At 38.7% G+C, this 142,982-nt stretch overlaps 4 protein-coding genes across 4 annotated transcripts; 1 reads left to right on the plus strand and 3 right to left on the minus strand.

The window, feature by feature from the left end:
* Positions 1 to 10,529: 10,529 nt before the first annotated feature.
* Positions 10,530 to 19,298, minus strand: LOC139723583 (DC-STAMP domain-containing protein 2-like). Its single transcript, XM_071634819.1, has 6 exons — positions 19,266 to 19,298; positions 18,017 to 18,359; positions 15,514 to 15,677; positions 14,081 to 14,251; positions 12,512 to 12,662; positions 10,530 to 11,893 (listed from the first exon to the last, which is right to left on the minus strand). The coding sequence occupies exons 1-6, from the start codon at positions 19,296 to 19,298 to the stop codon at positions 10,530 to 10,532; spliced, it is 2,226 nt and encodes a 741-aa protein (XP_071490920.1).
* A 10,532-nt stretch (positions 19,299 to 29,830) lies between these two features.
* On the minus strand, positions 29,831 to 44,371 carry LOC139723579 (peroxisomal 2,4-dienoyl-CoA reductase [(3E)-enoyl-CoA-producing]-like). The gene is made up of 9 exons (XM_071634814.1): positions 44,292 to 44,371; positions 40,636 to 40,704; positions 39,709 to 39,760; positions 39,000 to 39,065; positions 38,298 to 38,367; positions 35,759 to 35,883; positions 34,909 to 35,002; positions 31,565 to 31,669; positions 29,831 to 30,174 (listed from the first exon to the last, which is right to left on the minus strand). The coding sequence occupies exons 1-9, from the start codon at positions 44,357 to 44,359 to the stop codon at positions 29,969 to 29,971; spliced, it is 855 nt and encodes a 284-aa protein (XP_071490915.1). The 5' UTR covers positions 44,360 to 44,371; the 3' UTR covers positions 29,831 to 29,968.
* An 8,694-nt stretch (positions 44,372 to 53,065) lies between these two features.
* Positions 53,066 to 89,122, plus strand: LOC139723580 (intraflagellar transport protein 140 homolog). The gene is made up of 31 exons (XM_071634816.1): positions 53,066 to 53,248; positions 54,497 to 54,718; positions 56,125 to 56,255; positions 57,234 to 57,340; positions 59,331 to 59,506; positions 60,256 to 60,350; positions 60,628 to 60,734; positions 61,400 to 61,641; positions 62,426 to 62,536; positions 63,470 to 63,539; positions 64,108 to 64,199; positions 64,702 to 64,829; positions 65,507 to 65,624; positions 67,767 to 67,906; positions 68,669 to 68,837; positions 69,784 to 69,915; positions 75,650 to 75,837; positions 76,605 to 76,782; positions 77,237 to 77,320; positions 78,541 to 78,647; positions 79,147 to 79,242; positions 80,957 to 81,089; positions 82,020 to 82,091; positions 82,647 to 82,718; positions 83,845 to 83,973; positions 84,925 to 85,107; positions 85,695 to 85,895; positions 86,425 to 86,637; positions 87,201 to 87,367; positions 87,943 to 88,084; positions 88,762 to 89,122. The coding sequence occupies exons 1-31, from the start codon at positions 53,108 to 53,110 to the stop codon at positions 89,005 to 89,007; spliced, it is 4,392 nt and encodes a 1,463-aa protein (XP_071490917.1). The 5' UTR covers positions 53,066 to 53,107; the 3' UTR covers positions 89,008 to 89,122.
* Positions 89,123 to 133,471: 44,349 nt separating this feature from the next.
* Positions 133,472 to 138,375, minus strand: LOC139723584 (histamine N-methyltransferase-like). Its single transcript, XM_071634820.1, has 3 exons — positions 138,180 to 138,375; positions 135,739 to 135,894; positions 133,472 to 133,833 (listed from the first exon to the last, which is right to left on the minus strand). Exons 1-3 carry the CDS (start codon positions 138,373 to 138,375, stop codon positions 133,472 to 133,474), a joined length of 714 nt encoding a protein of 237 aa, XP_071490921.1.
* Positions 138,376 to 142,982: the final 4,607 nt, after the last annotated feature.

Raw genomic sequence — 142,982 nt, forward strand, 5'->3', positions numbered from 1 at the left:
TTTGTTTCATATGCTTTATCATTAAGAGAACATTCACTGTATTTGACAAATAAACAAGCAAAATATAGACGATATATTGTTAGATTTTAAAATGAATCTTCAGATTGCTCAAAAAGACGGCGGCATGGAACCCTGATCATCAAAGGCACAAATGCACCTGTGGAATTCTTTTGTGCATCAATACAAAAAATGGCAGCTGCTTGAATAATTAAAGCCAGTTGTAACTCCATCTCTTAAACCTCCTTGGTGCAACACAGCAGGCGCGCCGGAAGCAGTTTTGGATTGGGGGGGGGGGGGGGGCAAACATTGGAGGGGGCTCAAGATTAGACCATGCATATGTTACACAATATACACATACAAACACACACACACGCACGCACACACACACACACACGCACACACATCTATCATATATATATATATATATATATATATATATATATATATATATATTATGTAAAGTGGCGTACGGTGGGTCGAAACATGGGGGGAACCATAAAGTAATTTTGACGGTCTGCATGCTTGTGCGTGTGTGCGTAAGCAATAATGGGACTACAATACATTACGGAATGTGATACATTCAACAACGCAGTCATTGAGGAACATTGTAAGTTTTCCTTACATGGATTATGGAATGACGGTGTGAAACGATCGAGAAATTATATACTGTCAGCAACATAAGGTGAATGGCATAACAATAAAATGCGAGCGAGCGAAGCGAGCGAGCTTGAAAATTTTGATATTCTACAGTTCCAAAACTGGAGTTTTAATTGTAGCTATTATTTCGCTTTGGAAATAAATGGGGGCGCATCGGGCGCAACTGCTGGCAATTATTGGCAGCAACATTAGGAGAATGGCATAACGATTCAATGCGATCGAGCGAAGCGAGCAAGCTTGAAAATTTTGACATTCTACAGTCCCCAAATTGGGGTTTGTAACTATATCTTTCACTTTGGAAATTAATGGGACGGCGCATCGGGCGCAACTGCTGGCAATTACTGGCAGCAACATTAGGAGAATGGCATAACGATGCAATGCGAGCGAGCAAAGCGAGCGAGCTTGAGAATTTTGACATTTTACAGTCCAAAAACTCCCGTTTGTTATAGCTATATCTTTCGCTTTGGAAATTAAGGGGGGGGGCATCGGGCGCAACTGCTGGCAATTATTGGCAGCAACGTTGGAGAGTGGCATAACGATTCAATGCGAGCGAGCGAAGCGAGCGAGCTTGAAAATTTTGACATGTTACAATCCAAAAACTCCCGTTTGTAGCTATATCTTTCGCTTTGGAAATTAAGGGGGGCATCGGGCGCAACTGCTGGCTATTACTGGCAGCAACGTTAGGAGAGTGGCATAACGACTCAATGCGAGCGAGCGAAGCGAGCGAGCTTGAAAATTTTGACATGGAGATTGTTACAGTCCCCAAACTCCCGTATACCTTTCGATTTGGAAATTAAGGGGGGGGGGGGGCATCGGGCGCAACTGCTGGCAATTACTGGTAGCAACATTAGGAAAGTGGCATAACGATTCAATGCGAGCGAGCGAAGCGAGCGAGCTTGAAAATTTTGACATTTTACAGTCCCAAAACTCCCGTTTGTAGCTATACTTATCTTTCGCTTTGGAAGTTAAGGGGTGGGGGCATCGGGCGCAACTACTGGCAATTACTTTCAGCAACATTAGGAGAATGGCATAACGATTCAATGCGAGCGAGCGAAGCGAGCGAGCTTGAAAATTTTGACATTCTAGAGTCCAACAACTGCCGTCGTAGCAATATTTTTCGCTTTAGAAATTAATGGGTAGGCGCACCGGGCTCAACTGCTGGATGCGAACGAGCGAAGCGAGCGAGCTTGAAAATTTTGACATTTTACAGTCCAAAAGCTGCCGTTTGTAGCCATATTTTTCCCTTTTATTCATATATATACATATTTATTTTATTTTCTCTGCTTATTCATTTATTTTAATCATTATTATTATCATTTATTTATTTATTTATTATTATTTATTTTTTTTTTTTGGGGGGGGGGGGGCTTTTTGGGGGGGCAAAAATGCGTTTTGCCCCCCCACTTTTTGGATTGGGGGGGGGGCGGCCGCCCCCCCTGCCCCCCCACTTCCGGCGCCTATGCAACACAGTGCAGTCTGTGTGGCACGTACATGGTGCAGTTGATTTGTAACGCATGTCTACGCGTGTGAATGAAGAGGGTGGGTATGATGCCACAGGCATCCCGTGTACTTAGGATATGTAGTTGCCAAAAGTATACTTCATCTCTCCTGAAAATGCAATGCTTCTGGTGAAATTCAGGAAAAATGAGGGGATAGATAACAAAGAGAAGCCGTGAAGGGGAGGGGGACCAGAAAAGGAGGCACTTAATAGCTGATAGTGTGCGCAGTTCCCTCTTTTTAACACGTTATCTCGCTTCTCTCTCTCCCCCTCCCCCTCTCTCTCTCTGCACACACACTTTGTTTTCATTCCCTATTCAATCAATTAACAAAACAAAGACGATATGACTACATGCACAGTTTGCATAACACATAGAAATACACGATGGTGCCTTCTAATACCACTCGGGTCCTCTCCCAACCCCGACACTAAAAAAAAAAAAAAAAAAAAAAAAAAACACACACACACACACAAAAAACCGGAAGTGGCACAAGAAAAATATGAAACTGGGCCTCCTCATTAAAAAAAAAGGAAAAAAGTTGCGCCTATACCCTACAATTACATAAATTTCATTATCAAAATAATTTGTTAAAAAACTGAAAAACCCCTATTTTTTGCACTGCTGTCACACAGAAAACCCCAGTTATGAAAAATAAAATAAGGAATATGGGAATCTGTGTTTATTAGATAAAATATTTAAATTCAAATCTAAACTTTATGACCACTTTTTCAACAGAATATACAAAGAAATACATGACGTTTGGCATACATTTTGTCGAATAATACGCAGACAGACGGAAATGATAACATATGTTCATTTTTTGTTTTAAAGAATATTTTATTCTTCATCAATGGAAACATAATATACAAATAAATTGATACAGAAATCTCCGGACCAAGTTTATAGTCCTTTTCATCAATGGATGCAAAACTGATATCAAAACTTAACATTGATTTAGCATGTTTTGATACACTCTGGTACATTTTTTTCACAATCAATATACACAATCCATATATAAACATCTCTTCTTTTCTAATTTTACATTATTAATTCCTCAATCTCTTAACAATTTTTTTCTTTCATTACATAATAAATTCTATTAACTGAATCACTTACCCCAAAAATAATTTCTTTTCAGCTTTCATACAATCCAACCTAAAATATCAATATCCATTGATTGAAGTTTTTTGTTTAAAAAAAACACAAAAAAAAACAAAACAAAACAACCCCCCTCGCCACCCCCCCCACTACTCAATACCCCCGTCCATTCTCCCTCTTACTACCCCACCCCATCCCCCCCCCTTCCAAAACCCCCATCACAACAAAACCTCAAAAGCAACTGAAACCTGTGTGTCCTGACTTACATTATAACACTTAATACGAGTGCGTGGAAAAGGCATTTCCTGGTGGATGTACGGCAGACCATACTCTGTTAAATAAACGCAAAGCAAATTCTCAATTCTTTTTCCAGTTTTCCCACTTTTGTAAATGTATTGACAACGTATTACGTATAACTGCTAATTTTTCTTCTTCTAACCTATCCTGCTCTATAGACCTTTTAATAAAAAATTCCGTTGGGGGTGTCTTATTTTTCCTTCCTAAAAAAAGCAATTTCTTCACCAAAATTATAACATGGTTAACTAACTGAGCTTTCCCTTTATCTGGTAGCTCTATACCAAAAAAGATCTCTTCCCAGCTCAACTGTTGCAAATCAACATATTCAAAGAAAGTACTACATTTTCCCCAAACTTTCCTAGCAAAATCACATGTATAAAATATATGTTTATACGTCTCTTCCTCTTTATGACAAAAAGAACATAAATTATCATTTACGAACTTAAACTGAAATAATTGATAATTTGTGTACACTATTCCATGCAATAATCTATATTGAAAATCCCTCAAAACAGAACTCAAAGTGCTACTTCTTATCCTACTAAATATACATTTTATATCTCTATTAGAAAAATCACAAAAATATAAATTTCTCATTTTTTCTATCACCGAAGAATCATCACTTACTTTCTTCACTAATTCAACATAAATGTCTTTAGAGGTAATCTTTTCCAGAGGAATTTCCTTCCCATTTCTTATAAAAGTCATTTCATCTACATTTGTATTCTTCTCTACCTCTGTGTTCTCTATATTCCTTTTCCAACCAACTGGAAGCGCTTCATATATCTTTTGAATACTCAAAATATTCAAATAATTAAATCCTTTATTATAAAAATATTCAACCGAAAATAATTTACCATTCCTATCCATTATATGTTCCAATCTAAAACATTTTTTCAAAAACAATTTTTCATCAAAACTGCATTTTCCCTCAATGCGAATCATTTTATTATTAAACAAAACTTCCTTCCTTATTTGATTATAATTACCCCTGAAATCCCTTGTTTTCACCCATGTTTTCAACAGATCCCTGTAAAATTCCGGTATAGACAAATTCAAAAGATAAATAAAATAGTTACAACAAAATATAAATTTACCTCCAATATGTTTAGTAACAAACTGAAAATATTGTTTCCATTTCATTTCTTGTTTACCATAAAATAACCTTTTAACCCACATTACTCTTTGAGCGTCTATCAATGATGAAAAATGCATAAATTTTACTCCCCCGTGTTCATAATCTAATACCAACACAGTTTTTTTAATTTTTGGTTTCCCTTGCCAAATAAATTCCCAAACAACCAAATCCAATTCTTTATATACCCATTCTGGCAAAGGAGTTAGAGACCCCACATATATCAATTTAGAATAAATAAAAGTCTTCAATAACTGAATTTTACCAACTAATGTCAAATCTCATTGCTTCCACCATATTAATAATTTCTTTATTTTACTAAGTATTTCTTTATAATTCAATTTTTCTTTCACCTCTGGATCCAAAGTAAAGTATACCTCTAAAATCTTTAACTCCGTCACTTTTTGTCCAAAAGAAAAATCATAAGTACTATCTTTACTACTTCCCAATTCTAACACTTTTATCTTATCTTTATTAAGTTTAAGTCCAGAGACCCGTTGAAAACAATCAAAAATAAATTCAATCCTCTTGATTAACTCAAAATCTTGTACCAAAAATGTATATCATCCGCATAAAGCACTTGTCTAACTTCATTCCCTCCAAAACATAACCCTGAAATCTCCTTGTCTTTTCTTATCGAATGCGCTAACACTTCGATACATAAAATAAACAGATATGGTGACAGTGGATCCCCTTGTCGAACCCCCTTTTCTATCTTAAAATACCCTGTCGATTTACCCCCGTTAAAAACACAGCTAAGAGCATTATTATAAAGAGTAGAAATCCATTTTCGGAATACAGGTCCAAAACCAAAATATAACAGGGCCTGTTGTAAAAAAACTGTGAGCAACGGAATCAAAGGCTTTTTCGAAATCAATTGCAACCAAATAACCTGGTAACTTAAAGTGGGAAGTATGGAAAATCATGTCATCAACAATACGTATTGCTTCACCTATATATCTACCTTTCAAAAACCCCAATTGATCTTCCATTATAATTTCCTCTAAAACCTCTGTAATTCTCATTGTTAAAACTTTAGAAAGAATTTTATAATCCACATTTAATAAAGAAATAGGTCTATAATTCTTAATCTGCAAAACATCTTTACCTTCTTTTGCAATCAAAATAATCATTGCTTGTCTTTGGGAAGCCGATAGTTCCCCATTATGATACGCTTCATTTAAAGCTTCTACTACTAATTGTCCGATAACCGGCCAAAATGTTCTATAAAATTCAACCGTTAACCCATTATTCCCTGGTGATTTATTCAGTTTCATTTTTTCCAGCACCTGTATACACTCCCTTTCTACTATTAACCCTTCACAATAATCTTTGGACTCCTCAGATAACCTGGGCAAATCCTCAGAAAAAAACACATTATCTGAATTCAAAACTACATCTGATTTAGCATACAATCTACTATAAAAATCCTTAATTTCATTAATTATACCAGTTTCATCATAAATAATATCACCCTTTTCATTAATCAATTTTTGTATATTAGGTTTTCTTCTATTTGACTCCATTAATTGCGTAAAATATCTCACATCTCTTTCTCCTCCTTCATACCAAGAGGCGCGGGAGCGAATCTTAACTCCTTCCTTATCATAATCATAACTAACCTGTAATTCCCTTTTTTTTTTCTTCAAGTCTCTTACATACTTCTTGATTTGGCTGAGATATCAAACTATCCTCCAACTCTGCTACCTCTCTTTTCAATTTTTCTCTACTTTCCTTTCTATTTTTAGACATTTTCTTAGAGTATGTTTGTGAAAACTGACGAATTTTCCATTTCAAAAAATCCCAAAGTACTCTTTTATCCTGAATCTCTTCCTGTAAATCTCTCTTTAATTTCAAAATTATGTCTCTCTTTAATTTCTCTTTAATTTCAAAATCTTCAAATTTCTTTAATTTCAAAATCTCTCTTTAATTTCAAAATCATGTCTATACGATCGATACAAAAAGAAGCGTACTACGATCGTATTTATAGGCACTGCGATAAAAATGGAGGTACATTATGTACCTACTCTGAAAAGATTACTCGAGTATGCCTGCAAATTGCAATACGTGGGTTCGGGGAAGGGGGGGGGGGGGTAGGTGGGTGGGTGGTGAGGAGCGTACAACTCAAAGAGTGCAAGTTAGCTGTAGGGCGATGACATCAGCAACTCTGACTCATTTGCATTTTCAATTGGCTGCTCAAGCAGTGTTTTGTAAAAAAAATAGCGAACTCTATCCGGATTTGATCAAATTTTCAATGTTGTGTTCATAAACCTCTTTACTTTTAGACAAACTTTTAACTACTCTTAGTAGGAGCTTTTCCATGTAGATTTCTGTTATAAGGCTAACTTTGTGCTATCATCATCAACAACAACAGAGAACGAGGGTCACTTACTTTCTGACTATATGCATTATATTTCTTTTAGAAGTTTCTTGTTTGCTATTTTTTAGTATTGCATTTGTATTTATCCTCTTCGAAGTACTTGCGCTAGTTGAAAAAAATTGCGTCATTAAAGAAAGTCTTGTGTGATGGAACAATGACAAGATTACGGTAGTTAAAGACAACATGACTATGGATGACACGAATGGCTAACATCAATTCCTGAAGTATTCAATGTGAATGAACAGGAATGCAAAAGGGTGAAGAATTAGAAGTCAATGTTCTAAAAAAAACAACAACAACAGCATCCTTCAATGCAGCCTCTATATACTAAAACAACCCCCTATGTGCCATGATCAATGTCTGTAAGTAGTGTGTGTATGTGTGTGTGTGTGTGGGGGGGGGGGGGAGGGGGGAGTTGACTCATCGCAACAGACAGAGCTAAAGGAAGCTCAACATGATCAAGGGTCTAAGAAATTCACACAGAGAGTCATGGTATTTTTCCCCTTGATATTTATTGATCTAATTGAAATAATTCATGAATTAAACCATTCTTGTGTAACATACAAACAAAAACGATGCAAATACAATTAAAAACACAAACAAATCAATTTTTCAATTCATACTGCAAAAATTTCTTTTCAACATAAACAATTCTGTCTCTTCTCTAAGTCTACCTTTATCATTTCCGTTGTCCAAGTCTCGTTTATATTCGCATGGTGTATGTCTGCTAGTTACTCTGTCTTCTTAGTGGGCTTCCAGACTTTTTTCAAGACTTTTTTCCATTCCTTTTTTTTTTTTCCTTGGTGCAATACAACAACTTATTTTTCTATTTGACATTCTGTACCTGAGGGGCTCACATTCTACAAGCTTTGTCTTTTTAGTCGGCCCCTCAGTCCTGTTTTTCTCGAAGTTTGCGTATTGTTATTTCGTCTTTATCACTTCAGTTCTCATGACAACGTATTATTACTACAAGGTTTCACAAGAATATTCTTCTCAGTTTGATTTGTTTTGCTAATACAATGTACAACCTTATTCTCTGTAACCAAGGAAAGTGATATGTCTGTGTTCTTTTCGAAACATGAAAGAAAATTTGAATTGAATTGAATATTTCGATTGTGAATTAATCCAACTGATAATCTTCACGAGAAAAATGTTGACATATGCCAGACATATATCCCTTGAATATATTGAATCATAATTTATATCTCATTCTCACTTACAAGAGCTTACATTAAAAATACATTATGCAAATCTAGAGTGAAATCATTCATAAAACTGCCCAACCAGCCCTTCCCCCTCCCAACCAAATGAAATCTTCATCTGTTCCTATAAATATTTAATTCTATCAATATCTTTCGAACATTAAATACCTATCCTTCTTTAAACCCCAATCCCATCAACCCGCCATTCACTAAAACCAAAACCAAAAACACACTCACACCCACAACCACCAACCCCCCCCCCCAACAAATACCACCTGAATTCCTTCCTGACTACCAAATACACTGTATGTACTACATAAAACATAACGGACCGTATGCATAAAAGCAGCAATAATATTCGTCCGGACGCAAGCACCCGGTTCGAATCCATACAAATCTCTTCCTAGGGTTCTTCACACCTGTGCGCAAAAAAAAAAAAAAAAAGAAAAGAAAAAAAAAAGCACATGGCAAACAAGGCAAAATAAGTCTGGGCCCTGTTTCATAAAGCTGTTCGTAAAGTTACGAACGACTTACGAGTGACTGGTGATCAGTTCTTGTGCTGAATTATTGAAATTCTGATAAGCATAGCACATCAGAACTGATCACCAGTCGCACATAAGTCGTTCGTAACTTTACGAACAGCTTTATGAAACACCCCCTGGTCTGATGTAGGCCCTATATAGGCCATGTGTGTAATACATCGCACGAAATAATATCACACACACACACACACACACACACACACACACACACACACAAATGTATTGACGCTGGCAGGTTAAATGTCGATATCTGATAAGTGATGATATTTGGCTCAATTTCTTGAGGAAGATGGGAGATCATTAAAATAGTGTTATTGATACTAACGTTGGTATTGATTTGGATTTAGTCGTGCACTTAAAGATAGAATGTCGTCATTTCTTCTGATCTTTCTTGTAGTACATGTACTTGAATTACTAGAAAAAATTTACGTGAATAGAGGCGTATCTGTCTACACTGGTGAACAAAATTCGTTCTTATGATAATATTATATGTATCATTGCTTTAACTATGGAATATTTTGTTACGAAATCAGTCATTTCGTGGATGAAAATAAATGATTATTTTGTAACGAAATGACAACATTTTGTAACTAAATGAACATTTCGTCCACGAAATGATAATTTGATTAACAAACCGGTAATTTTGTTGACGAAATGACCAATTTCGTAACGAACTATTTCGTGGGACACTTGGCGCTCCATGGTTTTTGTCCATAAATTAAACCATGGTTTCATTTGTACCACCTTCGTGAATTCGGACCCATACAGCCATATGGCCCATATTTAGCTCTAACTTCGAATCGATGAACGCTTATCTTGATTACTTAAAGGACAAGTTCACCTTCATAAACATAAGGATTGAGAGATAGCAATATTAGTAGAACACATCATTGAAAGTTTGAGGAAAATCAGACAATCCGTTCAAAAGTTATGAATTTTCGAAGTTTTTGTGCAGTAACCGCTGGATGAGAAGACTACTGCAGTGTATGAATAACTTGGATGTCACATGTGTACAACAATACAAGGAAAATATAAAGAGAATTTCACAAAATTCCATCTTTTGAAAAAAAGTACACATTCCCTTGACTCGTAACCGACAAATGTTATGGGTAATATCATTCCCCCTGCCTTTAGAAAGAGTCAAGTCAAGTGCTCTTTTATTATGCGAAAAAAGTGAAAATATATTGAATTTTCTTTTACATTTTCTTTATACTGTTGTACGCATATGACTCACAGGCTGTAGTAGTCTCCTCATCCAGCGGTTCCAACACAAAAATTTTAAAAATTCATAACTTTTGCATCGATTGTCCAATTTTCCTCAAACTTTCACCGATATGTTCTACTAGTATTGTTGCATTCTCTCAATCCTTATGTTTATGAAGGTGAACTTGTCCTTTAATCTACTAACATCCATAAAAAACTAACATCCATCAAGGGTGGATCCAGGAATTCCGTTTAAGGGGGGCACACTATACAAAATTAAAGTGGGATAACGCCTGTCCTCCACTTTTTTTCTTTTTGTTACTTTTGTTTAAAAAATATAATAAAGGGAGCGCGCCCGGTGCCCCTTCTACCTGGATCCGCCACTGTCCGTAGACAAAACTTAAGTCATATAGAGAATAACTTACGCAGTGGCAGTATATTGATAAACACAAATAGGCCTAATTTAACTGTCTGGACACGAAAAACTATAGGGTCATTCAGGGTCCGAGTTGGTCTCTAAAGCATCACAATTTTAAATGGAATATCTGTAGGACTGAAGCTTTCAGTTCTTATTTTCCTCATATCTTTGCCATAAGTGCACATTTGTGCTTTATCATTATGTTCATCTTCGAGTGGCACTTTTCCCAACTCAATGCCGCCGTCGCATATCGAGCAAGTGCCGTTGAGGGCGCGCGCGCACTCTTCGCAGTACATTCCCTGGCAGTCTTGGTCGGAGCAGAAGACAAGCAACCCGTCGTCAGGGCTGAGGCACCCCAGACATTGTCTCTGTTTGGCTCCACACATGATGAATAACCCCTTGCAACATGGAAACGTCCTCATCAAGTAGGCCGAGATGCGACTGATGGCGTCCTGTTCCTTCTGGTTGATCCGAACTTTGTCACGGAGCATCCTCACAAGGGTTTGACGCTTCTGCAAGATGTGACCGTACAGGTAGGCGATTCGCTCTACCTCTCTCTCCGGGTAGGCGGCGATGTATCGGAGCAGCCGCTGGGCGTAGGCCTGAGAGAGAACCATGAGGATTGTAAAGATGTACATGACGCTAATAGTTATGGCGAGTCGATAGTTTGGCTCAATGGGTTGAGGAAGGCAAATGGTCGTATCGAGTGATGTGTTGAAGGCGATCGATGCCTGGAAGCCATCGCTGAAGAGCACACGGACGAGATCAGCAAGAATACCATTTCCTTCGATTTCGACATCAGAGCTGAGTTCGCTTGATGTCTCGATCTGGACGTCCCCGTGCTCCTGGATCTTCAGCAACAGCCAGTACAGACCATAGTCAACGAGGATTAATAGGCCGGCGATGACGGAGTGGAAAATGACAGTGGATAGACCAAACTTAAGATAGCCCTTCTCAGACTGGCATAGGCGCAGTGACGTCACATCAATTAACCCAGTGCGTTCGTTCTTTTTGAGAGGGAGAATGCTTGGCACTCCGCGCTCCTTCCGACTGGCATCGAGCTTCTTAAACTGTGCAGTGATATAATGATTATCGAACGAATCCTTGGTACGATAGCTGGAACGGTACATGTAGGACTTGATGCACAGCCAGACGAAAGACAGTGCCAGGATCTTGTCGGAATAGAGCAGGACCAGTTGAACATAACTGTAGGCCTGGTTCAATTCTTCCTTGATGGCTTCCTGAATGAGTTCAGCTGTAGTGCTGCTGTTGAGACGTCTTTCGTAATAGCGGGAAAAGTCAACGTCAGCATTGAAGGTGTCGATAAAACTCTGCATTACAGTGCGCGTAGCTCTGAAGGCGACGTTGACGGCGTTGTCGAAATGGGCCGAATCCTGACAGATATCTTCGACTCTCCGGAGAGTACAGGCGCCGCGTGCATTTAAAGCGTCACAAACAATGCCTGGTTAAGGAGAATGGTAAGCAAAAGGTGAAAGCGAAGGAAAAAAATAAACAAACTTCTAGACATCAAAGAACCCATGCAGTTTCCTAGATCTTGCAATCTTATAATAGTTACCAGATGGTATTATATAAAGCATTTGCCGTAAAAAGGCCAACATATTACCCAAGAACTTTATACTTAAAGGCGACTGTCACTATCAGTTTGAGTCATTTTCCCCGATGGTTTTCTCCAATGTTGATAGGCCTATACATATATGCTACGTGGGACTCGCCTAACGACTGACCTAATCCAGGGAGGTCTCACCTCCCTGCCTAATCACGCTTATCTACACACACACGCACACACACACACACACGCACACACACACACACACACACACACACACAAACACAAACTTTTAGCAGCATGCCCCGTGGACAAATCACTCTCTCAGAATATGATTGTAAAAAACTAAAATTTGACTAGGTTGACGTATTTTACCTATCTTCATACTATCTCATACTACTCAGTAGCCTATAATCGTCGGCACATCGAAAAGGCAAAAACATTTACGAAATGTATTATCTGTCAAGGAGGAGTACAACTCTGTTTCCCTCACACAGTGATGGTTGCTCTTACTAAGTAGGAGGGGGTTCCGAACCCCAGAGTCCATCATGAAATTCCGGCAGACTTCGTAGCTGCTATCCAGGAACGTCCTGCAATACTGGCCGGCAAAATCAATGAGATCATTGCAGGAGGCTGCTGCACGTCCCAGTTCACGTCCGGCATTCTGCGTATAGTATAAACAGTAGAATAAAAGTAACGATGACAATGATAACGATACTACTACTACTGCTATTACTACTACTACTACTACTACTACATGTATGATAACAATGATGATGAATATAATGTCATGGCTACAAAGATCTAGTTGACAGTGTCTAGCAAAAACAATCTTTTTTTTTTCTTTAATTGTTTGGAATAGCGAGAATGAGATGCTGAATAGCTGCGTTAACTACGATCGCAAGGTCCTCGTTATCCTTTCGATTTAGAAGGAAATCAAAAGAAACCCTACTGAGGATGACGCTAGAAGACCGTCTTGCATTTTCACCTAACAAGAGATCCTTTGTGAAAGACGAAGAATATAACTATATGTTGGTTATAACACCTATAACGAAGCCTTACAACAGCCACGCTTCTCAACCTTTTTCCAACCCGAGGCCGACGTTGGCTCTTTACAAAGTTGTTTATTTTTATTTTTTGGTTTTGTTTCTGTTTTTGAAGCTAAGTTACATGTGTAGATTGAATACAAGTCTTTTTCATCTTCATTTTGGAAAGGCATCGCGGCCCATCTGGCATGTCTGGGAGAGCTTAGCCTTTTGTCAAAGCCCTCTCGCTGTAATGGGCGAGCCCGACAGCAACCCCACACGACTGAGCTCTCTTCACCATACAGCGAGAGGGCCTTGGCAAAAGGCTATAGGGAGAGCTTCGCGGCCCACTGGTTGACAAAAACTGATCTACAGTGATACTCCTCGTTACTAGTATGTTTTCTTCATGACTCTTAGGATGGGTTTCTCGGCGTATTCGCCTCCTTTGACAAATCGCTTACCGATGTCGACCGCATTGTAGGCTAAATGGCCGTCGCCACGTTTTCAAAAGTGGTGTGTGTGTGTGGGAGGGGGAAGGGGGGGGGGGGGGCACTTCAGACTTCTGGTGCCACTTCCGGGTTTCACCAGCTAACAAGCAAAAAAAAAAACTGTCTTCATCGCAACTTCTGTAGCTTGTCACCTACGGGTTTCTTCAGCTGGCAAGCTAAAAAAAAAAAGTCAGGTCTTTAGCGCAAAAACAAAGGCTTACCGCGCTCACACTTCAAGGTTTCCATTTCTTTCTAGTACCACTTACGCACTTCCGGGGCAAAAAAAAAAAAAAAAGTGGGGGCCCAAACTCGTGACACCATATGAATTCCTTTGTATAACGCAAAAAAAAGGGGTGGGGGATCGAGCCCCCCACCCCCCCCCCCCCCCCCCCCCGTTCCGCCGGCTCTGTTGTATCGAATCCATTGAGAATATCACAAACCATGAAGTGGCGGCATAACATTTGCACTAGTGACCAGTATTTGAAATACGGTGTGATCTATGCGTAATGCCGTGTTGTCAGGACACGGAGAAGAAATCAGAATAGAGTATGATGTACCACAATACTTACAGCCAAGCCATCATTGAGCGCACCGAGTTCCTCTTCGACTGGCTCGAACTTTTCGCCGACTTTTTTCACTTCACCCTGGATGTTGTCGATGCTCCCCAGTATGCCCTGCGCGTAATTGTCGAGGACGCGCTGCGCAGCCTCCTGGATCTCACGCGACTGGTTGCAAGCAAGCTGGGGGCAGCGAAAAAAGAAACAGATTGCTTGATTATATCGCACACTGAATCATACACACTAGTGAGATATTACGCAATGAAATTCATGCGGTGTTTGTCACACATTCCCATTCAAATCTAATGTTCTTGTGGAAAATTTATCCAAAAATTGTTTTGATACATCACTTAGCACGACTTACAAGATCGTGAGCAGCAATAGGTCTACATTCGGGAAAGAAATGAGTTTTCGTTTCAAAAGCAAGGCAGATATACTAGTACGTGGCAGAAGGTAGGATTTCCTTGAAGATTGCAAATTAAATAGTCCTATACACTGAAGTATTAAGCATTAGCATAAGCTGTGGAAACTTATATACTATTTTCGAACTCCACCATAAGAGATTTACTGTCAAGAAGAAGCAGATAAATTAATTAGAACTGAGGATCATGGTTTCACGTGTCTGGAATTAACAATATTGATGTAGCAATCGGCCCAATACCTACAGTATACATAAAACCATACAAAAATCAAGCTGGAAACAGCATTCGGGTGATGTTCCTTATTCCGAGAGATTCGATACTTCTAAATTGAACTACGGTTTGTTATAAATAAGCACAACTACACCCGATACCTAGCTGTATCGCCATTACTCCGAAATTAAAATAGGGTTTGTTAATAGATATGGCAGTTTGTGGTGTTATTCCAAAGGTTCGTTATTCCGAAAGTTCGTTAATATGAAAATATATTATGGTTCGTTGTTTGTTTTTTTCCCCCAAAGGTTCGTGAATCCGACAACGGTAAGAAGGTGCGTACTTTCAAATTAACATTCGTAATGACGAATCCCATATTTCATTTTTGGATTACCAAAATTTCTGAAGAACAAAACATTCGGAATATCAAAACCGTATTTCAGTTCCGGATTGACGTACGGTCGGCGTAACCGCGGCAGTCATTAGGAAACTTTAGATTTTGACGCGGGACGTTTGAATCGACGCTTGCGCTGCGCGCTCTCCTCTTCCCTGCGTCGTGTTGAAAAATAGCTTTAGATAACGCACAGACGCAACCTATAAAAAACAAAACAATGGGCCTCTCATAATTATGATCAGTGCATCTGCGTCATAAATTGAGCGGACGTAGAATAGCCCAGAACGCGTAGTGAAAACGCGATCAGAGGACTTGATGCGCATTTCTGCGCATACTCATAACATTTTTCCCCCTCTGAACGTCCCCGTCGCAAAAATCTAAATCTCCCTATTTTTGCAAACACAGCACCATAGCCTCACCTCTGCACTACAGGTCATAGAGTCAGACACTTCATTGGCATTGATGTAGATGTTGTGAACAGGGCCTCGGAGCAGAAGGGCCACAATGAAGGCGAGAAATGCAGCCCGCCCCCTAGAGGTACAGATCGTAGGTACCATGAGAGCAGCCACGCATCTCGCCCGCACTGCAATGATGATCAAAGTTTGCATTCTAGTGAAAATATATACCCAGGTATGTTGAGATTTCACATATTGGCTCCACGAAGTTTATTTCTTCATTTAGATATTTATCATTAGATATCTTACTAGCAGTTATCATGACAAGGAGTAGCCTTTAAAGGACAAGTTCACCATGATAGACATGTGCATTGAGTGAATGCAGCAATATTGATAGAACACATCAGCAAGAGTTTGAGGAAATATTTTGAAGTTTTTGCTTAGTCACTGCTGAATGAGAAGACTACTACAGCTTGTGATGTCACATGTGTACAACGGTACAAAGAAAGTATAAGGAAACTTCAAGATATTTTATATTTCCTCGCGTAATAAAAAGAACACTTAATTTACCTCTTTAAGAAGGCAAGTGACGAGTTGAGGAAATGTGCACTTTTTTTTCAGAAAGTAACATTTTGTGAGATTGTCTTTATATTTTCCTTATATCGTTGTACGCATGTGACATCATACACTCTAGTAGTCTTCTCATCAAGCAGTGAGTGCGCAGATACTTAAAAAGATTCATAACTTTTGAACGGATTGTCCTATTTTCCACAAACTTTCACTGATGTATTTTACAAATATTGCTGCATTCACTCAATCCACATGTACATGTATATGAAAGTGGACTTGTCCTTCAAAAGTATGAGACATTGGCTACTACCCGTGAAAAAGCAAGCAACAAGTTTTGAGAATTAGATAAGTAAGAATAAGAAGACAGTTCTATTTCTGAAAGCTTTTCAGCACATTTTGGGGGAATTAGGGGGAAAATTATCCAAAAATGAATATCGGCATTCAACCAACAAGCCTTCGACATTTATAACAAGAGACCCACGGGTCTAGCGCTCACCTGAGTATCGCAAGTTCACCTTTCACGCAGTCACTAATCTAAATTATTCACAGCTCTACCAAAATTTGACCAGGCATTCTCAAGTAGAAGATGAAACTGTACAATAAGGGCCCAAATTTTTTAAGATTCCTTAATTTTTTGGGGGGGGGGGGATTGGGGCCCCCTGGGGCCCTCTGGGTGGGGCATGGTGCCCATTTTTATAAATTGAGATCCTGACCCCCTAGGGATGCTACCTGCCAAGTTTGATGAAAATACATCATGAGGTTTTCAGGAAGAAGATGAAAATGTACAATTCAGGTCCCCATTTGGACCTTCCCAACCAACCCCCCCCCCTGCCCCCAAGAGGGGCACCCCTTGATCTCCTATGAACAAACTTGAAAATACAGTCATTAATGTACTCACTCATAGTATTATCTTACCTCTATAACTTCTGATTCTAGAGAAGATTTTTAAAGATTCCTTCATTTTGGGGGTTTGGGCCCCCCTGGGGGCCCCCTGGGTGGGGAATGGTGCCCATTTTAAGAAATTGAAATCCTAACTCCCTAGGGATGCTACCTGCCAAGTTTGGTGAAAATGGGTCATGGGGTTCTCAAGAAGAAGATAAAAATGTACAATTTAGGCCCCATTAGGACCCCTCCTCACCCCCCTCCCCTGGGTCCCAAGGGGGGCACCCCTGATTCTGCCATGAACAAACTTGAAACTACAGTTATCAATGTACAAACTCATAGTATTAACTTAGCTCTATCACTTCTGGTTCTGGAGAAGAAGATTTTTACAGATTCCTTAAGTTTGGGGCGTTTGGGCCCCCTGGGGGCCCCCTGGGTGGGGCATGGTGCCCATTTTAACAAATTGAGTTCCTAACCCCCTAGGGATGCTACCTGCCAAGTTTGGTGAAAATGGGTAATGGGGTTCTCAAGAAGAAGATGAAAATGTATAATTTAGGCCCCATTAGAACCCCTCCCCACCCCCCTCCCCTGGGTCCCAAGGGGGGCACCCCTAATTTTGCCATGAACAAACTTGAAACTACAGTCATCAATGTACTAACTCATAGTATTAACTTAGCTCTATCACTTCTGGTTCTAGAGAAGAAGATTTTTACAGATTCCTTAATTTTGGGGGGGTTTGGGCCCCCCTGGGGGCCCCCTGGGTGGGGCATGGTGCCCATTTTAACAAATTGAGTTCCTAACCCCCTAGGGATGCTACCTGCCAAGTTTGATGAAAATCGGTCTTGGGGTTTTCAAGAAGAAGATGAAAATGTAAAAAGTTTACGCACGACGCACGACGGACGACGGACGACGGACGACGCACGACGCACGACGCACGACGCACGACGCACGACGGACGCCGGACGAAGGGCGATCGCAATAGCTCACTTGAGCCTTTGGCTCAGGTGAGCTAAAAATGGGTGCAAGGTTATTTTTAATGAGACACTGTAAAAAAGGGGGTAATCAGATATTTCACCTGTGAAAGCAAGACACAAGCTCATGAAGATGGTGCTGAAAGCTGTAATGATAAGGGCGACGTACAGGCCGTAAGCCAGACCGTAATAAAGACCAAGGAACAGAAGAACTCCCAGGATAATGCCCACCAGAAACCCGACCACGCCCTTCAGTTTTTTGTGCGTGCCGCGATCACTCAGTAGGATGTCATTGAGGAGTTCACTGCTTGCGACGAGGTTTTTGGGCATGGAGACGAGACTACTAAGAGAGCTCCTATTTCGACGTTGCGGATGACGTCGACTGGGTGAGTTACCCTCAGAGGGAGACGGTGATGGTGACAAACCCCTATCTGAAAAGACTGATTTCTGGGGAGGTGGGAAAAGGAGTACAGGACACATTGGAAGAAATCATCGCATTTTGAAAATAGCAGAAAAAGAAATACGAGACGTTGACATGATTCAAGTTATTTCAATTCAGAGAAAGATGGTCGCCTGGCGTCTCTCTGTCTGAATGTGCGTCTTATTCAGAAGAAAAGAACATCAGGCACTCTAGCACCTGGTACTTACAGTCGATAGTCTTTGCCTTACATTAATGTCACGGCCGCAAAACTTCGAGGGACACTGGAACTTTAGTGCCCTCCTCTTGCCATGTTAAAAATGAGGCAGTCCTCACGAATTTGAAAAAAAAGAACTACTTTTACCAAAAACAAACTTTTAGATAACCAAACAAGTGCGTATATATATATATATATATATATATATTGTAAGGTCAATGACTGAAATTCCAAGTACAGTGATTTTTATCACATTCATATTATATCACCTGGAGGCATGACATAGGGGGGTACATGTTCCAAAGTTACAGACAGAAGTTTGTAAGGTGCTTCCTAATTGTATGGTTTTCCTTTTGAGGAGATGCTTTCTCCGTATGGAGCCGCCTTCGTGTAAAGATCGAGGCCAGCCAAACCATCAACTAAAATATCTTCATTTATATACTACGGAGACGATCATATTCATTCTTATATATCGGAGAAGACAAAAAAAAAATGACGAGAAGGTCAAGGAAAAGAATAGATACAATCAGATACGAAACAACAAGAGAGAGAAAAAAAAGAAGAAAAACAATAGGATGGTCGAGACTCGAGCACGTCGAGGAAATAATTATAAAGGGAATTCCACCCAAAAAAAAAAAAAAAATTCTCATGAAAATTACACATTTCATCAACTTGATACTGACATATCTATGTCAGGGGTAGCACTTATTGTCCATACTTTCTGAGAGCGTTCAGTCAAGTACTCCTTCATTTTGCTAGAAAAGTGATTTTTTTTTTTTTGGCGGAATTCCTTTTTTATTTTCTTCATACTGTTGTCCACTCATACGTCATAACCTCTAGTAGTCTCCTCATCTAGTGGTTCCAACAACAAAACTTTAAAAATGTATAACTTTTGCATCGATAGTCCGATTTTCCTCAGACTCTCACTGATGTGTTATACCAATGTTGCCGCTTTTACTCAATCCCCATCGCTCTTTGGGTTTGGGTTCCCTTTAATAGAACACGTAGTCACGTTGCTGCTTGTCTGCGGCTCGAATGTATTGGTGCATCTTGCATTATTTTTATATTCTGTTCACGTCGTCGCGTAATACAGTACTTTCGTTGTGGCAAGAGAAATAAGATTGAATCAAGTCCTGATGAAAGGCAAACGTAGAGCGTTGTATCAAAAAATAATTATAAACATTATGGTAAATTGGTATCAGATTACAGCAACTATTCATAGTTGTAGATTGTGACGCTGTCTATGGTGATGCGTAAATGATTGTTCAGGTGTCGCATAACGATATTCCCTGAATAAGTGCTTGTATTTGACTCTAATTTCGTCATAAACTAGACATCTGTCAGTCAATGGCATACACTCTAAAAATACATTTATTTGTTTTATATACATCCACCAATTAATCCTTTGCCGTTAATGGAATTAGCAGCTTTGCTTTGATAGGGCAGAAATATAAAGCTCCTATAGTGTTTATCCCCTTTTCCAACTTTGGTAACCATGGCAATGGAAATTAAGTTGTGCCTAATTCTTCACCTTTCTCCTCGGCTAATTGGGCTCTCCATCTGCGTTCTCGGGTGTGACTCGTATACTCGGTGTCTTGGGGCTAAAAACACTGCTTCCCGGAGTACTAGGCGTGCAGCTGCCGCTACGCAGTTGAGAAATCGGTGGTCTAATGGCGCGCTTGATTCCAGCGCTCGCGCTTCCAGTTCCGCTTTCGAAACTTTCTCCTGCCGAAACGTTCCGACCCTGGGAATCGCAGCCATATCCGAAGGTCCCCAGACGTTTCGGTATCTTCAGCTTCAGATTGCCTGATCTACTACTGTCGGGTAAATCGGTTGGAGCCTGTGGTTTCTCAGCGAGACGGGGTTTATTGGGTGTCTGGGGCTTCAGGGCCTTTTTCCTGGCAGGTTGCGGGGTGTAGTAGCGATGTCCGGGATGCGGTGCCAACCTGTTTGGGGTCTGGTGGTGGTTTTGAAGTTCTCCATTCTCGTTTTCCTTGTGAAGTTGGGAAAGAATGCTCGATCTGGCAAACCTCTCTTTCATAGAAAGACGGAATTAAAAGAAAGATCGAGAAGCGTTGCTCATCTACACGGCATTACATTGCATTTCTAAACATTAAACAAAAAATCAAGTCTGTGAGTTGATATCCTATAAAGAATGATGACCACACACCTTTACACACATACACACATTCACGCTAAGTTGTATTTACCCATACCCGACAAACTTTTCATATAGTGAATGGGACAGGGTGCCTTCTAGATTTTTGACTTGACTGAACCGCGGGAAGTCTTAAAAGAAAAAAAGAAATCACCCAAAGATCAATTTCATATATGAAAGAAAACAAATCCCTATACAGAACAGTGCAAAATGATTAAAATCGGATAAGAAATTTGTAAGGAAAATGTGACATTCAAAACTCATGAATTTTTAAGAAAACACTATCCAGTCATTATGCATATTGAAATCAGAAAAGTTGATGATGTCTTGCTCTCACGATCTGTTTTGCTGTTATCATGGAGGTTCATAATTATAGTAAACCAAAATTTATAGGTAATCGGTACCTCTTTGGGCCTGCAAGTTGCGGATACAACCTGTTTGATTGTATATTAAACAACGCATTTCTATAGAGACAATCTGTTTGATTGTATTAAACAGCGCATTTCCTTTAGACACCAAATGAAAGGAAACGGAGATGACGATAGCTTATTTTGACTTGTAGAGTGATCCAGGCCTTTATAGCCGCAATAACAACGGAAAGGCGCACTGAAATTCAGAGAAATTCAAAGTGGCCCGTGCTTTTCGTATTATACCAAATAAGAATGACAAGCATTTATTGAATGATAACATGGCGTCATAACCAATTTGCTCATGGTCATACCTCGAAATTTCGTTATGCCTTGAATCAATTTTTTTTTTTATAGAAAGAGAGAGAAAGAGATAAACCCCTTGATCTCTGAATGTCATAAAATTTAAGAGGCAAAGTTCAGTATTAAAAGTCTTACAGTACAAAATTCATGTTAAAACTGAAAAGTTATTATTTGACGCAAGCCTTCACAACACACCATCTCATGTTAGCAGCTAAATTGGATGTCATGCGACAGCTTTGACTTCGTATATTTTTCAAGTACTGTTGGAAACGACTATCGTCTTTTATTTCTAGCCTTTCTATCTTCAAGATTATACGGCATAAATGCGTGTCTTCTTATTCGTGTTTTTGTGATCCAGGATTTACAATGATACTTTGTATTTAAAACGGGCAGTCGATTCCACTTAATTCGCTGTTCAAACTATGTTTGTAAAACTATTGTTTGTAGGCATTCGAGAAAACAAAAAGAAATAAAAGAAATTGAATAAATTAATACATCTATATATAATGATTATGTCTACTGAATTTAGTTTATCCTGCAACTGAGTGGAACTGATAATCTCTGCTGAATTGTAGTTTGACTCTCAAAAATCAGGAGGAAGAGTGTACCGACTCTGACAAAACGTACGGCACCGCTACCTGCCCCGACCGAGGCTACAGCTGTAGCCGCAATTCTTGCATGCCCATCACATGCAGATGCGCGTTATAAAGAGACATTCCAGGATTTTTATAATTTCACATCATGTAGTACATAAATCAACACCTCCATGTATAGATTTGTGGAATTTACTGTGGTTCTTGAGCAGAGAAACAATATTTTGAAAAACCTTTAACGATTTACACTGAACAAGGATGATGACATAGGAGGTTCATATAATTATTCCAGAAATGCAGCAGTGTAATTCCATTACAATACCGCTTACTTGCAAGTTCACCTGTGTATAATCTATGCATGCCTTCTTCTTTTGTTCTGCTTCAAAGAGCCCCAATTCATGCATTCTAATGAACCTGCCCATGTCATCATCCTTGTTCATTGCAATTTGTTATACATTTCGAAAATATTCTTTTCACCCCATTTATCATTAATACTGAAACTCTGTCCTCAGTATAAATAATTTATAGTGGTTCATATGTAAAAATCTGAAAATCATCCGGTCTCCTTTAATAATGGGGTGATGGTGCACTTTTGGCAAATCGTCATAAACAATGATTTGTATGGAAATCATACTTCCCAGATTGTTTTGGAAAATAAATTAAATAAAAACTAACGAGTTCGGTGACTTCCGAAGACGGAATAATGATGACAGCATAACAGTATAAACGCAGCTTCCGGCGCGATCACGTCTTACATGCGTACCTGCCATGACATCAATAGTCAAATTAATCACCACCGGTCTCCACAAGAGTGCATTTAGATATGGCATCAAGTTTTTGCATTTCGGATTATCAACCGTACACGTTTAACTACTATATCTTGAATTTATTCCTATTTCCACCGATCCTGTTCAAGTTGTATAAAATAATGCACCATGTAACATGTGTTCATTGCTCTGATTTACTAATAAAGTTGTTTGTACTCATTGGTTGACCAGTTTATACGGATAGCAATGAAAGTTTTGCAGACTATAACTCCAAAATGTTATTTCACGATAGGTTGAACTTTTACCAGAAGTTAGCCCATACAGCGTCATCTGAGGTTGCCTGGCATAACACTTAAAGTCGGAGAGCGTACAACGAAGATCTGCGTGCTAGACACCTTAACCCTTTTGTGTCTAAAGAATATTTTGATTTCTTGTATAGATTTGATACATGGCAGAGTCGTGTCCCGAAAAGCAGTTAGCTGATGCACGGTTTACTCTCTTTTGGTAAAATCGACTATTCGGTGTTCTTACAGATAAAGAAAAAGCCCTGTGTTGTTATTATGATTATAGAATATAATGTCGTCAAAAGCAAGAACAAAAAAAGAACAAAACATTTAAGTTTCCGAAAGAGTACAGCCAGTGGTAAGTCAGATTATGAACGACTTATTAAACAATGCTGTCCATTAAGATCGAGAGTATGGTACAAGCAATGAGAAAGATTCTTTTTCTAATATCAACGTGAATAACGCAAATTACTAAAGTATTAGCGAATGAATAAATGAGAAAAAAAAAAAAAAACGTGTGAAAGACATGATAACTTACTGCCTGCGTCCATACTTCTCGCCGCTTCAAGAGAATCGCAAACAAGATAATTCTGATTCCTTTCTCTAAATTGATTCCTTTTATTCAGAGCAAATAAGAATTGACAGTTCGGTAACTCGAGTTTTGGTCTAACTTTCCGTAATCATAATAGGCTTACAAGGAATTGAGTCGCAGGGGAAGCGAGGATTCTACCATTCCAGTGAAGGGGAAACCAGTCACATCCTATTCGAACCGCAGAGTTATTACTTGGTACTGTTCTGAGTCTAATTAAAGCGATATTTTGTTAATGCAATTATATTCGCCAGTTGTTGTGGTCATGATTCCAAGTAACAAAATTTCTTTTCCTATTAAGAACTTCACTTCTAATCTGATTATAATGTGTTGAAAATGAACAAAGAAAAATGGACTGTGTGAGTTGGCATTTGTGGGAATGACCAAGATATCTGACAGGTGGCCGATGTTATTGACCATAAACTGTTGGAAGATGCTTATACACAAACCCTAAACACAAAACTGCATTCATACAGGCAAACCGATTTATTTGGCCACTTTCACTGACAGATCTCGTCCATTCAGTGAGACATTCATTGTTAACACTCAAACTCGGAGCAAGTGCAAGTTCCCACTGGGCAATTTGTTACCGATTACCAATATTACCGGTAATAACGCCCCGAAATTTGACTAAGACCAAATATTACCGTTATTATCATGCTATTACCCAAATGATACTACCTGTTACTGTTATCACACCGATGAAACCGACATTTTACCGAGTTACGACAGGGTGATGAGGGGTGATATGGGTAATGTTGAATGGTTTCGATTGGTTATAACTTTGCAAACTTGAGTAATAAAGGTAATCTTACAGCAATCCAAGCGAATTTTTCAAGTCCAAAAAATTACTGTTATCACCGTGTTGAAACCAACATTTTACCAAGTTACAACAGGGTGATGAGGGGTTATAGGTAATCTTGAATGGCTTTAATTGGTTATAACATTGCAAACTTGAGTAATAACAGTAATCTCGTAGCAATCCCAGCAAAATTTTCAAGTTCCACAAATTACTGTTATCACCGTGTTGAAACCAACATTTTACCGGGTTACAACTGGGTTATAAGGGGTAATGTGGGTAATGTTGAATGGCTTTAATTGGTTATAATGTTGCAACCTTGAGTAATAACTGCAGTAACATTCATGCATATTCATGAATACTCAAATGAGAAAATGTGTGATCTAATTTCAGTAACCATGTCTTCACGCATTACAACATTTTGCAGGTAAATGTGATAGACTATACGTCAGTTAGGAATATATAGGATGTAGTATAGGTATAGATGGTAGGACATTGTAAAGGTACAGGGGTTAGGTTAGAATAGGATTAGGATTTTATAGGAGAAGGGCATATTAATCCCCAAATTGTGCCTAGCACGATCTCATAACTAATTAATGTGCTCAATTCAACCCTTAATCTTTATTTCTAATAATATCGTGTGGTAATAACCTGGAAATGTGTGTAATATCGGTTACATCATACTGAGTATTGGGGAAATGCAGTAATAATGGGTGGTAATAACGTGGAAATGCTGGAAATATCGGTTACATCATACCAGGTAATATTGGGTACATGGAGTAATATCGGTGGTAATAACGTGGAAATGCCGGAAATATCAGTTTCATCATAACAGGTAATATTGGGTAAATGCAGTAATATCAGGTGGTAATAACATGGAAATGCTGGAAATATCGGTTACATCCTACCGGGTAATATTTGGTAAATGGAGTAGGCCTAATATCGGGTTCGGGTAATTACGGGGAAAGATTGGTCTACTATATTTCCCCGTTATTACCCAAAGGAGTTACCGTACCTGTTATTACCCGGGTATATCGGGCAAAATACCCAGTGGGTTGTCATTGTCGCATGTGCTCAGGCACGCAGTGACATTTGTCAACATAATTAGGTACCAATGGAAAGAGGAAGATTTTCTCTTTCCTTACAACCAACATTCATGTGCTCTCCATAGCTGACAATTAATTGTAGCCCTCCAAATTTGGATTACTTTTATACGGACTGCACAGGTTTGCGCGATACAGAGTAATAGCGTTCTAACCATTCTGTTATCATGCACAAGAGTTTATGTATCTGAATTCTTACCATTAGCATGTTCAGGGTATTATATATAGCCAGCATGGTGTTTTTCGCTAAAACGATATTCTGCATTTTATACTTCAAAGTTATATATACCAAGGACAATACAGCTTTAATCTCAGAAAATTTAGCCACTCTACAGACTATTGTATATCATTCTGTCCAATGACACAGCAGGATAGTAGTGTTTTTAATTGTTTATCCCATGGTTTTGATTGTCAATCATGAGGATATTTCCGACTCGATCCTTTCCACCTAACCTTCTGCACGCCATGCACATTAATCTCTCGTCCATAGCTTTGTGTGTGGAATTCGTGTCGCTTGACTTATTTGATTGACACAGAAAGGGTTAATCAGTGGTTGCCATTTATTCTGATTCCCTGTGTCTTTTGTGTGTGTGTGTGTGTGTGTGTGTGTGTGTGTGTGTATGTGTGTGCATGTATGTGTGTGTATGTGTGTGTGTGTGAGTGTGTAAGTATGTACGTGTGTGTGTGTGTATGTGTGTGTGTGTGTGTGTGTGTGTGTGTGTGTACTTTACACGTCAGAGTTATATAAATGTGAATAAAACCTGAAACCCGAGGGCTGAAAGGCATAGGGTTAGGTGGGTGGGGGTGCTTGTTTGAGTTTCTCTCGCATACATTTGCCATGAGCTGTGTATCCAAATCGTGTTGTATTAACTACTAGTGTCAGGAGAGTTAAGTAGCCTTGGGGGAGAGTGCACACTAAAATGTTTTGCATTGCAAACAAGTAGGTTTTAGTACATGACGTCTAGCAGTTTTATTTCGCCTGAATGATATGCAGAATGACTGTAGATCTACTATGTACATGTAGTTCTAATTTCAAAAGACAGCAATAAAGGAATATAGCATTGGATGATTTGTTACAGTTTAGTGACGCTATCGCCAAATTTGAATCTCTATAATACTCCACGAAATACTAACATATTTGTCATGATAAAGTTTGTGTATACATACATAGTACAATTTGTATTAGTGTGTAACATACAAAACGGAGTCTGAGAGGATGTTTTGGTGAAATGTAATTATTCAGTAATCTGAGGTAAGTCTTTATTTTTCTTGAACACAAGATATGTGGAGCGTGGTTACCAATGTATAAAATTCTGTATGTAAAAATCAACAAAACAACAACATTGTTTTTACAAATACAATGTACATTGTACATTTATATGAAATGATTTACAGTAATGATTGTGACCAACAACATCAATTGACAGTGCTACTTTAAATGCTATAATAATTGGAAATATAACATACAGCTGTAGCCTACATATAAATGTGGAAGACATTCTTACTAACGTAATCATGTAACAAGTCATGTGACTTTATGCTGCGTGAGGAATTGATCATGCCCTTTGAGCACTCAGGCAGAGTAGAAAAGGGCATTGCAAATACCCTGTCTTATTATCATTATCATCATTATTATTGCTATTAACATAATTACTATGACTTTGAATATGTTAAAGGCATAATTTACTATTTGCAGACGGAGCAAAAACCAAACATTAATTTACTGCTTCAAAAGAGTTCTAAAATGTGAGAATAGGGATAGAAACAACCAATGTAAAAATTTGAATCAGCATAATCGATATTATCAGTATTGTTAAATATATAAAATGTAAGCAATAGTTGAAATAAAAACGTTTCCAGACTAAACCGTCTACAGTTACGATTTAATGAGGAAAATAGCAATATCTCCTTATACTTTAGGCTTTATTGCAAAAATTTTATATGGTATGATGGTTTTGTGATACAACTACACATATATGCATCAAAAGTGATATCTTGAACAATTTTAAAATCACTGCTCCTAAAGGTAAACAGGACCTTTAAGGACACTAGACACTATTTCTGTTTGTTTCAGCTCATAGGGTTGGTAAAACACCCTCAAAACCCTACCTGAACAAAACAAAAATATTAAGTGACAAATTTCACCAAAGACAGCAATTCTCCCACAACCATGCATGTCATTTGAAGATTTCATTTACAATGTTAAAATCCACTGTCTACATAATGCTACATATTGACTTTTAATCTCCATCACACAATTTAACTGTTGGTAGCATAGTACTGGAATTAAAATCACAACATACCCTCAGGCATACACAATTAATTTCCCAGAATCCATTCCAAGAGTGTAGGGAGATCTTTATGGCCTCTTTTTGGTCTCTTATTTGGCATATGAATATCACAAAAATGTGAAAACTCGATGTGGCAAACTCTGACCTTCATAAACACTGTATGTGTAACAAAGTTTTTTTATTATTTTTATTTGAATACATACGATGCACAGTGGTTACAACAATCTCTATAAATTTCAGTTGGATGATTGCACATAACATTATAATTCACATTTTTTTACTCCAGAACTTTCAGGGTTATGCAGTCACATCCGGGAGTCACACATCTGCAATATTTTTTTGTGTGATCTGTACGTGAAAGATGATACACACATAATTAATCTCTGAATCTACAGACTGAGTATTTGTGCATGGCAGTACCAAGTCTTTCCAAGCTCCTTGTTTGCCATCTTCATGATTTGATTTGACTACAAGTTGAGCCATTTTCCGACATGAAAGTATGAAATACGAATACCTATAATCACTGAAGATTGACCGTTGTTCCAGTCTTTCACTATTCGCATTCAAATCTCAATGACAATATCCACACTGTATTATTCACATTCTTTAAACAGTGTCAGTGAGAGCAATATGAACTACATTACGACAAGCTGGTGACATTAACGCCACTATTCACCATCTGGAGATGAAAAAAAAACAAAAACAGGTTTAGTGCTTCAAAAAGTTCTAAAATGTGAGTTAGGGATAGAAACAACAAATGTAAAAATGTTTATCAGTTTAATCAATGTTAGTATTGTTAAATATACAAAATGTGAATGACAGTGTTTTTAAAACCATTTCTGGCATAAATCGTCTACAGTAATGATTTATTTATGAAATATTAGTGATGCATCTCCTTGTATTTGTAGCTCTATTGCAAAATTTCTATATGGTAGGATGTTTTGTGATACAACTGATACATATCCATCAAATGTGATACTTCTGATACATATCCATCAAATGTGATACTTGTAGCTCAAACTTTGTTTAATTACTGCTCCCAATGGTAAACAGTGGCTTTAGGTCTCACTGTTGTAATTCTCTCTTTTTCTTCTTCACACAGAAAGTAAAAGAAATGAAGGTAGACTAATCCCTGCTCTCGTATCTTTTCCTTCCTCTCTTTGTATTCCTTTTCCACATAACATGGAATGATCGAAGCAGACTGACAATCATTCACAGATGCAAAGCTCTTTAAATTTGGTATAATGGTTCACTGGAAAGCAAGTGCTCTTTAATAGATCTTTCAAATGAAAATAAAATTCACCAGCTGGAATTCTTGGAATACAGGCCATAAAGTATCCCAATTTCGCTGCTTGATCAATAAACCTTGTTAGATCTATGCCTATTCATTGCCACTGGATGTCTTTATATGCCCTGCAGGATATCTCTGTTTTGGGCCAAACTCCTATGTGATGATAGTCTTTTGCAAAGGCATTTTGCTATAATTTGAGGGCACGCACAGAGAGAGCAGTGGACTCGCACACACAGCACTCAAGCAGCGAGCCCAAAATGCAAGTTCATTGCAAGCTGCCTTTGCAAAAGGCTAACATGATGGGTACACATTAATCAGATACATTGTCAGCTTTCCCATCTCTTTGGCACTGATATTTGGGAAGCTACGATGAATCAATCCTAAACTACAGGTGCAAATCATTCAGGTCAGGCTGGAAAGTTCATAATGACAGAAATCATGCTCTCACTGTAGTCACGAACTGATGATCATACAGGCAAATCATGTTCACGCAATGACCTTATAATGATGTCAATGTACTCTATATGCAGTTATTTTCGTGAAGGTTTAATTTTCGCAAACTTTGCAAATCACAGTTGTATCACCAATCTATCAACATGCAAAAATGTTGGCACGCGCTAGGGTGACTCTGCATTTGCGTCAGCGTTGGTGTCAATTTGTGAAAACAACACCTCGCAAATTATGATTGTGACCTCGTCATTTGTTATGATATCTGTGCGCGAAAATGACAGCTTATACAGTAATGATGATGTTCAATTCACAACTGCAATATTTTCATCTGATTCATTCATCTCGACAAAATTATGGTTAAATCAAGGCTGCATGAAATACCAGCTTCAGAGTTGACTCTTTAGTCCTGCGAGTCTTTGGTTGATGTTGTTGGGCGACGTCATCCAGCTACCGCCGTCCACGACGACGATGTCCCCAGTGATGTAAGAGGCCGCCGGGGAGGAGAGAAACACGGCACAGTCCGCGACGTCTTGCTTGGTCCCGAGGCGTCGCAAGGGGATGTGCTGAGGAATTGACTCAGTCAGCGGTCCAGCTAGGTACAATAAATGTTTAATGAAGTTGTCAACATTGCAGTACATTTAGTTTAAAATAGAGAGGGAGATTAATGCAGAAAAATTTCTTCCGATTCTTTTCTTGTGCATTTTACAAGAACTATATATATGCTCTGTCAAACAAAGTAGATTCTAACATTAAAGCCACCTCTTTGGGAAGAGAAAATCTATTCAGTACAGTTGTATAAAATTTTGTTATCAAGGTTTGTTGAAATAGAGAAAATACAAGAAACTTTGATCCCGCAGGCCAAGAAAAGAGTTCGTTATATGAGTGAGCTCATGTATACACTGTGTTAGGCACTAAATCAGCATCAATTATTATTATAACTAGTACTATTATTACATGTATTATTGTTATTATTGTCATTACTGTTATCATCATCATCGTCATTATTATTATTATCATCATTATCATTACCATGAGAGTTTACTGTATGTGATTGGTATAGCTTTGCATTTACCCCATCAGGCATTGGGTTTTATGCTTGCCTCTTACGGCCTTCTCTGCTGATATATCTCACATGTACAAATGTAGATAAGAAGATGGGACTATCATTGACCTATCACTCTTTTAACCATCATTCCTCACTTTTTCCACTACGTACAGCATGTGAAGATTCCTACATTCAGTTATCATTATTGCCTCCATCACTCTCTGTTCTCTTCACACTTTGTAAACAGTGATGTGGAACATCATTGATTCTATCTTCAAAAATATCTGTATTCTTTTCGTTATATCACCTAGAGATCATTAAGTATCACCACCATACTCACTAAATACATGAATTAAAAGGGAAAACATAGTTCTCATATGCTTACAGAAATGTGGACTGTTCTAAAATTTACAAAAATGCAAAAGAAATCTGTGAAATAATGCAATAATAGCATGTATTCTATTCTGTAATGACAAAAATGACAAAAATGTGAAATGCTAACCAGAAAGGTTCGCCAAAAGTATTACATTCTCAGAACATACCCAATCATGACTGCTACATATATATTTTTTTGTAATCGATTATGGATGATTGAAAAATTGGGTCACAGCAGTATCCAAAACTCTTTGGAACTAGATTGAAATGCATGCAACTTTTTGACTAGGGCAGTATCAATCATTGCTTAACATTGTGAATTTGGGAGGGAGCTTCAGGAATAAAAGTGGTATGCATAGGATCGGAGTTATTTTACCCTTTTGATCTTGTAATACTCTGAAACAACTCAATATTCCGGCAAATTACGTCAGCCAGACAAGTTTATTGGTAAACCCTTTTGATGTACTGCAAGCAAATTCCAAAATGGTGAAAGATGAATTTTCTGAGAACTATATCTTTGGCCTTAAGACATGCTAGCACTTTGCAGACATCCAATGCTTACCTAATTTGCGCATTCCCTCTGTATCACCAATGGGCCCTGGGGCAATCCCCACAACTCGAATTCCCAGTGGACCCCACTCCACCGCCAAACTCCTGGTCATAGAGTCTAACAGACAAACAAGACATTTCACTCAGCATTCTCATCTTTAAAATAGTTTAAGTCACTGAAGAACATCAAGTCTATGTCAAGGCATATCAAATCATCTTCAATTATAAACTATGAAGGTAAAGCAGTCTGTCATTCACTGTGGTGACAGCTGACATCATTATGGCACTACAGCTATATCTGATAGGTTGTAAAACTAGTGAGATATATTTCAGTAAAGGAACACTATTAAAATTCAATGTGAATTTACATGTGTGTGCTATTTAGTATCTTAGCATTGGTTAAATTGTTGTTTTCATTACTGTAAAACATGATATATTCGCGGCATGAATTTTTCGCGAATTGGAGCTGATGGCCTTTTTTGCGGCATGAAATTTTCGCGAACTGCCACTGGCATTCAATGCATATAGTGTAGACAAGAACTTTCGCGTGCATTTTAATTTCGCGAATCTTGGCACTCGCGAAATTCGCGAAATTAAAATGCACGAGAAAATTCCTTATTTTACAGTACTCAAATCAGTCAAACATCTAGATACTTATTCTTACAATTTAATAGCTCAGATTTCCATGGAAACTGATAAATCTAGTAATACTCATGCCGTCAAACCCCTGTTTGAAGCGAGACCCCAACACCAAACGAAGCTGATGGGGTGCTATACCCCCCTAACGATGCCTCGTTTGAGAATGGGAGTAGATGTATTTGTTCACTGCAAAATAACTTTCTACTCAGGCGTGGCAAACCTGGAAGCCAAGCCAGGGTTTAATGACTGCAACAGCTGTCATATTACATAAGAGCATGATAAGGATATCTGCCTGTGGCAGACCATTCAAAGTGCACTCAATTTTCTCTATTCTTTCTAAAGTTTTAGATTTTATATTCTATTGAGAAATTCTATAGTCATCTGTTTTGAATTTCGAACGAAAAAATTTGACCCATAAATAACGAAAATACAGGAATAAGGAGAGCATTGTAGAAGTTTGTCGACACACACACGCACCATGGAGCTACATAGCCCATGCCCAAACCAAAACAATCTCCTCCTCTTGCGGGTGCACCCACCCAGGGTCAAGGTCAAGAAACAGGTGTTTTATCTTTGGTTTTTAAGTCCTTGATTGCCAAGATATACACTGGCATTGTCTACAGGGGTGTAGCTTCTTCAAACGAGGATGTTACTTAAGAAAAGCCTGTCAACAAAAACAAATAGGAACTAGAAATGTCGCTACGGCGACTGGTATGCCACCGCCATAATGCATTGCTCTCCTATTAGGTCTCTAGTACAATGTCTTGACAATGTGTGATGACAGTTTCACACAATTGGCAAAATATTAAAAAAGACAGGTTTGCCACACTGTGTTGAATGTTCACTTTCCTAGAACTAGGTTCAATTGGATGAATGATTAAAACATCAGAGTGCAGGTATTTGGGGAACTGATGATTTTTACTTGACTTTTGACCCTTTTATAAGTTTATGCATTGAGTAATTTTCAAGGTATTGAGAAAAAGTATAATTTCAGTATCAAATGGTAAAATAGTATTATCTAAACTTGGCCTTTGACCTTTGACCTAACAGTTCCAAATAGAATCACTGTTAGGTAGAACATGCATAAATATGTAAGCTTCATGATGATACCTTGAGTTACTTTTGAGATATGGAGGAAAAGTGCAACTTAGCACTGTCACTTGACCTTTGACCTTTTGGCAAGAAACTTCCCACAGAATATATATTGGGTAATACATGCATACATCAAGTTTAAAAAAAATCCTTCGGGCATTTCATAAATACATGTTACTTTTTGTGTCTTACTGATCATATCCTTGTGAAAGTTTTAATGCAACAATAATTCATAGTATATACACCAAAGTAGGCTGTATAATAATGATGGCTCGGTCACAGTAAGTTCATATTAATGTATAGTTTGTTTGTTTTTCTTCTACTTCTTTTTCTTCTTCTTTTTTATTACATAAAATTTGGCAACCTTACATCATCATTCTGGTCTTCTATCCGTTCTCCGTTTCTTTTTCACAAACACTGATTACTCGGGGCTTACAGCCAAACAAGCTAGCTTTCATGTAGGTCCTGTCATACTTCTCTTTGATCAACCCCATTTCGATTTCGATTTTGACCAGTTATCATTACATGTAATTACTGTGTTATCACCATGTATATTGTTTGTTTTCTGCACATTGTTCACAAGGTAAAAGAACTTGTCTGGTTTCTGTTGTAATGTTCATAAATGAGAAGTATGAAAATAAAATGAATTGAATTGAATTGAATTGAATAAGGAAAGTAGTGATATTTTGAGGAGTTGACCTTGACATTTGACCCTGACCTTTGACCCATGACCCCCAACTTCCCTAGATAATCACTGCCCATCGGTACATGCATATATACTAAGTTCCATGAAGATACCTTGAACCATTTGTGAGATATGGAGAAAAACATGAAATTTCAACCTTTTTTTGACAAAATAACCTGTGACCTTTGACCTTTGACCCCGTGACCCTTAAATCCAAACAAAGTATTATCCCCCCAGGATATACCCTCATACCAAGTTCGACGTAAAACCACCACACGGTTCTTGAGATATCGACAAAAACAAAACGGGACGGACGGACGACCCGAAAACATAATGCCTCCGGCCACTTCGTTGGCGGAGGCATAAAAAAAATCACTCCATTATAATACTTAAACAAGATTTAGAAGGCATTATACAACACCTAAAAAGAATGTAGCTATCCGATTGGTTGATTGCCCATCACATGACATTCAGTTAAAAGTACATTGCATATTGTCTCTGTCTGCCATGCATTTTTTTTCTTTTTGAGCAAAAATGGATATCACATAGCTGACATCCCCAATTTCCATTGACTTCCCTGTTAAACTCATGATTGACTTGAAGTTTTTGTGCCATTGCATGGCTCTGATGTCACAATAAACAATCTAAACAATTACAAGAGGGCATACAAGCACATTCTTTGACACCGTTTTGTAAACAATCTATCGGTTTTGCGCGCATGTAGTACACAGCTGACTGTAACTGTGCCACTCAGTTGTCTTTCAAGGAAAATGGCTGCCATATCTGGTCTAAAATTCAAGGATATGTGTGGACCACATCTGTTGATGTCCAAGGTGTTGTATGATAAAACAAATAGTGTATGGCTTTTACTCGTGCAACGGAAAAAGATTTCGCACTAGTGACTGTTCACTATTTGTATACTGGCCAACTCCTGCACTCACCAATAGCTGCCTTTGCTGCTGAGGCATGGGTCTGAAGTACTGTTGCTTTGTATGCCAGGGTGGCTGAGATATTAATGATCACTCCTCCATTGTCCTGGAAAAGGACAAAAAAAGACAAACAAACAAACAAACAACAAATAAACAGATGCACTTTCAATAGTGAAGGTCTAATATAAAACCACAAAGGTCTAGCATAATGCAATGCTAATCCAAATTTCCATCACATTACAAATGTAAGTACCACTGTACATGATGTAACTCAAGGTGGACAACTCCTTCGTCGATGCAAAGAAAGAGGGTCATTTCCTATTATTCACTAGGAATTTTAAAAAAAAGGTCAGTCTGGTTAAATGTATGTCAGCCAACAGTAAATCAGATAATACAAACAATTAGTGAATCAAATACGCATGTGAGTGCCATGCCCTCTAATTCATTAACAAATACCAAACATTCAGTTTGATGTACAGTTAAACCTGTCTAGCATGGCCACCCAAGGGAGACAAAAAAGTGGCCGCTATAGACAGGAGGCTGCTATAGACAGGTTTTTTGGCATGCTTTTTCTCTATGAAGGATATGTTTTTAGTGGCCATTTATGGCAGGTGGCCGCTAAGGACAGGTGGTTGCTAAAGACAGGTTTGACTGTACAGTAGACTCCTGTTATAATGAAGTCCTTGGGACCGGCAGTTTTCTTTCCTTATATCAAAATTTGGTTAGAACTGAACAAATAAACAATAAAAATACACATAGTGGGTAATGTTGCGGCCTGAATTTTTACTTCGTTATAACCGGAAGTTCGTTATAACCATGTTTATTATAACGGGAGTGCACTGTATCAGCATACAATGCAAACCTTCATATACTCCTCGAAGACAGCCTTGGTGGCATTGAATGTGCCAATGGTGTCGATATCAAGGACAGTCTTGAAGGCGTTGAAGGACATGGCACTAGCTGGGCACAGGAAGTTACCAGCAGCACCTGAAAAAATCAATTGGTATCAAACAACGGCTAGGTTATTCACCATGCTGTATATCCTTAAAGGGATAATATAGTCTTGGTAAAGATGGAAATTCAAGTTTTAACTTTTTGCGAGATAATTAGAACCGACATATATGAAATATTAAAGAGCATACAATTCTAAAAGGAACTAAAAGTTTATTTGATGAAAATGATTTTGAAATGGCTGAGACATCCAAAACAAAGTTACAAAGTGGTCCTATTAAAAGGTGGGACCCATCTTTTATCTTACGACACCATTTTCATGAAAATTGGATAAACCGTTAAGACGCTGCATGACCTTTTATACATGCTTGTCAGACTGAAAATGGCTCAAAAACATGATTTTGTGTACAAAGTCTATGCAAATAGATTTTTCTCACCTTATTAAAAAAGATATGATTATTTTCACTTTCAATAGCTCAAATCAATTAAATTTAGCATGATTATGTTTAAAATAGGTTCTGTAATAAATTTTGTGGAAAAAAAAAACAAAAAAACCCCAAAAGGTCGAAAAACAAGGAAATACATATAAATTTATAAAACAATGGAATACATAAGAAATTAACTTTGATACCAGATTTTTTCTTCAAGTACATTGTTAGGAATTCTACAAGGAATAATGTCACCAAATATTAGGATGCCATTAGCTTTATTTTCTGAATTAGAGCAAAATTTATGATTTCATGCATATTAATGAATATAATTATAAAACATAAAAAATGAAAAATTCAATTGTTCTTTTATATGTTTGAAGATTATGCGACAAGTAATGTATGTGCCAATTTGGGGGGGGGGGGGGGGGGGGGGGGGTTGAATTAACCCTCCCCCGGCCACAGAACAGGCCAAAAAGCACGGCCTGGTTAGGGTTAATATTTCATATAAGTGGTTTCTAATTATCACGCAAAAAGTTGAAACCTGAATCTCCATCTGAACTAAAACTATACCATCCTTTTAAGAAATAATTGTTCTCCTTCATCAGCTTATAATTCAGTACAATGTATCACGTCATTCTATGTTGATGTGGTGCATTTGCCTGCATGTAAACCACTACCTGTTAAATCAGTAATAGGGTGTGTAACTTTGTTTCAAGTGCAGCCTGGTAGTGGATCTTTTGTCACATTTACATTACAATTACCTCTACTGTAGACTATGAAATCACTCCCACCTTGTACTTGTGCTAAAAATCAATTCTATTCATCTCGTTGATGATGACTGATAATCAAAAACTTTTTCACTTTGTCTCCCTCTACAATTTAAATTGTTTAAGATCGCAACTGCTGATCTGTATAAAATTATCAAACATGTCAGAAAAAAACGAACCAGTGGGACTCGAACCTGTCATTTACTGCTTTCTGGGCAGCGACACTACCACCAGGCTGTCCCTGGTTGCCGGCAGTGACACGACGAACATGGAACAAATATCCAAGCTCCGAAATTCCGACATTGTTATGTTAAGTAGTCCAAGGCGGACAAGGCATATTACATTTCTTTCATTTAATATGCCTTGTTTGTTGATTTACAGATCAACAGTTGTGATCTTAACAAATTTAATTTGTAGAGGGAGACAAAGTGAAGAAACTCGCACCTGAACCTTCACCCCTCTGATTAATATCTTTCTTTCAATCAAAAACTTACTATAAAAAAAAATTCCTCTGTGCAATATCAAGTGACCCATAAGCACCATAAACCAAACAGTACTTGATACAAAATTTACAATTTTACACTCATGCGGACAGTTCAGCTCTCCTATCTGAGTTTTTTTTTTTTTTAAATTGCTCCACATTTACACTAAAATATTTCATGGTGTGTTTATTCCTCATTCACATGGAAAGAAATGTGAACTATCCAGCACATGTAAAAAAACAACTGCAACCAATCAAAATAAATTTTGGGATGAAAAATATAATTAAGCTTGCCATACCAAGATTTTTCTTCAAAATTGCAAGTTTTTCAAGGTGCAAAAACTGTAATTAGTTTCTTGTGACATATTGTATTTAGATCTTCAAGAGGACAGTTTATGTGACATACATCTGCAGTCCCTCAGTAGCAGGCAATGCCTTGCAATGCAACATGCTTTATGGCAAAACACTGCTTCACAGTTATATTGCAGCAAGGAGCAAAAACGTTGGCCTTTAACTCGCTGAGAATACTAGGGCAGGTGTCTATGGGACATGCATGTTGTAGCAAAATCAATCCGTCCTCTATGGGTTAATAGCCACCTGCATATCTTTGGGCAGTTCTTAACTGTCTGGTGGGAGGAATTCATAATTCTATTCTATTGATACGATTACAACAGACAGAAAACGAAATGTGATGTTTTGTATTTCAAAAGTATCAAATTATGTTCAATTGATATCTCTTTAGAAGGTAGAGAAATGAGCCAGAGAACATACCATTCACTAGGATGTCGATCTTGCCAAATTCCTGCATAGCCCTCTGTACACCTGCTACAACTTCCTTGGGCTAAAGAAACAAAATGAAGAGAAAAGGGGTGATATTGCAGTGCCGGTGGACGTAAACTTTGACAAAATGTAATGGCAGAGAAAGCATTGGCTTAAGCTTTTTAAGTGACACAAGCCTTTCACAAGTGTGAACACTTGTAAATGGCTGTCCTACATGTAATACAGAATTAATTTTTCTTTTCTTAACTTTTCAAAGTTAAACAGGCCTCCTGCCGAATGGAATATCTGTTTAACGTTGATCAAATATTGTTTTATCTTTAGCATTCTTTGACAAATACTCTTGCATAAACACCATTGGATTCATTCAGGTTAACAAAAAATTGAATTAAACACTATATCAGGAATCTACATAATAGCAGTAAGGTGATGATGGGCCACCAAATTTCAAGAAGGTTCTCTTTAGTGCCCCAATTGGGCAACTAAGAATCAAAATGGATTGTGGTGTTTCCTTTTATATCTGGCCAACACAATTGTATACTTTGTTTTCAGGCCACTAAAATTTCAAATTTTAAGAGTTACAAGCTGTAATTACCCTGATTTTCAAATTTAAAGAGTTCAAAGTAGCCTGAACAGGCAACCAGAGAGGCATGTTAGTGGCAAGCCCTGAATAGATGAAGCAGTATCTCACCATACCTTTCTCACATCCATCTGAATTGGAAGACATTTCTGTCCTGTCCCTCGGCTCAATTCTTCAGCAGCCTTCAAAAACAAAATATAAAAGTGAAATCATCTAATCTACAATCTAGAATGATACACTGCACCTCTACCTCATCCTGTACAATTTCAGCTTTCTAATGGCAATACAGTGAGAAGTGCCCTGTAATGAGTTTCATTTGCTTCATGAATGTACATACCTATACGATTAGAAAAGAAATCAGTGAAGAGAAAACAGAATTATACAGACTACTACTACCAGGTAATACTTTATTCAGGAGATTTACAACTGTTGGTATCAAATTCATGCATATATATCTGCAAAAGTTGTATGGAGCATGCACATCATGACACTTTGGGCACACTTTGGGCTTTCCCCATGAATGACCAATTTAATCTTTTTGATCCTTGCAAGAAATTTGTTAAGTACACAATGACTGCTGCAGCAAACTGATAAACTTAAGATTTTGAAAGAAACACTTTCAAATTTTCAGTACAGGCAACCCCCATTATGATGAAGTCCTAGCTAGGGACTGACAATTTTTTTTTTCTAATACTGAAACCTCATTATCGCCGAACAATGAAGGATAATAAAGATATATGATCATTTTGGAACTTGAATTTTTGCAAAGTTCAAAAAGATTTATGTTATGACCATGTTCGATATAATGAGAGTGCACTGTATTACCTGCTGCACACGCTCCAATTTACGGCTTGCAATCACTGTAGAACACTGATGTCTGAATGAAGGAAGCAAATAAAATAATTTCACAAGATCAGTCAGTAACACAGTGGTTAATCGCATAATACAGTAAAATCTAACCACAATCAATGTACAATAAAAACTGAGCACAACAGCCTTAATCACAGGAGGTTGTTTGGTTTTCTATATTTCAGCTCTACTTCTCAAATAGAACCCCTAGATGACTTACAATATGTATTAGCATTTCAGGTAGAAAAGTGAAGTGACTACAATACACACAGAGAGGAAGAGAGTACAAAACAGAACAAACAGAAGATACACTGTAATACAATTACATGTAGAAACTTTACGACTTCATCGCGAGGGATGTGACTATTTGAAGGCCATGCAGCATGCATCTATGAAAATTGGTTTTATAGCCTTCAATTCTAATGTTCTTTTTTATGTTTCCTCGATGAATGCTATTTTGGGACTACTCTGTGAGAGAAACAAGCAAAGATGTTTATATGTGCCAACTTTGGGATTTTCTTCTTCCTTTTTTTTTTCTCTATCCTCCCCTTCTCTATTTCTCTTTCATGCCTATACTTCCATAAAATGATAATGATAATTTATACATATATGATAATATATATAACTTACACTGTAGATGTACATCTGACAAATTCACTCTATAGAGTGCTCAAGGTGCAGAGAGAGCAAAATTAAGACAAAAAACAGAAGTTTTTCAATGTTTCTTGAAGGAGTCACATGCAGTAAATGTATCTATAAAACTTGCAAATTATTTATCCATATAAAAAACTACAAGCCTTAGGCCTACAAATTGTAAGCCCTTCCTTTTGAAACATTTGAAATACTGAACAGGGTAAACTTTCTTCACATGATACATCCTTGGGATACATTAAATGTTCTTACCTCATCAAGACTTCAGCAATGGTGAAACAGATACCTGATCCTCCACCGGTAATGAAGGCAACTTGGCCTCTGAAATCAGATCAGAGCAAGAATTTAATATCAATATGCAAATCTTAATAAATTTGTGCCATTTGTCAGTCCACTGACTTTTACCCCAAAGAAAACTCACACAATAATTCCTCATTACCAGCCTCATTATCAGTGGTATGTGCAACTCATGGACAGATTAAATAAAAGCAGAGACCGCAATTGTAAGCTCGAAAGAACAGTTTTATGGTTCAGGGATACCTTGCAACATTGCATACAATTTGCAGGAGTCAACTGAATTGAGTTTCACACGAGAAAACAGGAAAATGTTCCAGGTTGGAAGACTATCGATAATAAGGTTAGGAGGGAGCATGGTCTATACCATTTTTTTTTTTCTGATTTGAGCACCTGGTATATTGCATTAGCATCTTGATGAAGGTACATAGCCTACTAGTAAATTATTACATCCAGGAAACACTCAAATTCATATAAGACAATGGCTTTTATCTACTCTCAAGCGACTCTGGGTACATGTAGGTCCACAGTCTGCTACCCTTTGTACGGCACAGATGAGGAGAATAGAATGTTAAACATAAACTTTCTACAGAAATGATGAATCCTATCAAACAATTATTCTTTATCTTCAGATCTTTGCATATGTTCCTGGAGTGACAAGACCTAAGAGTACCAATATCTTATTTGGCATGTATTCAAAAGGCCATTCAAATACCTCCTTAACATTAGATTCCGTAAAACGGGGTGAATAGGGACAAATTTAAAGTTCTTATGATTGCATTTTTTTTTTCACGCAGCCCAGAGACTCAATCTTATGTGGGGATTTTATGTTCACCTAAAATACCTTTAATTTGGTGTTGTGAAAAGAAATAAATATTTGGGGGAAAAGAATGTTTTTTGATAAAATGACGCTGTCCCTGTTGACCCCAAATTTGGGGTCAACAGGGACAACACTATTTTTGATCCAAAAGAGCTGTTTGGAGGCATTTTTTTTTTAATCCATCCAATGAATTGGATTAAGGGAACAACTACAGAGTTTAAAAATGATATACAAATATTTAAGAGCAATCTATTCCATTGATAAATCAATCTTTAACAAAAATTGCAACAGCCCAACAAAATGAGCTGATATGTAAAAATGTGACCCATCAGGTCAAAGGTTAAGATTGAAAAGTAAGTCAAAACTTTACTAATCCATTGAATTGCACTCAAATATTAACCCACTTCTTCTTCTAGTGGCAAATCATGATGTACAATCTTATTCATACACTCTAAAATCAGTGTAACTTGACTCTTATGATGTCGGGGATATTTTGGGAGTTCTTTACAGCAATAATAAGCTGGCACCTATAGTATGGGTCTGACCCAAACAGATGTGTTATTGGCATTAAAACATGCAGAAGACAGAGAAAAGGGTCATGAAATACAAGTGGAAAAGTCCTAGCCTGTCTTAGGCAGTGAAAAAAAAATTCGCAAAGAGGGTGGGTGGGGCCGGGGTTCCCAGACCCTTCCTCCAAAAGTTAGGGTTAAGACAGCAAAGTTCACTCTCATGATCTATGTATACAAAAGTGAAGCCACATATCCAAAGATCTTATTGCTCTCTTGTCAAGAGATTTAGAATAAAGATTCACACTTTTGAAAATAGCTGGACATAACAAACATTTCAGAGCAATTTATGACATTATAAATCATACAGAAAATTTACAGGGCCAATCAAATGACACCATGGTGTCCCTATTCACCCCAGTCTAACTGATTTTTTTTTGCCCAAGAGAAGAAAAAATGTGCTGTCACAAATTCCTGTTGGAATATTCATATTTAAAGGGTGTGTTGTAGGACCTAATAGGCTAGATTCATGAACATTTCAGCGAATTTCATTAATCAATGGCCACGGGAGCAGAAAAGTTTTGACCGCCCTGATTTTTTTTGTGATTTTTTGAAAACTTTTTATTTGGACCTCCTGTACCCTTAAAAAAAAAAAAATTCACTTCAGGAGGACCACTTTCTGGACACTGTTGGATGGTCCTTCCATCCTGTGATAAAAATAAGAAAAAAAGTTCAGCAAATATGAAACGTGCACATTCAAAAAACTTTTATCGGTTTTGTCCCTATTCACCTCGCCGTCCCTATTCACCCCGTTTTACTGGTTCTACTTAAGTTTGTGTAGAATGTGAAACCGGTAATAAAAAAAAATAACTAACCAGTTGGTGATATTGTATTACGATGCTTTTATTACCGGTACCTAAAATGCTTGAAGACATTTCACATGAATGGCAATCATTTATGCATGGCTCGACACTAACTTTTTTGTTTGGTGGCCCCATCGGGCCACCAAAATCGTCAATTTCAAATTTTTGGTGGCCCGAGAGAAAAAATTTGGTGTCCCCAAAAAACAATAAAAAACATTAAAAGTCCTTTTTTTAAAATGAGTCAAATATTTAAGTTTATGAAAGTAAGAATTAGAAGTTGGACATATCTATACTCATAAATAAACTTCAACAAACTTGCAACACTCACTCTTAGGCACTCATTTAGTCCTTTTCATCCGTCCTTTAAACAAATTTAACTGCTAATTTCCGGCGCAAAAAGTTACGAATTTATTGACTTACTTTTCAAAAAATTTTGGTGGCCCGAGGCGGGCCACCAAATTTGCCCTTTTTTTAAAATTTGGTGGGCCAACTTTCATTTTTGGTGGCCCTGGGCCACCGGGCCACCGTTAGTGTCGAGCCCTGATTTATGTCTATGTAATTAAAAACAATGTTTCTACATTGACATTTGCTTTCAACATTAATGTTATGCTATTTTGCAAAATTTAAAAAACAAGCAAAATTGTTGTTTGTTTGCTGTTCTTTTAATTTCCATGAAAAATCCATGATTTTGCAAATTTAAGTTATCTAGGGTCTACAAACTTTTTTTTTTTTTTTTTTGGTCGCATTGTGGTGTGTGGTGGGTGTTTATAGTTACGTATAGAATCTACACTGCCTAAGTGAAGAGTGTTTACTGTTAAACAGAAAATCTGCCTGATCGGAGGAGTTTTATAACACTTTTTGTTTTTGTTTTAAAACAAACGTCCAGACAACGACTCTCCTTCGAGAGCGTCTGTGTCTTTGTGTCTCCGCGGAACATATCCTGTGATCAGAGCTACCAAGTCTGATCGCACCATGATTAAGAGCTAAAAATGGAAAAGCTCCCTACTGTGGGAGGCCGGGGGGGGGGGGGGGGAGGGGGGGAACCCCTCCACACCCTCGCTTGCGCGCTCATTCGCTCGCCGAGATGCCGAGTCATGAAAATCTCACTCATAAAATTGTTTTGAACTTGGCATCCCTGTGTGATCTTTCTTTCAGTCTAGGGTAGGTGCCTAACCTGTTGTTAGTCTGCACTACGCGCAGCATACTTACTTGGGTTTACGCCCACCCACCCATTACCAACTCGCACTCGCATTGCATTGTATTACACACACTGTGTATAATATAGTTACACAATACACAAGCCTGACTGTTCAATAGCAATCAAAATATTTGAAAGTAGGGCCTACACAGACGGTGTCTGTAAAAGCCGAAGTAGGAAAACTTAGCAAACAATATTTGCAATAACTTTTGAGGAAAAATACATACTTTAACAGGCTTGGATTGAAAACATAGTTGTATGTTTTCATACACTTGTCGACCATGGAGGCTGCCATCTTGATATTTAATTGGGCTTAGTCATTACAAGTATAATTTTTTTATTTCAAAAAGTATATATGTAGAATAATATACCAATATATGACTATTTAAAATATCATTAGTATATTTTTACTATTTTGTGATTTATCAAAGTAACATTTTGATTTTTAATTTACACAATTGAATTTAAATGATTGCCTTAAACAAACCAAATTCTTGTCTCCCGAAAATACCAGCGGGCGACAGGCGTCGGGCAGCGCCGGACTCCAGCGCTGGTACGAAACCCCCGGACGGGTACGGCTGAGCGATGAGTTCGGCGGCGGCCGGATACGAGGTTATAGCGTTGTTGGCAACCGAGATGGTTGCATCGTGTACAGGGCGAAAGGTATTTACTCACTCTTACTTTTTTCAGACCTGGATTTATTTGTGATTTAGATTCTAGTCAAAGTTATATGGTGTGTCGTAGTTTGTATATCTGCTTGGATTTCTGTTCTTATCATGTTTTATTCGTGTGTTGGCAAGAACGTTCAAAAATCGAACGTCTCACAATACACCCCGTCGCGTCATGCATTCCGTGCCTGTCATGCAAGCAGAGCTATAATCGCCTATTACTATATGATGCGTGCCGTTTTGTATTGCACACTTTCTGCAGTGCTGGCCTGGGCTGTGCACTGGCATTCTTGAGGTGAACTTCCTCTTCTTCTTTTTCTTCTTCTTTTTTTTTCTTCTTTCTTCTTCTTCTTTCTTCTTCTTCTTCTTCTTCTTCTTGCTTTTTCCTCTTTCTTCCTCCTCCTCCTTCTTCTTCTTCTAGTCTTCTTGAAGTTCTTCTTCTTCTTGAAGTTCTTCTTCTCTTGAAGTTCTTCTTCTTGAAGTTCTTCTTCTTCTTCTTCTTCTTCTTCTTCTTCTTCTTCTTCTTCTTCTTCTTCTTCTTCTTCTTCCTCTTCCTCTTCCTCTTCCTCTTCCTCTTCCTCTTCTTCCTCCTCTTCCTCTTCCTCTTCCTTTCCAGTACCTGTCCTTTAGATCGTGATTCATGGTTTGCGCCATATTAAATTAATTGATTCAAATATGTAATAATTGTTGACAGAGGGAGCAGCATATTAATACGTTATGCTATATTGGTATTGCCTAGCCTTAGGCTTAGACAGTACGGTCAGTAGACCCTGTAGGACTAACATACATTAGAGATCTGGGCGTCACTCTAACGTTTGACACTAACGTTCAGTCCAGTCCATTTTCATACAACGATTGTATGAAGCGATGCATGTCTGTGATTATCACAAATGTGAGAGATTTTTAGATTAATGTTATCACATGATCATGGGATCATGGACAACACATGCATATCCATCAATATTTTCTCTATCTTCCTTCAGAAACTTTGTCCTTGTATCTGGTATTGACAGTGTACCAAGTGTAAACTTTACTACTAAAAAAAACCTGACTTACACGGCCATTTTGATTAGACTCTCTGCTCTAGTAACAAACACAATTTGATTTTTAAGACATTGCAATTCTTAATGTATTCCAAAACAATTCCCCCACACCAGTACTACAGCGTATGCCAACTCATTCTTCCCACGCACCATCCAGGACTGGAACAACCTGCCTGTTGATCATGCCGCATACCCATCCCTCATCGCCTTCAAAACTGAGTTGAGGGAACTCTGTAGACTGTAGGATGTAACTCTTCATCCAGAGATTTTTACTCGCACCTGTAGATATTTTGCACCTGATTTCAAATTTCTGTTGCCCTGGTGCGGCGTATGCGTATGTTCTCGCAGTGCGTTCATCCTCGACCATTTGAGGGCAGCACTTTATCGGAAGAAGAAGAAGAAGAAGAAGAAGAAGAATGTTTCTAGTCGACATTATTTGGCATCTGCCATTGAATCTAGAACAATTAGAATTTGAAAATGTTGTAGAAATGATTTTTCCCCCTCTCCTGAAATGTTCGATTATCTAGAGTCTATATGATTTTTGAGATAGGAGCAAGGTCTTGTCACCCCAGCTGAGGAATGATACTATTTAAACTGTTATACTGTGCCCTTGTTTGTATGAAACACCACAGAATTTGTCCAAATCTTGTATCATTTGTGATACCTTGTCCACTGATGTGCTTAATAATTAGTGATGATAGTGACAAGGTAAAAAAGAAACCATGTGGGCCGAGGCCTACAATACTGAATGTAATCCACTGGGATTGGACTATAATTGGACGTTTGCATTCTTCAGGCATTATAGAGATTGTGCAATCATGAACAATGTTTTTGTCATTATCTGACCTTCAAGACCATTATTTTCCAGATTTTATTGCTTAGGTGCTGCAGTGATTTCCAAAGTGAAGGAGAAGACAACCCTGAAGCCAAGTGTTGAAGTGAGAAGATCAGTTTCATTTGTGTCTACGCCCAGCTGGACCAGACATGGCGATCTTCTTTGACCACAAGGTCCGTGCCCAGGCATTAAGTCTGGTCGACATAGCCTGGCACAAGGAGCAGCCTCTTCTGGCTGTAGCCATGCGGGGAGAAGGGGTGTGGGTCTCGTCCATGTCTTCAATGAGGAGGTGAGAATGTGTTTGCGTGTTTGTTTACTCGTTTACAGGGCTCTGTATTTGCTTGTTTTGTGTGTGATGTAGATTCTACACTGTTGATCACAAGCATATCTGCAACTGTGCCATTTTGCAGATATTCAGAATTTGAGACTCTTTGGCCTGAATGCACCAAATAATCATTTCGTCGACGAGATGACTGATTTCGAACGAAATATTCTATGCAACACTTAGCACCCCATGGTCTTTGTCCATGGTTTAACCATTGACAAGATTGTACCACCTTCGTGAATTCGGGCCTGTGTGTGTGTTTGTGTTTGTTTTTTTTGGTTTTTTTTTGGTTTTTTTTTTACAAGTAGTCTGAAATGCTGCCAATGCTACATGTAGATGAGGTGCATGACCAAATGAGTGGCTACTTTGTCTACAGGTAATACTCTAATAGGCATGTTTTATATTCATGTGCACTGTTATGTGATATTGTGATACAGAGCCCCCATGATAAAAAGTGTGCAACCACTGATGGGGGTAAACCCTGTTTTGCAAGCCAAATGAATGAAGTATATCAATTATCAATGTCCACTTAACTTTGCTGCTGTTGCATTGCAATACTGATGTGAACAAGACTTAATTGTAGATGTCTAATCATTCCCTGTCACAGTAACTGTCAGCATTGACAGTGAGCAGATCTCCCTCTAATATTGCCTCCATCGCATTTACACAAAATATAACCAGCAACCAAACTTATCAGACCTCTTTTCAGTATTCTAACCATTGTTTTTGTTTGTGTATATAGTGTGTGTCTAATGTGTAACCAAACCTTTTTCCACTGACTTTCTTTTGGGAGGTATAAAGGCCACCATTATCTTCCTGTTTACCTTTGAGAGCAGTGATTTAAAAATGTTTGAGATATTACTTTTGATGCATATGTGTAGGTCAATTGTATCAGAAAACATCCTACCATATGAAATTTTTGCAATAAAGCCTAAAATATAAGGAGATATCACTATTTTTCTCATTAAACCATAACTGTAGACGGTTTAGTCTGGCAATATTTTTATTATTTTATAACTATTGTTCATGTTTTGTATAGTTTACAGTACTTAACATCGATCATACTGGTTCAAATTTTTACATAGGTTGTTTCTATCCCTAACTATTTTGAAGCACTAATGCTGGGTTTTTGTTTCTTCTGCAATGCCTTTAACAGGGAGTATGCTTCAGTTGATGTACAGTATGTGTCTTTTTCGTTCTTTCTGTTTGTCAGGGAGAGCCGCTGCCCAATGCCAGCATTCAGCGTGCCTGCTATTCCACCTCCCTGTCGTGGCACCCGACCCAGCCCGCCGTGGCTGTTGGCTTCGAGAACGGCGAGATTCTGATCTGGAATGAGGCGGAGCAGCAGATGTTTGAGGCCAACAAGCTGCACAAAAAAATCAGTGTAACTTGACTCTTATGATGTCGGGGATATTTTGGGAGTTCTTACAGCAATAATAAGCTGGCACCTATAGTATGGGTCTGACCCAAACAGATGTGTTATTGGCATTAAAACATGCAGAAGACAGAGAAAAGGGTCATGAAATACAAGTGGAAAAGTCCTAGCCTGTCTTAGGCAGTGAAAAAAATTCGCAAGAGGGTGGGTGGGGCCGGGGTTCCCAGACCCTTCCTCCAAAAGTTAGGGTTAAGACAGCAAAGTTCACTCTCATGATCTATGTATACAAAAGTGAAGCCACATATCCAAAGATCTTATTGCTCTCTTGTCAAGAGATTTAGAATAAAGATTCACACTTTTGAAAATAGCTGGACATAACAAACATTTCAGAGCAATTTATGACATTATAAATCATACAGAAAATTTACAGGGCCAATCAAATGACACCATGGTGTCCCTATTCACCCCAGTCTAACTGATTTTTTTTGCCCAAGAGAAGAAAAAATGTGCTGTCACAAATTCCTGTTGGAATATTCATATTTAAAGGTGTGTTGTAGGACCTAATAGGCTAGATTCATGAACATTTCAGCGAATTTCATTAATCAATGGCCACGGGAGCAGAAAAGTTTTGACCGCCCTGATTTTTTTTGTGATTTTTTGAAAACTTTTTATTTGGACCTCCTGTACCCTTAAAAAAAAAAAATTCACTTCAGGAGGACCACTTTCTGGACACTGTTGGATGGTCCTTCCATCCTGTGATAAAAATAAGAAAAAAAGTTCAGCAAATATGAAACGTGCACATTCAAAAAACTTTTATCGGTTTTGTCCCTATTCACCTCGCCGTCCCTATTCACCCCGTTTTACGGTTCTACTTAAGTTTGTGTAGAATGTGAAACCGGTAATAAAAAAAAATACTAACCAGTTGGTGATATTGTATTACGATGCTTTTATTACCGGTACCTAAAATGCTTGAAGACATTTCACATGAATGGCAATCATTTATGCATGGCTCGACACTAACTTTTTTGTTTGGTGGCCCCATCGGGCCACCAAAATCGTCAATTTCAAATTTTTGGTGGCCCGAGAGAAAAATTTGGTGTCCCCAAAAAACAATAAAAAACATTAAAAGTCCTTTTTTTAAAATGAGTCAAATATTTAAGTTTATGAAAGTAAGAATTAGAAGTTGGACATATCTATACTCATAAATAAACTTCAACAAACTTGCAACACTCACTCTTAGGCACTCATTTAGTCCTTTTCATCCGTCCTTTAAACAAATTTAACTGCTAATTTCCGGCGCAAAAAGTTACGAATTTATTGACTTACTTTTCAAAAAAATTTTGGTGGCCCGAGGCGGGCCACCAAATTTGCCCTTTTTTAAAATTTGGTGGGCCAACTTTCATTTTTGGTGGCCCTGGGCCACCGGGCCACCGTTAGTGTCGAGCCCTGATTTATGTCTATGTAATTAAAAACAATGTTTCTACATTGACATTTGCTTTCAACATTAATGTTATGCTATTTTGCAAAATTTAAAAAACAAGCAAAATTGTTGTTTGTTTGCTGTTCTTTTAATTTCCATGAAAATCCATGATTTTGCAAATTTAAGTTATCTAGGGTCTACAAACTTTTTTTTTTTTTTTTTTGGTCGCATTGTGGTGTGGTGGGTGTTTATAGTTACGTATAGAATCTACACTGCCTAAGTGAAGAGTGTTTACTGTTAAACAGAAAAATCTGCCTGATCGGAGGAGTTTTATAACACTTTTTGTTTTTGTTTTAAAACAAACGTCCAGACAACGACTCTCCTTCGAGAGCGTCTGTGTCTTTGTGTCTCCGCGGAACATATCCTGTGATCAGAGCTACCAAGTCTGATCGCACCATGATTAAGAGCTAAAAATTGGAAAAGCTCCCTACTGTGGGAGGCCGGGGGGGGGGGGGGGGGGAGGGGGGGAACCCCTCCCACACCCTCGCTTGCGCGCTCATTCGCTCGCCGAGATGCCGAGTCATGAAAATCTCACTCATAAAATTGTTTTGAACTTGGCATCCCTGTGTGATCTTTCTTTCAGTCTAGGGTAGGTGCCTAACCTGTTGTTAGTCTGCACTACGCGCAGCATACTTACTTGGGTTTACGCCCACCCACCCATTACCAACTCGCACTCGCATTGCATTGTATTACACACACTGTGTATAATATAGTTACACAATACACAAGCCTGACTGTTCAATAGCAATCAAAATATTTGAAAGTAGGGCCTACACAGACGGTGTCTGTAAAAGCCGAAGTAGGAAAACTTAGCAAACAATATTTGCAATAACTTTTGAGGAAAAATACATACTTTAACAGGCTTGGATTGAAAACATAGTTGTATGTTTTCATACACTTGTCGACCATGGAGGCTGCCATCTTGATATTTAATTGGGCTTAGTCATTACAAGTATAATTTTTTTATTTCAAAAAGTATATATGTAGAATAATATACCAATATATGACTATTTAAAATATCATTAGTATATTTTTACTATTTTGTGATTTATCAAAGTAACATTTTGATTTTTAATTTACACAATTGAATTTAAATGATTGCCTTAAACAAACCAAATTCTTGTCTCCCGAAAATACCAGCGGGCGACAGGCGTCGGGCAGCGCCGGACTCCAGCGCTGGTACGAAACCCCCGGACGGGTACGGCTGAGCGATGAGTTCGGCGGCGGCCGGATACGAGGTTATAGCGTTGTTGGCAACCGAGATGGTTGCATCGTGTACAGGGCGAAAGGTATTTACTCACTCTTACTTTTTTCAGACCTGGATTTATTTGTGATTTAGATTCTAGTCAAAGTTATATGGTGTGTCGTAGTTTGTATATCTGCTTGGATTTCTGTTCTTATCATGTTTTATTCGTGTGTTGGCAAGAACGTTCAAAAATCGAACGTCTCACAATACACCCCGTCGCGTCATGCATTCCGTGCCTGTCATGCAAGCAGAGCTATAATCGCCTATTACTATATGATGCGTGCCGTTTTGTATTGCACACTTTCTGCAGTGCTGGCCTGGGCTGTGCACTGGCATTCTTGAGGTGAACTTCCTCTTCTTCTTTTTCTTCTTCTTTTTTTTCTTCTTTCTTCTTCTTCTTCTTCTTCTTCTTCTTCTTCTTCTTCTTTTTCCTCTTTCTTCCTCCTCCTCCTTCTTCTTCTTCTTCTTCTTGAAGTTCTTCTTCTTCTTGAAGTTCTTCTTCTTCTTGAAGTTCTTCTTCTTGAAGTTCTTCTTCTTCTTCTTCTTCTTCTTCTTCTTCTTCTTCTTCTTCTTCTTCTTCTTCTTCTTCTTCTTCCTCTTCCTCTTCCTCTTCCTCTTCCTCTTCCTCTTCTTCCTCCTCTTCCTCTTCCTCTTCCTTTCCAGTACCTGTCCTTTAGATCGTGATTCATGGTTTGCGCCATATTAAATTAATTGATTCAAATATGTAATAATTGTTGACAGAGGGAGCAGCATATTAATACGTTATGCTATATTGGTATTGCCTAGCCTTAGGCTTAGACAGTACGGTCAGTAGACCCTGTAGGACTAACATACATTAGAGATCTGGGCGTCACTCTAACGTTTGACACTAACGTTCAGTCCAGTCCATTTTCATACAACGATTGTATGAAGCGATGCATGTCTGTGATTATCACAAATGTGAGAGATTTTTAGATTAATGTTATCACATGATCATGGATCATGGACAACACATGCATATCCATCAATATTTTCTCTATCTTCCTTCAGAAACTTTGTCCTTGTATCTGGTATTGACATGTACCAAGTGTAAACTTTACTACTAAAAAAACCTGACTTACACGGCCATTTTGATTAGACTCTCTGCTCTAGTAACAAACACAATTTGATTTTTAAGACATTGCAATTCTTAATGTATTCCAAAACAATTCCCCCACACCAGTACTACAGCGTATGCCAACTCATTCTTCCCACGCACCATCCAGGACTGGAACAACCTGCCTGTTGATCATGCCGCATACCCATCCCTCATCGCCTTCAAAACTGAGTTGAGGGAACTCTGTAGACTGTAGGATGTAACTCTTCATCCAGAGATTTTTACTCGCACCTGTAGATATTTTGCACCTGATTTCAAATTTCTGTTGCCCTGGTGCGGCGTATGCGTATGTTCTCGCAGTGCGTTCATCCTCGACCATTTGAGGGCAGCACTTTATCGGAAGAAGAAGAAGAAGAAGAAGAAGAAGAATGTTTCTAGTCGACATTATTTGGCATCTGCCATTGAATCTAGAACAATTAGAATTTGAAAATGTTGTAGAAATGATTTTTCCCCCTCTCCTGAAATGTTCGATTATCTAGAGTCTATATGATTTTTGAGATAGGAGCAAGGTCTTGTCACCCCAGCTGAGGAATGATACTATTTAAACTGTTATACTGTGCCCTTGTTTGTATGAAACACCACAGAATTTGTCCAAATCTTGTATCATTTGTGATACCTTGTCCACTGATGTGCTTAATAATTAGTGATGATAGTGACAAGGTAAAAAAGAAACCATGTGGGCCGAGGCCTACAATACTGAATGTAATCCACTGGGATTGGACTATAATTGGACGTTTGCATTCTTCAGGCATTATAGAGATTGTGCAATCATGAACAATGTTTTTGTCATTATCTGACCTTCAAGACCATTATTTTCCAGATTTTATTGCTTAGGTGCTGCAGTGATTTCCAAAGTGAAGGAGAAGACAACCCTGAAGCCAAGTGTTGAAGTGAGAAGATCAGTTTCATTTGTGTCTACGCCCAGCTGGACCAGACATGGCGATCTTCTTTGACCACAAGGTCCGTGCCCAGGCATTAAGTCTGGTCGACATAGCCTGGCACAAGGAGCAGCCTCTTCTGGCTGTAGCCATGCGGGGAGAAGGGGGTGTGGGTCTCGTCCATGTCTTCAATGAGGAGGTGAGAATGTGTTTGCGTGTTTGTTTACTCGTTTACAGGGCTCTGTATTTGCTTGTTTTGTGTGTGATGTAGATTCTACACTGTTGATCACAAGCATATCTGCAACTGTGCCATTTTGCAGATATTCAGAATTTGAGACTCTTTGGCCTGAATGCACCAAATAATCATTTCGTCGACGAGATGACTGATTTCGTAACGAAATATTCTATGCAACACTTAGCACCCCATGGTCTTTGTCCATGGTTTAACCATTGACAAGATTGTACCACCTTCGTGAATTCGGGCCTGTGTGTGTGTTTGTGTTTGTTTTTTTTGGTTTTTTTTGGTTTTTTTTTTACAAGTAGTCTGAAATGCTGCCAATGCTACATGTAGATGAGGTGCATGACCAAATGAGTGGCTACTTTGTCTACAGGTAATACTCTAATAGGCATGTTTTATATTCATGTGCACTGTTATGTGATATTGTGATACAGAGCCCCCATGATAAAAAGTGTGCAACCACTGATGGGGTAAACCCTGTTTTGCAAGCCAAATGAATGAAGTATATCAATTATCAATGTCCACTTAACTTTGCTGCTGTTGCATTGCAATACTGATGTGAACAAGACTTAATTGTAGATGTCTAATCATTCCCTGTCACAGTAACTGTCAGCATTGACAGTGAGCAGATCTCCCTCTAATATTGCCTCCATCGCATTTACACAAAATATAACCAGCAACCAAACTTATCAGACCTCTTTTCAGTATTCTAACCATTGTTTTTGTTTGTGTATATAGTGTGTGTCTAATGTGTAACCAAACCTTTTTCCACTGACTTTCTTTTGGGAGGTATAAAGGCCACCATTATCTTCCTGTTTACCTTTGAGAGCAGTGATTTAAAAATGTTTGAGATATTACTTTTGATGCATATGTGTAGGTCAATTGTATCAGAAAACATCCTACCATATGAAATTTTTGCAATAAAGCCTAAAATATAAGGAGATATCACTATTTTTCTCATTAAACCATAACTGTAGACGGTTTAGTCTGGCAATATTTTTATTATTTTATAACTATTGTTCATGTTTTGTATAGTTTACAGTACTTAACATCGATCATACTGGTTCAAATTTTTACATAGGTTGTTTCTATCCCTAACTATTTTGAAGCACTAATGCTGGGTTTTTGTTTCTTCTGCAATGCCTTTAACAGGGAGTATGCTTCAGTTGATGTACAGTATGTGTCTTTTTCGTTCTTTCTGTTTGTCAGGGAGAGCCGCTGCCCAATGCCAGCATTCAGCGTGCCTGCTATTCCACCTCCCTGTCGTGGCACCCGACCCAGCCCGCCGTGGCTGTTGGCTTCGAGAACGGCGAGATTCTGATCTGGAATGAGGCGGAGCAGCAGATGTTTGAGGCCAACAAGCTGCACAAAGGCCAGGTCTGCTTGCTGCAGTGGAGCATCAGCGGTCAGAGGTTGCTATCAGGAGACAAGGTATGTATGTATTGGGGCATTTCCACTGTTTGTTTACTTTGTTTGTTTGTTTGTTCATTTCCCATCTGAGAAGATGGCTGGATAGCCCATATTCAGCTATGCGATGAATGAATGAAGCGGGATCTTTTACGTGCATGAGTTGTGACTCTCTCACACACGGGACCTCCATTTTATGTCTTATCTGAGGGACAGAGTGTTTTGCCTCTTGCAAGAGGAGACGGTATGATTACACACAACATTGCTCAGTCCAGACTTGGGTTCAAGCCCGGGTCGCTTGGGGCGGAGGCAGACGCGCTACCGACTGAGCTCACCGCCTGTAAAAGGGTACTTTTCAGGGATGTCACTTTATTTTCTGTTTCCAATGTGCATTACCCCCCAATACAGTATGATCTTCTAGAGCACTTTAATGAGAGTTAACTTTGCCCCCAAATTGCTTCAAACAAGTAATCTCTTCAAATTTATGCCAAAATGGAAAATTTTTGGTGAGTGTATGTAACCTGGACAGACCAACCTTGTGCATTTTGGTCTATCCATACATTCACCACTCATTCTAGAAATGGTATAAAACACAATGTTCAATAGAATTTTAGAGTTGTTATTATCTTTTCTAATAAATATTTATAGGCCATTCAAGTGAAAAACAAAGTTTCGATGAACATTCATAATTTGACCTATATACGTGTATGTTAGAACATAGATTTCTGTCCAGCGTTACATGTGTTGTATGTTCACCCATTTTTTTTTTCATTTTTGCATAAATTCTAATGTGGACATAATTTTACATATATGCCAATCAAATTAATGAATACATGTGCTACACTCTTCAACAGCTGGGCTTCACTAAAAAGCCATTAAATTTTGCATAAACTACCAAGTCATCATATGATGACATAAATGGTATCCCGGGGTAACAAATAAAAATCAGCCATTTTGTTGAATTATTTATTATTTTATAAAGGTTGTACCCTGGGTGCCAAAAAGAGGAAATTATTTTGGTGCTGGAGCTAGCGCACGCTAGCCACTGCACTGCACTGCACTGAAGCACACGCTAGTGGTAGCACAGCGTGCCATGCATGCATAGTATAACATGCAGTGGCATGGGAATGACTATGTACACGCACACACAGAGCATGCATTTTTCTCTGGCTGTCCTGGCTGAGGTGGCGCTGCACAACGCGGTAATCCGGGGTACTACGGTACCCCAGGGTAACGCGTGATGCATCATATCACTTATTATTGATGTACATTGCAAAATATGCAGTCATGACATGGAGATGTTTCTGGATGAAACACTTGTAGGTCTGCTTTACGACAGGATAGTAGACCAGCTTGTTTTGCCTGTTCTGTCGTGCCATGCTTTGTCGTATAACATTCTGCCTATATTGTCACACCAACACCCAATACAGGAAGGGACCCTCATCCTATGGAAGAGCGATGGGAAGGGTCGGCTCACCAACACACCCCTCTGTCAGCATGAGTCTCAGCAGACCCCGACTCAATGCCTGTTCCCCAAGGGCTCCCCCAGACAAGACGCCGGGTAAGTTGACCTCAAGAGCAAAGAAGCTGTAGTATGCCATTATTTTGTGTGGCCTATAGCAATCATTAGCATCAAAGCCCAAGTGCTACATTTTCTTTGCAGTTTGAACCCATTTAACCCTGTGCATGTCATATTACTGTATATGCCATATATTTAGCGAGTCTAAACTTTTGCGAATTGGAACTTCCCGACTATTTCGCGAGTGGTTAAGTTCACGATCGTCAAGTCCTGTACTGAACGGAGAAATAATTTACGTGTACATCACTTGAGTGATCAGAGTCAATATTTTTGCGTGTCTTTAATTTCGTGAAAAGCATCTGACTCGCAAAATTTGCGAAAATAAAAACCTCGCGAAATATTCAGCGTATACAGTAATCTCCCATCAAAAGGTATTGTATGTGTGTGAAATTTGTGCTCATTTGACACATTGGCACAGAAGGGGTTAATCAAGGGCACCTGGATGTGCTCCTTTCACACTCAAAGGTCATTCAAGAGATTGGAACAGTTTGTCATACGTGTATCTTTCTGAAAGGAAATGCCCTTTTTGCAGTCAAATAGGAAGCAAGTCAGGATAGACGAGCACAGCTTAGTTTGAATAAGTTTATGTTTGATAATTATCAGTATTGACCATGTAAGAAGCATAGGAATATTAATTGACCTAAAATGATAATGAAAGCGCATCACCTCGACAGCATGACTCTCAAGAAATTATAGAGCAGGAGCAAAATAGGTGCTGTAATTACTACATACATAAAAGTGTGTAGTTGTTTGACATTCCTTGCCATGTTTTCCTGGCAATCCAGAGGGAATAGTTGTACTAAAATAATGGCCCTACTTCTCCATGTCATGGAGGAAAGTCTTGTGTTGTTGTATCTCAATGACAAAATTAACCAAAGTTTTAATTAGAATAGTTACATGTGATGTCGTGTACAACATGTAGACATGGCTGCCTTGAACACTGTTAACTGTCTCTTTCAGGTCACAAAGTGGAGGACTTCCCTGGGCCAAGAACTCCTTCAGTAAACCTGCCCTAGTACCTGGTCTTGTTGGCGATGGCAATGCCTGCTTCGTTGGTGGAGAGGAAGGTAATCTCAAATAATCTTTTGCAGGATTGTATTAAAAGAAAAAAAACAAACCAAACATTTACACAGTTCTTACCTTTCCTAGTGTGGTATTAAGATACGCTATCTCTTTTTCCAGCTTTACTTTTGCTTTTTTAGCTCACCTGAGCCAAAGGCTCAAGTGAGCTATTGCGATCGCCCTTCGTCCGGCGTCCGTCGTGCGTCGTCCGTCGTCCGTCGTCCGTCGTCCGTCGTGCGTCGTGCGTCGTGCGTCGTGCGTAAACTTTTTACATTTTCATCTTCTTCTTGAAAACCCCAAGACCGATTTTCATCAAACTTGGCAGGTAGCATCCCTAGGGGGTTAGGAACTCAATTTGTTAAAATGGGCACCATGACCCACCCAGGGGGCCCCCAGGGGGGCCCAAACCCCCCAAATTTAAGGAATCTTTAAAAATCTTCTTCTCTAGAACCAGAAGTGATAGAGCTAAGTTAATACTATGAGTTAGTTCATTGATGACTGTAGTTTCAAGTTTGTTCACGGCAGAATCAGGGATGCCCCCCTTGGGACCCAGGGGAGGGGGGTGGGGAGGGGTTCTAATGGGGCCTAAATTGTACATTTTCATCTTCTTCTTGAGAACCCCATGACCCATTTTCACCAAACTTGGCAGGTAGCATCCCTAGGGGGTTAGGAACTCAATTTGTTAAAATGGGCACCATGCCCCATACAGGGGGCCCCCAGGGGACCCCCAGGGGGCCCAAATCCCCAAAATTAAGGAATCTTTAAAAATCTTCTTCTCTAGAACCAGAAGTGATGGAGCTAAGTTAATACTATGAGTTAGTACATTGATGACTGCAGTTTCAAGTTTGTTCATGGCAGAATCAGGGGTGCCCCCCTTGGGACCCAGGGGAGGGAGGTGAGGAGGGGTCCTAATGGGGCCTAAATTGTACATTTTTATCTTCTTTTTTAGAACCCCATGACCCATTTTCACCAAACTTGGCAGGTAGCATCCCTAAGGGGTTAGGATCTCAATTTGTTAAAATGGGCACCATGTCCCACCCAGGGGGCCCCCAGGGGGGCCCAAACCCCCCAAATGAAGGAATCGTTAAAAATTTTCTCTAGAATCAGAAGTTATACAGCTAAGATAATACTATGAGTGAGTACATTAATGACTGTAGTTTCGAGTTTGTTCATAGGAGATCCAGGGGTGCCCCTCTTGGGGGCAGGGGTGGGGGGGGGGGGGGTGGGGGGTTGGTAATAGGAAGGTCCAAATGGGGGCCTGAATCGTACATTGTCATCTTCTTCCTGAAAACCTCATGATAGATTTTCGTCAAACTTGGCAGGTAGCATCCTTAGGGGGTCAGGATCTCAATTTATCAAAATGGGCACCATGCCCCACCCAGAGGGCCCCAGGGGGCCCCCAATCCCCCAAATTAAGGAATCTTTAAAAATTTGGGCCCTTATTGTACATTTTCATCTTCTACTTCAGAATGCCTGGTCAAATTTTGGTAGAGCTGTGAATAATTTAGATTAGTGACTGCGTGAAAGGTGAACTTGCGATACTCAGGTGAGCGCTAGACCCGCGGGTCTCTTGTTTTTCAACATTTTTGTTATGAAACTGTTATGAACACAGGGAGCCCTGCAGATTGAAAATGGTTTCTGTTTTGATTTGTGAAGTATTAATAACAAATTTATGACAAATTAGAAGTATGCATAAAATACCCGTACTTTATTGCAGTCGCATGGTAGTTGTATTGATAAACATTTTGATGTGACTACACATTTGCTGAATGTATGACTGTCTGCATATTGTTCATCAATCTCTGACTGTGTAGCTGTTATCAAACCTTTATTCTGCGCACAGTATTAATGCTAAGAAGTGGGACTTGTTGAAAAAGATACAGGTACTATAGGTGCTATCACCATTCAACACAGGCAAATTTCCGTATTGTAGAAATTAAAAAGAAATTATAGTCATCTCATTTGAGGTATATTCCACTTTCTTTTCGATGCCAGGTCGAATTTATTTCTTGGACGACAAAGGTAACATGTCGCCAGCAGTCAACCTAGAAGGGCCTGTGAAGAAGCTCCTTTTCAACGACCAACGCAATGTCCTTGTGGCTGTAACAAAGTCTCTGTCGCTGTCCCAGTACAGTGTGTCCATGGACGGCAAGACAACGGAAATGATGAAGGTGTGGTGTTGTGGATTGATGTGACGTTGTTTGCAATGTTGCATTATGGTCAAATTGTGGTTTGATGTTGGGAGAAAGGACTTGTGCAGTGAAAGCATGAGGTGTCAAGATTGACGAGTCTGCATTTAGGATGATTTACATCTTCCAAAGACAATTTCTGTGAATTACAGCAGTGAAATAAATGCAGAGACACAGGGAAATTTCAAACAGAGTATCAAAGATAGATGTAAGCAATTTGTAAGGCAACTGATCATATATGTCTGTTAAAGTGGCAAAAATTGCTCTTGCAGTCATTGACCTATGACCCATTCTTCGGATGCAGAACTTGCCGACGGAAGTGAGCCGCCAGTTTTTCAATCGCCATTAGTCTTTATTGTCTTGAAACATCATTTCTCCAGAAAATGTCAGAGAAATAGAATGCACATTTGTCTCAGTTGTTGGTGTTTGGTGTTTAACTGGTCCAAATTTGTTCACAGATCTTGTGGTAGAATCTTGGTTGTCTTGTGCTGTTTGCCAGCTAAGAAATTGAAACTGGGAAAGGTTATTTTATTTTTTATTTATCTTTTTATTTGACATATGAACCTTTAATCTAGTATTATAATCATCCTGATAAAACATTGCTATGAGGGAACTCGTTCATGAACTCCTGATATCTACAACTGCCATTTTCTTATGCTAACCTTGGTCTTGCTGGACAGGTGTTAATCTTATTCATCCTCATCACTTGTTTTCTTTCCCTTTTTTTCCAGGTGAAACTCAGCGGTAAGGCGAATGAGAGTGACTGTGACATGGTGTGGGCAGGCAAAGGTCTGCTAGCCACAGCCTCGGGGGAGGCCCTTGTCAGGTATTGGAAACAAAAATAAACTCTTGACATACAGAAAATTACCATTATAAAAACTCAAATCCAACAAGCAGTCATTCCTTCAAGCATCTCCTCTGCCACTATATCACCTCAAAACCACAGACAAACAACAAACTCATAAGAAATCGATTTAATTGTGTGTAGATATTTTTCAAGAATTTGTCACAATTCATTCTGAGGAATCATTTGACGTACTATTGTCTTAAATTCTTCAAATCTGTAAATGTATTATTTTTCATTTCTTTTAATCCGTGCTCAGGATGTGGGATCTAGACAAAGATGACAACTATGTCCTGGGCCTTGATAAGAGTCTTGGATTTGATACTGGCGAGTGCATCAACTGTGTGGCATATTCAGCAAAGAAAGGTAATGTAGTACGTTGGTGTCCCCCCTCCACAAAGCTAGAATGTTCTACATCGATGCATCATGTCCAAATCGCCTCCTCTGTCACAAGATTATAATGTTAGATGATGCATGACTACAGTGTATGGTATGATGCGGACACTGACGTACATCAAAAAGGAAGGATTTGAGTCGCCCATTATCACTAGAAAATGTAAGGAAACTGAATGTAGACATATTTTTGCAAGAACTTCTTTTGACGGTCTTTGGATATTGTTTGAGATGCCAGTATATGATGAGGCATTATAGATATGCAGTTAATAAACTGTTATAATAGCAGGGAAGTGTGTAGGTTTTAATAGGTTTGTACTGTCATGGAAAATGAAAGAAATAAGTGTGGAGTGGAGGATATTCATATTCTGCACAACAGGCTAATACCAGCCATATGTTCTGTGTTTGTGTCACTTCAGTGTGGCATGTACAACTTTATGCTCAGATTGTAGAGATTTTTCTACACAGAGCTGCCTTTGCAAGACACTCTTCCAATCATTTCTTCTGATAGTATGATTCTACTTTCTACCAGTTTATAGTTTTACATGTGTAATGGTAAAATTGCACAGTATGTTAGTTTTTTAGATTTAACATGATAAAACAAACTGATGTTTTTCTCTCTGGCAAATGGTCAACAGGCATTCTGGCTGGAGGCACAGACAGGGGGCGGGTGGCCATGTGGCGCTACACAGTGGCGGCGGGCATCCTCGGGCGTCGCCAGGACGGGGAGACCAAGTGGAAGCTGCAGCCCCCATCCAACCTGGAGGGGAGCATCGTCCAGATCAAGTGGGGGTCAAGGCGGGACCTGCTGGCGGTCAACTCGCTGGCGAGCTCCATCATTCTCAGTGAGCACATCATGAGCGCCAGCATGAAGACGGAGGTACAGTCATAATGGTCATCTTTAAAGCTCCCGTTCAGTTTCTGGAAAATGACAGAAAAGAAATGAAAGAAATTATTATCACAGTTATCATGCAGTCAAAATTTACATACATAATCTGTAGACTGTGACAATAGTTTTTATTTGTGAATTCTGGCCAGAGTCATTCAGAAAAACCCTTCTATCTGCAGAACCTTTTTCATGTTACTCCTGCAATTCTCAGTGATTTTTCTATTCCTCCCCCCAAAATGTGTTATTCCCAGAGCCTGTAAAACCTATTTTACATATCCTTTATTCAATGTTACTTTGTGCATGGCTTCTAAAAACCTTCCTTATCTCATAGCCTTTTTCATTCACTATTCTCTACTTCATAGGCCCCTTGTGTAAGCCCTTCCATTATGCAGAATTTTTATGTTAAACTTATCATAACATTTTGATTATCTCTTCATAAGTGTAGCATGCATAAATTATATACTATGTCAAATTTAAAGGTAAAGAGTGATAAATGATTGTACAGCCCTGAAGGGACCAGTAGAATGTAGTTAGCAACACACCAGGGCACCGTTTCATGAAAGTTGTCAGTCTCTGACAATTTCAATATTGATTGGCTGAGAAGCTTCAGTCACTAACTGTCACCATGGTGATTGTCAGAGACTGACAACTTGTCAGGGCTGACTACTTTCATAAAACAGTGCCCAGAGTTGCATTATTTGGGGATGTTTGTGATACCAACTGTTAACATTTCTTTCGTAGAGATGAGTGACTGTTTCATTCTCTTTGCCATCAGGTGGCGGTAGTCCAGGCTGGTCCCAGCGCTTTGTCTGTGGACATCTTTGCCAACGGTGCTCACCATGACATCAAGACAGACATTCATATTAAGGGCATCTGTAACACAAAGGTGAGCATTAATTAGTGTGGTAGACAGTTCCCTCTATCTTCATTTTTAGAACCATTTATTCAATGGCTTGTCATAGAAACTTTCCTTTTCGCCTGTCTACAACTGTATCTCCAATGCCTGACTGTTCCCTTGGCTTGTCACTAATGAGTACATTACCTCAAGATGTAGATCTGCGGAGTGTGTGTGGATAGGAGGAAAAAATATTAAAGGGTAAACCTGTATATCTTGCTTCAAGGCTTTTCCGCATATTATGTATTAACTTATTTTGAAAATGTGCTAACCATCATTCAGAAGATGAACATTTAAAAAAAGAAATCATTTATTTTTTCCTCTTTTTTTATGCAGAAGGGGTTTGTAGTTAAGTACACATTGTACCATTTTCAGAAATACAACTGTACATATGGACACACTTTATACATGCTATCAACCGTAAAACCCACATCACCCGACATGTTAGAATGAATAAATACCAACACATCTCTTTGTCATGTGCCATGTCGATTGGGATCTGATAGGGAAGGATGAAGTGATTTTGAAAACTCATATTTAGCCTACAGTGATTCAGCCATTAAATGCAGCAGCAGCAAATGAGCAATCCTCCATTTTCGTCACGGCTGCTGTGCAAGAGTATCACTGTAAAACGAGGGATGTCCGTGTGCATTTTAGCTTTGTAAAATTCGGGAGCGCCAGGATTCACGAAATCAGAATGCAAGCAAAAGTTCTTGTCTACGCTGTATGCATTGAATTCCATTGGCAATTTGCGAAAATTTCATACTGCAAAAAAGGCTGTCGGCTCCGATTCGCAAAAATTTCATGTCGCGAAAGTATCATGTTTTACAGTATTTGATTCCCCTATTGCTGGGAAAAAATAAAGAAATGTTTGTAAGATGTATTATGTTTTTCTTATGTGTCTGTCTGTTTGTTTTTACCTAGGATCACGTGGCAGTCTGGAACGGAAAGAAAGTAGTGGTCTATGAAATCAGCCAGACGGTCAGAGCGACTGGTAGGAAAAATATTCTCATGATAGCTGTGTAGTTTTCATTCAAGTCTTATGGCATTACCCACATCTGTCTCTGAGTGTTCCATTGGTATTTGGTGGTGTTGGCATAAAAATGCATTTGCCTATGAAATATAGTGCCAATAGTGTATTACGCATCATGAAGCTATTGCTGTTACCTGTGTAAACTTCACAATAAACAATGAAAAAGAATATAGTGCTACAGCGTAGCATTCACCAGCCTGGTGAACATGGGTTGTCCTAGCCAAAAGGAACACTCTGAAATGTTCAGTGTTTCCTGGTATACCAATACACACATGTCATGAATGAGAAAAGTTTGAGTTACCTTTAAGGATAAAAACACCCAAAAGACTTGAAATGAGGCTGTAAAACTCAGATGAACAAGAAAATTTTGCCTATTTCCATTTAGCCTATCCAGCGATATACTGTCTGTTGCAAAATTCTCTTATAATATCATGAAGGAATAAAGTATGAAAAAGGAGTTGATTATTTTTAAGTTTGTATAAGTTTTGTTTGGTGGTTTTGACTCTATGTTCCCTCAACCCCCTTGCAGGTACATTCTCTACAGATTCCAAGCTTGTTTGTATTCATGAGCAGAACATCTACACAACAGAGCCAGGCAAAATCCAAGCCCGAACATTCCAGGTAAAACCAAATGTTTACCAGGAAAAAAATACATATTAGACACATGTGTATGATGTAACAATTGTACTAGATTGATTGTTATGCTCCTTACACATTATATGCTTCATATACATAGTAGTTGTGTAAGTAGATATCATGGAGAATCAAAATGGGAAAGGGCTGACTTGATGTATGCACCATTGTCTTGTCTTCGAATGAGAAATAAATATCAATATTCCTACTTGTTTATAGGTACGTGATTAAAACCTTTCTCTTAATATTAGTTCATGATAAGGGACTTGTTGAGATGGTAGCAGAATTAAACAATTATGTGGTAGTTAAACTGATTATCTGATATTAATTTCACATGCAAGTCTGAACTGTCTGAAGCTTCTATTTTTTGATATTAAGAACTTAATTCATGTATCAAAATTTCAGTCCTTCATACTTCAAAAGCTTCTAAACATTGTGAAAATACCAATGTAGCACTGGTTTCCTTTGTTCAAATCTGTGCTGGTTCCAGGGCACTGTGAAACAGCTCATCTCCATGAATGAGACTGAAGGCGAGCCCTGTACCATGGATGTGACAGGCAACTACCTGGTGGTTGGTACATCAGGGGGAGTGGTCAAGATGTATGATGTATCACGGAGGTGAGTAGGCTTCCTGGAATACTGCAGAATTTCACAATATGTGATTTGTAGGCAAAGATAATGATATTTGTGTGAGTTTTTATTAGACCTGTTGAGGACAGGCTGATTTTGCTATAACATGCATTTCCCATAGACGCCTGCCCGAGTATACGGATGTACTTTGGACTTGTCCTCATCGGGTTAATAGAGCAAGTTGGAGAAAATTTGAGTTAAGATTTTGAGCGTGACATTAAAAAAAAGTGAATGTCTAAATGCGTTTGCTTTGAGTCATGGAAGAGAGAAGAAAGTCATGAGGTGTACGGCATAAACTAGTGGCAAATTTATTTCGAATTTGATTGATGCGCAATGATTGTATTTATTTTTTTTTGCTAAAATGTTTAAACAATATTGCTCTCATGCTATTATGGAAGATACTCCGTGCAATCAGATAATTGAAAGGGTTTGGCATTCAAAGAGGGTTTCATGTGGTACAGATCAAGAAAATTGTGTCTGTACACATGACTGTGCTGCCAGGTTTGTGTTACTAAAAGTAAAAAAAGAAAGAGAAAGCAACCCCTCTAAAAAAAAAAACCAAACAAACAAAACAAAACAAAACAAAATAAAAACTCCTCCAAAAGAATCAAGTTGCCACAGCTTGCTCATGAATGCCTATACTCTTTGCCTATATATCACCACAGAGAGGCCAAACCTCACAACGCGCCCAAGAACCTCATGGATGTTATCCCGGGGATGGGGGGCATCGTCATGGCGAAGGCAAACTGCAACGGGACCAAGCTGGCCGTCATCATCTCAAAGGTACGTTGGTGGCACTACAGCCAGGGGGAGTGGTACTAAAGGAGAGTAGTGCAGCAACCAGTTTGCGGATCGCAGTCCTCTGTTGAAAGGAATAAACTTTCAGTGATTATGAACATCATGTCTTATCAGTTGCACAGCACATTTTCAGCAAGTCGTGACTTGATACCCTTATGGGAAATTACAATCGTAATGCCTATACGCATGTGATGATATATTGAGAAGTAGATGACCTGATCTTGAAGGGTGTCGCTCCTCTTGCCACAAAGGAAGTGCAATAAAAGAAAGAAACAGAACCTGTCATCTACATGGGACTTGAACCTGTTGAGTCCTGTGTTTCCTTTTTCCAACATGTTTATTGTCCCCGCCGAACGAGTTCGAGCAGGGGACTATGAAACGGGCTCCGTACGTGTGTGTGTCCGTGTGTCCGTCCGTCCGTCCGTGTGTCCGTCCGTCCGTCCGTCCGTGTGTCCGTGTGTGCGTCCGTGTGTGATCAAAATCTTCAATTTGCTACTTCTCTGTCATTTATGAGCCAAATTTGATTCTGTTTGCTTTATATGATAGCACTACATGGGAGCTTTGAAACTTCTACACAGAATTTCAGTCGTGACCTTTGACCTTGACCTTTGACCTATATTGTACATTTTGCTACAAAATGCTACTCCTTCGCCATTTCTAACCCGATTTCGATTCCGTTTGCTTTATATGATGGCACTAGGTGAGGGCTTCAAAACTTATACACAGAATTTTGACCTTTGACTTCTTTGACCTTTGACCTTGATTTTTGACCTATATTGTACATTTTGCTACAAAATGCTACTCCTTCGCCATTTCTAACCCGATTTCGATTCCGTTTGCTTTATGTGATGGCACTAGGTGAGGGCTTCAAAACTTCTACACAGAATTTTGACCTTTGCCTTCTTTGACCTTTGACCTTGATTTTTTACCTATATTGTACATTTTGCTACAAAATGCTACTCCTTCGCCATTTCTAACCCGATTTCGATTCCGTTTGCTTTATGTGATGGCACTAGGTGAGGGCTTCAAAACTTCTACACAGAATTTTGACCTTTGCCTTCTTTGACCTTTGACCTTGATTTTTGACCTGTATTGTACATTGGCTACAAAATGCTACTCCTTCGCCATTTCTAACCCGATTTTGATTCCGTTTGCTTTATGTGATGGCACTAGGTGAGGGCTTCAAAACTTTTACACAAAATTTTGACCTTTGACTTCTTTGACCTTTGACCTTGATTTTTTACCTATATTGCACATTTTGCTACAAAATGCTACTTCCGGCGGGGACATATATTACGCACCGCGTAATTTCTACTTTTCCTTGTTAAAATTATAGATCAGCAGTTGAGATCCTACAAATTACGCTTGAAGAGGGAGAAATATTGAAGAAACCTCACCACTCAACCGTCACCTCTCTGCTCAATAATTTCTTGCTTTCATGAATAAAATCACTTTGACTTTGTCATGTTAGGAGTTTTGCCCTATCGTTTTCCTTTTGAAAATTCTCCATTTAGTGCAAAGAAAGAGCAGAGTTTGCCTGTTTTGCCACATGAATTTGTTTTCTTTTTGTCTGTTCCACATATGTCGTGAATGTTCTTGATTTGCTGTAGGAGAACGGTATCCTTTAATGTTTTGATTGTGTGAAGGATGTTCATGATACATTCAAGAGTTACACTAATCCAAATTCTGGACTTTTTTTGTATGATATCTTTGCTTGAGCTGCTAAACCTGTACACGTCATATCCAGCAATGGTGCGACCCTGAGAACTGCAGAAAAAAAAAGAGTGTAGCCAGATTTCTCTATGCTAATGACTTTTCCTAAGAATTTTGAGAGAGCATACATGCTAATTATAAGTGCATGAACTTTTAATCTCTTGTCAGCTGAGAGCAGTTCTTCTGGACTCCTTTTTTTCTCTGGTTTTCTGGATTGTGCCATCACATGATTTGATGCATACGGGTTTAGCAGCTAGAAGAATAAAGGTATCATAAAAAGGGTCCAGAGTCTTGACCAAAGTCACAGCTGCAATTACCCCTTGACTGAGTTTTAATGTTCCAGCTTTGTGTAAAAGTGAGTATCACTAGCATTGATCCCTTGACTGTTATATAAACTTCCTTGATTTATTCCAGAGTGACGGTAGCATCGACCCCAAGCTGTATGTGTGGGATCCAGACCTGGACACCTTGGGTTTCTTTGACCTCAAAACGGGTCATGGAGACCAGGAGGACGAACCAATCAGGAAGGATGATGACATCACCGATGCAGAGAGGTGAAGCCCCCAAGACAAATCCTATGCCTGACCTTTGAACTCTGCTGTGCTATGAATGAAACATTCTTCTTCTTTTTTTTTGGGGGGGGGGAGGGGGGTTGTCTGTTTTGTCATGTGTGACTGTGAGTCATTATGTAAGGCTAACTTGCCTGTAATTTCAGCTCAATAGTATATAGAAATATTTTGACATCATTTCTTCCCACCATCAGGCATTCCCATGCAGGTTTTACTTCTGTAGTTCTATCCTAAATTTGGAAGCAGCCAAAATAGTACCTGGTATACAGGATAGTGCAGTACTAAATGTACTGTCCATAGGGACAGATGCTTAGCATTAAGAAGAACATTTTGTGTTTTGTACATTTCCATTCTTGTAAATAGCTTAGAATAACTCGGAAACTTGATTGCTAAGGGCTTCTAATATTTGATGCAAAGGGTATAGTTGTCCGTCCTTGAATCTAACAAAAAATACCGCTAAAAATAACATCTCATTACACTTTATGATATGCCCATCTATTGACATATTCAAATCAAATGTAAATGTGTATTTCTGTATCGGAGAGCTGCTTTAATTGTTCTTTCAATAATTGTATCATAATGGTTTTACTACTAATATTTGCTTTCTTATGCTGTCAAAAACAGTATATCAGGCTAGAAGGTGTGCAATATAGATGATTTTTATTGAATTCCATTCTTGTGAATGACCACTAGAAATTTCTCCTTGCTCTTTACAATAACTGCGTCATCCAAACTTTTCGTACCAAGGGGGCGCGAGGAGGCGGCCCAAGACGTTGCCGGGCGTTACCCCACCAGCATCTTTTGGGATGCCCAGGAGCCCAAACTCCTGGTGTGTGAGGCCAAGCTGGTGAACTTGGAAGAGGCGTCCACACCCAGGAAGACGACCTCCCTCCTCAGTACTGTGATCAACACACCGGTGAGTGACTCTTGTTGGCTTGGCAACAGTCAAAAGTGTAAATGTTGACAAGTTTGTACATGGAAAAAATCTGCTGAAAGTGTTGCTGATATATCTTTTGTTTCCTCAACTGTAGCTGTGTTTTTGGTTTTTTTTTACTACATGTATTTCTTTATCATTATAACCCAGCCGCTGTTCTTTCAAATTGGGCATTAGATCTTTCTTCTTTTTTTGTTAAAATCATCTCCTGGCAAGCACTTTTATTAAGCAAATCTTTATTCAAACTTGGTACAGATTATCCTTTGAGGAAGAAAATTTCAGTTTGAACAATTCTGTGTTTACCAAAGTGCACAGAGAAGTACTTCAAATATCAAAAAAAAAAAAATGATCTAAAGCTTTAAGGGATGGTATAGTTTCAGTTGAGATAGGGCTTCACATTTTCAACTTTTTAGGGAGAAAATTAGAAACCTCCCTTGAAATAGGAAAGAGCATATAATTCTAAGAGGAATTCAAAGTTTATTTGATGAAAATTGGTTTTGAAATGGCTGAGAATATCCAACAAACAAAGAGGTCCTAATAAAAGATGGGACCCAGCTTTTATTAGGACCACTTTGTTTTACTTTGTTTTTGGATATCGCGGCCTTTTTGAAACCAATTTTCATCAAATAGATCTTGAATCCCCTCTTAGAATCATATATGCTCTTTAACATTTCATAAGGTGGTTGCTAAGTATCTCGCAAAAAGTTAATAGCTGTATCGTCATCTCGGCCAATCCTATACCGTCCCTTTTACCCCAAAACAATGAAGTTACTGGAAAAGGGAAAATCTTCTTGGTAAGATCCATGACTTTTAGAACCAAGTTTGTGTAAAATCCCAAGTCCCCTACCCTACCAACCACGACATGATTGGAGGTTCAGGCAGGTCTGGAGTTGACCCCCACTTTCTCCCCCTTCACTCCTACCAACAGCCTGAGGTTATGGTGGTGTCACTCTTTACTACACTGGAGCATGGCATCGTCCTACAGGACAGCTTCCGACAGGGCGTGGCCCACGACTCCCTCCTTGGGGTGCATGTGCCTTATTTCTACTTCATCAGGAAGGTAAGGTGGTGGCATTGCCCCAGCTCCTTTGCTCCTTTGAAGTCCCCCCACTACTATTTTTTCTTTTTCAGTTTGTTGTCTCTAATGTCAAGTCCTGTGCCCTTGAGTCTGTGCCTCGGAGACTCTTTCCACAGCAACGAGGAGAATGTTTACAACTGATCACATGCTGTCTGCCTGTTGCCATGGTAATTATCATATCTATCGACTATGTGTATATTTTCACTTGGTCCTTTATGATGATGCCACCTATGAGCTACTACCCAGTAGAGACAACATGGCTTGTGACTTATTATATATAATTTCATTTATTTGCAAGAACTAGGTAATTCTTGTTCATTTCATCGATTTTTCAAAGTGATTTTTATGGTTCACTTTTACACCCGAATATTCTTTTTCTATTTTTGAAGGTTCAGTTCAAAAGATACCATTACAGGGAAGTTATTTATTTTTTCTCTCAACAAGTGGGCACAATACTGTCTTCTCTGTGACAGGGGGTATCAGGCCCAAATATATATGTAGAACCCTAACTATTGTATTTTGAATATGTATCCATGATTATCTTTTTTCTAAATGCAAATTTGCGTAACTAGTTATGGAGATTTGCACTGTATGTTTGTATCACATCATTTATATAAGCTAAGCGAGGCAGGGTAATAGTGTGTAATCATATGGTGACACAGACAAATAAGATTGTATGACATTTGACAATAATATGGCATGTTTGAATTTGTTACTGTTCAAATCGCACATGCAAGATTGGGGATGTAAAGGCGAAGCAAACATACACAGTAAGTACAGATATTCTCCCTACCTTTAGAGTTTTCCCAAAGTTTTGCAATTTGTCTCGGTGTTTTGTGAAGACTTTGCCGATAAGCTCAGTCTTTCTAGAATTTGGACTGTCTGTAGGTGTGGAGCGTTGTCAAGATATATTAACCAATGGTATTACAGAGAAAATACTATGTCTTGTTTTACTTGTCAGTGGAAAGTTGCCCCTGAAATTGATGATAACTAATCACACCATTGACTGCTCAATTTTACTTTCATGATTGTCTCTTTCTCTCATCTCCTCGTCCTTCTATCCTTTCACTCATCTTCTTTCCCCATTTTATCTATCTCTATCTTTCCCTATTCTGTGTATCTCTTTCTATCTATCTTACTGCCCATCTGTCTAGCTCTCAAGCTAATGAAAAGCTATGCATTATTTTTCTCTCTTTTGACATAAATCAGTCATTTAAGTACTGTATCCGCCATATGCTTAGTCTAATTTTCTCTTGCTGTGAATCGGAACTTCCGACATTTTCGCCAGTACCTGAATTTGCGATCTTGATGATCAACCCCCTGTTTAGACGCAAGCCAGTTTATACCAAAACTCGATAAAGAAACAACGTATTAAGAATCATCATATAGCCAACAGACCGTTCAGAGGCTAATTTCAATCGTTCTGGAAAATGTTGTGTAGATGTGCAGTTTCCCACTGCACATGCTGTTATGATAATGAATGACAGCTGTGGGTCACCTTTCGTGCACACTCCCATTAAGCCCCGCCCAGTTATACCGTTCTATGGTCGCCATACGTCCAGACACACAATGGACACGATGGAATGCTGATTCGTTATCGAGTTCTAGTTGGAAACGATGCTCTGACCGTCGTTTCGTTATATGTCGTTTCGTTTTGTTAGTCAGCGTTCAGATGTATAAATTCACATAAATGTCGGGATCACCAGAGTTGATGAATTTGAGTATCGTTAGAGTCTCAAACAGCACCTGACTCGAGAAATTCCCAAAAATAGAAGCCTTGTGAAAAATATGGCATATACAGTAGTATCATACCTATATCACTCTTTTGTTCTCTCTTATTTCCTTCCTTTGATCATAAAGTCTCCTCACTGCTAAAGTGCACACTTAACTCGAACAGTTTTTAATCCTCTATATATTTGATGAAAAAAAAAAAGATGTTTTGTGAGTTCATTGAGATTGAAGTTTTCTAAAACATTGTGTGTGTATGTATGTATGTATGTGTGTGTGTGCAAGTGTCTGTACATGGATTTAGAAGTAAGTGTGTTTTTGTGGCTTGTGTGCCTGAGTGCATTTGTGAATTAAAACATTAACCATTTCAGATATGCGCACTTCTAACTCTGTTATGTATTTGTGTCTGCAAACTGCCAATCTATGTAATGTTCATGTGACATTTACAGATTAAATGGAAAGAAGTTTTGAGCTTTATCATCCTGTCTCGGATGGTCAAGGTTTTATCTGTCAATTAATAAATGTGGTGCATCATCTCTTAAGTTGTATAAAGTTGAGGTCATAAAAGAAAGTAACATCCGTTGAAAGCTGATTTTGCAATGTAACTTTTACAGTTTTCTGACTTTCAGTAATTTTTTAAAATTTCTACTTTTTGTTGTGTTTTCCTGGCAATTAAGTAAGGCGAATTACATATTTAGATCAAAGTAAAGCTTAGCATCTAGAAAATTCATATCTGACAAAAACAAACAAACAAACAACAAAAAATTAATTTTCCTGCATTTTAGTATGTGGCTCTTCTGTTGATGCAAGACTGATAATTTATTGTTTTTTTTGTTTTGTTTTGTTGTGATGCGTTTAATAGACAATATTATTTTCTTCCTGTTTTTTTATTCTTTTGTGATAAGTAGGCTTGACTTTGTAATTTCTTCTTTCATGGAATCATGAGTTGCATACACTTGGATGTGTAGTTTGAGAGGGAATATACTTGGTACCTTCAAGCTTACATCACACCTTTTCCCTGTTTGTACTCATGCACCGAGACAAGTTTTGTGTCAGGTCCATCCTAACGTACAGTTGTAGATTTTCAGAAAAGATGCCTTTTTTGTCGTTGTTAAATTGTCAAAGCATCACGTCTGAATGTGTGCAGTAGCAGTGCCTCAGCAACTGTGTCGCCTGTTGTGCTTTACTGCTAGAACTGGACTTATTTTTCAAATGTGAATGTGGCAATGAATCAGGTTTCTGTGTACAAGTACAGTGCAATTCACATCTTTTCATCCTACCTGGTACTCACATCCAATACTGCTTTTTCCCATCCTTCAAGCACACACAGTTACCCGTTGGATTTTGCTTGCCAGAAACGAGTGATATGTATTTATTTATTTATTTATTTATTTATTTATTTATTTATTTATTTATTTGTTTATTTATTTATTTATTTATTTATTTATTTATTTATTTATTTATTTGTTTATTTATTTATTTATTTATTTATTTGTTTTTTTATTTTTTTATTTTTTTATCTTTCATTTCTACATTGCAAACTACAGATGCTATAAATTTCTTCTGGCAGTCTGGATTATAGATACAATGGTCCATTCTTTCATCTGTCCTTTCATTAAGATTGTATTTTTCGGGTTATTTTTTTTAACATACTATTAAGGCTTTTTGACCAAATGCCTTAATTGGCATTATGCTAGTTATGACATGTACTGCACTAGAACACATCATACATATGTAGGTGCATAGCCAAACTATACATGTATGTACCAGATTGTGTGTGTTTCTATCTAGACGTACACATGTATACAATCTTTTGTGTTGGGAAGTTGTTTGCTGTGAATTTAATTCCCAGCACACAAATTAATTGATGCTAAACTTGTAAACCCCATGTCGAATTTCAGCCATGTATCAGGTATTCATGATTTTCATATTGTGAAATATTTTTGTTTCACAATGAGGTACACCGTACGTGTAAATGATGAGGTAGACGACCGACTGTGTTCTTAATTTCTTCATTATTCGAGAGTGTTGCCTGTATTTCTTTTATGCTTTTTGCCAGTGTGCAGCCAATTTCAAAATGATGATTCGTGTGCTGAATTAACTGACCAGTCCCTCGCTCCTTATCTTTAGTTTGAATTTGAGACATCATTTAGGCCATCGTATGCCCTCTTCAGTCGCTTCTGGGTAAGATGCAAGCTTGAGGTTGAGTGGCAGTGTTCCTTGGCAATCTGTGTGTTAAAGTGCTTTGCAATGCACACAGATCTTGTTGAGCATCTTTGCAGTTTGTTTCTGGTGTTCCTGTACACAATTTGAACACACACACAAGCACACAAAAAGAGACCAAAAAAAAAAAAATGATAATAATTATGATAGTCACAGATTCATATGGTGAAGAAAAGATCTATGAGATAATATGAGAATAATGTGCAACTCGAAGATCACCAAAAGACCTCAAGAAAACTGTATGTATGATGTCTGTGTGCCGTGATTGTTAAAAGAGTGATGTTTGTACAAAGTCTAAGGTTTTCTTGTACTTGAAAAATAAACAACACTACACAGCACATCAATTCAGAAGAGAACACAGAATACGATTTTGTCCCATGGTTATCTGTTTATTCCATGTTGATGTGATGACAGGTTGATAAGGATATTGTGAATCTGCCAGAATAGATATTGCACAAGTTTGCTTACGTTCATTCATCAGGTGACAGAGGGCAGTATTTTTTTTCTTGTGTAAGGAAAGTTGAGACCAGAAAATCTAATGGAACCTACTGCTAGCATTTGTTAAGAAAAAAGAAAAAGAATACAAAAAATTGTCAAAGAAAATCAACATACTCAAATTAGTGATGAATTTTTGTTGGTGAAGGTATTGGAAAATTCAGTTTCACTTTTAGGCTTTGCTAGTGTCCACGAGGGGGATTATGCAAGGAAAACTGCATTACCATTTCAGAAGTCAACAGAATATTGAAAATATTTTCTTTAGAAAGTCAGACTGTGTTTTAACCATCAAATTATTGTTATTTATATTTCCTTTATTGCTTTCATTGTCATATTTGCTTATTGTTTCCATTATATTTTACCACGATTCAAAATTATTTGCTGCAAGGGTTGTTTTTTTTTCCTCTGAATAATGTTATTATAACTTATTGAATTAAATCAAAGTTGTATGATATTTCACAAATATGTGCACTGATTTTTGTATCCAAGTTACTGCTCTCAACATCTCTTTCATTTGTGTGAAGCTGCTGATCTATTTTTCAGTGAACTTGTCTTTATCTACCACCTTTTCATATTGATGTGGTGATGTCAGGCAAGTTATGATATCTTGTTTTGGAATATATCATAGACATACTGTAGTGGTATATCAAGGCTTGCAATAGGTTTCGGTGAGCAGTGCCAAAGGAAAGACCAGTCTTCAGTCTTTAAAATGAATGCTAAAAGAGAAATACACAAAAAGACAGAGAGACACTCACACACAAGAACTCATTTTCACCAACATTATGGCGTGAATACAGCATTGTTCAAGTTAGTGATGGACCAAAGCGTGATTTCTTTCTTCTTCTTTTTTTGTCATACTCTGTGATGTCATGCTGCTGCTTGGAAGGCAGGATGAATCACACAGTGTGAGACGGGAATTCACATCGAAGATATGTCACAAAATCTTCAGTTTTATGTATTCGATTGAGATTATTTGTGTTTGTGATGAATATGTAACTCTTAAGGTCTGCTAGCACTTTCAAATTGGTTTTCATTGGAACAATTGTTTGTTGTTTTTTAGGATGGGGGGGGGGGTGGGAGTGAGGGTTGGCTTGTTACATTTTTATCGGTACAGTTTGACAAAATGATCATGTATTGATTTTTTGACTTCCAATTTCAAGACAATCATATTCAAGATTTCTGAAAAGGTCAAGGGTATGCTATATTTTTCATAAGAGATATGCATATATCTGACACTTGTGCTGTGATTTTTTTTTTTTTTTTAAATCAGGCTGGAGAAAAGTTGGAGGATACCAGCACCTTACCATCCTCCTCCCTGGTTGCTAGGCAGGTGATGCGAAACTTTGCTGGCCTGGAAGACGGAGACAAGAATGCCCGGGATGCCATGATGAACTTCAGCTACTATCTCACCATCGGCAACATGGATGAGGCCTTTAAAGCTATCAAACTCATCAAGAGGTAAGAGCTTTTCCTCGAGATGGGTGGGTGGGGGAGGCTATTAAAATGAAACTTAATGAGAGACTTTAGGGAGAAACTAAGAGTTCGGTCTGTAGTCTGGAGGTTAAGGAAGCCCAGACGAAGTGTGAAGGAAAAGGAAATAGCAAGCACTTCATCAATATGAGGGTGCTAAGTGAAAAAACTTCAACGATGATTAAATGACCCACAAAATACTGGAATATTGCAACACTGCACACTGGCACTGGTCCGATGGTCCACGACAAGTAAAAATCACTGTCGGACCATTAATTTTTTTTTTTTTTTTGTGAAGCAGTAAAAAATGACAAATTGGGTACCTAATGGTCTGACAAACAGGTCTGACCAATAGAAAAAATAGGTAAGTGTGCAGCACAGAATATTGTAAGGAAAAAAGAAAGTCAATATATCCTAGATGTGCAGGAAAGGTAAGAAACTAATGCAATAGAGATCTTGGACAAGATCCATGTGTAGTGATAAGAGCTGTCATGCTTAAATTATTGAAATGTCATATCACGACACATTTCCATGTTTATACTCATCATGTCTATGCAGGTTTGTTTGTTTGTTTGTTTGTTTTTGCATGCTATCTTGAAAGGAAGAGCATTCTTAGGTACTCTCCCTAGAAAGGAGAGGGAAAAACTTGTAATGCCTGGAGTCTCTAGATTAGGGCAGTGTACAAGCTATCGCAAAAAAACAAATTTTCAAGAGGGGCAATTTTATGGTATAATTTTTCTCTTTTATCTTTCCAGCGAGTCTGTGTGGGAAAACATGGCCAAGATGTGTGTGAAGACACGACGTCTGGACGTCGCCAAGGTGTGCCTGGGTAACATGGGCCACGCCCGTGGGGCGAGGGCGCTGCGCGAGGCGGAAAACGAGCCTGAGCTCGATGCGAGAGTGGCAATGTTGGCTGTCCAGCTGGGCTTACTGGTGAGTTGTCTTGAAGTTACCATGGCAACTTCTTTTGAAGTGCATGCCTGCTCAATAAGATTAATGTGTAAACTGTTGTGTGCTGACGTATACCATGATGTCTTGTAAAAGTGTGTACAGTAATTAACAAGTCTACAATATTCATTGGCAAGGTCTTTCTGTGTAAAAACAAGTTTTAAAGAAGATCTGTGTTACGAGGGATATATACAACTGTAATGTGTTAGCAGCAACAAGATTGCCTAGCATAAAAACCTTAAATAAGGTTATAAGTCTATGACTAATATTCTACAACGTGGTTATATTATAAGTCTATCAATGGTATGAACAAACACTATACAGCTGGCGTACAGATACGACACTATTTCTATAGTATGCAGAGTAGTATGATTTTGTTATAGGAAATCATGGAGTTATTGTAATTAAATGTATAATTTTATTACTTTGAATTTCACAGGAAGATGCTGAAAGGCTGTACAAGAACTGTGGCCGCTACGACCTCCTCAACAATTTTTACCAGGCCAGTGGACAGTGGGGAAAGGTATGTCTTAATCTACCGTTCTTTCCTGAGAGATGTCTGTGAATAAATCATGAAGACCTTCTTTGACATGTCTTCTGTAAACATTAATGGCATGTATCTACAACAAGAGTCTTAACAGCAGAGGAGGGGCTGCCGTACTCAATGGTCCATTCAGCATTGCTTCTTAAATAACTTACATGTAGTTCAGGAAGGTTACCCTTGTTTGCTAAATCTCTCAAAATCAAGTTTAAGTTCAGGTTCATTTATTTCATACTTGTTAAACACACACAACAAACAAAACTGCTACAGAAGGGATCACTGATAAGGTACAAAGGAATATATTCAAAACTGTTGGGAGAAAATGGGATACCAAATGTTGGGGACAAACAAAGGCCAAAGGCCTATCAATGGGTTATTTTAAATCTTTGTCACGATTCATTGTACAAGTGGCAGATTGCATGAGGGTTTAACATGTAGGGTATCTTTTCGACTAATATGTATCAATGTGTTTTATGGAGAGAAAGTGAATACAGTACTTAAATTTCCCTGTTACATATTTCTTTCATGGCCAAGATTGCTTCTAGCAGAGCTGCCAAGTCTCCCTGATTCTGCAGGAGTCTCCCTGAAAATGTCAAGATCTGTTCATGTCTGAATAAGAGAATATTAGAATCTCCCTGATTTGGGTATTATTTTCGCCCACTGAAGAGCATGTAACACACAGGTATCTCCCTGATTGCTGTGTGAAATCTCCTTGATTTGGATGTGGGAATGTTGGTAGACGTGTTCTAGTTGTCATGAAGGGAACAAGAGTACTTGTGATTTTAGAAGTTAGAATCAAGCAAGATCAACTGACTGCGGCGATGTGTATCCCTCAGGGACCATCATTCTATGCCACAATGAGTTCCTTTCTGTTCCAGTAAGTAGGCCACAGTTTTGTGTTCAGTAAGGACTTCCCTAAAAATATCACTGCAGATATCATTGAAATGTCACGATATGATTGAATTATAGATAGACATATCGACTGTTTGAGTAGCACACAACATAAATGATAAAGGGTAAGATAGCAGGTGGGCATATGAGCTGTTCCATCTCCCCTCAAGCATGCATTTCCAAAGGAAGAAGGGTGAAAAATCCCTCTGGATTAAAATGCCACAGCAGGCAGCCATGTTGGTGGTGGTGGTGGTATGTCAGTCAATATAGATGTAATGATACCACCAACATCTACTTGACCTTTGACACAGGCAATGGAGACGGCGGAGTTGAACGACCGGATCCACCTGAGGACGACGTACTACCACTACGCCAAGCATCTGGAGGCCAAGGGGGATATCAACGGAGCCATCCCAAAGTATGTTGCTCTCTGTCGTGATCATCACACGTTGAAACTTGTTTTGGGAGTATGACGCTCGTGCACGTCACAAATGTATTGTCCAGACTTTGTCGATGTTGGCAAAGTGTTCTGGTAAGGAGTATCAGACAGGCTTACACTTGATTTTGGATTAAATTGTCACCCACCATGACAGTAGCAATTAAAGCTTGTGAAACATGCTTCAAGGTACTGATTTCTTTTTCTTTGTGGCCATAGTGTCTTCTGGTTAACCTCAAGGTGTGAATGTATAAGCTCGCACATATAATACACATTTTGATCAGTAGAATCCAATGTTGCAGCATTTTGCACTATGAGCTTTCATTTTTATGTTGAGCAATATTTGTGAGCATTCCAAACCCTCTCAACCTTTGTGATCATCCCGTGCTGTAATCAGTATGAACAAAAGTTAATGGTGCCCTTTTTATTACATGACAGTGATAACTGATGGGCAAACCGTGGCTTTCTTTCTCCATTGCAGCTACGAGAAGTCGGACACGCATCGCTTTGAGGTTCCCAGGATGCTCTTTGACGAGCCGCAAGCCCTGGAGGCCTACATTATGAAAACCAAGGACAGGTTCGTCCAATCAGGAATCAAATGTGTTGTCATGAAAATGATACACTGATGGTGGCCGCCGAATATGCCCCTATTCTGTCTTCATCTTCCTTAAAACTTGATAATGTTGTCGTGCCGTGATGTATGGATATAAAAGCCTTCTTGATTTAAAAATCATTGTGGCCTAGCAAGATGCATATGGGCATTTCCATAGTGAAAGGGTACATTCAGGGATGTCGCTTTATTTTCTCTTTCCAATGTGCATTACCCATCCCCCCCCCCCCCAATACAGTTTGATCTTTTATAACACTTTAATGAGAGAAAACTTTGCCCCAGAATTGCTTCAAACAAGCAATCTATTTGGATTTATGCCAGAATGAAAAAATTTGGATGAAAGTATATAACACTTGACAGAAATCTATGTACTAAGATATGAAGGTCAAATTCTGAATGCTTATTGAATCTATGCTTTTCCAATTGAATGGCCTAATATTTATTAGGAAAGATAAATAACAGCTCTAAAATTCTATTAAATAGTTTGCTTTATATGTACCATTTCTAGACTTATTGGTGAATGTATGTAACATGGACAAACCATTAACATGACGCAAATCTCTCGTTTGAAGAGGCTACACCCCCGTAAATAATGCCAGTGTATATCTTGGCAATCAATGACTTAAAAACCAAAGATATAAAACACCTGTTTCTCGACCCTGGCCTAATCTAAGCATCAGTCATCGCCACAGCGCCACAGGGGGGGGGGGGGGGGCACCGCGAGAGGAGGAGATTGTTTTGGTTTTGGCATGGGCTATGTATGTACACATTGTCAGCACCGGCAAACTGGGAATGCTCTCCTTATTCCTGTATTTTCGTTATTTATGGGTCAATTTTTTTCGTTCGAAATGTAAAATGGATGACCATAGAATTTCTCAATAGAATATAAAATTGAAAACTTTAGAAAGGATAGAGAAAATTGAGTTCACTTTGAATGGTCTGCCACAGGCAGATATCCTTATCATGCTCTTATGTAATACGACAGCTGTTGTAGTCATTAAACCCTGGCTTGGCCTCCAGATTTGTCACGCCTGAGCAGAAAGTTAATTTGCAATGGACAAATACTTCGACTCCCAACTCCCAAACGAAAAATCTTTAGCGAGGTATAGCACCCCATCAGCTTCGTGGAAGTGGGGTCTTGCCTCAAACGAGGGATTGACGGCATGATGTGTCACATTTCGGTCCATCATGTTACATACATTTACCACTGTATATATTGTGTGCAGTTAAGACACTCCTCTGTAATACCAGGTATTTTCTTCTACTTTTTTTTTTTCCAGGGAAGATGGGGGTGGAGATCAGTAGTTCAAAACTATCCTACCCTGCTTTGATAGTAGATTACATTTCAACAAAGTGTTAGGTTGTAAATGCTGATAGCCAGACATTTGTGATGAGGGAACTTCTGCAACCAACATTTCTTAGTATTGGTTTGAATCACGGCTGTACAAGTATGTTTTTTTCTCGCCCTTTGCTTGATGTCTTCATACTCGATGTAACATGGTCATACAGCCTGGGTTGTTGTTGTTTTTTTCTTCCTTTTTTTAAATTTCTTTTTATGAGCATGGTATCATATGGGCTAAATTGTCTGCAAGTACCAAACGCTGCAGTAGCAGTGATTAAGTAGCTACCTACCCATTACTGCATTTTGTGATGATGTGTTTGTGTTTTTTCTGGTTACCAGGTCCCTGAGAAAGTGGTGGGCCCAGTACATGGAGAGTACAGGTGAGATGGAGACAGCTCTTCAGTTCTACGAGGCGGCCCAGGACTACCTTTCATTGGTCCGGGTCTACTGCTACTGTGGGAATCTAGACAAGGTACGGCCATCCACTGAGGAAGGCCTCAAACCGCCCTTGTATTTACTTTAACACAAACTTCAGTCTGGACAAAGTTCTTGAATGCATTTTCTAGATAATCATAATAATTATAGAAATTGGGCTTCCATTGCGTGTTACTGTAAAAGTAGATATTTTCGCGCTCGGCCGGGCAAAAAGAGTTTCGCATGTTTTAATTCCGCGGTATCGAGACATCCACCACTGGAACATACAGCTAGTTTCTGGTTGGGCGAAATGCGCGAAAATTTCAACACCGCGAAAATGTCCACTTTTACAGTATAACAAATTAATGTTCCCTATGCACTGTACTATTATCTGTTTTTAAATAAACAAATGCACACAAAATGATGTGCCCTTCCTTTTTAAGAAGTTTTCATCTTTCATTGGATAGGCAACATCAAATAAAGTGATGTAATCTGTCATCCTTTCTTTTATTATTCTTGATAGAGAAAAGAAATTAATGATGGCACCTATCTTCCTCGGTCATTTGTCATGGTTATTACTCATCCAGAGCAGTTGATTTTGTTGTTGTATTAGACCTCGGGGAGTTAATGGAATCTTTTAAAAAAAAGAGAGAGAGAGAGAGAGAGAGAGAGAAAAAAAAAAAAAAAGATCAGAGCCTTTTAAAGCAGTTGTTGATATCACACACTTCTATCTTCCTTAGATTATAAGTTTGAATAAGCAGAGACATTTAATAGTGTGAGTTATTTTGCTTGTTTGGTTTGTTTAAGTTTGATCATCACTCGCTGTGCTAATTCCTATACAGCTGTATGATGTACCCAGCTGCAACCTGCTTCAAATGAAGGGTACCTTGTGCACACCAAGAAACTTATGTATTCATAAATAGAAATTACATATGTAGTTCAAGGTTTTGATGTAGTCGCTCCTACTCCCAAATCTGTGTGCTTGCAGGCGGCAGACATCGCCAATGAGACGGGTGACAGGGCGGCATGCTACCACCTGGCAAGGCAACATGAGAATCAGGTAAAGGAGAATTGAACAAACGTAGCTGGTTATGATTTTATGTGTCCCTGTGTGGCCTTTTCCAAAGAAGAAAGGAAGAACGATATTGAAGTGAAAAAAATGAAGTCTAACTTACAAAACAAGTGTAATTAGTAAAAACCACAAATACAATGAAAATAGTGTACTTTTCTAGAAGTCTTTTGAATCCAGATAAAAAATGATATTGTGTCACAAGTTATTAAAGTTGAATATCGTAATGGCATTTGCACACTTTGAAAATAAAAATCTGTGATGCTCTAAAGCATATAAAATTATGTTCTGGGTGTATGACCCACAAGCCCAGATGCCATTTTGTGAGGTCTGTTTTCCATCACCTCTATTCATTCCTCAAAAGTAGCAACCTGTCAATTGCTTTAATACTATTTGTAATTTATGATGTATCCTGCACTTGTCAGTTGTCATGTTTTACATTTGTTCATCTACTTCCTTTTAAATTGTCATTTCTGAATGGAAATACATGCAATGATGAATGATGAGATCACAACAATGTTTGATTTTCTTTCTCATGTATTCCAGGATAACATTAAGGAGGCTATTCACTTCTTCACCAGAGCTCAGGCATACAGCCAGGCTATCAGGTTATGTAAGGTGAGTGGTTGTACAATGCTGCAGAGATACAAATAGAAAAAAAAATTGAAGATTGAATTTCTGTAAAACCTGGCAGGGTTAACCCTTTAGCTACTGAAGATTCTGTAAATAATGGCCAATGGTTTCCTGGAAGGTACAGCAATATTGCTCTCATTTCGACAACTTTCTAAATGATGTAAATTGCTCACCACATGTTTACTTTTGTCTACTATAAGTTATGTTTATTTGAAAGCCTATTAAGACTCTACCAAGAGAATGGTGTGTCACAGATTGGTAGTTCTGACATACTTTTGTTGACCTTTGACCTCTTTTAAATTACATTATTATATATTATATTTGAAAACAAAAAAATGGTAAAACAAAACTGTGAAAAAACAGATGGGTGGTCTCGGGCATTTCAATTACTGATGGGATAACTTATTCTCATTATTCTTCCTAATCCCTGTGTAATCTGTAATCATTTCATGCCATACCCACTGTCAATATCTTACTCTAGGCCCCTGGGGCAGTGTGTTGAGTGTCCAAGAAATGCTATGCATACAAATGGTTCTGCATTTCACTTGGGATAAGATTTGTTAGTGAAATACCAGTGTGTAGGACCTTACAATGTACTGTACTTACTATTAACTGGTTTGTGATACTTCTTACTTGTAATGATGCTGCTAATTACAATACGATTGTGATGATAATAATGATAAAGATGATGATTATTGTGATGATGATTGTAAATAATGTAATAATAATAATAATAATAATAATAATAATAATAATAATAATAATAATAATACTAATACTAATACTAATACTAATACTAATACTATTATTATTATTATTATTATTACAATGATAATAATAATAATAATAATAATAATAATAATAATAATAATAATACTTATAATGATAATGGTGATAATGATGATGATAACAATAATAATAGCAGTACCAATAATCACAATAATAATTTACAAAAACACTCTGCCTTGAGATTTTCTGGTTAATAAACTATCACCAGAGGTGACTCCATAACTATTAACTGAGGGGCACAGCCCCAAACTAAACATTGGAGGCACTGAGGCACTGAAATCACTTTGTTACTACGTGACAACTATTCCAACTTGCCTACCAGGAGCATGAAATGGAGGACCAGCTGATGAACCTGGCCCTGATGAGCACCAAGGAGGACATGATCGAGGCTGCCCGGTACTACGAGGGTAACCCCAACACTCACGACAAGGCTGTCATGCTCTTCCACAAGGTGAGAAGAACCCATCACCATCTTCACAGTTTGGGGGATGTGGATCCATACCTGGGCCCTGTTTTACGAAGAGTTAGAATTGATTATTATTATAGTTGATTTCAACTGTAATTCTATGGCAGACTGTGTGGTAAGAAAATTAAAACCGATTTTATCTTTTGATAAAACAGGGCCCTGGATCAAGTAATGTGCAGTTAAATGTTTCCAGGTTAGCATGCCTGTACAGTGATGGGGCATTAAACTGCACATTAATTGAATATGAGACCGTTCTGAAGCAAACAATTTTCGCACAACAATAGATATATAATGTACTCTTAAATGAATCCCACAAGGATTGGAACAATCATCCCCCAGCATTCCCACTGATTCCCACTGATCAGTTACTAGCCATCCCCTTTAATCCGATATGACAGCCAGAACACATATTTATGCTTTACTGTTTACTAAAATTTGAATTTGATTCAAAACTAATGAAACTTTATTCAATAAAAGATGTTGTCAGCAAAGAACTAGAAGGCCGTTGTCGGAATTTTGGGGAGTATGGAATTATTGGTATCATATTGTAGAGATCAATCTACTCTACATTATTGTGTCAATTTTAGAATATTTTAATTTTCAGTAAAATGCTAAGATTCAAAACCACAAAGATGCTCTTTTACCTGATATTTAGAACAATGCTTATAGATCTCACTTTTGATTAGATAAACTTTTTATGTCATGAAAATTGATTGTTTCCTTTTTTCATTGTTTACTATCAAATCTTAGACCTAATAGCACCCTTTTTGTTCTCAGGCAATGATATTTGGTTATTCCAAGCCCTTTTTGGCATCAGACGAAAAAAATTGATACTGTGAGATGATGTCTTTAGTTTGGCATTTTCCAAGATTTAGATATCACACATGCACACCACATTCACCCCGGATTCTTCTCCACTTCTTCACTCATATCCAGGGTGGCCATTTCTCAAAGGCGCTGGAGCTAGCCTTTGAGAGCCAGCAGTTTGGTGCCCTGCAGCTCATCTCGGAGGACCTCGACGAGAGGACGGACCCGATCCTGCTCAACCGCTGCGCCCAGTTCTTCATCGAGCACGGCCAGTACGACAAGGCCGTTGACCTTCTGGTGGTGGCGGGCAAGGTGAGAGTTCAAAGGTCCTCGTTACATTCATTCATGCATTCTACAAACAGGCACCAGTGTGATAATCATTTGCATGGGGTCCACCCCTCCTCCTATTTTTTTTTTCTTTTTTTTTTTTTTTTTTTGGGGGGGGGGGGGGGGTGTCAACCTCCTGTAGGGGACATTTAAGTTTTTGTCGCAAGATAAGAGTCATTCTAAATGAGATGCAGTGTGTTTTGCTGTGTTTTGATTGATCTTGAAATTTGTGAAAAGGGAATTCAGAACCAAACATGACAAAGTATTGCACAAGTCAGCCAGTACTATTTCTGCTCTTCGTCTCACCAGTCATAATGGAAAATATATTAAAGGAACTATAAGTGCTGAAGTAACCTCTTGCATACTGGTGGGTCCCATCTTTTATTAAGGACCACTTTGTTTTACTTTTTTTGGGGATATCTTAGTCATTTCAAAACCAATTTTCATCAAATAAACCTTAAATTTCTCTTAGATTTGTATGCTCCTTAATGTTTCATATAAGTGGTCTTTGCAGTAGGTCAAAAACTGAATCTCCATCTCAACCAAGACTATGCCATCCCTTTCTTTTGCAGTACTTTGAAGCTCTGGAACTGTGCCAGGAACACAGCGTGACCATCACGGAGAAGCTTGCAGAGAAAATGACCCTGTCCAAGGACGAGGGTCAGGCGGACACGCGACTCAAGCTGCTGGAGAAAGTCGCTGACCTCTGCTTCCTGCAGGGATCTTACCACCTGGCCACCAAGAAATACACACAGGCTGGAAACAAGGCTAAGGTAAAGAGATTTTTAAAATGTGGGCATACAACTAGAGAGAGAAACGCAGAGAGGTGTAGATATAAAAGGAGAAAGAACAGAATGATACAATCTTTAAAATGACTTTGTTTCATGCCTTTCATGTTTGTTGAGAATGCAATTCAGGGAATGGTAAGACCACAAAGTGATTGTTTGATGCTTGTGTGCACATCTGATAGAAAACACCAACATGTGATGCTTCGTGAGTGTAGTTTGTAATCTTGGTAGTTTTCGTGCTTGCGGCATTATGTCTTTGTTTAAGGCACACAAATAGAAAGAAATAAAGAAATACATTTTTTAAAGAGATGAGAATTGCTCTAAGGGACATGGATGCTGCTGAGAAAATGAAATAGCCAAACTGCTTTGGAGATTTCTGAAGCCTGTGGTGAAGTTAGGAAGATTTTGCAAATTACCATTACTTTACATCATTTTTCACCATGTAACATTGCCTAATGCCAGTGAGATAAAAATTTTACCTGAATGGCTAATTATCTGTGTGTTTGACATTCAGGCCATGCGAGCTCTGCTGAAGTCCGGAGACACGGAGAAGATCATCTTCTTTGCAGGCGTGTCTCGCCAGAAGGAGATCTACGTGATGGCGGCAAACTATCTTCAGTCCCTCGACTGGCGGAAGGACCCTGAGATCATGAAGAACATCATCGGCTTCTACACCAAGGGGCGGGCGCTGGACTCCCTGGCTGGGTTTTACGATGCCTGTGCACAGGTAAGATCGATATCTCTGAACACTTTTTCAAGAGCAGATCCTAATGGATGCCTTTTTTTTGTGATTAAAACAATTCAGCGTGACATTTTATGCCTTTTGAATATTAAAGCTCGCAGCAGTGGTCTTAGACCACTTCAAATTCTAGTTCCAAATGGCAGTTGTGATATACATGTACTACCACAAAAAATGCAAAGATCAATGTGAATGCTCAGATCATAAATTAAGGACCAACTTAAACACAAGCAGCAGGTATTGCCTTAACATTATCTTTAAACACTGACCATAATTGTGATTGAACTGACAGACTGTGAGAAATCTTTTCTGTCATTCATCACTTCTTTGTTCTGTGTTTTTAAATGTTGCTCCTTTTCATAACAGACATGATCTGAAATATACTAAAAAAAAAAATGAAACTACCAGGCATGAAAATTGTAACAGTTGTTTTATAATAAATTGTGGTTTGCTTTTTAAAATCAGTCTCTGGACTTAAATTTCTCTTTGCATGTGGCGATAGCTTTTCACTTATTTCAGCACTTTTCTTTATGCATTATCATCTTGGGCAGGTGGAGATTGATGAGTACCAGAACTACGACAAAGCCCTGGGGGCGCTGACCGAAGCTTACAAGTGTCTCAGCAAGGCTAAAGTCAAGAACCAGTCGCAGCTGGAAGAAAAGCTCGGTGCCCTCAAGCACAGGATCGGACTTGTCAAGAAGTTCGTGCAAGCTAGGAGGTGAGCGGGAGGCAAAGTTGTCAAATCGAGTAGGAGAACTTTGGCTGACTTCAGATTGAATTGTGATAGACCCCCAGGCATGCATGTATAAAATGGGGCAGGTCAAACAGCAGATGAGCTGAAATTTGTATGCAGAAGTCACAGTTGATTATTTCATTTGCTGAATTTGAGATGGCACCCTTCATTTCCACAATCAGGAGTGTAAGTTCAACTGAAGTTTGTTGTTCACTCACTGAAATTTTCAAAGATTTTATTGGCAAAGTGCATACATATCCTAGTAAGGCTCAGTAAATGGTACTGTAAAAGTGGAAATTTTTGCAGTGTTGAATTTTTTTTTTTTGGAGCATTTTGGGCAACCAGAAACTAGCATGAAAATAAAAGCATGCAAATATCTTTGCTTGCCTTGTGGTTCCAGTAGTTGATATCTTGATTCCATGGAATTGAAAACATGCCAGACTCATCTTGCTTGGCGGAGCATGAAAAATTACTCACTTGAAAATATCCACTTCTATAGTATGTACGAGCCGAGGTATGACGTTTAGTTCCTTGCACCTCTTGATACCATGATTCTCCAGGGTTTATGACGAGGAACCAGAGGAGGCCATGAGGCAGTGTCAGGTTCTCCTGGAGGAGGAGGAACTGGACTCGGCGGTGCGGATTGGAGACGTCTACGGCATGATGGTGGAGCACTACGCCAGGCAGGAGAACTTCAAGAAGGTGAGATTCCCCAGCAAGGTCACTGTAATTCCATTTTTAAAGCCCACAACCTGTCAGGAAGCCCAGAATGATTTGTAGATGAGAGTTGTTACCTTATAGCTCTAACATAATGCTCAGTATTCTTGCTCCAAAAAAGCGCTTCTACAAAAGCAGGTGTACCGTGTACTGAAACACTTTCACCACAACCCATTCACAATCCTACACCCCGTAATTACCTTAAACCCCTTTCACAATACCAATCCTTTTCCTCACACTCAATTCCTTTCCCATCTCAACCTCGGAAATTAACTCAAATCCTTTCATCAAGCATTTTAGTATCCCAGATTTTTGTACCATCCCAGTTGTTTTATTATCCCATATCCATCTAGCCATGTGTTGCCCTCTTCCCTTCAAAGACTTGTAAAATATGCCAGGCTCTTTAACCCGTTGAGGACAGTTTGATTTTGCCAAAACATGCATTTCCCGTAGACACCTGCCCGAGTATTCTCGGGACTCGTCCTCAACGGGTTAATCATTCCAAATCCTTTTCACGTCCCAAATCTCTTCCTCTTCCCAAACCTCGTTTTACCATCCGCACCTTTTACTTTTCATCCTTTATAATTCCCTTCTTCATTTGAACCGTTTTGACCATCCCAAACTCCTTTTACCCTTTGGAGCTTTTTTTTTTTCTGTTTCAGGCCTACTCGTTCATGGAGGATATGCGATCTCGCATCCCAACCGTGAACATGGCCTACTACATCAACATGAAGACCATCGAGGCCGTGCACCGGGCCCTGGAAATCCCTCTGGGGCGTGGCATGGGGGCCGACAAGCAGGGCGGGATCACGCTGGGAGGCGGCCGGGGGGGAGAGGAGGAGGAAGATGGGGAGGAGGTGGAGGAAGAAGTTCAGGAGGATTACAATGAGGATGAGGCCTACTGCTAGCTGTCCAAACAATACCCAGGTGATTCATCTTCTTCTTCTTGGGATAATGCCAGCGACTTCATTATAACAAAGTCCTTGAAGCCAGCAGTTTGGATGTTCATAACAAAATCCTCGAAATCAGCAGTTTTCTTTAGGTACATCGAAATGTCGTACAGATAAACATTAACGTATTCAAAGATATAGATGATAATTTTGGGATCTGCATTTTAGCTCGTTATTGTCCCCGCCGAACGAGTTCGAGCAGGGGACTATGAAATGGGCTCCGTACGTGTGTGTGTCCGTGTGTCCGTCTGTCCGTCTGTCCGTCCGTGCGTCCGTGTGTGATCAAAATGTTCAAAATGCTACTCCTTCGCCATTTCTAACCCGATTTTGATTCTGTTTGCTTTATATGATAGCACTACATGGGAGCTTTGAAACTTTTATACAGAATTTCAGTTGTGACCTTTGACCTTGACCTTTGACCTATATTGTACATTTTGCTTCAAAATGCTACTCCTTCGCCATTTCTAACCCGATTTTGATTCCGTTTGCTTTATATGATGGCACTAGGTGAGGGCTTCAAAACTTCTACACAGAATTTTGACCTTTGACTTCTTTGACCTTTGACCTTGATTTTTGACCTCTATTGTACATTGCCTACAAAATGCTACTCCATCGCCATTTCTAACCCGATTTCGATTCCGTTTGCTTTATGTGATGGCACTAGGTGAGGGCTTCAAAACTTCTACACAGAATTTTGACCTTTGACTTCTTTGACCTCTGACCTTGATTTTTGACCTGTATTGTACATTTTGCTACCAAATGCTACTCCTTCCCCATTTCTTACCCGATTTCGATTCTGTTTGCTTTATGTGATGGCACTAGGTGAGGGCTTCAAAACTACTGCATAGAATTTTGACCTTTGACTTCTTTGACCTTTGACCTTGATCTTTTTACCTATATTGTACATTTTGCTACTAAATGCTACTTCCGGCGGGGACATATATTACGCACCGCGTAATTTCTACTTTTCCGTGTATTTCATTGTAACCATGTTCGCTTTAATGGAAGTACACTGTATGCTGTGCTGTGAGACAATATGGGCACATTGCTCTCTCCTTTAGTGATATCCTGCTCAGTTTGTTTTTATCTTCAGTTTATTTTCGTTCCCCACCTCACTATTCAGATTTGAACTCCCTTTTATTGGTTTGCTGTCGTTTCAACAAATCAAAACATGAGTGATGTATGAATGTGATTGAGGTGCAGTAGAAACCTATGATCCCAATGGTGTGGATAACAAACCAATTGACTAATAAAGCAAGATGATGCCGAGTAACCTCATTGCCGTCTGACGAGGATGCAGGGAGCACCAATTTCACTTTGTTATGATGGTACGTCGTTGTGAATATTTTAAGACGAGACAACTAAATGTCGCAATGGAAACTCAGGACCGCTAAATTCACCTTATAAAAGCGGTTCAATTGTACAGTAAGTGAACTCATTATATACTGTAGAGGTTTCCCTGTGGTAGGCATTCAATCTTTCTTTCTTTTCTTTTAATGCGCAGTTTGCTAAAGACTACAGTTGGAGGAAAGCTTATATTTTTGGCTTAATGCCTTCAGGTACAACCATCCATGTTGATCTAACTTCTAGTGAGAATTTAGTTTTAAAGGCTAATCTTTGTGTGTGTGTGTGTGTGTGTTTGTGTGTTTTTGAGTATTCACTTGGGATAATTATTTCTTATGCTGTGTCCAGCTGAAGCAGTGTAATGACAGTTCAGAAAAATATGTCATTGTATAGTGATATGAAAGATATTTTTAGAGATTGTGTATCATATTTATTGCTTGTGTAATAATTTCTGGAATTGTTTGAGATCAACAGGTATATTATGAAATTGCAGCATCTTGAAATTCTGACTACCTTGATGTGAAGGCAGTATATAATACCAGTACTGTCATTTCTTTATTAGTAATTTATAAAGGAGTTAAAAGTCCAGAAAGTGTACTATGGTACTAAACTTGCAAAATGTACAGACTATTTGCCTGATGAAACACAGTCACAGACTTTAAAAAACAGAGACCATGTTGCCCAAAACAATATTGATGCATTTGCAAATGCAATGTTTAATTTGCCGTGCAACTTCAAGGGTAACTGTATTTGTAGCATATTTGTCAAAATTTTGTACATATTCAACTTGATATCCATTCACATAGAGTAAATATACTTTATTTTGTGCAGTTGCTGATTCCCTTGATTGAATGTATTCAAGATGCATGTATTCTAAATCTTTTTTTTTTTTTTTATAAAACAAACCCAGTACACAGTCTGAAAGCATCATGAAACCACAGGGAAGAATACAATGTTCTTTTTTGGAACAGTGAAATGACTTTGTAATATGGGGAACCTCATTATAACAATAACCTTGCTATAGCAGGTTTCTCGCTATATCAGGATATATCAAGACATAGAAATATTTACAGTGTTAGGACCTGCAGAATCACCTTGTTATTTGTTATATCAGAGCTCTTTACAACCAGGTTCCACTGTATTGACATTTTTTTTAAGTGCTGTATATGAGTTTGCAAAGCAATGAGATTTAAAAAAGATGAACAACTTCTTCAGGAAAAGTAATTTTGTTGTAAAAGGGAGCGTGTTGTATCCAATGTTTTGTACAATCAAAAGTCTGCTGTATAGCACACCCTTGCTATTATTTCAATGATTTGACAGAAGGAACCATTTGATGCCATGGCAAATAACATGTAGACACAGGATGAGCATAGGCATTATTTGAAGAGTTGATTCCAAGATGGGGTAAGCACCATTCTTAACCATTTTGAAGTAACTTCATGAGGTGCAGCAAAGTATAGTCTTTCTACTAGTGATACATCTTTTATTACATAACAAGGAATATTGTGGAATTGTCGTTGAAAGTATCACGTTTATTTTGAATTATTTCCCCTTTTTTTAACAGCTTTATTTGCAAATATTGCAAATTATCAAAAGTGGAGTTCATGCATTTTGTCACAAAACAATTCATTTGTTGCATGTACATGAACAAGGATTATATGTTAGTATTCAAAACAGGGAAGCTGTCCTCAAATTGTATTTATGAAACATAGTGCCACCAGCCATATGTACGTGTGCTGGCTAAGTACGCTGTAGTTTTATAAATTTTTCAGGAAGTCTTCAGAAAGGTTGCATTATATTCCCACAGCTGTTAAGACCTGTTTGATCGAAAAGTGCTTTGAAATCTTCATAATCAATTTTTACGAAAATACATGCACGCACATCTACCGGTACGTTGAAATGAATTTCAGTTCCTGCAACTTTGCATATCAAGCATGTTTCATGAGAGAGGTTTACAGTCTTTCAAGTTGTAGATATTTGATTGGTTTCCAGACTACTGTATATAAAGACCTCATTTCTTGCAGAAGGCAGTATGTTATATTCATTTGATACTGTCATGTCTCCATTTTGTGAATAGTTTAAAAGGTCATGTGTCTTTCTGTTATTAGCTACATATACCCAAAATCGTAGTAATGCAAGATGTGGATACATTTCGTTTTGGTAGGCTTTCCTGTATTCCTCATTTGTTACAACAGCTTGTAAAACTAACAAATAACACCTTGACAACTTTTATGTGTCTTTCTTACTAATGTGGTAGGTCCAGAATTAGTTAACTGTATTTCATGTACAGGTGACTGCCATTATATTGATGTCCTTGAGATCAGCAGTTTTCTTTCTTTATACAAGTATTTTGAAATTTCTTTTTACAAGTGTTTTGAAATTTCATAATAGCCAATCAAATGAGGTACAGCTGTACATAAAGATTATGTTGATACTACTTTGGGCACCTGAACTTTACTTCGTTGTAACAAAATTTTCATCTAACTTTGTTTGTTACAACCGGAGTGCACTGTAATGCAAATTCAGCTTGCTGTAGTATTCGTGTGTAAATTGTGTGGTAGTAATTTCATGTAAAATATGCATCGTTTGCATAATATGTACATGCTGTAAATAATGACTGATGGAGTGTCTGTACATATAACTAAATAAAGACCTAGTATTGCTGTGATAGCAAAGACTATTTACTCTTGTGTTCATGGTGCTTCATTCCTATATGATTGTGTAATGAAATTTCTGGGTTTTTTTTTTTCTTATAGTCATGGTCCTCATAAGAATTGGGTTTCACCTTTTATTAGGCCCATTTTGTTTTGGGATATCTCAGCCATTCTAAGGCTGATTTTCATCAAATTAACATTTAATTCCTCTAATTGCATGCTTTTTGATATTTCAAATAGGTTGGTCTAATTATCCCGTGGGTCTAATTATCCCGCAAAACATTAAAACCTGAATTTTTATGTCATCCAAAACTATACAATCCCTTGTAAGACAATACATGGCAGGTAGTTATTAAACAATATACACGATAAAAAAAGAGAGGATTGATTATAATTTGTACAATACCATCAATTATTGGTAGCATGAATATAGTGTTTCGGTAATCATTTCTATGATTAGCTATTGCAAATGTAACAACGCTCAACATACATTCCGTTACAGTGTGTTCCTAGAAAAAGGTAACACAAGTTCAAAGGTCAGGCATTTGAAAAATGAAAAGTTTGAAATCATTATGGTTAGTTGGGATAAGAGAGCAACTCTCTGGCTTTCATTTGACACCAAGCGTGTAAAAGTACTACCATCGGTCACTGAATTAGATGCTTCTGAAGATAATAGGTACAATATCCATTTTTTCCAAGTTTTTAAAAATCAGGACCCGGAATAACGATTTAAGAAATAATCAAATCGTAGTTTCTCTTCTGTTTGAAATCTTAAAAATGTGTGATATCATTCAATCCTTACCTTTTATGGGCCAACATCTTCGACGTGTCCACCTCCCCTGTCGACACAAAGCTGTGAACGACATTGCATGTCTTGCACTGCTCTTCTAACCATTGCGGGATCATGACGAAGGACATCGATCTCATGAGGAATATGCGCCCGCAAGTCATTAACATCACGTGGTGGGGAGGTGTAAACCCTGCTCGTCAGGTATCCCAAAGGAAAAAGTCACAGGGTGTTAAGTCAGGAGATCGTGGAGGCCATTCCACTTCGTGATTGAGGGCTATTATGCGTTGGCCAAACAACTCTACCAGCCTCTCACGGACAGCTCGAAGACGGTGAGCTGGAGCACCATCTTGAACCCACCAAAGGTGCTGGAACACTTTTGTATCCGACAGACCAAAAACTTGGAAAAAGTAGGTTTTGTACCCTTCTCCTTCGATGGACCCAACCTCAGTGACCCGTGAAAATGTTGACGCAAATAGTGTAAGGTGTCAAATGAAAGCTGATGAGTTACTTTGTACTTTAATAAACAAATCACAAGAATAAAACAAGTATTCTTTATATGGCTGACCTTTGAACTCGTGTTACCTTTTTTTTTTTAGGAACACACTGTTTATTTTTTATTCATTTATTTTTCATGTAATTAGAAAGGAAACTGAAAAGAAGAACCAATATAAAACATTATTGAAAATGCCAGAGAAGGAGAGGAATGCTAAAAAGCAGTACTTGTAGGGTGCATCCTCCAAACAAAGTAAAACAATCTGACAATTATACAATCTGACCTTCTTTAATTTATGTGCGTTAAAATCGGAATTAAAAAACTGAATTACATCAACTATGAACACAAACCTAACTAGCCCTAGACAAACACCCAGACAAGTCCCAACACTGTTAAAGTAGCGGTCACGCAAAATAATAAAATAGCAAAGAAGAGAGAGGGAGAGAAAAAGAAGAGAGAACGAGAGAGAGAAGAGTACTGTAGCTGATAACATGGTCTCAAAAAAAAAAAAAAAATGTCGAGGGCGAAGGCAAAAAGTGATGGGAGAACGGAGCTACTTGCTTAATGTTAAATGATAATTGAAGTTGAATATTCCAGTTCTTTGTAACCTTGAAAAATCAGCAGAGCTTTTGATATAATTTGGATACATAAAATATCACATTCAATAATAAAGCTCAGATGAATTTTTGTAGATAATAACACTAATAAAAGATTAATTAATTTCTTAAGAATTTAAACTCGGGGCCACTTTTAGACAATCACAGAGGCTATTCCAAAATTTAGGTCAAACAAATATAAGTGTACATTGAGTAAAACGAGTCCTAAAGGCAAATGAAATTTATTGTAACGGGCAGGGTATAATATACAACAACTCCTTCAACATATTATGTTGAAGGAGTTGTTTTTCACAAACCTGCCAGTGAAGGTGGGTGGCTATAAATTATTACAAAATTTGTACATGAATTGACCAATGATTATTATAAAGGTCAACCTTTAAAATCTTATTTTCGGAAAATATTTGTCATGCACTAAAGCTGGTTGAAATTTAAAGCTCAATGCTACGACCTTTGCTAAACAAGAAAATAGATTGCAACTGATTGACAAATTGCCCTACATCGACGTAAATAAGCACTGAATTGATCAGTGTTTTAGTAGTAGCCATGATAAAAAATCATGGGCGTACATACTCGAGCAGGATTCGAACCTACGACCTCCTGATCACCGGTGATCAGGAGGTCGTAGGAGGTCGTAGGATCGAATCCTGCTCGAGTATGTACGCCCATGATTTTTTATCATGGCTACTACTAAAACACTGATCAATTCAGTGCTTATTTACGTCGATGTAGGGCAATTTGTCAGTCAGTTGCAATGAAAACATCTCGACGGAAAAATTCATGAATTTGAATAACAAAGCAGTACCCGCTGCATGCTATAAGGATTAGAACCAACACTTGCTTTCGGGCGAAAGCTCGGTGGTCTAGTGGAGATGACGCCTGTTCGGTGATCAGGAGGTCGTAGGTTCGAATCCTGCTCGAGTATGTACGCCCATGATTTTTTTATCATGGCTACTATTAAAACACTGATCAATTCAGTGCTTATTTACGTCGATGTAGGGCTATTTGTCAATCAGTTGCAATGGAAACATCTCGACGGAAGAAATTCATGAATTTGAAGATCAGTAAGAATTTGAAGAAAATATATATTGGAATGACCTCTCCCCCGAAAATCAAACTGCTCGTCTTTATATTCCTTTAAACGCATATTGAAAGAGTCTTTATTGAGTGCATATCTTGCAGATACTAAATAGATTGTAATGTCTTATCAATGTAATATTGTAATAGGGCCTATGTTATTGTCCGATCAAACATTGTTGTCAACACGTTGCAGATTGCATTTTGGGTCTTGCCATCAGGCTCTCCGATTTCATCATTAGCAATTCCACACTCTACTTCGTTTCCCTCTCTTCCTCCTTCCCTCTACCTCTCTCTCACTTTAGCGCTTAGATATATTTCATGTGATAACGCGCTATATTAATGTTGTGAATGATTATTATTAGTATAATTTCTACCAAGAGCTTGACGGTAGGTACCAAATGAATTAATGGCTATACATGTTACTTTTTGTGTCTTACTGATCATAACATTGTGATAGTGTTAATGCAACAACAGTTTATAGTGTATAATTATACCAAAGTAGGCTTTATATGCAAATCTTGTTCTACTCCGGAAACCAAAGATAGCTCGGTCACAGTAAATGGTTCACATTTTAGTACATGTATAGTTTTGTTTTTTTTTTTTAATCACATACTAGGCATACCCCTCTTTTCATATTTGGTACCATTAAATCCAAACATAACATAGGTTTAGTTGATTGAAACATTTAAGTCTTTTGAATTCCGAAGATTCATTATTATCAAGGTTCGTTAATCCGAAAATGAAATAAAATTAATTTGTTATACAGAAGGTCCGATATAAATGAAGAATTCCGTTTCCAAAATGTGCTAAATCCACTTTCATGACAAGGACTGATTCAAACGTTTGCCTCTTCATTCTGAAGGTTTGTTCTTCTGAGGCTTCGTTAATCCGAAAATCAAATGAGATTTGTTATTCCCAAAGTTCGATGAGAAGAATTCCTTTCTAAAATATGCCCTATCCACTTTACATGGCAAGGACGGATTAAAAAAATCATGATAAAAATGTCATATTTTTACAACTCGTAAATTTCAGGTGTAACGGACTCAGACAAACAAGCCTTCCTTTTTTTTTTCTTTTTTCTGTGGTTAACGAACTTGATTTCATGCTTGAATTAACGAACCTTCTTTCTTCATCGGATATTAAGTCACGATCCTTTGGAAAAACGAAACTTTTTTTTTTTTTTTTTGGACTTGCCGACCTTCTAAATGACGAACCCTATTTTATTTTGGGATCAAGAACATCTTTTCTTTATAAGAATAACGAACCTCTAGAATAACGAACTTTGTTCAGTTTCTTGATTAACCAACCTCGGAAAAACGAATATATTTGTCATTTTCGAAATAACGGGCCTTCGGCATAAAGGACCTTCAAAATAACGAAACGATGAACTATAACTGGAGAATAGATTGGTGTAGTTATATGGTTAATCCGCTAAATAAATCATTCTCATACTAACGTTTGAAAATACATTTGATAACAAGCATCATGTAATTTCAGTGGGGAATAATTCCGCCATCTTGTCTGGAAACACCCGATCTTTAATTACACGCGTGTGTGTCTGCTCCTTTGCTTTGGAATTGCAAAGATTCATAAAATATTTGAAAGGTAAATTTGTCTAAGACGATTATGATCATTTCGACAAAGACAATTTTCTCCTAAGCAAAGAAAACGAGGGAGGTGTATGACAATTTTGAGTGAAAGCATTGAGCAGTAAGCAGAATTTAGTTGCTCGACTGTATCCCATCGCACTGCAGACAGATAATTGTCCGGATATTTTATGTCACAGCATCGCATAACGTATGCCAATATCTGAAATAATGATGATAATGGTGTTATGGGCATAATTTACTATTTGGAGATGAAACAAAAATCCAGTCATAGCGCTTTAAAATAGTTCTAAAATGTGAGTTAGGGATAGAAACAACTAATGTTAAAATGTGAATCGGTAAAATCTATGTGAGGTATTGTTAAATATACAAAATGTGAACAATAGTTATGATAAAAATGCTTCCAGACTAAGCTGTCTACAGTTACGGCTTATTGAGAAAAATACAAATATCTCCTTATATTTTAGGCTTTATCGCGGAAATATTGATATTGTAGGACATCTTGCGGTACAACAGACCTGCACAGTCATGCAGATGCATTAAATATCACAACGTGAAAATGCTTAAAATCACTCTTACCAAAGGTAAACAGGACCTTTAACATTTTTAATAAAGCAGTACGATTGAAACCTGCATGGTCCAACTATACATTACAAATGACGGCATTTCTGCACAATCATCAAATACTCTTCAAAGTTGGCGCGGTAGCGACCTGATTCATCTCTTGAGCTGTTGTCACGCCAAAACTCCATCACCTTTTCAACCAAAGCCTTGGGAGCTGTTTGACGGAAATAGCTGGTCATCGTCAAGAAATCCAGAAACTTGTTACCAAAGTTGGATCCCTCGTCAAAGAGCTCAGTGACGTCCTTTGTAATCTGAATCGGTATCTCTGTGACGTCACATCCTCGTCTCTTGGCCTCTCTGGTGACGTCCTCGTTGGTAAAGACGATATGAACATCTTCTCGATCAAGACTTGGGAATGCCTTCCTCAGCTTGGCAAACACACTTTGCTCTGGGTTGAAACAATAAACATAAGTAAACCGTAATTGTTCTTTAGTGGAAAATTGAGCAAACAAAATTGGATTCCATCCCGATCCGATGGAATCCCATTTTCTTTGCTCAATTTTCCACTAATGAATATTATTCATTTCTGGTTAGTTTTTCTGTTTGCGTAATTGTTCTGGTACAATGTATATATTACTTATGTAGTATACATACTCTGAGGAACATTATGCATGTACACATTATCATAGCGGTAAACATATGTGTATGAACGCATGATACATTTGTATAGCAAGTGTTTACATATAAATCATAGCCATATTCATGAATGGGTATCTAACACATCATAACTGATGGCAACCTGTACATTAAATACCACAACATCTATGAGCCAACTCATCTTTAATCTGGAAATGTTGTGTGCTTTGGACCTATTCATTCGTGAGCTGCAAATAATGTACCTGGTTAAAACTTTCTGGTGGCTTTTACTCATTACCTTTGGTACGGCGACCTATGGACTTCAACTTCGTTAAGTACATCACATTGTGTATCACCAGTCCATTGTAATGATATCAATAACATATCCCCATTTTTTAAACCAAATAGATAATATCCCGAGGAACACAAAATACAGCACAAAAAGGTGAGCTTACGTCTAGGTGTGAGACACTCATTGCTTGTCAAACGTTGTAGTTTCAAACGTGTTTTTGTTTTTGTTTTGTTTTTGTTTTTTGTTTGTTTTTTAGCCAACACTCTGACATTAAAGGCTGTTCTCAATGTTGGTGATGCGAGAACAGGCTTTCACCAACAATTTTGGTACATATATAAAGAAGAAAGGACAGATGAAGAAAAAAGAAAATACCAACATAGTTATGAATTAACAATTCATTGCGCTTCTCTGCATTGACTATAATCATGTATAGGAATTCCGCGAGAACGAAGATTTCTGAGACTTGCCAGAATTGACCATCAGTAGAAGAATCCCGTTTTCCTTCAAAGTCGCCAGGAGTTGGTCCATTGACTCTTCGATTTGGCCCAGGTGTTAAAGGCTATGAATAACGCTTATGAGGTGAAACTTCACGTCCTCTTCCGCACGTTCGTCTAAATACTGACGAAAAGTACCATCGAAGTACTTTGCATCGACAGGTGGATTAAATTCGGCTTTCTGGAGATTTTCCTTGTGCGTTTGGAGAAACCCTGCATTGGGGTCTATCGCAGTGTATGATATCATCTTGTAAAACGGCAGAAGATGTTCCATGAATGCTATTTCATGTCTTCCTGTAAGGAATGTTTAGAGGGAAAGAGAGGGGAGAGAGTAGAGAGGGTTTAGCTGCCGTGCTAAAATGAAAATATGACATCAAAACAGTTGTCAGGATTTCCAAACGGGTCTTGAAATAGACTCCTGCAAGATGCTGAAAGCTTGGTCAAGATGTGTTATCTCCCTCTCCATCGTCATAGAAACGACGGTCTTTCCGACAATTCTGGTGTAGTAATGGTAACAGAGCTGTCTGTTTCATTTCACATTTCACATACTTGTGACAAGAGCTATTATTCATCCCTGTCTTGCCTGAAAAAACACTCAATGAACTAAAAAACGTCAACCCTTCGCATGATACCGCAAAGGCAGACCTCTCTAAAAACAATAGGACTACCGACACTAATCTTAACAATGTTTAAAAAAACTCAAAATTAAGACAATACGTATCTTGAAGTAAAAAAAAAAAAATAATAAATCGGTAGTTCTGACACAAAGTTACATTATGGACAATTTTGTTTTGTTTTGTTTTTTCAGCATGAAGTTAATGTAGGCCGCACTTTAAATAACATACAACAAAGAACAGAACAAAGAAATAACCTCACTTTCTAGTACTTACCTAGGCCTTTTGATAAATGAAATTCAACGAATACCGAAGTTACAATTAATCAAAAACATAGCAAAACATTTCTCCAAATTTATGTATATATAATCATAATGTTCTTTTCGAGCATCCTTAACAATAGTACATGAAATGAGAAACAAACCGATACATCAGATAAAATTTCCCCAAAGCAACTCTAAACCCTTAAAAAAGAATAATTTTAATCAAAGCTACAAACTCTAAGCAAACCTTAACTGTAATTATAGTTGAGCTTTTTTAATTAAAAATGCACCATTGACTAAAACGTAAACGAGCATGACAATAAATAACTTTTCAAAAACAGCTGACATAAATCGTACAACAAAAGTCTTCCCGTCCAGAAATATCTCCAGAACAAAGAAAATATTTCTCGGAACTGTATTTTGTGAAAGAGTTTGAAACTCTCCCGTCCTCGAAGGTCGATTGTAATATTTTTCTCTTAATTCCGACCCCACCCCACCCCCAAAAATAAATAAATAGAGAAACTAATGCCCTTGTAAACTAATATGTGAGATTAGTGCATGGACATGCCCAGTCGAATAATTTTTTAATTCATCACTCTTTGCGCGATTTATATTGGCCCGTTATCCTGTCTTTACTATTATGTACCATCCATTGTGAGAAAGTAAAAACCAAAAAAAAATTAAACGTATCAAGTAAAAAACAAGTTAGAAAGTAACTGCCATCAGGACATAACTTACCAAGAGAGTCACGCGACATTAAGCAACTGAGACATAATTTAGTTGTCTTCGTATCTCTGAGAAGGACCCACTTTGGTCGGCATACTTCAAATATTCTTTAGAAGGGAAATCCAGTCCAAAAAATAGATAGTCTGATGAAAAAACTGTAAAATATTACGAGTTCAACGGTATAAATTTGATCGCAATCGGATGAAAAATAAGGAAGTTATGACATTTTGAAGTTCCGCTTTTTGGGAAGAGGGAACAGTTCGTGAACAGTCAATATGAATATACAAATGGCAAAGTGAGCATGTCATTCCCTCACAACTTACCATAGTTTGTACGTAAAAATTTTGAATTTTCCATTTTTTCATTCAAACGCAATTATGCCCGAGGCTCAAATATCTAACTGATCGCTACTCAGAAGTTATTCAATCAGGAATAACGTAATGTTTCAGACTTCAATGACAGAAACGTTGAATTTTCTTCATTTCTTTGGTACATGATCAATGGAAAATTGTGAGGGTATGACATGGTTAGCTCACTCATATGCCTATTCATACCCACTTTACAAGAACTGTTTTGGAGAAATGAGCAAAACTTAAAAATGTCATAACTTCCTAATTTTTCATCCGATTTCAGTCAAATACTATTTTTCCATTGAACTCGTAAAATTTTACTTTTTTTAAAACAGACTAACTCATTTTTATACTGGATTTCCTCTTTAAGTGACTATACTAAACACTGCTTATTTTGGGGAATAAGCCAGTTGGACTCCAATCCCCGGAACCTCCACATTGGATAGACCTATTATTACATTATATGTTATCACATCGTTACTTTAAACTCTTACTTATGTACGGATTGCAATGGTTTTTTGGTTGGTATAAGCTCTATACATGGTTGGACGTACCTCGGGCAGTTCCGACGCCTATCATGTTAAATTCCTCTTCTGTTGAAAAGACATTTCGTAGCATTCTTAGCACTGTGTTTTCGAAGAGACGAATGACGCGTTGGTATACTTCTTCCATCTGGTCAGTTTTTAAAAATCCAGTCAGGTATACGTCCTGGTATAGGGCGTGGTCTGCAGGTAGTGACGTCAGTTGAATTGATGAAGTGCTCTGATCTTCTCCCCCGGCCATCTCCTAAAGAGTGCATATAGTGCTTCCTGAAGAAAGTAAAATTGTTCATCATATTAAATGTTGTTTAAAGTGCTGATACCATCATTGTATGTAGACGTGTACACAAGTTAGTAAATGAATTAATAAATGAATGAGTGCGCATCCAAGGTTGTACATAAATTAATGAACAAAGTAGGTACCTCAACAAGCACAAATTTAGATAGAAACCCTACACTCATTTAAAACATTTGATGTCAGACATTTTGCCTTCAAAATTTTGAACTTTCAGATGATTTCTTTATGGAAGAAGAGGGTGTGAGAATGGAAGTGGAAAAAAAAAAACTAGATAGTTCAGGTAATTACAATGGCTCAACATAGACTGACGCACATAAAGAGAAGCAAGCTCATTGAGTTTGTAGAAATGTTGTGTATGCCTTTAACTTGTACCAACGTTAGAAACGTTTGGTTTCAATGCATTACAAGAGTGGATTAAATAAAACAGTCCTCTTCAACTATTGTCTGATCGCCAAAGTCAGATTTTGTGCCTAATATTGTTTTCCTACCGTCTGCCCGATGTTCTTTGATGGTTTAACCCTATTTCGATGGTGCTGGATTCGAATCCGGATGATGCAACTCTTGCATCCTTGAGGGTTAGGAGATATTCAAAATGGCAATTAAATAAAACTTAACACTACCTTATCTTACTCCGCGAATACCCAGTGAGTCAGATGTTATTATAAGTGACTAAATATAAATCAACGTTGGTAAAACAAAAATTTCCACATTGATTGAACTTTCCACATCAATGTTAAATCCATGTGTTTCTACCATGATAGAAATCTCTTTATCTTACTCAAAATTTCCTTATTTAATTCATACGCTTTGGATAAGTACTCCACGGTCTTGAATGTAGACTAAGCGTGCACATCTGGGAGGGGGGGGGATTTCCTGAAGCACTTTTGTCCGACAACTTGTCGGACAAATTTGCTCTCAGCCAATCAGGTACAAGGATTTCAGTAGCTTTTAACATTGTGTCAGACGCAATATCTGACAAAAACCCCCATATAACCCGTTTATGTTAAGCAAAAGGGGGGTTTTGGAAAACATTTTGAATATCTCAAAACCCTAAAGGATGCAAGAATTGCATCATTCGAATTCAACACATTTGATATAGGGTAAAACCATCAATAGCCATGTCTACACCTATCCAAAAACTTGTAGTTATACTACTACGAGCGCAAAAATTCCTTCCCCTAACCACGACAAAACTGAAGATGCCGTTCACACCTACATGCAGCTAGCAAAACCTCGAGGAAAAGCTAACTACGATAGAAAATAAAGGGCGCCTAGTTTGCACATAGGGTTGCGCACTATTGTGGAAAAAAACTGAGCGTCGTGGTTAACAAAACTCCGTTCACGCCTGCCAAAATATCAAAAATCCTTTATAAATTCCCCCAAAATTCTTGGATCATTATTAAAAGAAAACCGTTCGTTACTTGCGTTACTTGTGACATTCTCAACCTTTCCTGCAAGTTTCATCCAAATCAATGCACAACTTTTTGAGTTATTTTGCACACGGACAAACTAACAAACCAACGGTAACGAAAACATAACCTCCTCCCTTGGCGGAGGTAATAATACAGAGCATGCCACTCTATATAGAATTCAAAGTTTATTAGATAAATGTATTTTTTAGAATGGCTGAGACATCCTAAAACAAAGCAAACCAAAGGGATCCTAATAAAAGGTGGGTCCAACTAGTCTGGTAGGAATGGGGGGTCCCCATGCACCCCCCGAACACATTTTTTTAACTTACTTTTTTGTAACCCTTAGGGTGTCTAGTTAATGAATTTTTTTGTTCCCAAGAAAAAATCGTGTCCCATGGGGGTCATTGGCGGCCATCTTGGCAGCCATCTTGGATTTTCAGGGAAAATCATTATTTTCTATAACTTTTGAACTACACAGCGTAAAATTAGAAATAAAGCATTTCTTCAGGGTAAATGTGACACGAGGAATCGATTGCAATGGTTATTTACATGATTAAAGCAAGTTTGAAACAAGAAAAGCCTAAAAATATGCAAATTTCGGTGTCATTTTCGCCGAAAAATACCCACATAGTTTAACTTTTCAATTACACAACATACAGGGAAAAATAAAACAGTACTCCAGAGTTAATACGGCACGAGGAATCGTTTGAGATAGTTATTTACATGATTAAATCAAGTTACATACAAGAAAAGTCCAGAAATGCGAGGAAAACCAGTGTCGTTTACTCTAGAAATATTCCCAAGTAGGACATATACATATACATGACAATCTCATACCTCCTAAGAGTAGACTAACTACTTTTTCTTAACAGTCTGGCAGGAACGGGGGGAGGGGTCCCATGCACCCTCCTTTTTGTATCCCTTAGGGTGTCTATTTGATTTTTTTTTTACAAGTAAAAATCATGTCACATGGGGGTCATTGGCAGCCATCTTGGATATGCGAGGAATAGCATTAATTTCTATAACTTTTGAACTTTCCAACATACAAGGACATGTTAATAATATCTCCAGGGTAAATTTGGCATGAGGAATCGATTGAGATGGTTATTTACATGATTAAAACAAGTATGATACATGAAAAATCCAAAAATGCGAAAAAAAACCCAGTGTCGTTTACTCTGGGAATTGCCCAAATAGTCCATATACATACATGACAATTATATACCTCATATGATTGACTAACCACTAAAGTCTTAATAGTCTTGTAGGAATGGGGGATCCCCATGCACCCCTCAGGATGTCTATTTGATTTTTTTTTTGTTTCCAAGTAAACATGGGGGGGGGGGAGTCATTGGCGGCCATTTTTCATTTGAGAGGAAAGTCAGTAAATTCTGTAACTTTTGAACTTTACAACATACAGAGATAAATATAACATTTCTTCAGGGTAACTGTGTCATGAGAAATCGATTGAGATGGTTATTTATATGATTAAAGCAAGTTTGATACAAGAAAGGCCAAAATACGAAAAATTTGGTGTCATTACACTGTAGACTACCCCAAATCCGTATACATACATGACAGACTACCTAAAAAAATGACTTAGCACTTTGTCTTTAGATCATAGCTCAAATATGGTGTTTTGTATATTTTAAAAAAATGCAACATGCAACTCTAAGCATTTTGACGCCTCACTTGTTGAAATCAAATGAAAAATGTAAGCACGATGGCAATTCATATGCAGATACCCCTAAAATAGCAGATCAAAAGAGGTGAACATACAAATTATGATCACAACATGTGAAAGTGACTAATCAACAAAATTCAAACCTAAAACATAATTGAACACTTTTTGTGTGCATCTTTTATTTCATTTAATTTTGTATTTGAAGAGTTTGAGTAAGGGTATTTTTATAAAGGAAATCACTGTGCCAAAATGCTCTGTCGGTTTCACCAATTTAGGTGCCAGATTGTTATCATTAAAACTTATTTAAGATTAAGTTAAAAATGGTTCGTTCAAACGTATTTGTTTAAAGCCTTCCTGTCTGAAAAAAAAAATATGAATTTTACTTGACAGCCAGAAATCCACTCTATATGTATATATATATATATATATATATATATATATATAATATAAATATATATATAAATACATATTATATAAATATTATATATATATATATATATATGTATATATATTTGCCGTTTTAGTTTTTCATACATATAAAGTATGGAATTAACGCATATCGAAAAAAGTAAGACAATATGACTTTACTTTGTCTAAAGTATTCTGAATTCTCATCCTGTGCAATCATACAAACCACAGATGCGGTAAGCGATATGTTAGCTTCTGGTTTTACACTACTGTAATTTCCAGTCATCATCAATACGATCATTGTAATCAATATCTGGCTCCTCCTCTTCATCCTCCTCTGTCTACGCAGTAACTTTCTGAAGCAAGTCAATGAGGGAAGGGGAAGGATAGGGCCACTTGGCCACACCGGATCCATGATACCGAAGGCTGTCTTCTGCCACCTTTGTCCAGGATGAACGAGGTAGCGCACCAGAAGATTGGCTAGTCAGATCGCTTGAAGATGGCAAGGTGGTACCCGTCGTTCACACATTGAAAGTGTGAAATAAGGTTGCCTCTGCCAGGTGGGAGCAAGGAGAAATCCACCTTGGATTTGGTCATCAGTTGCTCGCCCTGTCCCACCATCTGTTTCAGCATGATGCTGCGAACGCCATTATAATAGACTTCTCCCGGGCCTTGCTATACATTTTAGGCATGTGAATGCTTCAATGTCATCTGTCACCTCTGGCTCCACAGACCACCCATCACCAAGATTTGTGAGGAAAAAACACTCAACTTGGCATATTGTAAAGTCGTATTCTAAGATTTCAGTAGTTTTTAATATGATATGATACTAAGCAACTTATTAGATTTCAGTGAAATACTTCTGAAATCATCATATCAAACAACTCTCACCTGAATGCTATGTGGGTGGCTTTGTAGATTCTTTAGGAGTCCAACTTTTCCCAACCCATGAAGGCACTTTAATTGTTACATCTTCCCCGGTGAAAACATTTATACAGTCCAAGTATTTTGGTACAGTAATGAGCTCCCGTTGATTCTATATGCAAGTTAATTGACATTCACAACCTGGCAATACGTGACCGTCCGTTTATTAAGAAAGATACTACATTGTAGAATGGATTAAGCATGGACCAAGGGGATCAAGAAAATGTGTGTCTGTATTCCTCGCCAAAGCTACCTTGTATCCAAGCTTAGCAGCGCACTTGAGGTAGAGCACGACCCTGGTGTCCGTCTCCTTATACTGGTTAGACAGTCACTCATGGATATTGCACCATTGTCTCCTGGAACATGACATTGTGTAAACAAAAGGAATGTATAACAGAAATCACATTCTCTGAAGCTTAAGTGATTCCTGTTACATTCTTTTTGTTCACCCAATCATCCCAGGGGACAAAAAGCTCTGTCCATGAGCTGCTGTCTAACCAGGAGAAGGACACCAGGGTAGCGCCCTACCTCGAGTATTCCACTATTAAGCTTGGGTGCAAAGCAGCGGTGGTAAGGAAACCAGACACAGGCATTTTCTTGATCTTCTTGCACCATGCTTACTCCGTCACCCTCACTATCTTTCTTGATAAATGGACTGTCGAGCATTGCCAGATTGTGAATGTCGTTGAACTGGCATACAGAATCAAAGGGAGCTGGCTACTGTACCACAATATACTTGGACTACATGTGTTTACAGGGGAAGATGTAACAAGTGCCTTCAAGAGTAGGGGAAAAGTCGGACCCCTTTTAACGAATCTACAAAGCCACCCCATGTAACACACAGCATTCAGGTGAGAGTAGGATATGACATTATGATTTCTGCAATATTTTACTGAAATGTGGTAAAATGTTCAATATTACATTATAATGAACACTGCTGAAATCTTAGAACATGACTTTAAAATGTGCCAATGTTTTTATCCCCAACTTAAATCTTGGTGATGGGTGGTCTGTAGAGCCAATAAGAGGTGACAGAAGACATTGGAGCATTCACATGCCTAATGTATGACCAAGGAGGTATGGCTTCTCTCATATAAACCTCCTTGGTATGACCATAAGAGCTGGGGAAGTCTATTTACAGCAGCATCATCCAAAGTAAATGATGGGAGAGGGCGAACAAATGACGACAAACTCCAATGTGGATTTCTTCATGATCCCACCTTGCAGAGACAACTTTATCCCACACATTACATGTGTGACCCTTTGCCTTGCCATCTTAAAGAGAGCTGACCAACCAATCTTCTGATGCTCTATGACCACTTTGAACCTGGGCAAGGATAGCAGAAGATAGCCTTTGTTATGATGGAGCCAGTGTGGTCAAGTGGCCCTTTCTTTCCGACCTCCCTCATTGACTTGCTTCAGACAATTACTGAGGAGATGAAGGAGGATGAAGAAGAGGAGCCAGACATTGATTACAATGATCGTTTTGATGATGACTAGAAATTAAAGAAGTGTGAAATTAAAAGCTGATATATCGCATAACCGCTTCTGTGGTTTGTACAGTTACACAGGATGAGAATTCAGAATACTTTTAGGAAAGTGAAGTCATATTGTGTTTCTTTATTTTTTCAATATACGTTAATTCCGTACTTCATGGAAAGCATATACACATGTCACAGATGTTAAAATATATAGATGATGATTGGCGGCGGAGGGAACATACCCAATATTCCACCCGAAGGGTTTGAAATGCTATTGAGGGAGGTTATAAGTGTGGTGTGGTCCTAGGCCTTAATTCTGTCATTTGTTACGTGAAAATGTTTTCCCATGGAAGAACATTACAAGAATGTTCGCCCATGGGCGAACATAACGAATGTACCTCCATCACGTGACTGTGTTCAGCCAATCACTAATCGGTATTTGACTAACCCATTTAAAATATCATTTTGTCTTTTGAAAGTAGCTTGAATATTGTGTCTTGTATCAGACAACTTTTCACCGAATTCGAAAGAAAACTTAATTCCAATCAATGTGAACTTGAATTGTATGTATACAGGATGTAAGCACAAAAGCGATTCATATGCAAATATTTCTAAATTGAAGTAGCAGCAATCCACATTGATTTACAGTCCCTATTCACAGGGTAGATTTTCGGCTGTCAAATGAAAATTGTCTCTTTGTTTTCGGACAATAAGCTTTCAACAAATACATTTGAATGAATTGCTTTTTTAACCTGAGTATAAATTAAAAATATTTTGGCATCAACATTTTTGAAATCGGCTCAAGATTTTGGCACAGTGATTGTTTCCTTGAAAAAATCCCAACTCAAACTCGTTTTCATTTCATTCATTCATTCATTCATTCATTCATTCATTCATTCATTCATTCATTCATTCATTTCATTCATTTATTTTTCATTTCCAACAAAAACATATAAATATATTACAGAAATTGAATACATTACATATATTTCACCATAATACAAAATAAAGGATAAGTTTACAGAAAAATTGTAAGTATACGAAAATGTTGGAAATGGGGAGGAATGCTAAAAAGCTCGGTTTGTAGGATACATTCCCCCCACACGTAATACAAGAAATTATATGATCGATTGACTGATATACATTGAAAATGGATGAAACAGAGAAAAACCTATAATTATGTCAAGACAGTTGAAGAGGTCTACTTATATGCCGTTGATGTTTTAACGCATGTAATTAAACGCTACCATGTGTCATGAATCTTTCAAGATAATGGCCTCCTACGTTCACTTCACTTCACACATGCATGCATGTTTACATACGTATGCTTTTTTATTTTCATTTCCAATCAATACACACAGGTAATACACAATGAAACGAAATTGAACGCGCACAAAGAATGTTAAAGTACAGTTCAAATTTTATCTTTGTCCATTAGTCGCTTTCACGTGTTGTGATCAACATCATTATCACGTGTCACCTCCTTTTAAGGGTAGTTGCATATGAATTACCATAGTGCTTAAATTCTTATTCGATTTCACCAAGTGAGGGGATAACAATGCTTGAAATTAATTTTCTCTTCAGATTTTATTTGATGTTTTTGACACGAAACAAAAAAGGCCTATTTGGGCAATGATCAAAAGACAAAGTTGTCAGTCACTTTGTGAGGTATACAATTTGTCATGTATGTAGCAACTATTTGGGTACTTTTCGGTGTAACCGATATAGAATTTTTCATATTTTGGACTTTTCTTGTATGAGACGTTTTTTAATCATGAAAATAACCATCTCGCTCGATTCCTCATGTCACATTTACCCTGAAGAAATGTTTTATTATTCCTTGTATGTTGGAAAGTTCAAAAGTTATAGAAATTAATGATTTTCCTTGGAAATTCAAGATGGCCGCCAATAACTCCCATGTGACACGATTTTTACTTGAAACAAAAAAAAATCTTCAAATAGACACCCTAAGGGATAGAAAAAGGAGGGTGCATGGGACCCCTCCCCCATTTCTACCAGACTGTTAAGAAAAAGTGGTTAGTCACTCTTTGGTGGTATGAGATTGTCATGTACATGTATATGGACTACTTGGGAATATTTCTAGAGTAAACGACACTGGTTTTCCTCGCATTTTTGGACTTTTCTTGTTTGTAACTTGATTTAATCATGTAAATAACTATCTCAAACGATTCCTCATGCCGTATTAACTCTGGAGTACTGTTTTATTTTTCCCTGTATGTTGTGTAATTGAAAAGTTAAACTATTTGGGTATTTTTCGGCGAAAATGACACCGAAATTTGCATGCTTTTAGGCTTTTCTTATTTCAAACTTGCTTTAATCATGTAAATAACCATTGCAATCGATTCCTCGTGTCAAGTTTACCCTGAAGAAATGCTTTATTTCTAATTTTATGCTGTGTAGTCCAAAAGTTATGGAAAATAATGATTTTCCCTGAAAATCCAAGATGGCTGCCAAGATGGCCGCCAATGACCCCCATGGGACACGATTTTTTTCTTGGGAACAAAAAAATTCATTAACTAGACACCCTAAGGGTTACAAAAAAGTAAGTTAAAAAAATGTGTTCGGGGGGTGCATGGGGACCCCCCATTCCTACCAGACTAAACCATTTATTAGGATTGCTCTGTTTTGGATATCTCAGCCATTTCAAAACCAATTTTCATCAATTAAAAATTGAATCCGTCTTGGAATTACATGCTCTTTCATATTATGTTATAAGAGGTTTCTCATTACCTTACACACACACACACACACACACACACACACACACACAAATGTACGAAACCTGAAGTCAGGTCTCAACCAAAACTTATACGATCCCTTTCAGCCCGAAATCTGACTTTGGCACCCGACTACTGCAGAAAGTCATGTGACCAGTCAACTGCAGCTCCGAAAACTGGGCTGAAGTGGAGTCGACCTGAGGCTGCCCTCAACAACAAGTATTTGGTTGTTATCGTAGAAGTATTGGTTTTTATGTATATACTGTTTAACATGTATATATATATATATATATATATATATATACATATAACTACATATGTGTGTGTGTGTGTGTGTGTGTGTAGGTGTAGGTGTGTTTGTGTGTGTGTTACATTATGCGTGTTTGTACATGGGTTGCAAAGAATTATCCTGAGGTATTGGATTTGGATTTTTTTTCGTTCTGATAACAACATCTTTTACTGGTGTGCGCCTTAGCAGGTAGCCCCAAACTGCTGCTCTGTGTTTATGTGGTGTTTCCTCTCTCATCTTGAGTGTTTTCGTGTTATAAACATTGGTGAACGAATTATACAGTTATTGTGATCATACTGGACAAATATGGAGGCATTTACTCAAGTTTCAAGTCGTCATTTGATGTGATGACATTTTGGCTTGGATTCACCATTGGACTTCACTGTGCCACCATGATGTACCATGCAGACAGAGACCTGAACTTCAAGGGAAATTGCTGAACCAAGCTCCCTTTGGAAGGATAAAAGGTCAGTTTATCACAAAGGTTTTCTGAAGAAGTAAGTTTATTCAACTTTGTTCCACGGGCTCGAAGTGAACAATGGAGTGGATTAAACTCCTCCGCCTACTTTTATCGCTTTTGATTGTCAGCTCTTTAACATCTGCTGGTAATGAACATTCCTCTCTTGGTGGGCAGAACACAGCTATTGTATCCACTGAGCAGCCAAAGAGGAACAATGAAGTGAGGTATATAGGGGCACCCATTGCTTACTACTCCAATTCTACTGCACACTTTCACCTGGCTGTGTTATTGTCTGGGGACATCCAACCAAATCCTGGCCCCATCCAGGAGGCGACCGACGTTGAACACCAAAAAGAATTTGACACTGGCCGACAGTCTCTACTGTACTACAATGTGGACACTCTACATAGTCTCAACACCAGACCGCATCTGTTGATCAACCACGACGTATGGATGAGCATTTGCAACTTAGGCATTCGACGGAGTAGGAGGACTCATCGAGGCCGTAGAGCTCCGAAGAGACAAACCATCCAGACTTCCGAAAGCACCGTCAACTCGGCACCATCAAGAGGGGATGATGTTAACTCTTCTACAATCATCGAAAATGACATTTTTCCTCAAACTGATGATACCATTCAATCAGATGGACATGAATTTTTCATTGACATTAGATCTAAAGGATTTAAAATATCCCATCTGAATATCTGTAGTTTATATCCTAAGATAGATGATATTAGAGAAAAGATGTCAAACAGTCCATTTGACATAATGACATTTTCTGAAACCCATTTGGATGAGACCATTACTGATGCGGAAGTTCATATCGAGGGATATTGTCTTGAGAGAAGGGACCGAAACCGTCAAGGGGGAGGGGTCGCAATCTACTTAAGAAACAATATTATGTACAAACGTAGTATGGAATTTGAGTACGGTGACACTGAAAACATATGGGTGGAAGTAAAACTATCACACAGAAACCCATTGATGGTTGGTGTTTTTTACCGTCCCCCCAAGTCTAACATTGCTTATTATGAATTGATGGAAACTTCAGTCTCAAAGGTCATGGACAGAGGACTGGAATGTTACATTCTAGGTGACTTCAACTTCAACATGTATGATAATAAAGAATCGAAATTTGTTAAGAGTTGGTGTACACAGTTTAGCCTCAAACAGATAATTGATGATCCAACTAGAGTTACTGAGAGTAGTTCCACACTGTTAGACCTGATTCTAACAAATCGACCCAACAATGTGCATGAGAAAAGTGTTGTCATTCATGGATTGAGTGATCACAGGTTAGTGTACGTTGTTTGTAAAAGTTTTAAGCCTAAAGCTCCATCAAGAATTATTCACACGAGAGCATACTGCCGGTTAAACGTTTCATCATTTTGTGAATCATTACTGGCTGCACATATGGAAAGTGCCGATGGAAAAGATGTTGAAGTTGAGTGGCACAGATGGAAGGCTAAATTTGTTGATATTTGTAATGAACAGTGTCCGAGGATTACTTTGAGAGTAAGGGGTCTGAAGACAAAGTGGGTGACGCCTGAGTACACTAGATTATGTCATGAAAGAGATGCCCTTAGAAAAAAGGCTGAACATACAAAGGACCCACGGGATTGGAGGCTTTTCAGATGTTGTCGTAACCATGCGAATAATTTAAGAGTAACATTGAAGAGGTCGTTTTGTCATGAACAAATAGTGCAGAATAAAAGAAACCCATCAGAACTGTGGAAGTTACTAAAGGATATTGCCCCGACCTCATCCAAGAAAGTTACCAATCCATTGAACCTAGATGTCAATTGTGTGAATGAGTATTTTACTTCTATTGGTAGTCAGCTTGCTGCCAATCTTCCTACTGTTGATCCAATGAACCTGTCATTTCAGAGGTTTACTAGTCGCTCTGTATTTCAATTTGACAACATATCTGAGGATTTTGTACGAAGAGAGCTGCAATCAATACAAGTTAACAAGGCAACTGGCCTAGAGGGTGTTAGCGCACGCCTCATGAAGTTGGCGGCACCCGTTATCAGTACACATATTACTTACCTGTGTAATCTTTCCCTACAAACCAGCCGTATACCAGCTGAATGGAAACAAGGTCGAGTAACTCCCATTCATAAGGGGGGAGATCAGGGCAATGTTAACAACTACCGTCCCATAACAGTTATACCGACCATTATGAAAATCTTGGAAAAGGCAGTTAACATGCAGCTTCATGATTATTTGTCAGATAATCATGTCTTAACCCCTCACCAATCTGGATTTAGAAAAGGTTATTCCACCAGCACTGTTCTTGCGTATTTGAGTAATAACTTGTTGAGCAATATGGATAGAGGTATGCTGACTGGAATGGTATTTCTTGACATAAGAAAAGCGTTTGACTCTGTCGATCATACACTGTTATTGGATAAGTTACAAATGTATGGCATAAAGGATCAAGCCTTATCCTGGTTCATCTCTTACCTTTGTAACAGGACACAATGTACATCCTTTGCTGGTAAAACGTCTGATGTGCTGATGTTAAAATCAGGAGTCCCCCAAGGATCGATATTAGGGCCTCTTCTTTTTTCTCTGTTTATGAACGATCTCCCGTCTGTCATTGACCACGGTAAAATAATCATGTATGCAGATGACACTGCTCTTATGTACTGTGCTTCCAATCCAAGGGACATTGAAACATGTCTTAATCATGATCTGAATCGCGTGAGAATGTGGTTAGAAAGAAACCACCTCACCCTGAATACCGAAAAAACATGTTTCATGATGTTTGGAACATCACAAAAATTATCAAAATTGCAACACCCACCAATCAAAATCAATGTGTCTGATGTATCAATAAACCAGGTAAACAGTGTTAAATATTTGGGAGTCTGGCTGGACCAGCACATGACTTGGCAGGATCATGTAAAGTACATCTCAAGCAAAATTGGTTCTAGGCTAGCCCTATTGCGCAGAGTCAGAAAGTACCTTACCACAGATAGTGCCAAACTGCTCGCCAATTCTCTCATTCTCCCTTATTACGATTATTGCAGTATCTCATGGAGCAACTGCAGTAAAGGAACAAAAGACATTCTGATTAAGCAACATAAGCAGATGGCAAGAATTGTCCTTAAAACAAACATGCTCACTTCTACTTCCGAAATGTTCCGTACTTTGAAATGGATTGATATGGAAAAAAGATGGGAGTTCCAGAAAAGCAAACTATTGTTTGATATCATGAATGACAGCGCACCCTCTTACTTGTGTGACATAATCACATTGTCCACCCGCACTCATGGATATCGAACACGAAGTTCGGAGAATTATGGTGTTATTATTCCAAGAGTAAGAACTGAATGTGGTAAAAGATCCTTTTCAGTTGACGGTGCTCTACTATGGAATAGCCTGCCACCCCAAGTGCGAAATGCCCAAAGTAAGAACGTTTTTTGTTCACAGTATTTGAAATGGTGTTCTGGGTAATAAGTTTATCAATTTTTTTTCTCTCTCGCGGGATGTTGATTCACGTTGTAGCGGAGGGTAGAAGAAGAAGCAGATTGTATGTTGTTGTTTGATATTGTATGATGATATTGCAATGTTGAGTATAGTTGATTTTGTTGTTAGAAATGAATGTTCACTTTTGACGTACAGAATAGTATAATGTATAAGTGAATGAAGAGTTTAGTGTAGATAATAGTTTTTGATTTGGTAAATTGATAGAAAAAAATTTAATGCTTGTATAATTTTTTCTTCTCAGACATGTATATTTTGATATATATGATATATTTATATTCATTTAGGGGGTGCATTTTTCTTTATGAACTCAGACAGTAAGTTGCATTTTTTCCCATCCCGGTTGCAAACTGCTACATTTAGTCTCATTCTTCATTTTCCCAATGTTATGATCAGTTCTATTCTGTTTGAGGTACTATTCGGAGTTATGTAAATGTTATTTGTTGTGATTGTCACCTTGTATGTATGTGTTTACAGGGCCCCCTGGAAAACAGTACTTGATTACTGACGGGGCCACCCTGTATAAATAAAACGAAATAATAATAATAATAATAAAAAGAACGAAAGAGAAATTAAAAAAAAAAGATAAGTGCGACCTTATCAGAGTTTAGTAAAATGGCCTCTTATATCTTCTTGTACTGAGCAAACGCCCAAACAGCTCCAATGACTGATGTGATATACATTGAGAGGATGGTGCAGGTTGGGCATTTTCTACCCCTTTTTGCATGTTATGGTATCAATATCAAGAGTCTGTTGCAGTGACAATGTAGGCTGAACAAGGTACAGGGTACCAGACTGCCGAACACCGAATGCACAGTTGACTGACAAAAACCAATTAAATGATTTCAGATGTGTCGATGGTATGAAGAAGAGAATAGAAAATATGTGTTTGTCTGCCCCTTGGAGCGTGAGTCTTTGTACCTCCCACTCACCTCCACCTTGCACCCATTGTGATACAGAGAGAGATCTTCCCTCCCCATTGTCACCCTTAACGTTTCTCATGAAGCGGGAATTCTCTTTTTCTTTTCTTTTTTTCTTCTCCACTGTAGAAATTGACACGCTTAGCAGGAAACTTTGAAACACTAGAGCACTTTTCCCGTCACGGTGCTTTCAAGGTTGGAATTTTTATGTCAGTTGCCTGCGAATGAAATTACCAACAACATTTCAACACAATGCGTGTCCAAAAGAAACCAGTTGACTCATCTCACCTGGCAGAGGGGTCATATCACCATTAACATACTTGAACAAAAAGACGTTAATTTGACTTCGCATCTTGTCTTTAAAACAGTAATTTATACATCTTATAACGTCTTTGCATGACCACCAGGACGTCAAAAAGACGTCACAAATATGACAGCTTTCAGACGTCTTTCAATTGAGCAAAAATACGACATTTTGACCTCAGTTAAAGATGTCTAAATGACGTCCATTTTTCTTTTGCTTATCTACTTCAAAAAAGATGACATAGGCCTATTATGACGTCTTTGTTACGTTACAAGTATGATGTCATTTTCATGTCTTGCGTTTCAGAAAAGTTTTCGACAGTTTACAGCGTCTTTCTGACGACAACGCTGACGTGAAATTGAGTTCAGTTCAGTTCAGTTCAGTTTTTATTTCTGCATTTCAAAATCAATACAAATCAACAAATCAACAAAATACTTACATAGTCATTTACACAGCTAATATTCGTAACGTTTGGATCTTACATACATTTTCTTTTTTTTCAAGAACGAATATCATATATGAAAGGAAGCAATAGGAAATGATAAAAATGAAATGCAGGGGACCATCATCATAAGCTAAGTTTGACGAGGAAGATGGCCCCAGGTAAAGAGATACATAAAGAAAATCTTGCCACTCACTGAGTGGGAAGTAATATGTGCGAAGGACGTGCGGTGCAGTGCGGTGTGCATTGTGTTCGGATGAATCTTGGTTTGTACGTTGAGTGTTATTTTGTGTATCAGTGTGATGAGGTGAATGTTACTTCAGTTATGCCCGTGAACTCATTGTTTAGGGTGTTTGTTGACCAGGTGGTATGAATATTTATGTGTCAGAAGTATACTGGATTATGAGGGTGTTTTTTAGCTCTCGTTTGAAAATGTTCAACGACGTACGTTGTTTTAAATTAGGGGGTAAAGAATTCCAAATATCTGGTCCATTGTGCTTTAATGATTTTTGAGCTAAAATGATTCTGGGGTTTTCGAGATGGTAATCGGACGACTGACGTGTTGGATATGAATGAACGGTGGAATTTGGAGTGAAGAAGCCATCAAAAATTTTTGGAAGACAATTAAATGTATATTTATACATAAAAACAGCAGTTCATTCCGACGCGTCTCTGCTATCAGATGATACGTCGATAATGACGTGAAAAAAAGTCGGGAAGCAATGCAATTTCGATGTCATTAATACGATGTTGATATAAGTCATAAATGTGTCACAAAACTGACCTAAGTAAATTTTTCATTAAGAATATGTCGCTTATATGGCATTACAAATAAGTCGCAAAACGTGAATTTTACGTCATTAATATTTAGAGGTTACAAAAAAACTCCCAGTTTTGATCCTTAATAGTTCGAAAAGTATACATCAGATAACAGTGTCATTGATATGAGTAATAGCTTAATAGTGTACAATTTAGTTGGAGGTGATTTGAATATGAAAGCTTGAGTCAGTCTCATTAAATCCATGACAGATTTTGAAGTAAGTTCCAGATTTTGGTCAAACTTGAACCCTCTGTACAAAATTGAGCTCTACACAGGAACTACTGTATTGATGTGTATGTGAGTGTGTGTTTACCACTACCGTGAACAATAGACATGAATACCAAGAATACCATCTTTTCAGAGCTCTGCTGACTAGGCTGCCGGTCCCTTGCTCCAAGGCACATAAATGCTTTTAATTCATCATGGATTGCATTGGGCACTGTTAGTCTGATTTCATGGTAAAGGGTAAAATGCATGCATTTGAAAAAAGTAAACATATGTTTTCATGCGCTTGCATGCACCTCATTTCAGGATTCATATTGCTCAAATGGGATGGAACGCAGGGCGAAGGGCAGAGTTTGAGAGACGCTTCGAATTGGGAGAACTCATTTCGGTTTATGAAAAATCTAACTTTTTAAATTTCTGAAGAGTAAAATGAGAAAGAGGAAAATGAAACCTTTTTAAGAGAAACCACTGGGTAAAAAACAAGGCAATTGTCATAATCTGTCTCGCCCATTGGCGTACAAGTTCTTGTACGCGAATGGGATATAACAGATTAAAAAAGAGAGATATAACAGATGAAAAGAGATATAAAAGGGTAAAAATTCATGGCAAAAAAGAAATGTGCCATTAAAACTTCACATTGGGCCCTTAAAGTTCGTTGACCCCTGCCTGTGACCTCTGACCTTGGGGTGACCATCCACTCCCCAAGGGACATCTACCATCCAAGTTAAATCACAAATGGAGTTATGGATCAAAAGTTATGACCCATAATAGAAACACGCCATAAAAACTTAACATTGGGCCATAAAAGTTCGTTGATCCCTTCTTGTGACCATCCACTCCCCAAGGGACATCTACCATCCAAGTTTAGTCACAAATGGAGTTATGGATCAAAAGTTATGACCCATAATAGAAACGCGCCATAAAAACTTAACATTGGGCCTTAAAGTTCATTGACCCCTTCCTGTGAGCTTTGACCTTGAGGTGACCTTCATATATGGTAAAATGTAAAACTTTGTATGACCCCTCTTCCCTCGAAGTTTGATTGCAATTGAAGCCCAGAGTAAAGAGTTATTGAAGTTTTTGTAGCGTTACGGACGGACGACGGACGGACGGACGACGGACGGACAGACGCCGCAGGCGATCCCTTAGTCTCCCCGCACCTCCGGTGGGCTCGACAAAAAAAAAAATCAAATACTCCTTTTTTACAGTAATTGTTGTTGGGATGGATTTCTTCGCACGAAAAGTACCCCTTTACCGAAGATTTACAGGCCTTTTAGGGAAGGAGCAAACCTAGCTTCCTTCCAACCCAGGAGTGGAGGGTGAAGGTATGGGGTGCCTACCTCGCTTTAGATGTCAAGTCGATGGATAGCCAAGAGAGGAATCGCCCTTGTTTATTCTCTTGGGAGATTTGTAGGGAATTGGAAAAGATTCCATTCTCAGTTTCTTGGGCAACTTCGTTCGGGTTACACTTCGCTCCGTTTAGAAGACGTTTCTGCTTTCTTTGGTTAATCTCGCTTGATAAAGGTTTTCATAAAGTTCAATACTGAACTTTACGAAAAAGGCCTGTGGTACTCCTGTGGTAATTACCACAGGACGGTACCACAGGACAGTGCCACAGAAATTGTCCTGTGGTATTTTGGAACGTACCACAGGAATTCCTGTGGTATTTTGGGACACACCACAGGACAGTACCACAGGAATTGTCTTGTGGTATTTTGGGACGTACCACAGGGCAGTACCACAGGTCAGTGCCACAGGACAGTACCACAGGACCAGTACCATAGAACAGTACCACAGGAATTGCCCTGTGGCATTTTGGGACGTACCACAGGGCAGTACCACAGGACAGTACCACAGGACCAGTTCCACAGAGCAGCACCACAGGAACTGTCCTGTGGTATTTTGGGACAGTACCACATGACAGTACCGCAGGTCATTACCACACAGCATTACCACAGGGCAGTACCACCCAGCATTACCATGGTACCACAGGAGAGTACCACACAGGATAGATCGAAAAAAAAGGGAGAATCTTAGCCACATATCAAGGAATGTTCGTGATAGGCGAGTGATGGATTTCACGACAAACATGGCCCTACTTAATATATTGTCCTACTCCTAACATAATCTCATACGAGAGTCTCATGTGGCCAAGTGCCATTCTAGTCCTACAATAGATCTATATAGTCATCCTATTCCTAGTATTTAAAGTCATCGGTCGTATCAGTACATATATAAGTGGCCGTCCATCCGTCACTGGCGTAGCCGGGGGGGGGGGGGGGGGGCGATGGGGGCGGTCGCCCCCCCCCCCCCCCCCCTAAGATTTGGACCGGGGATTTGGGAGGCGGAAAAAAAAATGCGTGTATACTGTATGCACATGAAGCGGGTCTCCTTTGCAACCTTTCATCAAATAAGATATATATTTTTTAAATATTTCACTCAAAGTGTGCACCAGATCGTTGAATTTCAATTCAAAATATGCAAAATCTCTCGTGCTTGGGAGGGGTGTCCCCCTCCCAAGCACGAGAGATTTTGCACGATTTTGCACGAGCACGAGAGATTTTGCTTGGGAGGGGTGTCCCCCTCCCAAACCCTCCCCCTCTGTACCTCTTTCCCTAGCTAAGTACACTTTTTAGATTTACAAAATATTATGAATAATTCTGAGTGCACAAGACTTATCACTTATATTCCGAAAACTCAAGGTTCCCTCATGTATAAGGGGAATTTCCCCTTTTAATCGACCCTTTCCTCCCTCAGCCCCCCCCCCCCCCCATTCTTTTTTTTTTTTTGTTGTTGGTGATTTCCCAAATGTTGATTCCATCAAATATGCGTATACGATAGATATCTCAATTTCAACCTTAAAAAGGCAAAAGCTCCATCGGAAGGGAAGGGTGGAGATAACACTCGCCAACGCCTTCTCCCTGCTCGCCCCCCCCCCCCCCCCCCCCCCCCCCGCCATGCATAGAAGTAGACTGTGGCTATACCCAGATCGCTTTATTTCAATTCTAAAAACGCAAAAGCTCCGCGTGCGGGAGGGGGAATCCCCCTTCCCCTAAGCTCTACCTCACTAGACTTTATACATACACACAGAATGGTGCACATTCGGAATAAGAGCTAAATTCCGTGATTTTAACACTTCGATAAAAAAGTATTGCACCAAAACTTTGCACCAGATTGCTGAATTTCAGGTCTGAAAACGCAAAATCACCTTCGTGTGGCAGGGGATATGCCCCTATCTACACCCTCGTGTGCATGCTTTTTCTGCTTGATTGCTGAACAGACAGCGTTCATGATATTCAGTGTAAGAATCAATACAAGATGACTAGTGTATTTAAATTATACCATTTTATAGGCAAATTGTTCAATAATAATCTACACTAAAATATACTGCAACCATAAACAAGTGGGACTGTTTCAACTCGTTAAAACACGCAAAAACATGCATCAAATTGCACCATTTGCAACGTCAAAATGCAAAAAGTTATCACCGTGGGAGGGGGGGACACCCCCCTCCCACACCCTCTCCTCCCCCTCGCTCGCTCCACTTGCTCGGGTTCAGTCGCGTTCATGATATTCAGTGAAAAGAATTAATACAAAAAGTGCATTTAGATTACACCATTTTAAAGGCAAATTGTTCCATAATTACACTAAAATGTACTGCTACCTTAAACAAGTGGGACTGTTTCACGTCGATAAAACGCGCAAAAACATGCATCAAAATGCACCATTTGCAATATCAAAATGCAAGTTCTTACCGTGGGAGGGGGGACACCCCCCTCCCACACCCCCCCCCCCCCTCCCCCCTCGCTCACTCCGCTCGCCCAGGTTCAGTCGCGTTCATGATATTCAGTGAAAAGAATTAATACAAGAAGTGTGTTTAAATTACACCATTTTATAGGCAAATTCTTCCATAATAATCTACACTAAAATATACTGCTATGTACCTTAAACAAGTGGGACTGTTTCACGTCGATAAAACGCGTAAAAACATGCATCAAATTGCACCATTTGCAACATCAAAATGCAAAAAGTTCTTCCCGTGGGAGGGGGGACATCCCCCTCCCACACCCTCCCCTACCCCCTCGCTCGCTCCGCTCGCTCGGGTTCAGTCGCGTTCATGATATTCAGTGAAAAGAATTAATACAAGAAGTGCATTTAGATTACACCATTTTAAAGGCAAATTGTTCCATAATAATCTACACTAAAATATACTGCTACCTTAAACAAGTGGGACTGTTTCACGTCGATAAAACGCGCAAAAACATGCTTCAAATTGCACCATTTACAACATCAAAATGCAAAAAGTTCTTACCGTGGGAGGGGGACACCCCCCTCCCACACCCTCCCCTCCCCCTCGCTCGCTCCGCTCGCTAGTGTTCAGTTGCCTTCATGATATTCAATGAAAAGAATTAATACAAGAAGTGTGTTTAAAAAACACCATTTTATAGGCAAATTCTTCAATAACAATCTACACTAAAGTATACTGCTATATACCTTAAACAAATGGGACTGTTTCACGTCGATAAAACGCGCAAAAACATGCATCAAATTGCACCATTTGCAACATCAAAATGCAAAAAGTTCTTACCGTGGGAGGGGGGACACCCCCCTCCCACACCCTCCCCTACCCCCTCGCTCGCTCCGCTCGCTCGGGTTCAGTCGCGTTCATGATATTCAGTGAAAAGAGTTAATACAAGAAGTGTATCTAAATTATACCATTTTATAGGCAAATTGTTCAATAATAATCTACATCAAAATAAACTGCTACCATAAACAAGTGGGAGTGTTTCACGTCGATAAAACGCGCAAAAGCATGCATCAAATTGCACCATTTACAACATCAAAATGCAAAAAGTTCTTACCGTCGGAGGGGGGACACCCCCCTCCCACACCCTCCCCCCCCCCCCCCCCTCGCTCGCTCCGCTCGCTCGGGCTCGGTCGCTTCGCTCCCTCGCAGACTAACCGCCCCCCCCCTAAGATGAAATCCTGGCTACGCCGTTGCCATCCGTAATGCATTAAGGCATGGTTACTAACTGGACAATACTTTATTATCAAGATATGATACTTTCATAACAATAGATTGTATGATGGTGGAAATGACATAACATAATTAGACATCTTTAATAGAGTTCAAAGTAAGTCCCATCATTAATACTTTGACTTTTTAGGTCTTTAATGTATTTTCTAAAATCTAGATTGCTTTTTATGAATATTCATGAGCTATGTAAAAATTTGTACCACAGGAGTACCACAGAAGTACCACATGAAATGACTCATGCTTTAGGGTGGGATTTCACGGAGCACGCGAACGATTTGCGAATGACGCGAATGGCAAAATCCAGCATTCGCATTTTAGTCTGCAAAAGATCGCCAAACAAACGTGAGGGTTCGGAAGCGTCGTCAATTGTTCGCGAATGTCGTTTTTACTTCGGCGATAATTTCAAAAAAGTTTGAAATTTTTTGCGAACCTTTTCCGCACACTTAGTCGGGATTTGCTCGTGAATTGTTCTCGAAAGTGTCTTTAAAGCTTCGTCATATGCGCAAGACCTTCGCAAGACACGCGCGATGTTCGCAAAATGTTCGTGAAACCCCAAACAGACTCCGAAACTTCGGGGAATGTCTCGCGTATGTTACGCGAAATCTGCGAAGTTTTTCCGATCATTTTACGACGTAATCGCGAACTGTTCGCGTACCTTTTGAGACATTCTCGCGAACGTCTAGCGCACGTTTGAGGGATGTATGCCCTGTACGTTTTCTACAAATAAAAATCGTAGTATACATCTAAACATCAAACAATTAAATATTAACAACTATAGTAACGAAAGAAATTAAAGACTAGCAAAGAGAAAGAATATTTGATATACAAAAAAAAATCGCAGAATACACTTAAAATCAATCTTATGTAAATTTCATTTGAACTATAGAGATTATGTGTTGGAGGAACTGCAAAAAAAAAAAGGAACAAATGCTTTACTAGTGGAGATACGTCCTAGGGGAAAAAAATGTAGGCAAACACACGATAGAGAAATGAGAGAAAAAGAAAGGAGAAATACAGGAAAGAAAAAAAATCAACTCAAGAAAGCTTTTTGAGTTGATTTTTTTCTTGCTTCCACCTCTCCTTGCTACATTTTCTCCCATGATTATTGAAAATGTTTCGTTGTTCGCATTTCCGTCGCGTGTTCTTCGTGTACGTAACATGCTGTACTTTAGCAATGATACACACGACAATCGCACATACGTCGTGGGAACTTCGCACAAATTGCGCAAGAATAGTTTTCGGCTTCATTGTCGGAAAACATTCGGAGAAAAACTTTTCCGAATGTTGGATTTTGCCATTCGCGTCCTTCGCAAATCGTTCGCGTGCTCCGTGAAATCCCACCCTTACAACAGCACTTTCACTTAATAGGTAATACAGTAGGAGTACAGGACAGGTTAAGTGATGGAAAATCAATTGCTATAATTTGACAGCATAACTCATCTATCAAATGGGCTTTTTTGTTTATACTTTTTTTTGTTATTTCAGATGGTTCTGCCTTACAATTTTTCTGTGTGGTACTCCTGTGTGGTACTGCTGTGTGATATTCTCCTGATGTGATAGTCCTGTGGTATAGAATGTTCAGAAAAAAAATATACTATGGTACTTTCTATTGTATATGTGTGATTTTTGCCTCGTGGTAATTGTGTGGTATTGCTAATTGGTACGACTGTGTGATGTACGCAGTTATAATAATAATTTGCTGTGTGGTACTTGTGTGGAACAGTACCACAGGATCTTCCTGTGGTATTTTAGGACACATACCAGAATACCACAGGACAGTTCCTGTGGTACTGTCCTGTGGTAATGGTATGTAGTACTGTCCTGTGGTACTGGTCCTGTGGTACTGTCCTGTGGTAATGCCCCGAAATACCACAGGACAGTTCCTGTGGTAATATCCCAAAATACCACAGAACAGTTCCTGTGGTACTCTCCTGTGGTACTGTCCTGTGGTACTGCCCTGTGGTACGTCCGAAAATACCACAGGATAATTCCTGTGGTACTGTCCTGTGGCATACGTCCCAAATTTACCACAGGAATTCCAGTGGTACTGTCCTGTGGTACTGCCGTGTGGTACTTTCTTGGAGTAATGTTCTGTGTTATTGCCCTTTGGTATGTCCCAAAATACCACAGGACAATTCCTGTGGTACTGTCCTGTGGCATACGTCCCAAATTACCACAGGAATTCCTGTGGTACTGTCATGTGGTACGTCCCAAAATACCACAGGACAATTCGTGTAATACTTTCCGGTGGTACTGTCGTGTGGTATTTCCTGTGGTAATGACCTGTGCTACTGCCCTGTGGTATGTCCCAAAATACCACAGGACAGTTCCTGTGGTACTGTCCTGTGGTATACGTGTCAAATTACCACTGTGGTACTGTCCTGTGGTACTGTCGTGTGGTACTTTCTTGTGGTAATGTCCTGTGGTACTGTCGTGTGGTATACGTCCCAAATTACCACAGGAATTCCTGTGGTACGTCCCAAAATACCACAGGACAATTCGTGTGGCACTGTCCTGTGGTACTGTCTTGTGGTACTGTCCTGTGGTACTTTCCTGTTGGAATGTCCTGTGGTACGTCCCAAAATACCACAGGACAATTCCTGTGGTACTGTCCTATGGTACTGTCTTGTGGCACGTCCCAAAATACCACAGGACAATTCGTGTGGTGCTGTCATGTGGTACTGTCCTGTGGTATTGTCCTGTGGTACTTTCCTATGGTAATGTCCCAAAATACCACACGACAGTTCCTGTTGTACTGTCCTGTGGTATTGTCCTGTGATACTGTCCCAAAATACCACAGGACAATTCCGGTGGTACTGTCCTGTGGTACTGGTCATGTGGTACTGTCCTGTGGTAATGCTGTGTAGTACTGCCCTGTGGTAATGGCATGTGGTAATGTCCTGTGGTACTGGTCATGTTGTACTGTCCTGTGATAATGCTGTTTGGTACTGCCCTATGGTAATGGTATGTGGTACTGTCCTGTGGTACTGGTCCTGCGGTACTGTCCTGTGGTAATGTTCTGCAGTTATGTCCTGCAGTGATGTCCTGTTGCATTGTCCTGTGGTACTGCCCTGTGATACGTCCTAAAATACCACAGGACATTTCTTGTTGTACTTTCCTGCACGTGGTACTGTCCTGTGGTACTATTCTGTACCACACATCAGTGTCTGTGTTGACATGCATGTGCTGTATATGTGTGGTACTGACAAGTAGGCCTACCACGGCGAGTACCATACGAGCCTGTGACACAGTACCACACAGTTCCTGTGTTAACGTATTTCGTGTGGGGTACATTGTGTGATACCGACAAGTACCACAGGGAGTACCACACGAGCACTTCAATACAGTACCACACAGTTCCTGTGGTAACATATATTTATGTGGTACATTGTGTGGTACCGACAAGTACCACAGGGAGTACCACAGGACTTTTTTGTTTTGTCGATATACGTGCACAATAATGGCGTAGTGTACAAGCCACTAACAGATTACTTCACAAACTTGCCATTCACGTCTTTCATGAACAAAGATAGGGCAAGTAGGACTGAGGAGGAAGCGACCGGCTGTCTGCTAGTCACTTCCAGCGAAACATCGCTGGGGCTGGACGCGGTAGTCGTGTTGCTAAAATTGCAGGTGCCCATGTATAAAAAGTCTTTGTGATATACGGTGATGCAACTTGTGCGAGTGCGCCTGGCTACAGCTAGGCTATGTCTCCTTTCTGGAATTACAGGCATTTAATAGATGACTGGTGGTATTATTGGGTCAACGGAAGTAATCCTTCTTTCTCACATCCATTTTGTAGGCAGTTATGCATAATCTTAAGTTAGGAGTTCTCCTAAAATAAGTTACCGCAATTAAGTTTAACTTGAAACATCGGATGAAGCAAAATAAATCGAAAAAGGGTCTGCCCTTAACTCTGTTTTTTTTTTTATGGGACTGTTATCTTTCATAGATATCGAAATAGGCCTAAATGTTTACTATGATATCAGTAAAATATTTAAAGTTAATTTTCTTAGGCTACGTATGTGGTGGGGATGCATCACATGATAGCATATTATTGATTGAATGAAGAGCTAGCGGAATGTTGCGGGTTTGTTCACTTTCAACTTTTATTTGATTAACTTTCAGCCTTTTCAATGCTCTCCTTGAGGGATCAAAATACAAGCTACGAAATGCAACCATTCGCAAGAGACAGATCTGCGACATAATCCGAGTGAACCGAAAATAACAATGTAAATTATAACACTATTAAACACAAACAACATATAATTGTATAATATGCAATAATGCAGTTTCTAATTTTCTTAATTAAAGTCAAAATGTTAATTCAAAAAAAAAAAAAACACCTTCGGCAAGTTCAAGGATTGAATGAATCATAACCAAACAGACTAGTTACCTGGACTTGTGGCTGTGGAAAGAAATTGGTTTGTGGTGCAGTGTTTTGTGTTCCCCAGGCGAATGAAAGGGGCCGGTTTTTCGGCTGCGGGAGAGTGTACAGGGGACGATAAACGTCAGAACGTTGATGGCGCGAAGGATCTAGCGGTTGCGGTGACCCTCAATTAGGTACAACCATCAAGTATTATATAACTCTTTTGCATTCACGTGGAAAAGCCATATATGTGTGATACGCCGTATCACCCATCCACACTTACATACCGACACGCATCCATGCTTATGTACAATGTATGTGTAAGTGCATACACACAATACAAGCACACATTGCATACAAACATAACACGTTTATCCATGTGTGACCCTGCACCTCAAAACTACCAAACGGTCGCCAGACCATGAATTTTTACTTGAGGGCAGATTCTGAAAGAGCAACCTCTATAAGCTTTCAAATGATCCAAGGTCCTATAATAACTGGACACAGATGGACTTTCCTAACCTATCTAAAGGAAAGAAACTACATACTCTGTAAGATGTGTACTGAGAAAAAGAAGCGTTGGGGTATGGAGGTGAGGGTTCTATTCAAGCTCTTTGTAATCTCACCATCAAGTCGGACTATGTGCAATGAATGGGATAATGTACAGGATGTACAACTCCATGGGCAACGCCATGGAGTTATCAGATATTTAGCTAAAAGTCGACAGTAAAGCATGCAATGTAAACATATTCTAATCATGACGACTACCAACATTCAAAGCAGTACCATTATGCTTTTAAAAGTTATAGAGTTGAAGGTTAAGAAATGAAAAGGGATCTCTAAGATATATGTCATGACGCAAATCTCTCGTTTGAAGAGGCTACACCCCAGTAAATAATGCCAGTGCATATCTTGGCAATCAATGACTTAAAGTCAAAGATATAAAACACCCGTTTCTTGACCCTGGCCTAATCTAAGCATCAGTCATCGCCACAGCGCCACAGGAGGGGGGGGGGGGGGGGGGGCACCGCGAGAGGAGGAGATTGTTTTGGTTTTGGCATGGGCCATGTAGCTCCATGGTGCGTGTGTGTGTGTACGTGTGTGTGTGTGTGAGTGTAGACATTCAGCGTATGCAGACAGAGCATGCCTGTACTGTAGTGACCGGAACTATTGTCATTCCATTTTGCTCTCCCCTTCTCCCTCCCCCATCTCTCCCCCCTCTCCCTCCCTCTCTCTCTCTCGCTCTCCCTCTCTCTCTCTCTCTCTCTCTCTCTCCCTCTCTCTCTCTTTCTCAATGATCCAGTCAGCAGGCTGATTGTAACCAGGGAGGTAGTCTCACCTCCCCGTTGTAACTCACTGCCAAATAGCACATTGTCAGCACCGGCAAACTGGCAATGCTCTCCTTCTTATTCCTGTATTTTCGTTATTTACGGGTCGATTTTTTTCGTTCGAAATGTAAAATGGATGACCATAGAATTTCTCAATAGAATATAAAATTGAAAACTTTAGAAAGGATAGAGAAAATTGAGTTCACTTTGAATGGTCTGCCACAGGCAGATATCCTTATCATGCTCTTACGTAATACGACAGCTGCTTTCTCAACGATCCAGTCAGCAGGCTGATTGTAACCAGGGAGGTAGTCTCACCCCCCCGTTGTAACTCACTGCCAAATAGCACATTGTCAGCACCGGCAAACTGGCAATGCTCTCCTTCTTATTCCTGTATTTTCGTTATTTACGGGTCAATTTTTTTCGTTCGAAGTGTAAAATGGATGATCATAGAATTTCTCAATAGAATATAAAATTGAAAACTTTAGAAAGGATAGAGAAAATTGAGTTCACTTTGAATGGTCTGCCACAGGCAGATATCCTTATCATGCTCTTACATAATACGACAGCTGCTTTCTCAACGATCCAGTCAGTAGGCTGATTGTAACCAGGGAGTAGTCTCACCTCCCCGTTGTAACTCACTGCCAAATAGCACCGGCAAACTGGTAATGCTCTCCTTCTTATTCCTGTATTTTCGTTATTTACGGGTCAATTTTTTTCGTTCGAAATGTAAAATGGATGACCATAGAATTTCTCAATAGAATATAAAATTGAAAACTTTAAAAAGGATAGAGAAAATTGAGTTCACTTTGAATGGTCTGCCACAGGCAGATATCCTTATCATGCTCTTACGTAATACGACAGCTGCTGGAGTCATCAAACCCTGGCTTGGCCTCCAGGTTTGTCACGCCTGAGCAGAAAGTTTATTTGCAAATGGACAAGTACTTCGACTCCCAACTCCCAAACGACAAATATACGCACCCCACTTTGGGTAACCCCAGTTGGGGACTCGCCTCAAACGAGGGATTGACGGCATGTTATCACATTATTTCACAAAAACTGTTATGGAAAAACTGCTAACCTATTAATTTGTTAAACTTCGAACAAGTTCTACGACAAAATTCAGACATATGGTTTGCAAAAAAAAACATAAAAAGTGTTGTTGTTTTTTTCATTAATATAGGGATAAATAACGCCTCCGGCACCACTTCGTGGCGGAGGCATAAAAATAACATTCCTCAAAATCAAGAAAGGGGTCCGCAAATTTCGCTTTGTGCTTTGACCTATGCCGTACCAGAATCAGATCGATACCGGCCTTCAATTTAGAAGTTCAGTTTTATACATGTACTTAGTAGAAGCTCCATTGTTGGGCGGGGCATCGCCATGTGACGTCTATAAGTACACGTTCGCTGGGCAGCACACGAGGTGTTTTTTTAAAGAGAACTTTTACCATTGTGTGAGCACCCCTTACAATGATTTTTTCCTTCTAGAAAGAAAAAGGTAAAGAAATATCACTGACTTGCATGAGAGCATTATACGTGACCAAAACACATTGTTATGTTGCATGACATACAGTACATTTGAAATAATAGTGTCCTCAACGTAAATTGTTGACATCCTCTTTCAAAAAAGGAAAGCGACCAAATACCTCCTTCGAGAAAGTAAATGGTGGGCTTTCCATGCCGCTTTGCTTTCTAGGTGCGGAGAAACGATGCAGATAACACCAGATACATATTTTTACACACATTCAATTATAGACGGCTTGTCGTTACCATATTACTACTGGCCTTTAATCCGAGTTCAGACAGACGTTTACATTCACCAACTCCATCGCATATCATGTTAAATTGCTCTTTCGACGAAAAGACCATTCTGAGCGTAGTGCTTTCGAAGTGGAGAGTCATGTCGATTTAAAATCCAATCTGCCATATTATGTTCTCAAACACAAGACTTAGGCTGGATGAACTTCTCCGACTCTCTCAATCAGTCATAAGCAATGCATACAGTACTTCAAGGGGAAAAATAATGATATCCATTAAATAAAGTGTTTGCCACCATGTTGGTACAGTGTATAGATATGTAAATAGATTGCTTGATATGTTCATAAGTGCAAGAAAGCTATATACACCCACTCAAAGACGACACATCAATAGTACTGATTGGTAATATAAAACGATTTTCTATGGAGCAATAAAGTGGCTGAAAAATGGGAAGACTTTAAAGGCACAGTGTACCATTTCCAGATGAAACTAAGACCCAGCAGTGCTTCAATATAGTTCAAAATATAAGTTAGGGACAGAAACAACAAATGTAAAAATTTGAATAAGTATCCTTAATGTGATGTATTATTGAATATTCAAAACGTGAACAATAGTTATAATGAAAATATAGAGTAAACCGTCTACAGTTATGGTTTATTGAGAAAAAATATTGATATCTTCTTAATTCTTATGCTTCATTGCAAAACTTTTACATGGTAGGATGTTTTGTGATACAACTGACCTATAGGCCTAGCACATATAAAATGCATCAAGTGCGATACAACACTTTTTAAGTCACTACTCCCAATGGTAAACAATATCTTTAAGATGATTGATTGAGGGAAGGACAAGGTGTAGCAGTATAAAATGAAAAGCAGTCATAGACAGAACGTTAGAAACACAAGAAAAAAAAAAGCAGTCATGCAGATTGAAGAAAGCTCCACATGGCTTGTGGTCAATTTTCCGGCATCGTCAACTTTTCGTTTTCCTATATACGATTGAACTCAAGGCTTCTTTGGGTTATCATGTTCTTGATACTGTACTCACAACCACTGGGATCGGAATAGAAAAGGCTCTCAAGGAAATTATAAGTGGGAAGTAAGTGATTTAACTTGATTTAATTTGATTCAACTGACGTGAAATCAAATTGGGAAAGGAAAAACAGAAAAAAAAGAAACTACACTCTTTATTTTGGGCCGCTAACATATTTCTTTTTCTTCGAAGATTTTAGTTGCCCGAACAGGACACCAGAAAAAAAGTTACAGTCGAGCCCTGGTAATGCATTTATTTGAGACACCACGTCTCGGTATAGCTTTTGGACCCGTGTCCACATTCTATACGATGCCACAATCAACCCAGTGGTAGACCTGTGCTTTTCGAAAAGTGTCGACAGTTATTAATAATATAGATGGTCTTGCTAGTTGTCAAATGCTTCAACCAATCTAGTTCTATTCGCGTTCGAGATTTTCATGTGCTCTCCTCGAACTGTCGCCATAGCAACGTGCCATTTTATTTAAGTTTTTTTTTAAAATTAATTTTCATTATTACCGTATAATTCTGTTCTCCAGTAAATCATCGATCCGTAATTGCTTTCAAGATCTTTAAACTACTATTAACATGTGTTTTTATGTTTACATTTGGACCTGAAAGCAGAACAGCAGTCAGAACAGCTTTCTATATTAAATAGTAAAATCTGCTCAAGATGGTAAGAATGATAAGAGTCACTGATGCACAACGTGTCTGAAGATAAAAGACACAGATAAAACGAAAAGAAGAAAAGAACTGGGCAGTCTCCACAAAGCCATACAAACATTTACAATATTGATTAGACCCTATTTACGGAGTCACCTTGCTGATAAATCACGTAAATAATACTTCACTCTCACGTGATCGGAAAGAAAACCCCAGCACGATCACAAAAAGAATAACTGTCATCAGGTGTAGCTTCTTATATTGCTTATAATGCAATAACAAGGTATTCTTGAGATTGTGCTTTTCACTTGTTAGAAAATGTTTCCAAAGTTAGTTCATGTCTTATCTATAACATATTTTAATGAACTTAGATTATTGATCCCTGTACCCAGCAAGTCCTAGAAACACCATTTTCACAGCTTGCCATGCAGAAAGTTTGTACGTAAAATCTTATACGTTTCATTAAAAAAGTACACCCTGCATGCTAAACTCAAACATTACTGTATCTGCTCGTTATTTTGAATTTATGCAGCCAGGATTAGTATTACACTTTACATAGTTGAATTTTATCTATTCACTTCATTTCAATCATTTATTTTCCATATCACGGATATTTGTTTAGTTCACATGTTTTTATAAGAACAAAAATATACAGTACAATACAATACAATAAAATTACATATTCTGTACGCGATCAATCGAAATTTGTGAGGTAATGACATCATCAGCTCACCCTCTTCCAATTTGACATTCATTGTGCTTGTTGTGGTTTTTTTTTTTGTCAGACTAACTTTTATGCGGTTCGTCATTCCCATTTGATAGATAAAATAACAACCGATTTTTATATTAGAAACAAAACTTGTACATTTCAAGTTACCGTTTTCTTTCTTTTATCGGCAATTGTTGGTAAATTTCGTAGTTTCTTTCATTGCCTATGAATTACCAAGTTGCTGTTTTTTAATTCAAACTTTATTTTCACTTCTTTAACAAAATCTACAAAGAAAAATGTGAAATTTGACTTGCGTGTCGTTGAAAATTTATACATAACCAGTCAGAGATAACATCACATGTCTTCAGATAGGCCTGCACTAAAAAGTTCCAGCTATCACTCTCCAATCAGATATACAGTGAAATTCAGTTAAAATGCCAGTTGGATTATGTCATGATAGTGATTTTTATGGTAAATTTTTCAAAGAACTTGATGGTTAATTGGTTAGATGGGTTACAGCCTCAGATATCAGAACAGTGTACCACACAGTATCACTAAACACCACAAAGTCATGGAGGCGAACATTTCTGCACAATCAACAAATACTCTTCAAAGTCAGCTCTACAGCGCCCCGATTCATCTCGTGTGATGCTGTCACGCCAAAACTCCACCACCTCTTCAACCAATGCCTTGGGAGCTGTTTGTCGGAAGTAGCTGGTCATTGTGAAGAAATCCAAAATCTTGTTTCCGAAGTCGGACGCCTCGTCAAAGAGCTCGGTGACGTCTAGCGTAAGCTGCAGCGGTATCTTTGTGACGTCACACCCTCGTCTCTCGGCCTCTCGTGTGACATCCTCCCCAGTTAAGGTGATATTGACATCCTGCCGATTAAGACTTGGTACTGCCTTCCATAGCTTGGGAAACGGGCTGTGCTCTGGGTTTAAACCATAAAAATGAGGGCAAAGCCGGGGTTGTGCCATGAAAGTAAAGGTTGTTGTGTGTTTGTGATTCGATTTGATGATCGTGTCATTCAAATTCGCGTAAAAAGACAGCGCCATGAAGATAGTCATTCAACATCACTTTCGAGCATTCAATTTCGCACTTCGGTTAAAAACTTTAACATTAAACCACTCATATTATTAAAATACCCGTCGAGAGCTTAGAATTCGTCGGAGTACCAGGGAACGTCTTTTAGATCATTCATATTATTCGCACGTGAGCATTCGAGCTCTGAGTTATTTCATTCAATTTAGCAGTTGGCGAAGAAGAAACCGACATGACCATGGCAGAATGGCGACTACTCGAAACACAGCAGGCGGAAGGTGTAGCATTCCTTCCATCATTCCAGAGGAAAAATATATTTTGTTGGTATAGAAACACCCAGGCCTACATCCCGAGTGTCTCGAACCAAAGATCTTTTACACGAACATGATTATTAAAAAGTTTAACCCTAAAACGCGCAGAAAGTATTACGGGCATGGAGTATGGGGGTGAGTGCATTCGTGGGCGCATTGATGACACACTTTCTCTGATCCATACGCCATACACATGCACAAGGCAGCTCTTGGGGGTACGTAGCAGAGTGGATTGTACGACCAGACGCTTAATTTTGTTTTGTTGCTCTGAATGACGTACTCGGAGGATGAAATTTTGAGCAAAAGCAACACTAGTTTTCACAAAGTCCTGAAAAATACGAATTTCGCAAAATTATGTGGATTTTTTCAATCCGATTTTTTGGAAATGAAGAGTTTTATTGCATAATGAGCTATAAGAGCCAGTTTCAAACATTTCAAAGTAAGTCCATCGTCAGATAAAGCAAAATATAACCTTTCCTGTGATACCTCACTTGTGACATAACAAGGAATATTCTAAAAGTTATGATTAGAAATATCCTGTACTTTCTTATCATTTTCATTGTTTTTAGCAGTAATTACACATTATCTCAACAAGAATGGAGTTAGCTCATTTTGCAATAAAACACTGCAAATATGAATAACCAGTCTACAAATGGGTAGGCCCTATCTGGTAGCGCGGTGAAAAATTGCATTTTGATACCGGATACGATTTTCATAATAGAATAATCGACGTCGTTCACATCTTATTCATTCCTCAGAATCACTATTCATATCTTTGCTTCACCGAACACCCTCTTATACCGAGTTGAAGACAAGGAAAAAATCGGTAAAGGAGGCTCAAATTACGTATTGTACGGTACAGGGTCTAACATGAACATTTCGAACAATTTACGAGATGAAATCTTATCTTGTGATAAATCGACATCTTCTTCTTGTAAAGCTGAGGTGAAATGTGAATTTCTTAGCATTTCTACAATTTGTTCGCTTTTTTTTTCTGGCGATTTCAGCCCATACAACGCTCTGTATGGCTAGTCTACATAGTCCTGTTTATATTCTAAGTTATATTATAAATTAACATTCCTTAAGTTGCATATCTGTTCCACGTGAAAGTCCATAATCCAAAATATAAAAGAGGAACCTCACTTTCATTTGTATTTTGAATTCTCGTGTTACGACAACAAAGTTTTAATCAATCGCATTCTTACATAAATTCGGAAAATACATAAACGTACAAGACGATAGCGAACCTCTCATGAATTACATCACATTGGACTCCCCAGGACAGCTTCAACATCAGAGATTTATGAGATTTACCGGAGGCGATTTGCAGTAGAAGAATCCCGTTTTCCTTCAAAGTGGCCAGGAGTTGGTCCATTGACTCTTCGATTTGACCCAGGTAGTACAGGCTGTGAATGGCGCTGACGAGGTGAAACTTCTCGTTCTGGTTCCCACGGCCGTCAAAATATTGACCAAAATTAATGTACCATTGAAGAACTTTACATCAACAGGTGGAATGACTTCAGCTCTCTGCATATTTTCCTCATACGTTTGAAGTAGCTTCGCATTGGGCTCTATAGCGATACTTGATATCTTGTTGTAAAACGGCCTGAGATTTTTCATGACTGCTATTTCATGTTTCCCTGTCAGAAAAGTTAAGAGGAAAGCGAAAGAAAGAACCAGTGAAGGGAGAAAAGTTAAATCCAGATCGTTATATGACATGAAATGCAAAATGTAGGGATAATGGCGAAGTGATATTCATTTAGTGAAGACCGGGTTGTTGCTGTTGTTTTTTTTTTACAAATTTTACATTTTGAGGTTTATTCACCAAACAAACAGAGACATTTATTTTGTTTTCTTTGTGAGAATAGCTTAGACCATCCTTTAACTGGAAACAGTGAACACTTTGTCAGTCGAGCAAACGTGAATAATATTTTACGGAATTAAAAACACAAAAATGTGCAAATTCATTATGTTCTTCCCTCGAGGTGTTTTCATTGCAACTGATTGGCAAATTGCCCTACATCGACGTAAATAAGCACTAAATTGATCAGTGTTTTAGTAGTGCTTGCTGTTGGGCGGAAGCTGTGTGGTCTAATGGAGATGACGTCCGTCCGGAGATCAGGAGGTCACAGCGGTTCGAATCCTGCTCGAGTATGTACGCCCATGATTTTTTTTTATCATGGCTACTACTAAAGGGCTTTTTACACTTGTGTTTCTTAACCCCGGACTTTCTCTGACCCAGGACTATCGTTAATCCCGTACTATCTCTTCTCCGGGGCTAAGGAGAAAACTGACCTTTTTACACTCGTATTTTTTAGCCCCGGACTTTCCAAACCACATGAATATTCATAATTACGCTGTGTACTGTACACGTACACGCACGCACCGGCAGCACTTGATTACCTCGTTTCTGATTGGTCAGTGAGGGTCGGACTTCGTCTCCGTCGCTTAGCCCAGGATTATTTTTTCGTTCTGTTTACACTCACTTGCTTGGCACCGCAATTGCGGTGCTAACCCCTGCTATTTTACAGGGCCAGATAGTACCGTACTATCGGTTGGGCTAGCCCACTTTGGCAAAAACGAGTGTAAACAGAAAGTGGGCTAAGGATAGTCCCGTACCAACGGTGGGGCTAAGGCCCCCCCCCCCCCCCTTTTAGACCCACCGTTGGTCCGGGGCTAAGCAAAAATTTACAAGTGTAAAAAGCCCTTTAAACACTGATCAATTCAGTGCTTATTTACGTCGATATAGGTCAATTTGTCAATCAGTTGCAAAAAAAAAAAAATGTAACAACTTACAGCCGATGGAGTACGTATAGTGACAGCACATGCATGGGGTACTTTGTAACAATATAGAAAGCTACAGTTTTCCCCTGCCCCCATGAAAATGTTGGGGTGGAGGGCAAACATATTCACCCCCTCCTCATAATTCCGGAATTGTGGTAAAATTTCTAGCTTTTTGATAGAACTGTCGAAATATTTCACCAAAGTGTGTACAGATAAAGACAATTGCTCTATTTCATTCTGAAAATTCAAAATCTACCTTACGTGGAAGAGGGATAGCCCCTTTCACACCGTCTCCCCCTCCATGGACTCGGTTCACTTGAGGGATTGACAATGTTCCGAATATTCCCATAAAAAGTAAACTGAAATCAATCTAGGGATATACATTGTAATCATGTTATACACCTCCATAACGTTCTACAGACAATTCATGTTATTACAGTGTAAAAAAAAAAAACTTGACCCAGTACATATATCAATAACTTAAACAAATGCTCAATAAACCCTCAAAGATTAGCCGGTGCTACTCCTACTGTAAGACGCCGAAGACACACTTTTCACACCTACATACCAATCATTAACTGGAGGTTCATAATTTTGATGAAATAAATGAATATTGATTGCTTTAAAATTTTACCTAGGGGTGAAAAAGCATTTTTGTTTCACCCTACTTTTTCACAAGATGTTCAGGCACGATAAACAATTTCGCATGCCGAGATCGTTTGATATATTGTATGTCGTCATAAGAGCTTTGTAGCACCGTCTCTTGCTTATATTTTGAGAGAATGATCGTGTAACAACTTACCCGTGTAACAACTAGACCCAGGGGCCGTTTCATGAAAGTCTTATGAGAGACTTCATGAAATGGATTTTACTTCTCTTTGAAATTTTCACATAGCTACATAATAGCGACATTGGATATTCTGAAATTTACCTTATTTTTGATTTATACTAGGCGCATATATGCACTTATGTGATGAATTCATGAAACGGATCCCTTGTATCCCCGACTTCGGAATGCTTTATCTGTATCAAATGGAACGGACAACCCTATGTGTACAAGATGATAAGATAATCTAAGTTTGCATTTTATTTTTTAAGGGAGACAGGACTAAATAAATAGATATTAAAAAATCACACAAACCTTCACCAACTCCAACACCCATCACGTTGAATTGTTCGTCATGGGCAAAAACTTTTTTCAAGTTCCCCAGAACAGTTTTTTCGAAGTGATAAGTGACATGATGGTATATGGCATCCTTCTGGGCAATTCTTGAAAATCCCGTCAGGTACACGTCCTTGTAACGGGCCTCATTTTCCAGCAGCGATGTTAGTTCCATGGTTCACCTGCTTTGACCTTCTCTGTTTTCACTTCCTGCCAGAAACGGTGATGGTACCGACGCTGTTGAAGATGTCCCACCCCCCCCCCCCCAAAAAAAAAAAGAAGAAAGAAATAAAGGAAGAGAAAAAAAAGAAACAAACGAACCTCTTAATGTAACAGTCAACAGCAACAAACAAAAAATCTATTGAATACTGAAAGAAAAGAGTAACTAAAAATGAACGGCTTATAATGTGATAGCTACTTGGTCCATGGATGATACGATTCTGGTCCCCACCCCCCCCCCCCCAACTCAGGCGGTAAACCATGCACATACGCTAGTTCCAAATTCCTAGAAATACCCCCTTTAAAGAGGGAAATGGATTACGATTTTGACCCCCTATTATGGGCTTTTGGAAGGGGAGACATCTTAACCCCCATTTTAGGGTTTTGGAAGGGAGGCCAGCAGAACACCCCCCCCCCCCCCATCACTAATTTTTGGAAGGGAAACAAACAAAATTAACCCCCTAGTGAAGGAAGAGTGTTGAGGTGAAGAGTGTCCACAATTTCAGCACCTGCATGGACACGAATGCAATTCTATTTTATAATAGAGATGTACCAATGCTGCATACATACATAGGCCTACCAGTGAAGCCGATGTATAGGGTACCTACTTCCTGCAGCACTTTCCTTCACTCAGGATCCAGGTTGGGATTTCGGTTACAGCTCGTTATTCCGAAGGTTCTTTATCCCGAAGGCTCTTTGTTCCTAAGATTCGTTATTCCGAAGGTTCATTCTTCCGAATTTCATTTTTGGATTAATTAATCTTCGTAGTAACGAACCTTCGGAATAACGCCACAAATTTTCGGATTAACGAACCCTTTTTCATTTTCGGATTAACGAACCTCTAGGTATAGGGAATTTACGTGTTTCGGATTAACGACCCTTCGGAATAACGAACCTTCGGAATAACGAACCATCGGAATAACGAACAGCACCCTGGATTTCTACAGAATGATGGACATTACTGATAAAGAAAAAAGAGGTACATGTACTGAAATTAGTCATGTGTACAATTATTTACCATGTATTTTAGAGGGAAATTGATCATTTCTTGTCTTGTCTTCTGACATATTTACAGTATCTTCTAATTCTTCAAAAAATGTGTGATTATCTTTTGGGATAAAAAGTTGAAAAGCCGTCCAAGGAACTCTGCACAATGTGTAGGGTTGTACGAAGCTGCAAATAGGCCCAGGTAGATTCATGTAATATGGCTACAGACTGGCATATATAGGGGACTAAGGCTTTACTGCTTCTATTTATAAGTTTTTCTAAAGTGAAATCAGATTATTTGGCAGAATAACATAATTAAGAGTATGTACTCATCCTTTCTCTCTCTCTCTCTCTCTCTCTCTCTCTCACACACACACACACTTGTAGTTGTACGTGGTGAGACTTATAAATTCAGGTACACCGTGTATGATTTGGTCAAACTACCGGGCAAACTACTGAGCTGTATAATAATATACAAATGATGCACAGGATAGAGTACGTTAGTGGAGATGTAGCGCACTCGAGGGTATTTACAATTGTGAAACATGCACTACATTGTAAATACCCGAGAGTGAGCTGCATCTCCACTAACGCCACGAAATAATCCTGTGCATCATTTGTTTTATAAAATGGGTCGAAAACTAACAGCATTTTTCACGTACCTTTGTGGGTCAAGATGTCCGAGGATATTCGTCCCAAACATTTACGCACATCGCACTCGGAAATCCCGCACATATAAGTACTGTAGGCCTACTAATAAGAGTATACTTACGCCTAGCCCCGGAGACCCGCCGCTTTGCGGCGGGGTCCTGGCGGCTACCTCGCAGTTTCGTTCAAGTGAGAATCACGAACAACTCACTATTTCCACATATACGGCAACTTCACAAATAAACCATGGCTAAATTTATATCATAAACACAGTGACAATAAAAAATGAAATATACACTACCCCATTGCCTTGTTTCTTCTCACCAATTTATCTGGAAACTGCAAAATTTTCCACATTTTTTAGGAGTAAGCGGCCTGCCCTAGTGGAGAGCTTTGCTGCTATTTTGAACGTGTATATCCATTTGTACGCATCTACGCATGCGTGAACAGTGACGTCACCGTTACGGATGCTCAAGGATATGAATAATGCATCATTGCACGGTGCATATAAGGTGAAATGAATATGCATCATGTAGCGAGCGATACAGCTGTCAATGGACCGACTGAATGCATGATGTGCGCATGTGCAAGTGATTGTGAGTTTTAGTGAGCATCGGTGAGCTGAAGATATTTGCCTTATAAGGCAGCATTTTCTGCATCATAAGCAATGAAATGCATCAAACAGTCGCCGATGTGAATCATTTAGGTTTAATCGACCCATGTAAGTATTCCTAGTAATTTTTGTTGAAAAATTAAGGAAATACAGCGCCGGAACGTCACCCGTTTGGTACAACATTAAAATCTCGGTGCCAAAACGGCGCAGCCCCAACACTGTACGTTGTACGTTGGGGCTGCTGGTCGCAGTTAACTTACGCCACACATGTTATGCACAAGAAAGGCCGGCCGGCCGTCAGCCCGAACTAGAAGTTGTTTACAGGATTGACAGCGCGTATGCATGCAATTGAAAGGAGCCGCCGCGCGCACAGATGATGGCAATAGGATTTAACACGCAGTGCAATGGGACTTAAATAACCAACGCACACGTGACTCATTTCAGCGCTTCCTATTGGCTACATTCTTGAACCCATTTTATAATAAAATGGGTTCAAGAATGTAGCCAATAGGAAGCGCTGAAATGAGTCACGTGTGCTTTGATTATTCTAGTCCCATCGCACTGCGTGTTAAATCCTATTGCCGATCGTCTCTGCGCGCGGCGGCTCCTTTGAATTGCATGCATACAGTACGCGCTGTCAATCCTGTAAACAACTTCTAGTTCGGGCTGCCGGCCGGCCGGCCTTTCTTCCCTTGTGCATAACATGTGTGGCGTACGTATTACTTATACGTACACTTTGTACAGTACAGTAGACCAAGCGTTGTGGGACCGGACGCGTACATGGAGTCACTTTGAAGGGCAAATCCAACGATTTAGCAGGTTAATTCTCACGCCGTTTTCAGAGTATGTTGTCTAGTAGGCCTATATGAGGAGTCTATATCAAGTCTTTAAGGTAAAGGGTGCATATTCTATGTAAAATAAGTAAGTTTTCTTTCGGGAACTTGAGTGTCCGGAAACCCAACCCCCCATCATACTTATACTGTATGTGCGGGATTTCCGAGTGCGACGTGCGTAAATGTTTGGGACGAACATCTTCGGACGTCTTGACCCACAAAGCAGGGGCGTCACCAGCTTTTTTCCAAGGGGGTGCGTTTTGACATTTAATGTAACGAGTTTTTTTGTTTTTTTTTTTGGACAGACATTTGGAATTTAGGAAGCTCTCAATCCCTAGACTTTTAGTGGTTTTTTAAGGGAAATCAAGCGGGGACAGGGCACCGGCGTAGCTAGGATTGCATCAGTTTTTTTTTTTTTTTTTTTGGGGGGGGAGGGGTGTTAGTATGAGAGAGGGAGCGAGCAAGGGTGGGGGGAGGGGGTGTCCCCCTCCCATGGTGAGAACTTTTTACATTTTGATGTTGTAAATGGTGCAATTTGGTGTATGTTTTTGCTTGTTTCATCGACTTGAAACAGTCCCATTTGTTTAAGGTAGCAGTAAACTTAGATGCAATTATTGAACAATTTGTGTATGAAATAGTATCATTCAAATAAACTTCCTCTTTTTAATATTTACTCTGAATATCATGAACGCGACCAAACAAGAGCGAGCGGAGTGAGCGAGGGGGAGGGTGTGGGAAGGTGTGTCCCCCTCCCACGGTGAGAACTTTTTGCATTTTGATGTTATAAATGGTGCAATTTGATGCATGTTTTTGCTTGTTTTATCGACTTGAAACAGTCCCACTTGTTTAACTAGCAGTATATTTTGATGTAGATTATTATTGAACAATTTGTCTATAAAATAGTATCATCCAAATAAACTTCCTGTTTTAATATTTACACTGAATATCATGAACGCGACCAAGCAAGAACGAACGGAGTGAGCGAGGGGGAAGGGTGTGGGAGGGGGTTTCCCCCTCCCATGGTAAGAACTTTTTGCACCTTGATGTTGTAAATGGTGCAATTTGATGCATGTTTTTGCTTGTTTGATCGACTTGAAACAGTCCCACGTGTTTAAGGTAGCAGTATATTTTGATGTAAATTATTATTGAACAATTTGCCTATAAAATGGCATAATTTAGATAAACTTCTTGCATTGATTCTTACAATGAATATTATGAACGCTGTCTGTTAAGCAATCAAACAGAAAAAGCATGCACACGAAGGTGTACATAAGGGACATTTCTCCTCTCATACGAAGGTGATTTTGTATTTTCAGACCTGAAACTCAGCGATTTTGCGCAAACTTTTGGTGCATCGTACTTGAATTTTTTCCAACCCCCTCCCAAAAATAATAATTTAAACAAATAGTTTTTTTTTTTTTTTAATTGAGGTGTTAATGGCTCTTATTCCGAGTGTGCATCATCTCTGCTATGTGTATGTGC

This window comes from Diadema antillarum, unplaced genomic scaffold (assembly GCF_040938485.1).
Source record: "Diadema antillarum isolate AM-2024a unplaced genomic scaffold, OU_Dant_1.0 scf00000193, whole genome shotgun sequence".
Taxonomy (NCBI): domain Eukaryota; kingdom Metazoa; phylum Echinodermata; class Echinoidea; order Diadematoida; family Diadematidae; genus Diadema; species Diadema antillarum.

Bases quoted from the DNA above. Each gene is read 5' to 3' on its own strand.
- LOC139723584 (XM_071634820.1), bottom strand. From the start codon at position 138,375: ATGGAACTAACATCGCTGCTGGAAAATGAGGCCCGTTACAAGGACGTG. The intron at 135,895-138,179 runs GTTTGTGTGATT...CTTTTCTGACAG, and splicing joins GGGTGTTGGAGTTGGTGAAG to GGAAACATGAAATAGCAGTC. The intron at 133,834-135,738 runs GTACATTAATTT...GTTTAAACCCAG, and splicing joins TGATGTAAAGTTCTTCAATG to AGCACAGCCCGTTTCCCAAG.
- LOC139723583 (XM_071634819.1), bottom strand. From the start codon at position 19,298: ATGAAGGAGTACTTGACTGAACGCTCTCAGAAA. The intron at 18,360-19,265 runs GTATGGACAATA...CCACCTCCCCAG, and splicing joins TGACTGAACGCTCTCAGAAA to AAATCAGTCTTTTCAGATAG. The intron at 15,678-18,016 runs GTGAAATATCTG...TCATCATTGCAG, and splicing joins CTTGTGTCTTGCTTTCACAG to TGCGGGCGAGATGCGTGGCT.
- LOC139723579 (XM_071634814.1), bottom strand. From the start codon at position 44,359: ATGGCAGCCTCCATGGTCGACAAGTGTATGAAAACATACAACTATGTT. The intron at 40,705-44,291 runs GTATGTATTTTT...ATCTGATTTCAG, and splicing joins TTCAATCCAAGCCTGTTAAA to AGGCCAAGTTGCCTTCATTA. The intron at 35,003-35,758 runs GTTTGCATTGTA...GTCCTTTTCCAG, and splicing joins TCTTCGAGGAGTATATGAAG to GACAATGGAGGAGTGATCAT.
- LOC139723580 (XM_071634816.1), top strand. From the start codon at position 53,108: ATGGCGATCTTCTTTGACCACAAGGTCCGTGCCCAGGCATTAAGTCTG. The intron at 60,735-61,399 runs GTAATGTAGTAC...AATGGTCAACAG, and splicing joins GGCATATTCAGCAAAGAAAG to GCATTCTGGCTGGAGGCACA. The intron at 69,916-75,649 runs GTAAGGTGGTGG...TTTTTAAATCAG, and splicing joins ATTTCTACTTCATCAGGAAG to GCTGGAGAAAAGTTGGAGGA.